Source organism: Podarcis bocagei (assembly GCF_964188305.1).
Source record: "Podarcis bocagei genome assembly, chromosome: 4".
Lineage (NCBI taxonomy): Eukaryota > Metazoa > Chordata > Lepidosauria > Squamata > Lacertidae > Podarcis > Podarcis bocagei.
Genome location: NC_138128.1, coordinates 11,383,915 through 11,528,093, shown reverse-complemented (window position 1 = coordinate 11,528,093; position 144,179 = coordinate 11,383,915). Strand labels below are relative to the sequence as shown.

The following is a 144,179-nucleotide window of genomic DNA, read 5'->3' as shown; positions in this document are numbered from 1 at the left end:
AACTGCTGAAAAAAGACTTTAGAGATGAGCAAGAGAAAGTGGGGTTCATCATGTCCCATTTGCATGGGGAAGCTAAAGCATGGCTGCGCAATTTGTGGAGGGATAAGGATCCGGCGCTCCAAAATGCGGATGGCTTTATTAAAGCGATGGATGGGTGTTTCTTATCAAGCATTGACGTGGATCTTGCTCGGCAGCAGATACATGGACTGAAACAAGGGAGGGCCAGCATAAGGCAGTATCATGCCCGCTTTTTCGCTTTGGTCAGTGCTCTGGAATGGGACAGGGATTCGGCTCCTGTAAGAGACCTGTTTTGGGAGGGATTGCACGGCTCTGTTAAAGATGAAATTGCGAGAGGGGAGAGACCCCGGACCACGCAGGAGATCGTTCAGAGGGCGCTAGCCGTGGGGGTGCGGCTGGAAGAACGTCCGTGGAGCAGGGACGAGGGGCGTGGAGGGCGCGAACCAGCCAGGGGCTCCTCCTTCCTTCCCAGAGAAGCAGCGCGTGCGCAATCCACGCCTCCGCCAGGAGGAGGAGTGGAACCTATGGAGGTTGGAAGTGCAAGGGCTCAATCAGCAGCCAGAGCCCTAGCACCGACAACAGTGAAAGCGAAGCCTCCTAGAGGGAACAGGAAGTGTTACATCTGCGAGGATCCAGGGCATATGGCGAAAGAGTGTCCCCGGAGGCTCCACAAGCACACTGCAGCCTCAGCAATGGTAACTGCAGCAACGCAACAAGGAGGACCACAGCAGGGAAACGACGATGTCTGGCTGGAGGAAGAGGCAATGGGGCCCAGCCAGACGTGTCAGTTAAGAAGTCCCCGGAGATTTCACAGCCCATGGACCCCCTCCCGCCCAAACCAGTAGTGAGGCTCACCGCATCGCTCCAGCTGCCCAATGGAATCACCATGGACGTGCCGCTCACCATTGACTCGGGAAGCAATGCGGACTTTATAGGGCAAGACTTTGTAGACCGGCACGCTATACAGTTGCTGCCGGCCACGCTGCCCCTGCAGGTGGTCACGGTGGATGGCAGGGAGCTGCTAGGGGGGCAAGTGGTGAAGCAGACGCCACCAATGGTGATGCGCCTTGGGAATCACAAGGAAATCATCAGCTTCAACGTCACTCAACTATCGGACACGCCCATTGTATTGGGCATGAGTTGGCTGGACAAGCACAGCCCAACGCTGGCTTGGTACCAGAGGCAGCTGACCTTTGGCTCTTCCTTTTGTGCTGAACACTGCATCGTCCCCCGGCAGGAAGAAGAGGAAGAGGAGACACAGCTGCTGCTAGGCACGCTGCAAGCGATTCCCCACAAGTACGCAGAATTTTTGGAGGTTTTCTGCGAGAAGGAGGCAGACAGGCTACCCCCCCACAGACCATATGACTGCAAAATTGACCTGCTGCCGGGGGCGGCGCTGCCTAAAGGGAAGCTGTATTCCATGTCTGAGGACGAACTGCAGGAACTCAAAGAGTTCATAGATCATAATTTGGAGCGCGGTTTCATCCGGGAGTCCAAGGCAGCGGGGGGCAGTCCTGTATTCTTTGTTAAGAAGCGGGACACGCCCCAAAAAAGACTTGTGGTGGACTATCGCATCTTAAACAGTGTGACCAAGCCATCGGACTTCCCCATGCCCCGAATCGATGACCTCCTCGCAAAGGTACGGAAGGGCAGCGTGTTCACCAAGTTAGACCTGCGAGGGGCGTACAACCTCATTCGCATGCGGGAAGGGGATGAGTGGAAGACAGCCATGTTCACGCCGCTGGGCACCTACGAATATAGAGTTATGCCTTTTGGATTGCAAAATGGCTCCCACGTTTTTCAAGCGTTCATGCATCACGTGTTGGCGGGGCTCCTCTACAAGACGTGCGTCTGTTTCTTAGATGACATCCTGATCTTTTCGGAATCGCAGCAGGAGCATGACAGACACGTCAAAGAAGTGCTAAGCAGGCTACAGCAGCATAGGCTCTACGCCAAGCTGGAGAAGTGCCAATTCGACGTGACGGAGGTGGATTTTCTGGGCTACAAGTTGTCTGACAAGGGGCTCGCCATGGACAGCGCCAAGGTTCGAGCGGTGTTGGACTGGAAGAGCCCACGCAACCGGAAGGAGGTCCAACGGTTTGTCGGCTTCGCGAACTTCTATTGCAAGTTTATCAAAGGCTTCGCTATGCAGACAGCGGCCATCACGGACACGCTTAGCTCCAAAAAAAAGAAGTTCATCTGGACAGAGCAGGCGGAGCAGTCCTTTCAGGCACTCAAGCGTCTCTTCGCGTCGGAAGAGCAGCTGCTGCATGTCGACCCCAGCAGGCCGATGAGGGTGGAGACAGACGCCTCGGACAGAGCCGTGGGAGCAGTCCTGCTGCAGAAAGACCCGCAGGGGGTTTGGCGGCCGGGAGCGTTTTACTCCAGGAAGCTCAGCAAGTCCGAACAGAATTACACCATCTGGGACAGGGAGTTGCTGGCCATTCATGCAGCATTCAAAGCATGGAGGCACTTCCTGATCGGCGCCAAGCACACGGTGCAGGTCTGCACGGACCACAAGAATCTGGAGCACTGGCGCACGGCACAGTTCCTGAACCAAAGGCAGATACGTTGGGCTGAGTTCTTTGCGAACTTTAACTTCCGAATAGAGTATGTCCCGGGGGACACCAACATCATGGCGGACGCTCTCTCTCGTAAGCCACAATATCTGGAGGACGCCAAGCCAGCGGCCGCCATGCACATCTTCGCACCAACAGTGTGGGCGTGCGCTGCGGCAACAGTGGACCTGGAGGCGGTGCGGCGAGCGTTGCAGGATGACTCCTTCGCGCAAGCGAAGATGGCAGAGGTGCACAGGGGCACGGCAGCGACCGACGAGTTCCAGCTGCGAGATGGATTGCTCATCCGTAAAGGAGCCATCTACGTGCCGGGAGACGAACTTCGCGCCAAGGTACTGCAGCAGCTGCACGACGCGCCCACTGCCGGGCACTTTGGCAAGGAGAAGACGGTGGAATTAGTCGCCAGGGACTTCTGGTGGCCCGGAATGAGAGGGGAGGTCGCGGACTACGTGGCGAGGTGTGACACCTGCCAGAGGGCCAAGCCGGTGCACAAACCGCCGGCCGGACTGTTGGAACCGCTGCAAACTCCGGTCGAACCATGGGAGAGGGTGGCCCTGGACTTTGTCATGGATCTGCCCAGCTCGAGGGGCAAGACGGCCGTGCTGGTGGTGGTGGACTTGTTCTCCAAGATGGCACATTTCATTCCGTGTGCCAAGGTGGCCACGGCGGAGCAAACCGCCAAACTGTTCATAGACCACGTGTTCAAGGTTCACGGTCTGCCACGGTCTATTCTGTCCGACCGGGGGCGACAGTTCATCTCGAATTTCTGGCAGAAGCTGATGGGCTTCCTGAACGTCAAGATCAACCTGGCATCGGCGAGACACCCGCAGACCAACGGGCAGGCGGAGCGGGTCAATGCCATCATGCAGCAGTACCTGAGATGTTATGCGAATCAACAGCCTGCGACGTGGGTGGATTACCTGCCGCTCGCCGAGTTTGCCTACAACAACACGAAGCACGTGTCCACGGGGGTCACGCCGTTCTTCGCTAACAACGGGAGGCACCCCAGAACTTTCCCGGGACTGGAAAGGATGGGGGAGGGGGAGCCGCAGACAGCAGATGCGTTCGCGTCGGAGTTGCAGGAGGTCCACGATCAGCTGCGGCGACACCTGGAGCTGGCCAAACATGCATACAAGGTGCAAGCGGACAAACACAGAAGGGTTGGCGAAGAGATCCATGTGGGAGACTGGGTCTGGTTAGCAGCCCACGCAGTGCCGGCCAGGTCGTTGGCCAAGAAGAAGCTGGGGCATAAGCAACTGGGGCCCTACCAAGTCGAAGAGCAGGTCAACCCGGTGGCTTTCAGGCTGGCGCTTCCGGAGGGTTCCAGAATGCATCCGGTGTTCCACAGATCGGTGCTCACCCCCTACAAGGCACCGCACAGGTTTCAGGAACCCGGAACGGCACCGAGTCCGCTCAGAGAAGGAACCGGGCACGCGGGAGTGGCACAGAAGGAACGCATCAACGAAGTCACGGAGATTTTGGACTCCAGATGGGGGGAAGAAGGGGTAGAATACCTTCTCGCCAAGGAGGGCACCCCGGCCAGTGCGAACAGCTGGGTGCCGGGCTACGCCTTGGACGAACCTCTGCTCAAAGACGAGTTTCATGCCCTCTTCCCACATAGACCAATGCCAGCAGAATTTTTCGACGACTGGCTTTTCACGCCAACGCTTTCTGCCAGCACGTTCCGGGGGTTCGACTCGGACGAGGACCCGATACGAGACGCCCGTTCCCCGGAGGGGTCACCCTCGGGATCTGCCTCGGAACCCTCATATTGGTGGGATGATAGACCAGAGGAGCAGTGGCGCAGGAAGTGGCAGGAAGGTCCAGGACGAGCAACACCGCCAGGAGGAAGTGAGGGAGAGACGGACATGGACGTTTTCGGGGACGACCCTGGTTTTGAGCACGGCGGCACAGAGATGGAAGCGGAGGTGACCGTCGTCGACGAGAGCAGGGAGGCAGAACCGGGAGACTTCGAATGGAGGCCCGCCACGGGAAGCGAACTGTATCCGACGTTCGTCCCTCTGACACAGCAGCACCCAGTTCCCGCACCGGAAGGAGGGGAGGGGGGAACGGGGGGCTTCGAGGGGGGATGGATGTCAGGGGTTCAGGAGCAGAGGCAAGGGCAAGGGAGGAAACAGAGAGCGAGGGGGAGGAGGCAGAAGAAAAGATGAGTGATGACGACGACCCGAGATCTCCGAGTCTTTCCAGTGAATCAGAAGATTCACAGAAAGGAGCACCAGTGGTCAGGGCAAGGGGGGAGCCTAGGGGGACACCCCAGGAAGATAGAGCCAGAGGGGACTCAGAGGAGAGCAGTTGGAAATCGGGACCAGCGTCACAGCCAGAGAGCAGGGAAGAGGAGGAGCGCCAGAGATCAAGCGCTGGCAGCTCGCAACAGGGGGGAGGGCACGAGTCAGGAGTGGCCACACCTCCATCGGGGAGCGAAGAAACGGTCAGACGGAAAGTGGAAGGTTGGGCGCGTGCGCCAAGTTCAAATGCACAGGAAAGTGACGCAGTAGGCAGCCAGGAAAGGGAGCCAGGTCCTAAAGCCCGGCGCAAGGAGACAGGGAGTTCCGGGGGGTCGGCGTCAGAAGAATCCCGGAAGGAAGAGACCCCGGGGGGCAGAGGGACCCAGAGGAGAGCAGTCAGGCGGAAAAGGTGGAGCAGGGCTAGGATATTAAGTTGGTGCACAAGGGGCGGAGACTCAGACGGAGCTTCGCCGATCTAGCCATTAGACGTAGAGTTGCACGCAGCAGCTTGGGAATGGAAACTGTAACTCAATAAAGACTTTTACTTAATGACCGCTGGCTAGCGTGATCCTCTGTGAGCTAGGATCTTGAAGCAGCTCTGACAGTTGGTTTAAAAGTTCATTTCAGTCTTACACTACATCCACTCTGTGCATGTAGGTCCAATTTGTGAAATAATTCCCTCTCCAAAAAGATATCAAATTATTTGGTATCAAATATCACTTTCCAGCATTTGTTACCTGATTCCTTGGCAGCGCTATTACTTGCTGAAAGCCCAACCAAACCCTCAATGCGCTTTAAGGATTCAGCTTCCCTGCTCTTGGCTACAGCATGCCTGGAGATTGCTCAAAGCTGGAAAATCCCAGAAGGTCAAATGCAAATTATCCTCCCCCAGCAACACATGCCTTCCAATGGAGTGGCAATGTCTGCCAGAAAAGACAACAGTGACTTTGAAAAAGAATGGGAATCATTTATATTATACTTGCAGAAACAAAGAAAGTCTATAGACTTAATGGCAGGACTTAAATAAACATTCACATCATTAGCATTAGAAAATGTGTGGAAGAAGGTTTGATGTTGTTGTATAAATATGTTATTAGTATTATTTTCTTTCAGGAAGCAGCAAAGTGGGTGAAAGGAAAAACAAACCAGAAACGGAAGTTGAGGGAAGCCCAGAGGGGGAGGGAGGAAGGAATGTATAGTAAATGTTATGGATATGATATGTATGTAATAAAGGAAACAGGGAAATGAATAAAAATTTCAAAAAAAAGGAATCTCTGCCTGAAAAGTCCACTTTTTACTGTATTACTGTTTCTCTTTACATTCATTGAGAGCCAGTGTGGTGTAGTGGTTAAGAGCGGTAGTCACGTAATCTGGGGAACCGGGTTCGCGTCTCCGCTCCTCCACATGCAGCTGCTGGGTGACCTTGGGCTAGTCACACTTCTTTGAAGTCTCTCAGCCCCACTCACCTCACAGAGTGTTTGTTGTGGGGGAGGAAGGGAAAGGAGAATGTTAGCCGCTTTGAGACTCCTTAAAGGGAGTGAAAGGCGGGATATCAAATCCAAACTCCTCCTCCTCCTCCTCCTCCTCCTCCTCCTCCTCCTTCTTCTTCTTCTTCTTCTTCTTCTTCTTCTTCTTCTTCTTCTTCATTGCTTTACTTTCAATCATGGATCCTGTGTTGCCTGTTACATGACATATTGCTTTTGTTAAGGGGGAGGCGATAGGGGACAAAATGTACCTACATCATGTACATCAGGCTGGTGCCTTCCAGCCCCAGATGTCTTGGACTGGGGCTAATGGGAGTCCAAAACATCTAGAGCGTAAAGAAATCACAACACCATTTCTGCAGCCCAATTTACGTTCTGCTGCCGCTGAAAAGAGATGGGTCTTTGAGGCCTATTTTAAAATATCAAGGGATAGAGCTACACATAGGAGGAGCTTTTCATGGCGTATTCCTCACGACTCACACCTGCCCTAGGGTCTGAAGTGGTACAGCCTAGAATTCTATAAACTCATTCTGCACAATGTATAGAACAGCTCCAATCTCTCCAACACACACTCCCATCCCAATAAGCTTGTTTTGATTTTTACTTTGCAAATGAGATGCACTATAAAATTACTTACCAGCAGTTATGTTGAAAGGCGTCGTGCATATGCAGCAAACAATCTGAGGAAGGGAACCGAATTAAAATACACAGGGTTTTCAGAAGATATGAAAATAGGAAGCTTCTTCCATCTCCATCTTCTGGTGAAATGGAGTCAAGTGTGGAAGAGAGCAATTGGGGGGGAAATACATATTGAACAGATATATTATGTGTGCTTTGCAGACTCATCAGCAAGCTGTAAGATTCTGTTCTGCTCTGTATTTATCTAATGCAGACTTTTACAACCTCCTGACCTCCAGAGGTCTTGAACTGCATGTCACATTATGTGGGTAATTGTGGTGTTTCATAATTTAATCAGGTATGGTTGCTGCTGTTGCTGCTGCTGCTGCTGCTGCTGCTGCTGCTGCTGCTGTTTTGTAGCTCTTAGAGCCCCAGAACAGACATAAGTTTACTTTCTCTTCACTCCTGTCTTCCACTGCCTCCCACAGTTTGGTCAAACTCATGCTGGTAGCTTCGAGAACACTGTCCAACCATCTCGTCCTCTGTCGTCCCCTTCTCCTTGTGCCCTCAATCTTTCCCAACATCAGGGTCTTTTCCAGGGAGTCTTCTCTTCTCATGAGGTGGCCAAAGTATTGGAGCCTCAGCTTCAGGATCTGTCCTTCCAGTGAGCACTCAGGACCGATTTCCTTCAGAATGGAGAGGTTTGATCTTCTTGCAGTCCATGGGACTCTCAAGAGTCTCCTCCAGCACCAGAATTCAAAAGCACCAATTCTTTGGCGATCAGCCTTCCTTATGGTCCAGCTCTCACTTCCATACATCACTACTGGGAAAACCATAGCTTTAACTATATGGACCTTTGTTGGCAAGGTGATGTCCCTGCTTTTTACCTCTATTCACAAAACAAATCTTCCTGTGACAAGACGGAAAGCATGCATTCTTCAGAGGTGCCTATCTCTTCTTAAATGTCATGATTTAGGGAAGGGTTGTAGCTCAGTGGTAGATGACATGTATTGTGTGCAGAAGACCCCAGGTTTGATCCCTGGCATCTCCAAGCAGGGCTGGGGAAGACCACTTCCTGAAATCCTGGACCAATAGCCTGACTCAATAAAATGCACCACCTTATGCCCCTATTTAGGATGATATTCCCTGACAGTGCAAGGCAACTTCCTTTCTTCCTCTTTAGAACCCTCTTCTCCTTTCATTGCACAATCATACCTCTGGATGGATAGTACTTAAAATCTTGTTTGCATCTTATACTGAAGATTGGAGAATTCCACACCCTCCCCACCCGAGAAAGGTTGGTTGAATAATCATCCCCATCTGCTGGCAGCTGTACTATGTGTCCAGATTATCTGTTATGAAACTGCTGACCAGGAAAGTCCTCTGTGCCCCTCCAGCACCTATGTCTGACTTTTACCAGCTGGCTTGCAACCTTGAACCAAGGGCACCCCCAGTTTCCATTGCCCTGGGATAAAGGCAATGACTGAGTCATCATTTTGAAGTCTCTTCTTCCATTTTGCTTCAGTGGAGTTGGAAGGGAGCTCAACTAGCCCTGTGAAGAGAATCGTTAGACAGCTTAAAATGAATATATTGTGAAATAAACATAGGAACACAGGAAACTGCCATGTATTAGAGCAGACCATTGTTCGATCTAGTTCAGTATTGTCTAAATCAATCTGGTGCCCTGCAGATGTCTTGGACTACAAGTCCCATCAGCTCCAGCCAGCAGCATAATGATCAAGGATGATGGAAGCTGTAGTCCAAAACCTCTGGAGGAAACCCAGGTGGGAAGGCTCGTCTACACCAAGGTGGGGAACCTGTGTCCCTGCAGATGTTGCTGGACTACCATTCCTATCATATCTGCAATTAGCCATTTTGGCTGGGGCTAATGGGAGCTGGATTTCAGCAGCATCAGTTCCTTGTTAAGCACCATGTACAGTGGTGCCCCGCAAGACGAATGCCTCACAAGACGGAAAACTCGCTAGACGAAAGAGTTTTCCGTTTTGGAGGTGCTTCGCAAAAGGAATTTCCTATGGGCTTGCTTTGCAAGACGACAATGTCTTGCGAGTTCCTGCTGGTTTTTTCCCCTCCCCCCCTTTTTCTAAGCCGCTAAGCTGCTTATCAGCTGATCCGATCAGCAGATAAGCCGCTAAAAGCCGCTAAAAGCCGCTAAAAGCCGCTAATAGCGCTAATAGCGCTAATCCGCTAATCCGTCAATGGGCTTGCTTCGCAAGACGAAAAAACCGCTAGACGAAGAGAATCACAGAACAGATTCTTTTCGTCTTGTGAGGCGCCACTGTACGTAGATGATGCTATGTAAATAATAATGGGTGATTTCAGATCCTAATATGGCTCTGCTTCTGAGATTTGAGGAAAGGAGGATGGGATTGCACAAAGGCTTACTGGCTTTTCTATTAGCAGCTGCTAGACCTACTTTATCTAAAAACTGGAAAATGTGGCTTGAGGAACAGCATTATCAGACATGGACAATGACTCTCATGGAAAAGCTTACTCAAAAAGTGAGGGCAATGAGAAATCGGACACTAGAAAACAAATTTTATGATACATGGCATTTATTTATTGCCTATGCACCTCAAGGAGAGCATGGCTGCCACTCACCCATGGCCAGTTATGGAAAGAAACTATTGGATGGGAAAATGGGGTCATCAACAAGGAAAGAAAGGTTTCAGTAATGTATCGTGATTTATTCACAGGGAATCAGCTTGTTATGATTGTTTTTAGAAAAAGAAATATAAATATAACATTCATTTTGAAGAAAATCAGTGTTGGAAAACTGTATGATCAAAGAAAAACATAGAAGAGTTTCAAAGGGATAAATCCAGTCCCAGGCCATACAACAAACTGTGCAAACCATTCTTTAGGTAGCATAATGACTGGCACACGTCTGACAGCAGCAGTGCTACTACTGATAAGAGAAATAATTGTCTAATTGTGTGTGTATAGAGAGTTCCATCTCAATCAGAGATGTAAGTGGCTCTGAAAGCACAATTTAGAAATCCTTTGAAGTAGTTGCCGATGTCAAAGCAGATGTAATTTGATTCACCTTTAATTGACAATTGTTTAATGGAGGAGTAGAAATAAATGAGAAGTCCCTGCTTTATTTGCCGAAACATTTTATCACCCTAATCCTCAGGCAATAGACACATCAGGGTCAAATAGGATGTAATATGGAAGTTCTGTGTTATTTTTGTTTTTTTTTCCAAATAGAAGTGGGTGGAAGAGGGGAAGCGGAGTCTGAATATAGCTATAGCATCTGGGGGGTGGTGATAGTTAATGTTTTGTAAGCCACTCATCCCCCAACTTGAATCTGCTCAAGGTTCCTCTTAGGCAAGGAGCAATAAACAAATTTTCTGCCTCTTCCTCATTCCATTAAAATACTTATGACTGAGGGGGACATGGTACCCCTTCAGGCAGTTTAGTATGGGGCAGGTCAGTACAGCCTAACAATTGCCTTATATGCTATTCCAAATACACAAGGCGATTTGAGTGAAGACTTGTTCACATGTAAGAGTAGCAAAATTGCAGCTAAGAAGCTCAAATCATATTATGACTGACACCCTTCTTCTGGAAATTAAAAAAAAGTCCAAACTTTAACATTCAAAAACTTTACTTGTAAAACCTTATAATTATAGATGAATTAAAACATAATATTTACAGTCACATCCTTCTCCAGGCATGGGCATACAGTCTCTTCTTCCAACTTCCTTTAAAAAAAAATGCATTATATTAAATTTTATTGTTAAAATAATTCAGCATTAATACACACATACAGTGGTGCCCCGCAAGACGAATGCCTCGCAAGACGGAAAACTCGCTAGACGAAAGAGTTTTCCGTTTTGGAGGTGCTTCGCAAAACAAATCTCCTATGGGCTTGCTTCGCAAGATGAAAATGTCTTGCGAGTTCCTGCGGGGGTTTTTTCCTTTCCCCCCTTTTTCTAAGCCGCTAAGCCGCTTATCAGCTGATCCGATAAGCCGATAAGCCGCTAAAAGCCGCTAATAGCGCTAATCCGCTAATCCACTAATCCGTCAATGGGCTTGCTTCGCAAGACAAAAAAACCGCTAGACGAAGAGAATCACAGAATGGATTCTTTTCATCTTGCGAGGCACCACTGTATTGTGAATATACAAGCATACAAACATGCATTTCATACAATCCTTAAAAGTTTTCAAACATACCTACACTCAGTCCCACAGATAATTCCTTTTCCCATCACCATCCACCCCCCTCACCCCACCTTTGTGTTAGACTTCCAATCTACTCAATTGCAATTTCTTTCCATTTCTATTACTTTCTTTCACACACCTTTAACCTAATTTCATGCTTCTTTTTCTATTGCACATTTTTATCCATCTTATTTAGTATTTCAGTATTTAAAACTGAACTTGTTTATTCTAATAGGAGTTCTGATTTTTCAATATGGTTTTGCAAGTATCCTTTAAACACCTTCCAGTCTTCTTCCAACTTCCAAGCAACTGTATTTTCCTCTCTTTCCAAAGCTCAGCACTCAGTCTTCTGTATCTTAGTTAGGCCATGCCTTGCAGCTCCTATGAGAGATTTCCAATTCTACCTTCTCCTGAAGCTTTGCTCTCTTTTCTTCCAAGCAGAGAATAGGCACTCCAACACTCTATTCAACTTAGCAGTGTTCACAGTGGGTTCTAAAACACAGTCACCTTGCTTCACATAAAAATATGTCTCTCCTTCACCAGATACCTCCCATGTGACCAACATTAGCCAATCACATGAGAACTACTGGAGAACTCTCTAGAATTCAGTTACCAACCAATCAAATTTAAACACATAGTAATGCATGGGACGTGGGTGGCGCTTCGAGTTAAACCACAGAGCCTAGAACTTGCCAATCAGAAGGTCGGCTGTTCGAATCCCTGCGACGGGGTGAGCTCCCGTTGCTTGGTCCTTGCTCCTGCCAACCTAACAGTTCGAAAGCACGTCAAAGTACAAGTAGATAAATAGGTACCACTCCGGCGGAAAGGTAAACGGCGTTTCTGAGCGCTGCTCTGGTTCACCAGAAGCGGCTTAGTCATGCTGGCCACATGACCTGGAAGCTGTACGCCGACTCCCTCGGCCAATAAAGCGAGATGAGCGCCACAACCCCAGAGTCGGCCACGACTGGACCTAATGGTCAGGGGTCCCTTTACCTTTACCTTTAATGCATACGAGCATTTACAATATTCGTGAATTAAATTGCTATACTTAACAAACTCCCCTAATCTCAAATAACAGAAACAACATTCGAAGGAGAAATGCGTGGAGGACAAGGTTATCAGAGGCTACTAGGCATGATGGCTTTGTTCTACATCCGCAGTCAAGAGGCATTCTGCCTCTGAATACCAACTGCTAGGAATCACAGGGGGGCAGAGTGCTGTTCATCATCATCATCATCATCATTTTTAATTTGTATACCGTCTTTCTCTCTTACAATACTTAAGGCAGTTTACAAGCTGAAGAAACAAAAAATGTACCATCTTATAAGAACCTAATGCAATACAAAAATGGGATAATAAGGCATAACTTTAAAATAGGCTACCTACATCAAAAGGTAACATTTAATAAACCTTAGAATAGTATTAAAAAATAATAACATATAAAAGTTAAACAGAAATCCACTCAACAGTTACAATAAATAATTTCTAAACTATAATCAATAAAACAACAGCAAGCCACAGTACATAAAATAATACAATACAAATTGAGAAGCAGAGACTAGAGGGTGGGGCAAGGCTGGTGGAAAGAGGCCTTGCCTGATGGAGTCTCTTCCCTCACAGTTCTTCCTCCAGAAACAGCTCCCTTATGAGGACTCCTAGGGTCAGAGGGTGGGGCAAGGCTGGTGGAAGGAGGCCTTGTCTGATGGAGTCTCTTCCCTCACAGTTCTTCCTCCAGAAACAGCTCCCTTATGAGGACTCCTAGGGTCAGAGCGTGGGGCAAGGCTGGTGGAAGGAGGCCTTGCCTGATGGAGTCTCTCCCCTCACAGTTCTTCCTCCAGAAACAGCTCCCTTATGAGGACTCCTAGGGTCAGAGGGTGGGGCAAGGCTGGTGGAAGGAGGCCTTGCCTGATGGAGTCTCTCCCCTCACAGTTCTTCCTCCAGAAACAGCTCCCTTATGAGGACTCCTAGGGTCAGAGGGTGGGGCAAGGCTGGTGGAAGGAGGCCTTGTCTGATGGAGTCTCTCCCCTCACAGTTCTTCCTCCAGAAACAGCTCCCTTATGAGGACTCCTAGGGTCAGAGCGTGGGGCAAGGCTGGTGGAAGGAGGCCTTGCCTGATGGTGTCTCTTCCCTCGCAGTTCTTCCTCCAGAAACAGCTCCCTTATGAGGACTCCTAGGGTCAGAGGGTGGGGCAAGGCTGGTGGAAGGAGGCCTTGCCTGATGGAGTCTCTTCCCTCACAGTTCTTCCTCCAGAAACAGCTCCCCTTATGAGGACTCCTAGGGTCAGAGGGTGGGGCAAGGCCGGTGGAAGGAGGCCTTGCCTGATGGAGTCTCTTCCCTCACAGTTCTTCCTCCAGAAACAGCTCCCTTATGAGGACTCCTAGGGTCAGAGGGTGGGGCAAGGCCGGTGGAAGGAGGCCTTGCCTGATGGAGTCTCTTCCCTCACAGTTCTTCCTCCAGAAACAGCTCCCTTATGAGGACTCCTAGGGTCAGAGCGTGGGGCAAGGCTGGTGGAAGGAGGCCTTGCCTGATGGAGTCTCTTCCCTCACAGTTCTTCCTCCAGAAACAGCTCCCTTATGAGGACTCCTAGGGTCAGAGCGTGGGGCAAGGCTGGTGGAAGGAGGCCTTGCCTGATGGAGTCTCTTCCCTCACAGTTCTTCCTCCAGAAACAGCTCCCTTATGAGGACTCCTAGGGTCAGAGCGTGGGGCAAGGCTGGTGGAAGGAGGCCTTGCCTGATGGAGTCTCTTCCCTCACAGTTCTTCCTCCAGAAACAGTTCCCTTATGAGGACTCCTAGGGTCAGAGGATGGGGCAAGGCCGGTGGAAGGAGGCCTTGCCTGATGGAGTCTCTCCCCTCACAGTTCTTCCTCCAGAAACAGCTCCCTTATGAGGACTCCTAGGGTCAGAGGATGGGGCAAGGCAGGTGGAAGGAGGCCTTGCCTGATGGAGTCTCTCCCCTCACCTGTTGTGCTGAGGTTCAGCTTCCAGGCTTCCCACAGACACTTCGTTGGTCACTGGGTGTAGTGATTGGGAGTTACTCGTGCGTAATCCTGCTCCGTTTGAGCATTAGATTGCCTGGTTAAACCCTCCGGACTGCACAGCCCATCTCAGCGTGGCTGCCCTTAGTCACTCGTAGAATCTGTCTGTGGGCGTTTCTTAAAGCGCTGCCAACATAAGAGCTGTTTGACGCCCAATCGTCTCCGCCTCTCACTGCGCGGGAGTCTCCTGCGCAGGGTGGGCGTGGGCAGAGGGGTGCTTGGGCTCTCCTCACTAACTTCCAACGAAGAGTCCGGGAGCCCCTGCACCTCCCTGTCCCGTTGTTCTCCTGGATCCCTGGTGTTACACTCATTCTCTTCCCCTTCTTCCCAGCTGAGTCTCCCTCTAGCGCTGGGACCTTCTCCTGCAGAATCAGAGACCCTCTCCTTCTCCCGTGCCTCTGATGGCAGTTCCCTGACACTGGGAGAGCAGGATGTTGGATTAGAAGGGTCATTGGCTTCCTTTTGTACTTACGTTCTTAAGGCATTAATGAGGGATCAAATATATCCAGCTTCTACCCTTCCACCCGCATTAAAACATGGTCCTTGTAGCATTACTTTATGCATACTTTGGCAGTACTTGCAATGTCTGTAAAGTCTTTGTGTACTGAAAATCTAATCGAAAATCCATAAAGCAAACTTCCTTGTCTCCCACAACTCACAGCGCAGAGAGCTGACCATGTGCAACTTAGCAAGAAGTCGGTAATTATGTCTCGTCAGCCACAGACAATCGGCTAATGCCTTAAAGCGGGGTGCTTGATTACTCTTAACTGGATTAGCTGGGAAGTTGGCTGTAGCACAATGAACCTTGCCAGAATCGGCTAACCCTGAAGTTACCATCATCGGAAGACAATGGCTTTCACCTTCGATTAACAGAAGCTGACGTGAATCCAGGATGTTGCTACTTAGTGTTAGCTGGGATTGTATGAAAGGACCAGGTTAAGAACAGGGCTTGTTTGTTTTTAAATGCCCACTAAATTAAACCACTGGGTGAAATATCTAGAAAGTGGAAGGTCTAGTTAAAGGAACAGTATGTGTGTGAGAAAGAGTGAGAAACTATGGGGAACCTGCTGTAATAGAAACAGAGTGTTAGGTTATATAATTGAGCTCATTGTTCTTCTTAGCAAGGACTTTGTGTTCCTCAGAAATTCTGTTTTAGAAGATAAACTTTTAAAAGCCTGTGGATTTTTGACAAATGGGATGGGGGGAAAGCTAGGTATAGAATAAGACTTAAGTGCCACACCACTGAAGTGAGTGGAGAAAGCTCCTGAGTTGACACAGATAAGTGTCAGGTATGTATGCAAAACATGATCCATAAGTCAAAGAAAGGATAATTAGTAGTGAAATGAGAAATACATTTAAACATTTATTGGGGACACAAGTCCTCATTTTTGGCAATGTGTACTTCTACAATGTCTTCTACATTGCCACAGTGATCCATGCGACGGTCACCTCCAGGCTTGACTACTGTAATTCGCTCTACGCGGGGCTGCCCTTGAAGCTGTCCCAGAAACTCTAGCGGGTGCAGAATGCAGCAGTGAGGCTCCTCACGGGATCTCTGCCATGGAAACATATTCACCCAGTGCTTTTCCAGCTGTGCTGGCTCCCGGTGGAGTACAGGGTCAGATTTAAGGTGCTGGTTTTGACCTTTAAAGCCCTTCACGGCCTAGGACCCTCGTACCTACAGGACCGCCTCTCCCGGTATGCCCCACGGAGAGCCCCAAGGTCCATAAATAGCAACACCCTAGTGGTCCCGGGCCCTAAGGAAGTTAGATTAGCCTCAACCAGAGCCAGGGCCTTTTCAACACTGGCTCCGCCTGGTGGAACGCTCTGCCTCATGAGACCAGGGCCCTGCAGGATCTGATTTCTTTCCGCAGGGCCTGTAAGACAGAGTTGTTCCGCCTGGCCTTTGGCTTGGAGCCAGTTTGATTCCCTCCCCCTCTTTCTTCTTTCTTTTTCCTTTCTCCTCCTGTGATGAGGCTGCATTTTGATATTTTAATGTTTCAATATTTTAATTGTTGTATTTTAATCTTGTTTTTAAGTTGTATTCATTCAGCTTGTTTTTATTATTGCTTGTTAGCAGCCCTGAGCCCGGCCTTGGCTGGGGAGGGCGGGATATAAATAAAAATTATTATTATTAATATTATTATTTTTATTATTATTATTCTACCTATAATGAATCCTTCTCCAACCCTCTGTCAGATTGAACAAAATGTTGGAAAGAAGCCAGAGCAGACGTCACAACTGTGCAGGCCCAATGCAGAACACAAGCAACAGCACAGCGTTTTCTCATCAGTAGGTGTGACTGGGCCAAGCTTATGACAAGCCTGAGCCTGATAAAATGTGAATGAGCATCTGAAACTTTTTTATTCACACCAAAGGCAGAGCAGGCAGATGATTAGAACTTTCTGGCCATGAATAATAATGAGCTTCACCGAGCAAAGGCTGAAAGAAGAGATTGATAAGATGCAGTGACTAGTGGCCATTTCTTCAATGTGTGAAAATTGAAGTTACCTCTTAGCCCATCTAGTCCAGCATCCAGTTCTCACAGTGTCCAACCTGATGCCTGTGAGAAACCCTTAGGCAGGACCTGAGTGTTAGGATTTTTATCTATCCGAGCTGCTCCAGCGAGTGGTACTATGATTTGTATACATCATGTGAGTGTCTGAGTGAGCGTGAGAAAGGAAATCTGTGTTATCTCTTCCTTCTGAGCACTATTTGAAGTTGTTTTCACTTCTGTGTGTGTCGCAGTTCTGTACTGGTGTTCAGAGAGCACATATGTACAGATGGAGTCTCTGTATAGAAGAAGAGGAGGAGGAGGAGGAGTTTGGATTTAATATCCTGCTTTATCACTACCTGAAGGAGTCTCAAAGCGGCTCACAATCTCCTTTCCCTTCCTCCCCTGCAACAAACACTCTGTGAGGTGAGTGGGGCTGCGAGACTTCAGAGAAGTATGACTGGCCCAAGGTCACCCAGCAGCTGCATGTGGAGGAGCAGAGACGCGAACCCGGTTCACCAGATTACGAGTCTTAACCACTACACTACACTGGCTCAAGACTCAAGACTGTAAATAAAGTAGTTTTAGAACTACAATTGAGTCTTTCTTCTGCTATGATATGCCAGAAGACTGGCGTGCTCTTTTCAGGAGAGAAGAGTCGCTTATTACCGGCCACTCTGGACTGAAGAAGATTTACAACCAGAGAGAGAGCCACCAAGGAACGTTCCGGAGACTTGGGGAAGTTTGAAGTCTTCCCAGGGCGTTTTTCCAACACTGAGCACAAAAACCCTTTCCCCTCTTGTTGAATGCCCCACAACTGGTATACAGAAGCATCACTGCCTCTGAACATGGATGCAGAGCACAACCATCATGGCTAACTGCCGCTGAAAGCCTCATCTCCCATCACTTCCTCCTGTGGGAGCCAGTTCCCTAGTTTATGCATGGTGTGAAGAAATATTTTCTTTTATCTGTCCTGGGTCTTTGTTATTACACAACAATGCATCAGAACTCTGCATAGCTAAGCTCCTGAAAAGCGACTCTTTAATTTTGTAGGCGGCACAATTATTTAATGTTTCAATATCGCTGCACCACATGACGCAACTCTGGAGCTCCAGCACATTTTTCAAACAAAAGACAACAGAGTCTTAAGAGGCCGAAGGAAAATAGTTGTATTGTCAAAGCTGATTAGTGTGGGAAACTCTTGCCTAGCAGAGTGGGACCTGCCCAACGATGGCCTACTCCAGCACATTGGCGCCAACCAGTTCTGCTGTTCCCGCTCAGAATAAACATGGAGGAAGCTGGCAGAAAAGGGACAGCCCTCTAAGAATGTTCTGTGCTGATGTGGGAGCTGAGAAGGACCGGACCCAACCGTGGCACCCCACAAAAGGGTGGCTCTCAGGGTCATTTGCATGGTGCACCATTGCAATAGAGCTTCCACTTTGCAAAGCTATCTTTAAAAACATACACAGCATTTAATTTTGCAATATTATTTACACCACGTGCTTGCCAAAATGGCTTCTAAACAGTTTGATGGCCTTTAAGAAGCCATAAAGTTAAAAATAAACAAAAGAAAATGTAGGCATCCGTCTGTCTTGGAAGATGGTGGAAGACTGACTTCCGGGGTGGCGCCACCGGCAATGGCGGACTCCCTCTGAACTGGAGGGACTAGCTCTGCGGGAAACGGGTCTTCTCCGCTACGGCGAAGCGGGGACCCTTTTAAAAATCACAGGCGGATGAAGCCTGTGACCATGGGACTTGGCGGGCACCTTTAGCGCCCCCCACCCACTAAGGAACCCACTAACGGGCTCCGAAGTGAAGAGGGGGAAGTGGCGCGGTGCTGTGAGTCAACTGCTATTTCCGTGGAGCAAAGCCGCATAGCCGTTGCCGGAGAGCGCTGCCTTTTTCCTGGGACAATTTGGACTTTAAAATAAGCACCTGTGAGTACTTAGATTTTGAACAATTGGACAACAAATAAGGACTAGCGAGCAGGAAAGAATTGGATTTTAAAAACCTACTCTAATTTGGTACGGAACGGGAAGGTCTAAACAGGAAGTCGGCCTTCCGTTATTTTGTAAACAGAATAAAGCATAGACAATTTAAACTAGAGCTCAGAAAATCGTTTTTAAAAGATTGGATTTCACCATTTAAAATTGTGGAACCCCCCTTCGACAGCAGGAGAAAGGGGGGGATCTTTTTGGACTGTTTAAAGTGACTTTAAAGTAAAGTAACTTTCCTCCGTCCTGATCCTGGAGCGGGGTGTCAGGACTGACGTTTGAAGTTCATTGACCAAAGACAAGTGTTTTTGACAGATAGCTAAAAGAAGAGAAACATAGGGATTCCACTGTTCCCTTTCGCATTTTAAAGGAATATATATGGACAAAGTATCTTAAAAAGGGAAACTTTGTTGCAAGAACAAATAGAAGTTTTCCCCCTAGAGGGAGTCTGCGAAACTGTAACTAACTCCAGGGAGCCGGCAGCTGTTACAGATTACAACCGTGGGAACAGGCATCTGACCTTGCAGGACAATGTATTCAGAAGCTTTGTTGTGTGCTCTCTATAAAACAAATGCCCTACTGGAACAAATACATGAGAAGGTGAATTGGATGGCAACTTCGACTAGAAATTTTGAACAGGCAGTGGGAAATTTTGAACAGACAGTGGGAAAATATGTGGAGCCCACTCAGGAATTAAATCAGGAGTGTGTCTTGACAGAACAGGCCCAACAGGAATATGATTTTTCGGATTTGACAAATGAACTTGGAAAAAGCCAGATTTGGAAAGGAAAAGTTTGGCTCGGCTTGGAAATGGGGGGCTGGATTGACCCCCCTATGCTGGGATGTTTGGACTTTTCAAATATGGCAATGGGCCGTGAGATGTTTGGGACTGTGGGGGCTCTTAATCTTGGAGGGTCTTTGAAACACGCTTTTAAATACTACATGGAATTCAGTGTTGAACATGGAAAAGGGGCTGATCTGTCAAGAAGGGTTAAAAACATTGTCAAGCTGGAGTTACCACGAGCAGGAGATAAGGGAAAATACAGTTACAAATATGAAGAAGAGCCACGGAAGGGACATGGAAGAGACTTGAGGGCCTCGGATATAAGGTTGCCAGGTTAATGGGCTAGATCGACGGGATAATAAGGACTGACAAAACCCGGAACCAGGAGGAAGGGATGTTGGATGAAGATTGGATCTATTTGTATCTCTTTTCTCTACCATTAGAACTGCTTTATAAAATTGATGAAGGTTAGAAAAATGTTGGAATGAAATTACTTGGCTTTAGCAAAGATGTTTAAAGAATTATGAAAGAATATTATGGTTAAGAGAAGTTGGTAAGGATAAGATTTAAGTTTTAAGTTTTAAGGTTTATTTTATTATAGAAAGATAAGATTAAAACAGTTTAGGGTAATGCAATGACAGAATATTATGAAACATGGAAAGGATTTGCTGGGATAATTAATAACTAGGATACAAAGAAAGGGAGGAGGAGGAGGTCTAAGAAAGAAGGCAATGACAGTTAAGGATCTGAAAATAATGAATTTGTTTTTAAATGTTTTTAACGGTTTGTTATGTATTTTTGTATTTTTCTTTTTTTGTCATTTTTTATATTTTGAATCTTTACTCATATGGTGAGAAGGGGTTTGCTTTTTGCTTTTTCTACTTTGTCAACTATTTTTATTTTGTACCTTCTTCTGTTTCTATTTTATTTTTTATTTTTTGTAACATTTTGAAAATTTCAATAAATATCTTTTTTTTAAAAAAAATGGAAGATGGTGGAAGACTGCGCCTTCAGGGGCAAAGTCAAACCGCTGGAGAGTTATAGCGCCTGCTGTGGCTGTAGAGATCAATATAGGAGAGACATGTTTTGTTGTAGGTGGGGCAGAAGAAGGGACATGGTTGTTGTTAAGTTGTGAGTGAAGATATCAGACAACACAGCAATTCTTCAGACAGCTCTTGTTTTTCACAGCCCAGAAGGGTTCAGCCAACCTGCTTATATAGAGGCTCAACTACAAAGCAACAGTAACAACTTTCTGTAACTATCCAATCACTGAACGTCACTTTCAATTCCTTATTTGCATATGTGGACCTGAGTGAAAACTATCTACAATATCCCCCTGCTGGCCTAGAGTGAGAACTTCAGTACGTAACAGTTGTGCTGCTGCAGATGCACCATGACATTTCTTCTCTCTGCACTCCTCCCAGCGGTCATTCCTCTTCCAGTCACTGCTGTAGATACACAATCTGACTGTCTCTAGGTGCTGCGGTCGTCTGCAGGAAGAACATCACATTACAATTGGTCACCGATGTTTGGACTCCTGAAACTGCTGTGGGCATCACCATCTCAGGCTGCTGCTTCTTCGCCCTCCTGGAACCTCTTCCTCCCCTCAACAGATGTAAAAAGGGAAAGTTTGTGTGCATGTGTACACATAGTCTTTACTTTTCTATAGGGCCTTGGTAAAATCTGGAGGCACAGAATTAAAACGGATGCCCACAAATCTGCACGATTTCTCACAAAGGGTCCTCCACAAAGCCCTCTCAGATTCAAGCTTATGTTAGTAGACTGCGCAAGGGAGGAAATTGCAGGTTCGGTTTTGTGCCAACAGCATAAAAACATCAACCCAAGATGTGCATGTTCATGCTTTTACACAAAATGACAATGGGAGGGTGTTTCAAAGGCTTTGCAGACAGCAGAGCTGTCTTCAAGAGCACCAAAAACAAGTTCATTATTTAAGAGGAAAAGGGAGGAAAGAAATTTAGGAGAGTCTGGATCTATCAGCTACGTAGCTGAGTCACATTCAGAAATAGATCTATATCTGGAGTGTGATCAAAAGCTTGGAGAGCTTCCACATATGAGATAAACAAAAAGTGCTGGCACAATGAAGTATTTTTTAAATTTGGAATTCCTTGCTGCTGCACTTGCTGAGTAAGTTTGTACATAATCGTAGGCTCCCATTTTTTGTTCTCAGTCCACTGCTGCTCAGAAAGTTGCTTGAGAAGCTTGAAATTATTATTCTTTATATTTTTTACCTCCCCTTCACCACAGGCTCCCAGCGTGGGTTACAACAATCTAAAAACACAATATTAAAAACACTGTTTAAAACAAATAATGTCAAATGACAGGGTAAAGAGGTACGTCTTTAGCATATAATGAAAACCACATTATACCATGTGCTATATCTAACCACTGCTGCACACAGTTGCTTAAGAAGATCTTTATGCAACCGCTGAAAGAAGAATGGCAGACGAAATTAAAGGACTACGCAGAAGTGGACAAAATGACAGGAAGGATTCGAAACCTGCGGGACCAGAGATTTACAGAAGATTGGAAGAAATATACGAACTATTTGAAGAGCAACTGTAATCAACAAATTACGCTAGTAGGACTACAAGAAGTTTTGTAAGGCGGAATATATGAAATATTGCAAAGAAGAGAAAGAAGAGAGATATTAGTTATGATATTTAAATGTAATAGTAAAAGTAAGAAATGTAAATTAAGTGAAAAAGACTGGAAAATTTTCAGATGTGATTGATGGAAGTCAAAAAATTGTATAAGATATAAAGGTATGTTTAATAATTGTTATGCTTATATATATATGTGTGTATATATATATATATATATATATATATATATATATATATATTTGTTTTCGTAGATTTTCACGGGTACAGGAATGCAGGTTTTGGTGTCTTCGGGTGTCTTCCCGTGTAAGAGTTGGGGTGTCTAGGCGACGTTTCGACGAGGTCTCACTCATCATCTTCAGGCTGGTGCTTTCGGCTTCTTGTTACTGGAACAGAGCAGGATCTCAGTGTTTGAGTTCCTATAAATACTGTTGAGGGGGTGTGGTGTATAGCCTGCCCAGAACGTTGGAGGCTATACACCACACCCCCTCAACAGTATTTATAGGAACTCAAACACTGAGATCCTGCTCTGTTCCAGTAACAAGAAGCCGAAAGCACCAGCCTGAAGATGACGAGTGAGACCTCGTCGAAACGTCGCCTAGACACCCCAACTCTTACACGGGAAGACACCCGAAGACACCAAAATATATATATATATATATATATATATATATATTTGCTTTCGTAGATTTTCACGGGTACAGGAATGCAGGTTTTGGTGTCTTCGGGTATCTTCTCTTACACGGGAAGATACCCGAAGACACCAAAACCTGCATATATATATATATATATATATATATATGAATGATCTTTATGTAGGAATCCAGGGTTATTAGATTAAACCAAGCTGCTTGAAACTCTTGACTTATCCAACTTTTACGTTTCACCCATTTGAGTGAACAGAATAATGAATTAACATAAGAGGAAAAATGACCATTGCACATAACTGATCTAAGCACAACCACAAGGGTTTCTGACTTGGCGTTTATGGAAAGTTATCTGTGAATTCTGTTCTATCCTGTCCCATCCCACCCCCTTTTTTTTCTTTTCTTTGCTTTTGTATAAAGTATAAACCAACTCACGAACCAAGAACCTTTACATTGACCTCTAATAATGCTGTAGATATTAAAAGGTAAAGGTAAAGGGACCCCCGACCATTAGGTCCAGTCGTGGCCGACTCTGGGGTTGCGGCACTCATATTGCTTTATTGGCCAAGGGAGCCGGCGTACAGTTTCTGGGTCAAGTGGCCAGCATGACTAAGCCACTTCTGGCAAACCAGAGCAGCACACGGAAACACCATTTACCTTCCCGCTGGAGTGGTACCTATTTATCTACTTGCACTTTGACATGCTTTCGAACTGCTAGGTTGACAGGAACAGGGACTGAGCAACGGGAGCTCACCCCGTCGCGGGGATTCGAACCGCCGATTCGAACTGATCGGAAAGTCCTAGGCTCTGTGGTTTAACCCACAGCGCCACCCGCGTCCCTGTTGTAGATATTAGTACAAATTTATTGTGCAATTTTTGTGATAAACAAATGACATGAGAAGACTTGGTCTACTTATTTGTATCATTTATTATTCCTATGATCTATGCTTATAAAACCCAGTAAAAAGCTATTCTAAAAACCAGAATAACAAATTATGCTTAAAGTGAAATCCTGAGTAATTTCATTACTTTATCAATTTCTGTGCATGCTTTGCCTTAAAGGTAAAAAAGGTAAAGGGACCCCTGACCATTAGGTCCAGTCGTGACCGACTCTGGGGTCGTGGCACTCATCTCACTTTATTGGCCAAGGGATCCGGCGTACAGCTTCTGGGTCATGTGGCCAGCATGACTAAGCTGCTTCTGGCGAACCAGAGCAATGCACGGAAACGCTATTTACCTTCCCGCCGGAGCGGTACCTATTTATCTACTTGCACTTTGATGTGCTTTCGAACTGCTAGGTTGGCAGGAGCAGGGACCGAGCAACGGGAGCTCACCCCGTCACAGGGATTCGAACCGCCAACCTTCTGATCAGCAAGTCCTAGGCTCTGTGGTTTAACCCACAGCTCCACCTGCATCCCATGCTTTAGCCTTAGTGTGTGCATTTTTGGTTTCGTGGCAGGAAAACTGTATTGCAAAATTCATCTCTTTGCCACCCCCAACTTGCAAATAAACCCAGACCACACCAAAGGCAGAGAGCAAGTCCGCTGAGCAAAGCAGACATATGGGAGAGCAATCTCGATTTATGACAATGAATGAAAATCAGCCATTCTTTTCAAAATGTACACACCTTGGGGATGTTCAAAGTCTTGCCCTCCTCACCCTCTTTGACCCAGAGAGTGCAGCAGCCGTAACAGCAGCAACAACTGAGACCGACCTCTCGTTCTATGTATGTCATTCATTCGAAATCCATTCATGAGCTCGTATTCCAAAGTTCCACGTTTTCTTGAGCCTGGATGCCGGTGCCTAAGAGGGTGAAAGATGCAAGACGAATGGCCTGATTTGTGTGGTTTTCTTTGCTGCTCTGCAGAAGGGATGCTGGAGGTGAAGCTATAAGCACCCTGTGTCTCATTGTTTGTGAAATAAATGGCTCTCTCTGGCAAGCAGCATTGCTGGAGCGTTCCAGGCCATTAATTCTATGTTCAACGAGGTTCCTTTGCTTGTCTCTTTCCACTAACAGGCCAATTCCTACCTCTTTGCACCCGCTTTTCCCTTCGCAGAATTGTTATGGCGAAACGTTGCTCCACAGGCGTGGCGTTTGCCCTTCTAGGTGTGTGACATCATACTGGGTGTGACATCATACTGGGTTCATAAGGAAAGAGGTAACTACCGTATTTTTCGCCCCATAAGACGCACCGGCCCATAAGACGCACCTAGATTTTAGGGGGGGAAATAAAGGGGAAAAATTTATTTCCCCCCCAGGTGCGCTGCGCTAATCCAGAAGCTTGGGGCAAGCTGAGGTCAGCGTGCCCCAAGCTTCTGCGTGCCGGCAAGCAGTCCGCTGCCGCCCCAAGCCTCCCGCACCCGGCAGGAGGTCCCGCTGGGTGCGCAAGGCTTGGGGCGGCAGCGGACTGCTTGCGCGCACCTAGAAGCTTGGGGCGTGCTGAGCTCAGCACGCCCCAAGCTTCTGCATGCAGGCAAGCAGTCCGCTGCCGCCCCAAGCCTCCCGCACCCGGCAGGAGGTCCCGCCGGGTGCGCGAGGCTTGGGGCGGCAGCGGACTGCTTGCGCGCACCTAGAAGCTTGGGGCCAGCTGAGCTCAGCCCGCCCCAAGCTTCTAGGTGCGCGCAAGCAGTCCGCTGCCGCCCCAAGCCTCGCGCACCCGGTGGGACCTCCTGCCGGGTGCGCGAGGCTTGCAGACACTCGCCCGAAGCAGGGGGAGCCCTCCAGAGGGCTCCCCGTGCTTCGGGCGACAGGCTGCCGCCCCAAGCCTCGCGCACCCGGTCGGACCTCCTGCCGGGCGCGCGAGGCTTGCAGGCATTCGCCCCATAAGATGCACCCCGATTTCCCCTTCATTTTTGGAGGGGGAAAAGTGCGTCTTATGGGGCGAAAAATACGGTAATTGTAAAAGGATTAACCAATGGGAACCCAGGGGGCAGAGTTAACTGTGTATAAGGTTTAAGCACAGAGGGGCTTTTGGAAGAGTTAGAGTTAGGGTGGTTGAGAAGACAGTCTAGAGTTAGAAGAGACGGATAGATAAGTCTGTGGGTTGGGCTAGTCTGGGGTGAGAGAGTGAAAGAATTTGATAAGAGGAGTCAGTCAAACAGTTGAGATAATCAGTCAGAAGGTATTAGGAAGGTAAAGGTAAAGGTAAAAGGACCCCTGACCATTAGGTCCAGTCGTGGCTGACTCTGGGGTTGTGGCACTCATCTCGCTTTATTGGCCAAGGGAGCCGGCGTACAGCTTCCGGGTCATGTGGCCAGCATGACTAAGCCACTTCTGGTAAACCAGAGCAGCGCACGGAAACGCTGTTTACCTTCCCACCAGAGCGGTACCTATTTATCTACTTGCACTTTGAAGTGCTGTCGAACTGCTAGGTTGACAGGAGCAGGGACCGAGCAACGGGAGCTCACCCAGTCGCGGGGATTCGAACCGCCAACCTTCTGATCGGCAAGTCCTAGGCTCTGTGGTTTAACCCACAGCACCACCCGCGCCCTATTAGGAAGGTATAGGCCGGTAAAGAAACTAAAGATAAGATACTGACAGGAATATTATCTGAGAAACCATAAACTTGTTAATGTTTGTAAAATAAACTTGGGGTTTTTTTGTTCACTTTTAACAACTGTCTGGACTCAGTGTTTACCAGAGAGTAACTGGTTGGTGGCACCAGGGAAGCGAGCACAGTGGTGGCACAGGGATCAATAGACCGTTAAACGTCTGGGGACCCTGTGTGATCGCCACAAAAGGTCTCTCAGAGGCTAACCTGCAGAGGAAAAGCTGGTGAGAGGATGCAGAAAGACACGTCACAAACACCCCTTTGAAAACGGATGCCTATGTTCAGAGCATATTGAAGCACTGCAGGGATGTGGACCAGAATCCAAATGTGAGCCCAAACATCCGATCTCCTGAGTTAAGATCTTCCAAACTAAGGGAGAAATCCTAAGTATAGGAAGCCAGTGTAAATTACGATGGCTTAAATTAACCTGACATAAAGTATGCCAGATCCAAACTGTGGGAATGTTCAGGGAGGCTAAAAGAAGCCACTCCAACGATGGAGGAAGTCAAAGAGAGAGAGGGTGCTGCGTACAGGTAAGGTCACGCCCACCTCTAGTCACATGCAAAGGAAGCATGTCCCAACCAGGAGGAAACAGGAAGTTTTCAACTGGCTGGACCAAACATTCCCCTGCATGTCCACTCTAGGAAAACAAGGAATGTTGTACTTGACTGCTACTTATTTATCACATCCCACACAAACTCCATTCAGAAGAAGGGCTACAGCAGTCTGAGCCTGCTTAAACCTGCCAGAGAGAAGACATTTTTTAAAAAGAGTGTTTGAGTTCAACGGCCCCTTTTTTTAGCTTAGGTTGTTCATGTGTGTTATGTACTGAGCTGAATAAGATCCAAAATGCAGCAGTCTGATTGGTCCTAGAACAATAGGATCCAGAATGCAGCAGTCTGATTGGTCCTAGAACAATAGGATCCAGAATGCAGCAGTCTGATTAGTCCACAGGAGCCACCCAATCCAGGTGGAAGTGAATCCACAACCTGATTGGCCTACAGGATAATCCCGGAATTAGCCAATCACGTGGGGCCCATTGTGTAAATAATGTATATAAAGCAGACATTCTGGGGGAACTTCCATTCCTCCTCACCACTATGAGCTGAATAAAGAGCATGAAATCCACTCTCAACTCCGAGTATATTTCAGTGTGAAAGAGCTTAACGGGCTTCGGGTCTAGCCTAAGTGCTCTGCTCCTGCCCCCTCCCCTCCCCCAGAATGCCCCTTTTTCAGAGCTTACAACCAGCTCAGATGAGGATTTCGGCTGGCATATATCTCTGGCTGAGCCTGGGTTGGAGACCAGTGTCTTCATTGTCAGTGGTACCTTGGGTTACAGACACTTCAGGTTACAGATGCTACAGGTTACAGACGCTTCTGGTTACAGACTCCACTAACCCAGAAATAGTACCTTGGGTTAAGAACTTTGCTTCAGGATGAGAACAGAAATCACGCAGCGGCAGCGGGAGGCCCCATTAGCTAAATTGGTACCTCAGGTTAAGAACAGTTTCAGGTTAAGAACGGACCTCCGGAACGAATTAAGTTATTAACCCGAGGTACCAATATATAGTGTTTGTGGCATTTTTACTCTGCCCCAGTGGCGTAGCGTGGGGGGTGCAGGGGGGGCCAGCTGCACCGGGCGCAACATCTGGGGGGGCGCTCGCACTCGCAGCTCTCTGCCCCTACCTGGCTCACTCACTCTCTCTCACTGCAGTGCTGGCTGTGCGAATCCGATCCGAGCCGCTGGGTCGCCGCCCACTGTGGAGGGGGGGTGCCAGGCGTGCGGTGCAGAGAGAGAGCGAGGGACTATCTGGGGGAGGGACAGTGCAGCGGCCGCCCAGCGCAGCGCTGAGCGCAGGAGAGAACCACACCAGACCAGACCAGGCAGCAGCAAGAAGAAGCTGGCAGCGGCGGCAGGTTAGGGGTTAGGGGGCGCAAATTACTTGCCTTGCCCCGGGTTGGGGGCACAAATTACTTGCCTTGCCCCGGGTTAGGGGGCGCAAATTACTTGCCTTGCCCCGGGTGCTGACAACCCACACTATGCCGCTGCTCTGCCCGGTCTGGTTTCAACTTGATTGCATTCATTTTATCCCTTGCCTAAATGATACCTCACCACCCCCATTGATTGCCATAAGGATGATGCACCTGCCAGCTGTTTCCCATTTTATTTATAGCCCTTGTTTGTATCCCTGCATTGCTTGTTTTACATGCCTGTCTCTCCACCGTCTCCCTTAAAGTCTCAGGGCAAAACTAGATGCTACAAAAGGAATAGATGGAGCCATTGTGCCAATCTTGCCTTCTTGGTGGTCTAAACTACTGAGCCTCTTGGACTTCCTGATCAGAAGGTCAGTGGTTCGAATCCCCACAATGGAGTGAGCTCTCGTTGTTCTGCCCCAGCTTCTGCCAATCTAGCAGTTCGAAAGCATGCCAGTGCAAGTAGATAAATAGGTACCACTGCGGCAGGAAAGTAAACAGTGTTTCTGTGCACTCTGGTTTCTGTCACGGTGTTCCATTGCACCAGAAGCGGTTTAGTCATGCTGGCCACATGACCCAGAAAGCTGTCTGTGGACAAATGTCGGCTCCCTTGGCCTGAAAGCAAGATGAGCGCCGCAACCCCATAGTCGCCTTTGACTGGACTTGCCTTTACCTTTTAATTTTTCTCTTCCTCGTAATATCTTTCAACCTGGAATAGGACACCAGAATTCTGCACATGGTCTCCACACACTGCCTCACAGCATTGGCTGTTGGCAGTGGGAGGGGAGCTATATCCCTGGCACAGGTGTTTAAAAAACAAAAACAAAACAAAACCATGTATTTATTTATACAAAATTGTAAACCACCCTATACCAGTTGAATGGGGATTGCTTTACATATACAGTGGTACCTCAGGTTACATACACTTCAGGTTACAGACTCCGCTAACCCAGAAACAGTGCTTCAGGTTAATAATTTTGTTTCAGGATGAGAACAGAAATTGGGCTCCAGCGGCGCGGCGGCAGCAGGAGGCCCCATTAGCTAAAGTGGTGCTTCAGGTTAAGAACAGTTTCAGGTTAAGTATGGACCTCCAGAACGAATTAAGTATTTAACCTGAGGTACCACTGTACCAATGAAATAGCTACTGGCAGTGGAATTATCAGGTGGGGTGGCAGCTCTCTTCTGACTTCTGGCGAGTGCCAATCCACCAGCCCCACATTTATAAAATGAAATATTTATAAAGGTCCTACCCGTTTTTTTTATTTTTGCTTATGAGGCTTGCGGATCACACGGGGGGGAAAATGTCTTGCGATGCCCTTGGGATTGTTCAACCTTGCTGTATAGGAGCATATTAAGAAAAAGAAGGGCATTTTAACATAAGTGATCAGAAGTAACCTTGGTAACAGATGGAATAAATCTCTTCTGTTGCCTACATTAACAGAAAAGGAAAGAAAATCTAGGGAATAAAGAAAACCCAAACAAAAGATGCATGTGCACATAGAAATGCACTTACTCACATAAAGGCAGTCAGGCAGTTGTACTTACAGGATTGCTATATTCAAGGCTGAGCCAAAACTGGCCTTCCGTTTTAAGTCAGTATATTGGGGGGGGGGGGCTGGGGGTTTTGGCACTTGGGAGGGGCAGGCAACAGGCCACTGCCAAATGACAGTGGGACTCCTTTTTTTTTAAGGTGGTAGCGAAAATGTTGCCCAAAGCAGTCACCATTTTCTTTTTCCAAGATCATCCCAGAGCATTCTGGGCAAAAAATGGCAGTTGCAACAAGAGGGGGGGGGGGAATGGTCACCATTGTTCCTGCTCCGAAATGCCCTGGAAAGATGAAACATCTAGGCCACTTTGGCTGTCATCAGCAAATAATGGATTACCGTATTTTTCCGTGTATAAGACACCCCCATGTATAAGAGGCCCCCTATTTTGGGGGACTCCGAATTAAGAAAACACCCCCTCAGCACTACCCGTGTATAAGATGAGCCCCAATTTTAAACCTAATTTTTTGGTTAAAAAACACACCTAGTCTTATAAACAGAAAAATACAGTAATTCTTTGTCTGTCTCTGACCCAATTCTTTCTTTAAAAAAAATCCTAATATTTGGATTTTTTTCACACTTTTGCTGTTGGAGATTTGCACTGCAAAATTCAAAGAAATGAAAATTTTGGAGGACAGCTGATCTTTGGTTGTAACCGAGAAGTATGAATTAGTTAGATCAATTTTTGATCCCTTACTAAGGATGTTGACCCATTAAAAGCACACAAAGAGGGTTTGTGGGGATAGCTAATACAGATAGCTAATACACTCCTGCCTCTTCTCAGATCTCATTTTGCATCAGTATTTAAAAACAAAATGAAACATAAGATTTTTAGTGGGCAGCCTACACAATAAGAAAAAAAAATAAGTAAGCAAGCTGTCTTAGAGAGACAGAGAGACTATCCAATCTTTTCTCATGGTGGTTTTTAAGGGACTTTCCTCCCTGTGTTTTCGTGAATTTGTGGAGGTTTGGTGCTCCTGAAAGCAGCAGGATTGACAGCCTAAAGGCCTGAGGTCTGGTTTCATTGCTGGGAAAAGGGAAGAGAAAACACAAGTTACAGCTGTGGAAGAAGCATCACTACTCACTGTTCCATTCTGGCTTCAAGTGTGACCCAGAGGAACTAGCCTCAAGAAATGACAGGACACAACTCCATTCCTGAGCCTTTTTTGGTGAAGGCTGTCAGCAAGAATGTCCTTTATGACTTGGGCACTTGCCTGCCAGGCTTGGGACTTCGTTCTCCAAGTCAATTTGGCAGCAGCCATCGAAGTGTCAGCCGTCCTAGAGAAGAAGAACTTAATTTTATTGTGTCATGTAGATGAACACCAGAGCTTGACTTCCTCTTCTGGGGAGTCCAGCAAAAGAAGAAGAAGAAGAAGAAGAAGAAGAAGAAGAAGAAGAAGAAGAAGAAGAAAAAGAAGAAGAAGAAGAAGAAATTTTAATTTATATCCTGCCCTCCCCAGCCAAAGCTGGGCTCAGAGCGGCTAACAACAGTAAAAATAGCACAATTTGCATAAATTCACAGTCAATTAATTAAAATACATTCTAAAATCAGTTCAGAATCAAATTAATGGCAACCATTGGGCTAGAGTTCTATGAAGATTACTGAAGGAGAGAGGGGGTCAGACTGTGCCTTGGCCGAAGGCCTGGCGGAACAGCTCTGTCTTGCAGGCCCTGCGGAAAGATGTCAAGTCCCACAGGGCCCTAGTCTCTTGTGACAGAGTGTTCTACCAGATCAGGGCAACAGCCGAAAAAGCCCTGGCTCTGGTTGAGGCCAGCCTAACCTCCCTGTGGCCCAGGATCTCCAAGGTGTTTCTGTTTGAAGACTGTAAGGTCCTCCATGGGACGTACCAGGAGAGGCGGTCCCATAGGTACGAGGGTCCTAGGCCATATAGGGCTTTAAAGGTTAAAACCAGCACCTTAAACCTGATCCTGTACTCCACAAGATCTTGTGCAAGGAAGACAATCACATCACTTGCATTAGCTATAAGCATAGGCACAAACTTTTAGGGTCTTAGGTACCTTCACCCTGTCCCCCCCATAAAAAGTTTGGGGGGCTGGGCCCCCCAAAGTTGATGGGCACAAGTTGATGGGCACTGTCATTCAAATGGGGTGTGATATTGAGTATGTGGGGCGGGGCTTACCTGGGCCCCCACAAGTTGACACTCCAGCTATAAGTGACCTGCCACAGATTCTCACGCATTGCTGGAGGGAGAAACCTCATTTGCAACTGTGCATTTAATGGCACAATGGATTACTGTGTCTGACTGCTAAGCAGAAGGTTGGTGGTTCAAGCCCAGCCAGGGATGGCTGTGGGCAGGGTTCCTGCGTTACAGAGGGTTGGACTAGATAACCCTTGGGGGGATTTCCAACTCTACAGTTCTATGATTCTATGATTCTATAGCCCATGTGGAAATTGGTGGTGATGTAGAAATTATCTATTTGGTTATTTCTGTCGGATTCTCTAGCCACAGTCAGAGGTCACTGGCCTTTGCTCCAGGCATTCGGCTTGAGATCCTGTTGACCTCCCCGTCTGCGTCTCCCGGCAGGATACAGGCAAGGTCTCAATCGGCGATCCCACTCAACGTGAGAGGGACACACCCCTCCTCCCTCCTCCCTGGTTCCCTCAGGGAGGGGAAAGAGTCAGACAGAAATCTATTTACATCGCTTTATTTCTGTCATTCCAGCAGTACAGAGAAACGTGTCTGCACTCTTCAGACTCCAACAGTAGAGTAAGAAACTCCACCCCTGTACTTCCGGTACAGGTCAGATGACACTCTGAGCTAACATCCGGTGCTCAGTACAATGAATAGACTGCCCCTTTTTTCCACTAGTACAGTCCCACACATCAACATCCTGTTTTGCATTCCAGACACCTGCAGCTGGCTTTCGCATTGCTGCTTTTTCCTGACAATTTCAGCATGCTCAAACTGAGCCAAGTTTAAAGCCAAGTTCTAGTGTAGTTGCTGCCAGATCAACTTCAGGTCCGCTGTCCTCCAGAGTTTGGATATAGTAGGTGCAGCTGTAGATAATATAAAGGTAAAGGTAAAGGTAAAGGACCCCTGACAGTTAAGTCCAGTTGCGACTTAATATGTGTGATATTTTCGTGTATTTTTGGTTTCTATGGAAGCCGCCCAGAGTGGCTGGGGAGGCCCAGCCAGATGGGTGGGGTATAAATAAATTATTATTATTATTATTATTATTATTATTATTATTATTATTATTAATATACCCATTAATATAAGTACAATTAAATTCGCAGTGCTACACAAAAAGTTGCACAGTTTGATCTAGAGACTAACAAATGTTTAAACTGCTAACTACATAGCTATTTATTTCTTTAAGGGGATGTGGAAGAGGGACTAATCTACACTGGTGAGTTAAAACGTTAAAAATGTGTTATAAAAATGTGACACCAGAGGGCGCTGTACAGCAGCGATCTGTCTTGCATTGGGAGCTTTTTTTTAATAGCGTATTTTTTTAACTAGTGTTTTCCAGATCAGTCTAGATCCAGTGGAGGACTTTGAATCCCATTGTGTTCAGTTTACAGATAGTTTACAGGTCTGGACCTGGGAGCCATTTTCAAAAGGTAGGAGTAACTGACAAAAGTGTTCTCCCGTCAGGACTGCCTGCTTTCTCTCTCTCAAAAATGCATTAAGTGTACACCATAATACGTACAAGGAATCTGCAAAATGCTTGACTTAACATTCCTTCTTTGGAGCTTCGTGTCAGGCGTTTGTTACATCTCCCCTTCTTTTCCTTTTTTTTATAAAATTTTTTATTGGTTTTACAGCATTTTTTAAACAATACAAACAAATAAAAAGACAAACAAACATGTATAATTTCATAACCTTTTTTTCATAACCCTTGTTTCTCGGACTCCCCCATACCTCCCCTTTCTGCATCCCAATTTCCAAAGTTATTTCAGCAGCTTCTAAATAGTTTTATCAAATATGTGTCCTTATAATTTTTTCTTCAACTTAATCTTATGTCACTGTAATCTTTTCCTTTCTCAACACCTCGACATTTTAGCATTCATCAATTTTGTAATAGTTCTTAAGATAAATTTTAAACTTCTTCCAATCTTCTTCCGCCGTCTCTTTCCTCTGATCACGGATTCCTCCCTTCTTTTCCTGGTTCCAGCCGCATGGCCTTAAAGTGGCCTATTGCACCTCTTTTTTAAATATAAAAATAGATAGTGCATTCCTCTAACAGGAACTGGTGATGCTGAAAGCTTAATGGACCCTACACTACATTCATTGATCTCTTTTTCTTTTAAGCCAAAGATTAAGGTTAACGTTATATGGAGAAACTTATTACGAACCGTCTCTGTGAAAAGACAAGCTGGCACAGGATAAATAGCTGACCCACCACCCATTTTTATATCTGACTAAGACAAATATGACCTCTTCAGTTTCATGGTTCATTGACAATTCTTGCAGCTCCTGGTATTGAGGGCCTGGCAGCATAAAAGAGCTTCAAGCTCTGGCTATGAGTAAGGAAAAATAATAAATCATCTTAGGCTTCTAAAAGTGGGGATTCAGTAGCTCTTTGAATGCTGCTGAAGAGCTTGGGAGACAGTCCACTCCAATATTGCCTATAGGGTTTTAAGAATGACTTCACTTTTCAGCAAAAGGGAAGAGGCTGCAAGAGGCCGTCTTGATGCGGAAAGTAGTGGAAAGAGTTAAACAGGTCACCTCAATGGAGATGATGTCATTGGACAAGACCTTGGGAAATGCTGTCCAGTCAACCATCAGTACAATAGGGTGCCCTTTTAGGTCCATCATCCAAGTTTTACATTTAATCATGCTAGCCAAGGAGTCTCTATGCCAAGGCTGACTACAAATGATGTTTCCCTGACCCAATCAATTTTGGAATTTATCTTGAAGCTTTTGTCCAGAAAGGTTTTTTAAACGACGAGTTTCTGGGCTCACTAGTGATTCTATTTGCTCAACAGCATTCCTGTGTGCTCTGGCACTCATCACAAAGCCCCGTTGCGCCAGAAGCGGTTTAGTCATGCTCACCACATGACCCAGAAAAGCTGTCTGTGGACAAACGCTGGCTCCCTCGGCCTGAAGCGAGATAAGCGCCGCAACCCCATAGTCAAGTTGAACTGGACCTAACCGTCCAGGGGTCCTTTACCTTTTTACCTCTAAATGATCAGCACCACTCTATATGAAATTACTTGCTGAATCAGAACCCAGGCTGGTTCTGGAACCATTATCCTCCCCTGGCTTTTCCTTCCTTTCCTCTGGGTCCTGCAATGGTATCAGCAATTTTATTTTCAATTCTTCTCCTAATGTTTCCTATCAATTTATGCTCCAACTTTTTCCCCAGACAGGAATCAAGGTGGCTTACAGATAAAAATATGAACCACGGAAAACACAGAAATAATTAAACAACAATTAAACATTGGTGTGTGTGTTTGTATATGTGTGTGGGTGTTCTATTAAAACCATACAAATACAGTGGTGCCCCGCAAGACAAATGCCTCGCAAGACGGAAAACTCGCTAGACGAAAGAGTTTTCCGTTTTGGAGGTGCTTCGCAAAACGAATCTCCTATGGGCTTGCTTCGCAAGACGACAATGTCTTGCGAGTTCCTGCTGGTTTTTTTCCCCTTTCCCCCCTTTTTCTAAGCCGCTAAGCCGCTCATCAGCTGATCCGATCAGCAGATAAGCCGCTAAAAGCCGCTAATAGCGCTAATCCGTCAATGGGCTTGCTTCGCAAGACGAAAAAACCGCTAGACGAAGAGAATCACAGAACGGATTCTTTTCGTCTTGCAAGGCACCACTGTAATTGCAATAAAAGCAGCATGGCTCCAGCCCTTTCAATGAATGCAGTCAAGTCCCTGTAGGAACAAGAAAGTCTTCACCTGTTGCTGGAAGGACAACAATGAGGGTTCCAGTCTAACTTCTCTAGGGAGGGAGTTCCAAAGTCTGGGAGCAGCCACCAGATGCATTTAATTTGGCATGTTGGACGCGGGTGGTGCTGTGTGTTAAACCACAGAGCCTAGGACTTGCCGATCAGAAGGTTGGCGGTTCGAATCCCCGTGACGGGGTGAGCTCCCGTTGCTGGGTCCCTGCTCCTGCCAACCTAGCAGTTCGAAAGCACGTCAAAGTGCAAGCAGATAAATAGGTACCTCTCAGGCGGGAAGGTAAATAGCGTTTCCGTGCGCTGCTCTGGTCCGCCAGAAGCAGCTTAGTCATGCTGGCCACATGACCCGGAAGCTGTACGCCGGCTCCCTCGGCCAGTAAAGCGAGATGAGCGCCGCAACCCCAGAGTCAGCCATGACTGGACCTAATGATCAGGGGTCCCTTTACCTTTACCTAATGTGCCTTAGCTCCCTGGCATTTGAGCATCAGGTGGTACTCAGGCTAGCTATCCTTCCTGCACTCTCCCTCACATTTTCCTGTGGAAAGCTGTAATTAAAAATCCCCAAATCTGGCATTTTCTCTTTTCTCCCCTGACCCTCTGCTCATTTTTCTGCTTGCGAAAAGGCTTCGGAACGTCCTGGCCCACATTCCCCGCACCCCCTTTGCAGCACAATGGAGTGCTAATGGAACATTATAATATTATTCTGATATGCTTGCTAGATCACTCACATCGCAGACAAAGCTGTTCTCAAAAGTAATTATAATGACCGTGCAGCCAACGCTTTTCTGGATTAAATAGCACGGCTTTTTAAAAAAATTGAAAGTATTGTGCTGTGGAAAATGAAAAGGCATCTGCCTGCACTGAGAGTCTAGGCAGTGCGCACACTGCAAATTTCAGGAACTGATGAGGTTTTGCACCCTTTACTTAGGAAAGTTACGGGATGCGTAATAGCTGTCGAGATATATATCCTGCCTCCTTCATTTAACAGCTAATGGTATTTATCTGTTATGATGCCATTATCATGACTTGCAAGCAAATTACACTAAAACAGCAGCTTGCATTAATAGCTATATTGTTTTCTATTTCTGTACACCACTTGGGTGTTTTCTGAATGCATAACAGTTTGAAATTCCCAAAACAAATACTAGATAAAAAGTAGATGGTTCCCTTATTATTCCATCTTCAGCTCCAAAACAGTCACAGGAGTCCAATCCAGATGGGGACCGTAAAGGAGGGAGACTGTTTTCCTGGCAACACCCCCACTTCTCCTCCTCCACCACCACCCACAGCTGAGAGTGAAAAATCAGAGGTGTACTGGAATTCTGAGTGACTTCTGTGTAGAAGGCAGGTCTGTCAACTAGAAGTTCATATGGGAAATTACCATATTTTTCACTCCATAAGACATACCTGACCATAAGACGCACCTAGTTTTTAAAGGGGGAATGCAAGAAAAAAAATATTCTTCAAAGGGAGCGCTGAGCAGAGCCTGCATGCATCCCATAATAACTGGGGATCACTGACGGGCTGCCCTTCTCCCTCCTCGGGGAAAAGCCCCCAAGACCGCTCTTTAAAGGGAGGCTCTTTAAAGGGAACGCGGCTCTTGGGGGCTTTTGCCCCCAAGACTAAATGACTAAACTGTTAATTTAATGAAACCCTGATCAATTCCAACTTGCTTGCTATCTTGTTCTTCTTCCAAAATTTATTGCAGAGGATTCTTGCCAATGTGAGGATGCATAATATCTGCACTTTGAATTGTCTGCATATCATATTACTGTCAGCATAATTCAGAAGACACAGTAAAGAATCAACAACTATATCTACTGGAAAGATTTCATCAACCATAGTGATAATAGTCAACCAATATTTATTTGGCTTCCAGCACTTCCATAATGTGAGCAGCACAGATGTTGTAAAGGTGTTCCAATCTGTCATGGAACAACCCCACTGAAGAAGATAACAGCTCAAGTTTCAAGGCTCCCCAAATGTAGATCCACCACTGCTCTCAACCATGACAATCAATAGTAAAATACAGAAAATGAACATTTCAGGTAACATAAGAAGAGATGTATGACAGGTACTGCACATTTAATTTTTGAAAATGTTGGTTTGATATAAATGCATCAAGTTATCTTCCTGTGAAGCAATTGCAGAAATAACTTTTGTACCTGTTAAATAAAGCTTACTTGTGCTGTCGGAGCACTTACATACTCATGAGAAGCAGTACAGTAAATCCTTTTCCAGAAATGCTTACAACCGTAGGTTCCAAACAGGGATGTCAGACAATTCTGATGAAAATGGAAAAGGAGGCAGAAAGTGCTGCAGTCTGCATGTTTGTCTGTGGGCAAGAACAGAAATCAGTTGAGCAAATACCGCCAGAATTGATTCTCATTGTTTGTAAGTCTGCAAAACTTTATTTATTCAGGTTTTTTTACATTGTTTTGATTTTTCCTAATTGCAAAATGACAAAGCGGACAAAAGAGTGATTAATCAACCTCCCTGATATCTCCATTACACTCTAAAGCAGTGTTTCCCAACCGGTGTTCCACGGCACACTAGTGTGCCGTGAGACATCGGCTGGTGTGCCGTGGGAGGGAGGCGGGCGAGTCGGGCGGTGAGAGGCGGCGGCGGCGAGGATCCGCGTCGAGCCGGGGGCGGCTCCGCGGTGGTGGTGCCGAGCGGCGGGGCAGCACGTGCAAATGGAGGAGCGCGAGACAGCGGAGGAGGAGGAGGCCGGCATGTCCGGGCAGCAGCAGCAACAACAGCAGCAGCAACTCCCGCCGCCGCCCCCTCCTCCGCCCGCTATCGCCGCCACCACCACAACAGCCGCCGCCGCCTCAGCTGCCCTCGCTCTGCTGCCTCCTCCCACCCCCAAAGCTTGGAGGTTCCCCGGCAAGGGGGAGGGGAAAAACTTTCACTTTTGTGCGTCCCTCCCGGCGTGACGCTGCGCGCTGACGTCACGGGGCGGGGCTTTAATGGTGGTGTGCCGCGAGATTTTTTTTCAGTAAACAGGTGTGCCGTTGCCCAAAAAAGTTTGGGAAACACTGCTCTAAAGGACCAAAGCTATGCACACTCACGTGGGATAAAGCCCCACTGAAAACAATGGGACTGTTTGTTTGTTTGTTTGTTTGTTTGTTTGTTTGTTTGTTTTCTATGCCACCTTTCATTTGAATATTATAGGGCGATTTACAATATTCAAGCACAAAAATACATACCATAATAACAAACAAAAACAACTCCCCAACATAATCACCATTTTAAAGATCATTTAATTAGCCAAATGCCTGGGAGAAGAGGGATGTTTTCGCTTGGCACCTAAAGATCTGTAACGAAGGCACCAGGCAAGCCTTCCTGGGGAGTACCTCCAGTGCCGCCACACCTGCAGATATAAAGGAGTGTCATCAGCATATCGCTAATGATGTCCTCGAAAACTCTGAATGACCCCACTCAGCTGTTTCATGTAGATGTTAAACAGTGTGGGAGATAAAATTGAACCCTTACGAACCCCAAGCATCAACCTCTGGAAACGACCTTTCAAGTAGGACTGGAACCACCGCAAAGTGGTGCCACCCACCTCCTTAACTTGGATAGCCACTCCAGAGGGATACCATGGTTGGTGATGCTGAAAGCCGCTGAGAGGTCAAGGACAATTAACAAGGACACATTCCCTCCGTCTCTCTCCTGACAGAGGTCATCACATAGGGCAGCCAAAGCAGTTTCTGTGCCAAAACCAGACCTAGACCCCGATTGAAATGGATCTAGAACATCAGAGTGCCTGGATCTATAGAAGTAAACATGCACAGGGTCTGTCTGCATGGGTGCAATTTAGAAAGTGAGTTCTGTTGAGATCACCAAGAAGTATGATTTCCCAAGTGCATATGTTACAGTCTACCTAACCTGTAGAAAGCTTACGATGACTCCATAACCCTTCATTCAGCCATTAATGTTTTATCACTGGGCTTTTGTCAGTACACCCATTCTCCAGGCTGTGTTGTACATTTTCCCACTTTGATCCTGGTGTTCCTTTGCTCTTGATCATGCTCTTCGACTTGCTTGCCTCTTTAATCCAACGACAGAAGGACAACGTGCATGGAAAAGGATAGAGAAGGCCTCTCTGTGCCCATGGAAACGGTCAAATTCAGGCTGTGCTAGAAATAATGGGATAAAATAATCACCATCCCCCCCCCATGTGATAGAGAAGATGTTGCCAATGCTAAAAACTCAGAAGGGAGCCTCATCTTCCTCTTTGATGGAACATTATGATTAGTTGAAAAGTGGTGGCACTCCACAGGGGTTGCCATTCAGTGCTCACCAATACAGTTATGGCATTCTTATTTTCCTCTGGGGAGTTCAATATATTTATAGGCATGTAGTCAGAAAGCAGTTGTAGAAATTATCTCTGAAAAATAAGCCCTTCTGCTTTCTTTTTTAACCTGTCCCCTTGCTAAGGAATAATAGGTTCCATGTACTAATATTTTCCTCCTAATTCCAACACAGCAGAGAAGACTGTTCAGATAATACATTTCAATAGCCATCCTTCGCTTTCTGCTCTCCGAGCAGCAGGAAGTTCATGTGAACAAACCACTGAAATAAAGATTTGAGCCATAAATGTATAAATGGAACATCTTATTTTAAAATTCTGCTTAGCACAAATCACAGCAAGAAAGGAGATTCTGGTGTTCAGTGTATCTCAGCAATTAGGAGGAATTAGGAGGAAAATACTAGTACATGGAACCTATTATTCCTTAGCAAGGGGGGGGGAAGGTTAAAAAAGAAAGCAGAAGGGCTTATTTTTTAGAGATAGGTAATTACCATCTCCTACTGAATACACAAATCCATTCAGGTGTCAACCTGTATTTCTTGCAAATACAGGCATTGGTCCATACTTTTCATGTGTCAGAAGAAGAAACTGGAATCATCCAGTTCCTGTTTTAAACTGACCACAACCCCCTGTGATTTCCATACCCGAGGGATTGTGGTTTGTTTAAACCATTGTTTCAGTACAACCCAGAATCAGAAATCACAGCTTGATTCAGGCTTGTTCTCATTAACGCACCATTCACAGAACTCCAGTGTCACAGGGAACTGTGGTTTGTTTAAAACTGGAAGCAAACATATCCAATCTTCCCTTCATGGCCATGAAATAAGTGGATAGTGTTAATTCAAGGATTGCTGTGGCTTTTTCAGCAAGATGTCATTATTTTCCACTGCATTTAAAGTGGGAACCATCAGTTCATATTCAAGGGAATTAAAACAACAACTCAACAACTTTGAGTCATTATAATAAGAGCTAATACATTATATTCAGAGACACAAAAGCAGGAATTGCTTCCAGTTGGCAGCCTGCTGTTAGACACAGAATGCTGAATTAGATGAGCCTTTGGTTTGATCAACCAGGACTCTTATGTGCAAGGAAATTCATGCTCAATTTACTTTAGCTCATCATCAACATTAAAATCCAGTAACTGTGATCTTCCTTTTAAACTTTTTTGATTTAATGTTATGAGCAATGCAATGAGGCTTCTCATCTGAAAACCAACATTTTAAATTATACTTGGATTAAATTTATTCAAATGCAAATTTAATAAACAATTAAAAATAATAGAAATAATAATAATAGAAATAAGTAAAAAGTGATAGGTAACCTTCTGAATTTTCAAGCAGGCTCAACGAGGCAGGAGAGGGCACTCAGGAGAGATCATGTCAATAACAAACAACATCTAGAGGGCCACAGGTCATCCATCCTAGTTAAAATGATCTCAGGTACCACAGCTGGGTGGTTCTTGTTAGGATTCTTTTCCCGTGTTGCAGTCATGGGATTGTTTTTATCACATGACGATGTATGTTTTCATTCCTCAATGTGGGAAGTGACGGAGACAGGATGTTTTTATTACTGTGTTTCCATGATGGAGGATTTTTGTCCTTTGTTCTTTCTCTTTGCTGTCTGATGCTGAAGAGGAAGGAGCTGAGTTACGATGCTCCGAGTGTATATATGTAAATAAACGTAGTTTAGCCAAATTTGCTGCGCTACTGAGTCTGAACGCTGACTGCCTATACTCTGCTGATCCTGAAGTGTGTTGATGCCTCTTGGTATCAGTCGCTGTGATGTTCGGGCAGAAGAAAGCTTTTAAATCTCCTGAACAAACGACCAGGAGGGAGAGAACATGCCAGTCGGGCATGTGTCTCTGCCGGACTCCTACTCATGTCTAGGACCCCCTGGCAGTTATGCCCGAAATACTGTTTTTTAAAAATTATTATTATTATTATTATTATTATTATTATTATTATTATTATTATTATTATTATTATTATTATTTTGTTGTTGTTGTTGTTGTTGTTGTTTTAAAGATTGTACACATGCCCTCCACAATGCAGCTATGTCTATATATACATATATGCCAACACCCTGAATTTAGAAGTGTTGCAGTTCCACCCATGATATTCAGCAAAACACAAAATATTCTGCATTAATATTTGAAAGCCATAAGATCAAGCCTCCAAATTCAGCATGAGCAAGTATCTTGCCTTCAAATATAGCTGCACTAAAAATTTAATTCATGTTTTAGCTGGATCACCTCATCTTTAGCACTAAGAGGTCTTTTGCTACAAGTTCTAAAATAAAAGCTCATCTTGAGAGGATAAAGGTCAGGCAATTATTTTTATGATGGGCTGCCCATTGAATTTATGTTGCTGCACTAGGATTACATGGAGTTCTCGGCCAAATATATGATTTGATGTACTATCATAATTCTGCAATGCACAATAAATAGGACAATGATCCTTTTAATGAACAACAACTTACTTAATCCCTTAACAGATTTTTCAACAGGACTGCCGTGAATCTGGAAAAGATGGAGGTTTTAAGACATGTTGCACTAAAAGAAAAGTTTGCTGAGTGATTAATAATAATTGTTCAGTATTTGGTGCCCAGAATGCTAAATTTCCACTTGCATCTGTTAATGTCAGAGAAACAATAGATAAATATTTCAGAGGAATCTGTAGATACCTTGCTTGAAATGAACATTTTAAACTATCAGTTGTTGCTTCCAAGACTCATGAAAGAGGGAAGCAATCAAAATCTCTGAAAATGAATGATTTAAGGGATGAGTATTTGACCCACTGCAATTAATTATTTGGAAAACACATGTTATTTGGTTTTAAGCATGATCCATGGGAATATTTCATACTGTTATAAATCTGGGGGGAGGGAAGCCCCCCTAAACCAAATAAATCAATGCATGTCAGTATATAGCTAATATCTGGGATATTGAAGTGGAAAGTACAGAGTGCAGCAGTTCTCCTGGGTGTAGCCTATGCAAAGTAGCCTGGCTGGAATAGTTGGATGTAAATCATCATGAAACAATAGACAATCCATATCATCTCAAGGGGAATCCCCCCAGGTCTGTGCAAAACAGAGGTTGCCAAGGTGACAGGAAGGGGTATGAGGTGGCAGGAAGGAGGCTTGGGTTTTTGGCAAAGGATTTTCTGGGAAGAAGTAGGGAAGTAGGCAGAACTCCTTGCAGGCGACTGAAGGGCAGAAGCACCTTGGGAGGCTGCGAGAGAGACAAAGGAATGGTGTGCAGGATACCTTGGACTGTAATATCGCACTGCTTTGGGGAACAAGGTCTGCTGGAGATGTAAGACTGTGAACTCCCTCCCTCTCCATGGAAGATTCTAGGTCTCTACAGGTGCAAAATAAACCATCTGTCTTAAAATGCTACAGCCTCTGCCGTGTCTGGACTCTCAAAGGAAACACAACCCCCTGTGAGTGCCTGGAACCACTGGAATCCTGCTACCGCTCAGCAGGGATTGAGTTGTTATGTAACAACACAAAAGTAGGTCCCTCAGTTCCTTCTCTGTGTTTCCCACCTCTCTGGAGCAAGATTCAAATGGCCTTTCAGCATGCAAAGTTATATGGAAAGCAGAGAGGTGTGACCATACTGGAACATGTCTTAAAACACAGTATGTATTTTGATGAACCATCAGAGCGGCAGCCTTTAGGACTTCATGACTTACAATTTGTCAAAAACCTTGGATGACAGCAGCTGAGTTGCACAGCGCAGCAACGAAGCCAGTTTGTGTCCTGTTATAATGGAAAAGGTTCCTTTTCTGTTCAGAAGAACCCCAGGGGAAGGCGCCATTTTGTGGTTCGCCTCAGGTGCCAAAGTGTCTTGCGCTGGCCCTGACCTGGAGACTGAATGTTCATTTGAAATGCATGCTTCCTACTCACAATGACAGCACCCTCTGTCAATGTATTTCCCCCCTTTTCAGTTGGGATATCCCATTTGTCAATGCTGGTGTGTACGATCTCACCCCAAGGCAATTGTCCCCATTGCCTTCCTCTGTTAAAATGGACCTGGTGGGCTTTAAACTGCTGTGCCTGCAGGCAGGGCCTGTGATATTTTGAATTTTTGTAGAACTCTTTGTAATTTTAGGTGCTTAATAATGCAGCTGTTCATAGGTGACACAAAATATGCAGGGAAATGAAAATGAATGAATGTATGAATGGGTTAAAGGATATTATCACGTGCACACATCCCCAGTGAACATGTGAGAATCAGAGCTGAGTCATCAGCAGCTGTTAAGAAAGGAAACCAGGAGTTGTTCCCTGGGAATCAGGGCTGAAGAACATGCAAGAACGCATCAGAGACAGGAAGGCCATTGTTGCTCTGGCAATGTCTTGGCTGAGACAAGAAGTCTTTTATAGTCCTTCCTGTCTAATGGTGAACCTGGATGGGCAAGTTCCAATCCAGGGACAGAGAATACTTCACTGCCTTGGGAGATGCCCAAAACTATAGTTCTGTGACTTACCACAAATGGCATCAGAGAATTTCATGTTCTACTCTTGACAATGGGTGAAAGAACTGGATTGTGCCCTGTGGTCACACCCATGGCAGTTAATGTTAGTGTGAAAGAAGTCCCATGCATATCCTCATAGTCATAGCAAAATGCTAAGTGTTTGCATAACAACAACACAGCCTAAATGTCTAGTGTTGGCTGGTCAATGGATCACTCAAAATCCTGTCCACATTTTATTTCATCATATCTGGCTGTTTAGAGCAAACACTCCTACATAATTCTAGACAAGCTCAACATAAAGTGTGCAATTTACTGCTGATTCATCAGCAGAATGTTAGAAGCAATTCAGGAATCAGTGCACGGAGCAAGAAATCCATTAATGAGAGAGCCTATGAGCAATAATGGTTATTCTTGTTGCTTCGTCTTGCTGCCCCAATTAGCAAGTGCTTCATTTTACAAATTTCTATTTCACTTAATTAAACCCGTTCTTGGACCCAAATCTTGCTGACATACCCTTCCATTCCTAAAAATAACCACCAAGCCATCTTCTGTGCAGTTTCACCACTTTGGCCAGAATTTGAGGTCTGTGATTTATTTCATGTTTTTGAAACAGGCCCTAAGATATATGTATTGGTTTTCCCCCAACAGGCTACTTAAATGTGTTAAGCATATAGCTAATACAGAATAAGGGCAACAAAGGAAGTGAACCTAAGGAAACAAAAACAGTCATAGAAACCCTGAAATTTTTTGAATGGAGAGTTTAAAAATGAAGTGGGAGAACTAAGACCTGATTTGTTGTCCTGTTGTCTCTCTATGTCCAGGATTCTTTGCCTAAGCACGGATCTAGCTTGGCCCAGGCCCATAGTTATGAGGGTTTGGGGAGCAAGGCCCAGTTTCTGAAGAGTGTTTAAGACTGCTCTCTGGTCGCTCAGAATCAATGGGGCTATTCCTTAGGGAGGCAGTTTCAGAGTTAGCCACTTATATATTGATGTTAGGCTAATATGAGCTTCGACTTTCATCATGCCTGTTTCTAGTCTGACCTATGCATTTGAAACGCATCTGGGAACTTGTAGAAGGGTTCTGAGGAGTTTGGGTTGCACTCTTTCAAGGGGAGTGAAGGAAGAGGGTAGCGGGCCCAAGAAGGATCCATAAAGGAGCTGTGCCAACGTTTTGGCTTAATATAATTTTAGTGCCACGGGGACATAAAAACCCCCTTGAGTTCTAAAAAATTTAAGGATAGCATTTGCAGATCTTGCTCCAGTACTCCCATTTGAATTAGTGTGAATTTTGTTGGATCCTGATGCCTGGACCGCCATTCCTAAATATTTATAGTTCGAGACTTGTTCTAAATTTTGGCCTTGAAGTTTCCAGTTTCTGAGCTTTGGTTCCTTTGATGCTGCATATTGTTGCTGAACTACCATTCCTGTTACTCCCAGCAAGCATGAACAATGACCCCTGATGATGGGATCTGTAGTTCAGCAACATCTGAAGGGCCAAAGGTTTCTTGCCTGCAGGGCAGGGCCGGCCCAAGACATTCTGGCACCTGACGCAGTCCACAAAATGGCCTCATGGAAGAAGGGGTGAGGAAGATCTACATCAGGAACAAAGATCGGGAGCTGCAGCCCCTGTAGATCCTGTCACCCGAGGCAGTTGCCTCACTTTTCTTCATGCTACAGGACATAAATACAGACGTCTCCCAATTTACGTTCCTTCAACTTGTGCGACCACGTATGCGTACAGCAACGGAAAATAATTTTAAAAATTGATTGGAGCTGGGGGGAAAGCATGAAAAGGTAAAAACAGCCTGAAAAGAGCAGCAAAATTTCAAGAATGGCATGGCCTATCTTGAATCACAACCAAGGTACTGGTGTAGCCCCACTGTCATAGTTTCCACATCGTCTTCCAGTGATGAGGAAGACCGAGAGCCACCATTGCCACCATTCCAGCCAGTCTGGTAAGTGCTGCTGGTTTTTTAAAAGGGTTTCCAGAGGGTGTTTACAGGATTTTTAGATGGTATTCCCCGCTGTACATGTATACACACGGTACCCAGGAACGTAACCCCCATGTAAGAGGGGAGACGCCTGTATACCAAATAAACAAGTCTTTTCGTGATGGGGTTGCATCCAAGCCATAACTCATTGTGTGTTCAGACCCAGAAACCTTCCCCCTAAATAAATTCACACATGACTCAAATTTTTGGTTTGGGTTTTTGGCTGAATTTAGGCCACAACTTTACTGATTACAGAAAGTGACTGGTTGCATAGGCTCTGGTTTGACTAGCTCCCTGCCAAGCAGGTAGCGCTGACCCAGGGTTCCAGCATAGGCCAGCCAAGGGTAAATAAGTGGAAGGCCGGGAACGGGCTAACTCCACCACCCAAATGTCCCCCTGGACTCCGGCACGGGCACAACCCCCTCTCAGGGGTTACCCAACCCATGGAGTCCCTGGATTCTTTTAATGGAATACCCTTCACATAGGGATGGCGAGAGTGTTCTCCCATCCCTATCACCTGAACCAGAGCCTATCTGCAACCTTACAAGTTGTGATGATTTGCTACGCTGCAGGCGAAACCCAAATGGCAACAGCCAATCGGCCAAGTGGGGGAAATTCCTGCCATGCCCCTGTCCCAACGACAGACACACGACAGCATAGCAAGGTCAAGCGCAAAGCCCTAAAAGTAGGGAGAGGTGGGCAGGTGTTCCGAATGCACGCGCTGAAAGAGGAAGCTCTGGGTCATGTGCATGGGCATAAATAGATCCCATTGGCCAGATTGCACTCAGCTTAGAGGGACCTACCAATTGGGTGTTGTGGCTGTGCAGACATACCCACCCACAACACAGGCTGTCGGTTGTCCAGGTCTCACCGCAATACATGCCCTCTTTAAGGGAGGACGTGACGTAGTAGAGCAAAATGCTTTGCAATGCAGAAGATGCCTAGTTTAATTCCTGGCATTCTCAGGTGAAACAAGGAGAAAGGTCTCTCTCTGCCCAAGATCCTGGTGAGTTCTTGTGAGTAAGAGCAGCTGAGCAGTCAGTAAGAATGTTGGGTTAGATGGAGCAACAAACTCTGCCCTGCTTTAAGGTGGCTTTCTGCGTTCTAGCCTAGCATTGGGGTGAAAGCAAGTAGGTGCAACATTTGTCTGCAAGTGAAAGAAGAGGAACTTGCAATACAGTATACAGATTTCATCCCCATTATAAAGTTGGGCACATTACTAATAAAAACTTCTTTTTTTTAGCCTTGGCAAAAGCAAAATGAAAACAGACTAACTAAAGAAAATAAGATTTTAGTGGCAACCTTTGTTTTATGCTGAGACCTTTGCTATGGATAAATAATAAATCATACAAAGCAAGAGTGCATCTCTGGAGGGCTGATCCACATAATATATTGATTCACACAATCCTTAATATACAGGAATATATATATATATGCATGAACCGAGTCCAGGGCTTTTTCTTCCACTAAAGTTCCACTACCACTCATTCAGCATTAATTTCTTTTCCTTGGCTTGGGTTCCAAGGATTCCGGTGAGACATTCTGTTGAACAGCACTTCAATTAAATATTCCTTTGCATGGATGTTTACTGTAAAAGATTTGTAAGAGAAATCATCTCCTCAACCTGTGAGCTCATCCCATTTAACATTTCATTTTGACTAGTTATTATTCTTATATCTCATCCCTTTTCCAAGCAGGGTGACTTAAGACAATTCTGCAAAATTGTAGCTAGTTTCAGGGCAGCAACACACACATTTATAAGCATCATCATTGGCAGGAAGAAATCCTAGGTTTGGAGGCGGCAGGATATGCTTTTGTATAAAATCCATTCTAGGCTTCTTTGTTGCTTCTTTATAGGAATACTAGAGTGAATCCAAAGTCATTTTTTGGTACTGTATTGTTGATCATAGGATGTGTTAAGTTGTGGGTGAACATATCAGACGACACAGCGATTCTTCAAACAGCTCTTGTTTATTCACAGGCCAGGACAGAACTGAACTGAAAGGTTCGGTCAGCCTGCTTATATAGAGCTCCAGTACAATGTAACTGTAACAATTTTCTAAAACTATCCAATCACTGAACGTCACTTTCGATCCCTTATTTGCATAACTATCTACAGTATCCCCCTGCTGGCCCAGGGTGAGAACTTCAGTACATAACAGTATGTAACGGATGTGTTGAGAATATGGGCTCATTTGATCTACTAATGCCATTGTTACATGGCACCCCAATTACTGAGTGGTGAGAGATTATTGCTTTACTGGTTTTATGTTGGGTTTTTTTATTATACTGTTTATTGTTTTTAAGTTTTTCACCACTTAGAGGTTTTTAAATATGAAGCCTTTTATAACTGATTTTCAACAAAATAAGTAATATCATATGAAGCAGGGTCTCTGGTGGGAATTGTGGTGAGCAGACTGTCTCGGGCAGGATACTGCTTAAAGCTTTATGTGTAATAACCAGCATTTCAAATTGTGCCCCAAAATGAACTGGTAAGCAATGTGGGCCGAACAATATCACAGTTATATGCTGCTGACATTTTCTGACACTTCATTATCGCAGAAGCATAAGGGATGGGAATGGAACCTGTAATTGAAGAAAAGAATCAGCGATGTGTGTAATTTCTACATTTCTCTTCCATACATTTTCAATTGCGCAAAGCTTTCAGATGAATACACAGTCGAGTAATAGAACCCCAACATTTTTCATCCATATTTTGTGCCAGCCTTTTTTGTTATAGTTGCTTTGCATAATGTTGAATATCAGATGTGTTGCTGTAGATAACTTCAGACAACCAGGGCACAATCTGTTTCCAAGCAGGCTTAGGCAGCCCAAAGCAAAGGGTTGCATCCAACTAAGTTATACTCCAAGCGGACCCACTAAAATTACTGGACCTAAGTTAGAAAACAATCCTATGCACAAGAACGTTGTGTAAAGTTACACCAGATCCAAACTCTGTTCATCTGCCTAAGCCTGGCAGAGGGAAAACAAGGATTTAAAATAGTGTTCTGTGTGAAGTTGCCAGCTCACGTAACCAAGTCCAATGGGTTTAGGATCCAGTCCCTGCTCTGGTTTTGCCCCTGCCACACCCCTGGAGCGCTCTTTTTTAGGATTTACACTGGCCTCCTCAGGTGAGACAACATGTTTAGATGTGCCAAAGTTAAGGACTGAGACAAGATGGGGATCAGCCAGCTGAGCCAAAGATCTACTGCATCTTAAGCTGTTCATTCCAGTAGATCTTGCCATAGGATTGCCCATTTAGTTCTTTCCATTATTTTCAATGAGTCTACTCTGAGTAAGATTAACATTGGATATAGCCCAAAGGGGGGTGTGAGTATAAAATTCTTCATTACAAAAGTAATTATCATGCATACAAGCACTCCAATAATAAAACCTTGGTAAGTCAAATTGTATATAGTGCATTTCAGCGTAAGCCATTTGAAATAATTTGTTGTTGTACAATATGGCCATCAATAAAAATGTTTCCAGGACAATTAATAAAACTTCCTCCATACACAGTTATTCATTTTCCTCCTCCAGCTTCAAAGCCTCTGGTGCATAGATATTTATGTTTTTGTGTGTGAAAAAGGGCTGTTTACAGTGGAGATTTGAAAAAGGATTGTTTTTCCTTTATAAAGTTTATATGCAAGAGTCAAATCCGATTGATTTTCGTGTTTGGCTTGTCTGATGTTTTATTAGCCCACTGATGTAACTAAAGACATTTGGCTTACTTTCAAATGCTTTGAATAAGGCCCACAAATTGGATTTTATTGGATTTTTGTATATATGGTAACTATAATTTTCTCCTTCCACCTGACATTTCTTCTTACGGTTACAGCCACCTACTTGATGAAGCCCTTTCTGCTCACTTTGGAAAAGTTTATGGGGAGATTATTTATTAAATGGCAGCTGTATTTTGGCCCTGGTGTGATTTTGCTGTGTATCTGTAAACTCTGAGTTTTCGAGTTCATCACCACAAGACTCGTAGGCTTGCCATATTTTGGAGAGCAAAAAGAGGACTCATTTGATGACTTCTACTTTTAACTATGGATCGCTGTGATGACTCTCCTTTTACATGCCCATGAAGAAGAGGACATGCCCTGGAAAAAGAAGACAAATGGCAACTCTATAAAGAGGTCAGAGTTCGGTAACGGTCTTAACATATGTGTCCAACAAAGGGCACCCAAACAGAAGTTGCTTTCATGTTGAAGATTACCAATCTACTTAAGTACAATGAGTGTGCAAATCACTTGGGGAATCTTCCATCCCAGCCCAAAATTATCCTGCAAAGATGGTCTATATCTCTATCTTTGCACGTGCATCTCATTCAGATTTTGTTGTTGTTTAGTCGTTTAGTCGTGTCCGACTCTTCGTGACCCCATGGACCAGAGCACGCCAGGCACTTCTGTCTTCCACTGCCTCCCGCAGTTTGGTCAAACTCATGCTGGTAGCTTCGAGAACACTGTCCAACCACCTCGTCCTCTGTTGTCCCCTTCTCCTTGTGCCCTCCATCTTTCCCAACATCAGGGTCTTTTCCAGGGAGTCTTCTCTTCTCATGAGGTGGCCAAAGTATTGGAGCCTCAGCTTCAGGACCCGTCCTTCCAGTGAGAACTCAGGGCTGATTTCCTTAAGAATGGATAGGTTTGATCTTCTTGCAGTCCATGGGACTCTCAAGAGTCTCCTCCAGCACCATAATTCAAAAGCATCAATTATTCGGCGATCAGCCTTCTTGATGGTCCAGCTCTCACTTCCATACATCACTACTGGGAAAACCATAGCTTTTACTATACGGACCTTTGTTGGCAAGGTGATGTCTCTGCTTTTTAAGATGCTGTCTAGGTTTGTCATTGCTTTTCTCCCAAGAAGCAGGCGTCTTTTAATTTCGTGTCACCATCTGCAGTGTTCATGGAGCCCAAGAAAGTAAAATCTCTTACTGCCTCCATTTCTTCCCCTTCTATTTGCCAGGAGATGATAAGATAACCATTCATCCAGATAAGCGAGCTTAATGTGTGGCAACCACTGGCATTCTTGTAACCTGCATCTCATTCCTCTTCAAAGCTACCCTGTGAGGTACATGCATGTTGCACTAAGAAGCAATTCCTACCCTCAGGAGTTTATTTTGTAAGATCACAGGGAATTGCTGCTGGGAAACAAGACCTGCATATCACTTGATCCACCAGCTCTTCCCGGCGCGGAGTTGAATTTTAATTAGTTGGAATACCACACAGAGTGCTGGGCCTTGAGCTCCTGCATATAAATGTTATTTATTTTTTAAAAACTTGATTTTTCTTGAATGCAGATTGTAGCCGAATAGCTGCACATATAAAATTTGAATATAGATCTGTCACTGGCAGAGTCATGTTCTGTCTTGTATCACCATCTAGTCACACAGCACCTAGTTTTTACAAAGCAAGGATGCTGGCTCTGCCCTAAGGCTAACACTCAGAAGCAGGCTATACCAGTGGTTCTCAAACTTTTTTTTATCTGGGCCACACTTTCAGAATATAAATTTGCTTGTGCTACGCTGAATTTTTCACTGATAAGAAATACATTGGAAAACACAACTAGGGTGGTCCTCAGGATTGTCCCTGATGCTCTCATTTCGAAAAGGTATCTATCCATGCTCTGCAAATAAAAAAATGGTATATACTATACCATACAGCACTGAAATGTTTTAATGTTTCTTTGTCCTTAAATCTTTCCGCCACACTTGCCATCCTCTCTTGCCACAGTAGTGTGCTGTGTTGCACCCTTGGAGAACCACTGAGCTATATCATTTCCTGCTGTACAGTTGTTGTAAGTCGAACGGAATCCGTTCCGGAAGTCCATTTGGCTTCCAAAACGTTCTGAAACCAAGGCGCAGCTTCCGAATGGCTGCAGGAACTTCCTGCAGCCAATCGGAAGCCTCAGAAGCCACGTTGGACGCCCGGGTTCCACAGAACATTCACAAACCATAATATTCACTTCTGGGTTTGCGGCATTCGGGAGCCAAAGCGTTCAAGTCGCAAGGCGTTCATCAACCAAGGTACGACTTTACTGGAATCAGTTACAGAGGCGATCGTGAACTTGTTGCCTTTGGATGTGGCCATTCATCATTCTGTGTTGCCTGGGGCTGATGGGAATTGGAGTCGAAGAACATCTGGAAGGCTGCCACAGGTTCCTCTTCTCTGAGTTACAGTTATCCATGACTCCACCTGCCCAATTTTAAAGCTTTGTTGGTTTTAATATTTTCCTTTCATAAATTACCGTTTTCTTACAAAAATGACACCTCTTCATACAAAACAGAAAATGTCACACAATAAGCACTGTCAAGTTATCACGCAAGGAATCTTGGGAGTATCTTTGAAGCATTTAGAGAGTTTCTCGTACATATTCTGCCTCATTTTCCCAGCTTCCTGATCTCTTGTATTTTCTCTTAATGGTCTCCTATAAATACAAATTATCTGATATAAGGCCTTGAGATTGCATCAGATCGCATTGTGCTTGTTCTGACAGCTTGCAATAAATGAAAGATATATTTTTTTAATGACTTTCTTCAGAGCGAGAACATGTGTTTTTTCCAGAAAAGGACCCAAGGTCAATGTGCTAGTAAAATACAGGACAGCCCCTTGTCTAACATCCGCCATTCATTTAAACCACATTTATCCATTTATAGTGCCTGAGACCCTGAAGAACCACTGCCAGCCAGAGTAGACAATGCTGGCTGGCTGGGCAATCACTTGGCCTGATACAAGGCAGTTTCCTCTAACACAGGGGGAAAGAACCACATGGAGTCAGAGGAGATGGAGTCCCCATTCAACACTAACTCCATTGCCACCTTTTGAGCCACTTAGAATTAATGTGCAAGTTCATCCAACTTAAATACTAAAGAGCAGATGAGTTAGCAGAGAATATTTCAGCCGGTGTCAGTCGGAACCTTAAGAGCAGTGAAGGGCTCAGCTACAGGGCTGTATCAATTTAATTACCATTCATCTAAGGCTTTTATCACCCCATGCTTTTCAGACTAATTTTCATTCACATCGGCAACCAAGCCGAGAGGAAGAACAATTGAAAACCCAAGCTGAACATTCACATCTCGTCGTATCTTTGTTGAATGTGTGCTTCTTCTTTTCTTTGTTTAAGATACCCAGTGACGGAATAGTTGTGATCTTTGTGGCACCAAAGCTTAAAAATAGGTTTAGGATGTATAAAGCATTCATGGAAGGGATGTAAATTAGAGGATTTATCCCTGCAATATAACTACTTGTATATTGTAGGGAAGGCGCTTTGGAGGAATATAATGGGCTGTGGCGCCATCAACAAAATTCCGTGATCGATTTGGGCCTGGCATACACAACAGACTTCTACCTCTGCTATCTCTGTAGCACAGCTGGGCAACCTCTGGCCTGGAGGCTGTGACCTCACTTTTTAGCAGCCCCTGCCGATGCCTTCTGAAGCTGCCCCATTGTTCCACACTATCACGATTCTTTCCTTCCTGATCGCTTCCTTTTTCTTTCCCCCTAGAGCTAAAAAGTGTTTTCTCCCCTCCTTTCCTTCCAAGCAGTATCAGAATAATTGGAAGAGATTTTGTGTGTGTGAACCACCAGCCAGGGATGAAGCTGAGGCTCCAATACTTTGGCCACCTCATGAGAAGAGAAGACTCCCTGGAAAAGACCCTGATGTTGGGAAAGATTGAGGGCACAAGGAGAAGGGGACAACAGAGGACGAGGTGGTTGGACAGTGTTCTCGAAGCTACCAGCATGAGTTTGACCAAACTGCGGGAGGCAGTGGAAGACAGAAGTGCCTGGCATGCTCTGGTCCATTGGGTCTCGAAGAGTCGGACACGACTAAACGACTAAACAACAACAAAATCTGAATGAGATGCACGTGCAAAGATAGAGACACTGAATGAGATGCACGTGCAAAGATAGTCGGACACGACTAAACGACTAAACAACAACAACCACCAGCCAGAAGCAGATCTCTGGGTGGGGGCTAGGCTAGCCTCCCAAGGTCTTCTTTATATTGGTGACGTGTATTCCACCACTCAAGACAGCATATCCAGATGATTAAATCATATTCAATGCAGATCCAACACACATGGCCTCCCATAAAGAATCCTGGGAAATGAAGTTTGTTAAAGGTGCTGGAATTATAGCTCTATGCTACAGTTTCTGGGGTTATTTGAGGGAAGCAATGTGCTTTAAAGGACATGGGTGGCACTGTGGGTTAAACCACAGAGCCTAGGACTTGCCGATCAGAAGGTCGGCAGTTTGAATCCCCGCAACGGGGTGAGCTCCCGTTGCTCAGTCCCTGCTCCTGCCAACCTAGCAGTTTGAAAGCACATCAAAGTGCAAGTAGATAAATAGGTACCACTCCAGCGGGAAGGTAAATGGCATTTCCATGCACTGCTCTGGTTCGCCAGAAGCGGCTTAGTCATGCTGGCCACATGACCCGGAAGCTGTATGCTGGCTCCCTCGGCCAATAAAGCGAGATGAGCGCCGCAACCCCAGAGTCGGTCACGACTGGACCTAATGGTCAGGGGTCCCTTTACCTTTACCTTTTAATGTGCTTTAAATGTGAATTCAGTGTGCTTTAAATGTACGTTGGGTGTGGATATTGTCTGAAGGAACAGTTGATTGCTGCTTCATGTATGGCAGAGAGAAGGGCATTCTATAGTACAGGGGCCACAGAAAAAATTGCTCGTTTTGGGAGTCACCGCCCAATGATAATCTGCAGGGCATGAGGCATGTCAACATTCTGCAGATATTCTAAATGATTTTATAGGTCTGTGCAGGAGTAGACAGTCTTTCAGGTTACTATGTCCTAATCTCCTTTTGCCATTAGAGATCCCTAATGGTGTCTCCATCCCCATCTTTCAGCTCCAAGGGCCTTCTAGTGGCTCCCTCCCTGTGAGGAGTGAGGTTACAGGGAACCAGGCAGAGGGCCTTCTCAGTAGTGGCACCCGCCCTGTGGATGTCAGATGTCAAGGAAGCAAACAACTATCTGACTTTTAGAAGGCATCTGAAGGCAGCCCTGTTTAGGGAAGTTTTTAAGGTTTGTTGTTTTGTTGTGAGCTGCCCAGAGTGGCTGGGGAGGCCCGGCCAGATGGGAAGGGTATAAGTAATTTATTATTATTATTATTATTATTATTATTATTATTATTATTATTATTATTATTATTATTATTATTGTGGTGGTGGCCCAAAGGGCCACAATAAATGTGCTAATGTGAACCCCTACAAATCCTTGAGTGTACTTCTAATAGAGAAGTTAGGGTAACCTGTTGCTTTATGAAACTGATGGTTTTGCAACTTGCCGCCCCCCCCCCCCCAATTGGGGCAGAAGTACAGCTAATATATGAATCACAAAGCTACAGCCCATAAGCTAGAACATAAGTTGATACATGGTCAAATGGCTACACGTAACACAGGTTCCCAACATGCACACTAACACAATGTAACAGAAATTAGTATTTTAACAGAGCGGTGGGAATCACAGCTGAATCAGCAGAAATTGCTAACATTTATTGTGCATGTGTTATGGTGAAAATTGAGGTAATGCATGAGGTAATGATGTACATGGTTGGTGAAAATTGAAATCCTTGGTTTGAAATGTTATAAATGCCACCGCCCGGACCCTTGGGAGGGGTTGCAGTTTTGCGAAGCAATTCAACTGTAAACTATTGCCTTGCAATAAACAACAATGGACTCCTAACTCCTCTTGTCTCTGAGTTTCATTGGCGTAAACTCAGAAGATAAGCCATTTTGGGCTTACAACATTATTATTGGCTGGGCCTTTTCACTTGCGACACCCAGGTGGTGGAAGTCCCTCCTTTGGGACATTTGACTGGCACCCTCTTGACAGGCAGTTGAGCATGCTGCCAGAATACAGTGGTGCCTCGCAAGACGAAAAGAATCCGTTCTGTGATTCTCTTCGTCTAGCAGTTTTTTCGTCTTGCGAAGCAAGCCCATTGACGGATTAGCGGATTAGCGCTATTAGCGTCTTTTAGCGGCTTATCTGCTGATCGGATCAGCTGATAAGCGGCTTAGCGGCTTAGAAAAAGGGGGGAGGGGGAAAACCAGCAGGAACTCGCAAGACATTGTCGTCTTGCGAAGCAAGCCCATAGGAAATTTGTTTTGCGAAGCACCTCCAAAACGGAAAACCCTTTCGTCTAGCGGGTTTTCCGTTTTGCGAGGCATTCGTCTTGCGGGGCACCACTGTATTTTTAAAATGCTGCAAAGATAATAATAATAATTTATTATTTCATCAGCTATAAACACGCTTTTATACAGGAAGCCACACCACATCCCCATCCTTCCTCTTAGCTTTCTTTCTGGCGGATGATGCTGCCCTGTGTTTCTTTCCCATGAAAAGGCTACCTGGCAGCTCGGAACTCTGCGATCTTTCCGGAGCAAGGTGTGTGTGCTGCTCCCAAGCCAAGACCCAAGGCAAGGGTGGCTAGTGGTTAGTGGTGGGTTGCAGTGGCCCTGCTCCCAGGCTCACAATCTAAACAAGACACAAGAGGAGGAGAGCATGGCCACTCTAGCTCACCATTGCAGAAAAATATATGGAAATGCTTTGGACACCCTCAAAGACAAACCTGCAAATGTACCATCTGTTCTATTTAAAGACTCGGGGGCTGGGGAGGGGCACAAACTGAAAAGGTAAGTTTGGTCACCCGTTCTGCATTACTAAAATAATTGCTTGAACTTCCAACATAAGGTGACTAAAACGAGGACAAAAATTGACTTAGATGAAGCAGCGCTATTCCGGTTTGGTGGAACGAATCTGGAACACCTCTAATTGCTATAAATAGCCTATATGTCTGACGCATTTCAACATTTTATGGCCAAAGGATCACCACAGCATTAGGCAAAAAAATCCCTGTTGCTGGAAATTGCAAATAATTAAGCTTATTTTTCCTAGAAACCACTAGCAGGATAGGAGATTTGTGAGCCACACTAGCAGATCTTGCTTTGGCACTTCCTATTGGCTAGATCTGCAGAGACCAAAAGGAAGTATAGGAGCCTTTTTGCTGCCACCTGCTGGAAGGAATATATAGTATTTGCTACTTTCACCTGTTGGCTGAAATGTTTGCAATGCACCCAATTTGGTGCCGCCGCCTACTGGAACAGTCTGTGTTGCAATACTCTCAAATTTTGCCTCTTTGTGGAAAATGCAAGCAATCCCACCTCACTGGCTTGCATCCTTGAATTAAAGGTAAAGGTAAAGGGATCCCTGACCATTAGGTCCAGTCGTGACCGACTCTGGGGTTGCGGCGCTCATCTCGCTTTATTGGCCGAGGGAGCCGGCATACAGCTTCCGGGTCATGTGGCCAGCATGACTAAGCCGCTTCTGGCGAACCAGAGCAGCGCACGGAAACACCGTTTACCTTCCTGCCGGAGCGGTACCTATTTATCTACTTGCACTTTGACGTGCTTTTGAACTGCTAGGTGGGCAGGAGCAGGGACCAAGCAATTGTGGGGATTTGAACCGCCGACCTTCTGATCGGCTAGTCCTAGGCTCTGTGGTTTAACCCACGGCGCCACCCGCGTCCTTGAATTAGCTGTGAGTAATTCACAGCTGTGAGTAAGGCAAAAGAACATAGACTTCCACAAGCACATCTAGACCTAGGGAGGAGGCAGGTAGCTTTGAACTAGGGGGTTAGTTTGTGGCTTTGTCTATGATGCTAGTCTCTTGGTGATGTTGCTATCATTTGATAAATAGTATTTATCGTATTTTGGGAAGGGAAGGGAGAAGACTGGAATCCCAGCTTTTCCAGGGTGGGGACTTGATCCAGTACTGAATATAAAAAAAGGTAAAGGACCCCTGACAGTTAAGTCCAGTTGCAGACGACTCTAGGGTTGCAGCGCTCATTTCACTTTACAGGCCGAGGGAGCTGGCATTTGTCCGCAGAATTTTTCCAGGTGATGTGGCCAGCATGACTAAGCCGCTTCTGGTGCAACGGAACACCGAAACTAGAGCAGTGCACGGAAACGCCGTTTACCTTCCCGCGGGAGTGGTACCTATTCATCGACTTGCACTTTTTTTGGCGTGCTTTTGAACTGCTAGGTTGGCAGCAGCTGGGACCGAGCAACGGGAACTCACACCATCGCGGGGATTCGAACCGCTAACCTTCTGATCGGCAAGCACAAGAGGCTCCGTGATTTAGACCACAGCACCACCCGCATCCCTAGAACTGAATAGAAATGTTGCTTAATTAAATAAAAAAGGAAAGGCCAGAGGAGCTTACAATCTAAACTTCAACATGAGGAAGACCTTCCTTGGGTTGTATTCAACATCAGTGCTACAATTTCTGCTTGCCCAATGGTGTGATCTCTTCTCTCCTTCCCCCATGCTCTGTTCTGAGACTTCCCCAACCCTCCAAAGGAGATGAGAGGTATGGGGCGGGAGGAGAGGAAGGAAAGGCCCATTGCACTAGTGCAGGCTTCCTCAAACTCGGCCCTTCAGATGTTTTTGGCCTACAACTCCCATGATCCCTAGCTAGCAGGACCAATGATCAGGGATGATGGGAACTGTAGTCTTTTCTCCTACCCCATGGGGCAACGTAGCATTGAATCGTGAAAATGGCTCAGAATGAAGACCAGCACTGAAAAACCCAACCCTAATCCTCCCTTGAGTGTTGTATTCTACAGAATTGCACACAAATTTATTTATTTATATTTTTTATTTTTAAAGAACTTGCCATTTGCTTTTCTGATGTTTAAGGAGAACATTTCTTTTCTCCCAGGGCTTGGCATGAAGTAATTAAGAAATAATGATCATACTGTGAAAAGTCTATCTACACATACAAAAATTGATTGCTGGGGTGGGGGGTTACCCTCTAATGTCAACAAGAAACTGGGTTAAAAACAGAAACAGGCAGCAGTATAAACGTATGGGCAAAGGGTAACCCAGATACAGTAGATCCACATGTGTGCTTAAAAAAGAAAGAAAGCAGTAGCTGCTACTGATATAGTTTTTGTTTTTAAAAAAATCCCTTTAACTTTCCCTGATTCATCCAAACACAGTGAAATGGGGCTTAAACAGTTGCGTAAGTAAAACCCCAACTACATGCTTCTTCACTTTTATCCTGCATGTTTTAGTGAAATTTCCTTTCCCTTTCTTTACTGCAAAAAAGTATGATTTGTTTTGGAAGCGGATTAGTTGCCCAGAAGCGCCAAATCGGCTCCAATTGAACCACCTGAATTGGGGGTCATCTGTTTGAATCCCTCCCACAAAACAGCAACAGTTCGCACACCAGAGATGAGGCACCTGCAGGCCTCCAGGTGTTGGGCTCCAATTCCCATCACCTCCATCCAGCATGACCAGCGGCTGTTCATGATGGGATTTGTAGTCTAGCAACATCTGCTGCTCCACAGATTCCCTATCTCTGCTGTGCACGAGCCATACAAGTTAAGAATGAATTTTGTGGAGTCCATGCCGTTGCCAACTTGCATGTTGAGGACTGCACTTTTTCCCTGAATGGGCACTATACCCATGTGTGGAGAAATGCCCATACAATATGACAGAGCTCTGTTATTTCCTCTGCACACACATGTACATGAAGGAGAATAGGAAGTCTGTGGATATGTATAATACCCTTCACAATTTCTCCCTCCCTTCAGTCAGAGCTAAGAGCCTATGCATGCTGCAGGGTGCGGCAGGATGGGGACAGGAAAAATTGTCCCAATGTGCCCCATTGGGGTTATTCTTATGGGGTCCTACCCTGCATGGCTGCTGTTACGGTTTCCCGAGAAAACACTATTTTGAGGTGCACATGAGTCTCCCTACATATTTCACTTTTTATTCAAATTTTATTCTGGGCTGCATCAATAGGAGTATAGCATCTAGATCAAGGGAAGTAATAGTGCCACTGTATTCTGCTCTGGTCAGACCTCACCTGGAGTACTGTGTCCAGTTCTGGGCACCACAGTTCAAGAAGGACACTGACAAACTGGAACGTGTCCAGAGGAGGGCAACCAAAATGGTCAAAGGCCTGGAAACGATGCCTTATGAGGAACGGCTAAAGGAGCTGGGCCTGGAGAAGAGGAGGTTAAGGGGTGATATGATAGCCATGTTCAAATATATAAAAGGATGTCACATAGAGGAGGGAGAAAGGTTGTTTTCTGCTGCTCCAGAGAAGCGGACACGGAGCAATGGATTCAAACTACAAGAAAGAAGATTCCACCTAAACATTAGGAAGAACTTCCTGACAGTAAGAGCTGTTCGACAGTGGAATTTGCTGCCAAGGAGTGTGGTGGAGTCTCCTACTTTGGAGGTCTTTAAGCAGAGGCTTGACAACCATATGTCAGGAGTGCTCTGATGGTGTTTCCTGCTTGGCAGGGGGTTGGACTCGATGGCCCTTGTGGTCTCTTCCAACTCTATGATTCTATGATTCTATGAAATTGATTCCAACAATCCTAAAAACAAAATTTACACATTCAACATCCTGCCCCCAATAATAAATTTTAAAAAATTAAATTTAAAAATTAAATTTAAAAGAAACACCCTAAACTGCAAAAGCAAGAAAAGAAGTGAAAGAGAAGCTAAAGAGTTTATCTTTAAAAGCTTCCTCCATCTGCCCAGTCAACCATCAGCCTCCTCGGTTCCTTTTTTGGCACACAAGCCGAGAGGCCTGGTGGGCAGAAGAGCTGCAGGGATTAATTAGCTGGTGTTTTCATTAATAATTAGTTCAAAAGTACACTGCAAAGGAGTGTAATTATTCCTTAGTGGATAGAGGGGTTTTTTAAAGGTAATGTTAAGAAAAATCAGGAGGGGAAACGTTCAGATGCTGTTGAGTTTCTTCTTCCCTCGCTCCCTTTTCTTCTTAGGAACATAAAAAGCTGTGCTATACCACTGGACTATCTAGCACACTGTTGTCTACTCCTGTGGTGCCCTTCAGAGGTCGTCGTACAACAACCTCCATCAGCTTCTAGGTAGCATAGCCAATCGTCAGGGATAAGAGGAGCAACATCTGGTGAGGGGACCATGTTGGCGTCTTCTTCTTCTTCTCTCGCGATCACTCGTAGCCAAGTAAGATTGTCTTCCATAAACACAGTTTTAACAATGAGTCCGTAAGTGACTGTGGAGGCCAATTCTGGACCCACGCATCCTTCCACAGTGGGGACATTGGTTCCCCGGCGGGAGTTAATCATGGTGTGGATTTGCCAAGAGTGCCTTCCTCTTAGCACGTTTCTCCCTTGCGTCCTGAGTTCGAGTGTCTTCAAAGCCCATGACGCCTTTGGTAAAGGCTGTTCTCCAACTGGAGCGCTCGAAGGCCAGTGTTTCCCAGTTGTCGGTGTTTATACTACATTTTTTTAGCTTTGCCTTGAGAAAGTCTTTAAAGCTCTTTTGTTGACCACCAGCATTACATTTTCCATTTTTAAGTTCGGAATAGAGTAGTTGCTTTGGAAGACAATCATCAGGCATCCACACAACATGACCAGTCCAATGAAGTTGATGTTGAAGAGTCATTGAATCAGTGGGGAAACTCCCCACTGGGGTAGAAATCATATATCAAACAGATGGAAAGCTCTTCAATCTGAGCAGGCTGAAAGCAAAGAGTAAGGTTACCGTAACTTCCGTCATAGAGCTTCAGTATGCTGATGACAACGTAGTAAGAGGATGACCTCCAAACCATCCTAAATATCTTCGCAGAAGCTTATGAAAAGCTTGGCTTGTCGCTCGCTCAACATCCAAAAAACCAAAGTGCTGCACCAACAAGTACAAAATAACCCCTCTGCAACACCACAAATCCAACTCAGTGGTGTAACGTTGGAAAATGTCAATCACTTCTCCTACCTAGGCAGTTATCTTTACCACATTGGCTACCCTGGGACTGACTGACAGCTGCTCTGAAATCACAGGTGGGGAGTATGCTGTTGCAATCTGGAGCTACTTGCAGGCTTCCCATAGGCATCTTGTTGGCCACTGTGAGAACAGAATGCCGCACTAGATGGGATGCTGGCTTAATCCAGCAGGTTCTTCTTCCATTCTTAGCTCCTGAAGTATGAAGAAGCCATACATTATGAGCGACTGACAACCCTACAGTGCTAAAGCAGCAGCGAGAGGAGCAAAGAAGATGTTGTAACACAAAACAATTCCAGCTGCTGGAGACTGATTCCTACAAATCCCAGAGGATGTGATTGTTGTCAATTTCTCTGTTGAAAATGTGCAATTTGTGTTTATCCTGGAGGTTTGCCATGCAGTTGGCATTAATCACTATGATGTGTCGTGTGGATAAACTGTGCGACAGCACAGTGCACCGAGGGGGAAATTTTTGAACTGCTTATGCTGTATATTTTCCTCATCATAGAAAGCCACATTTGATTCCATAATGGTTTCCCTTTCTCCCGCTGAAACTGCCTGCAGAATTAAGTGGCTGCAAACTCATGTCTCAAGGAAATACGGATCAAGGATTCTAGGAAAGAAGGTATGTTTCTCAGCCCAATGGATTGTCCTTTCCTTGCCTCCACTGTGCATTCTTTAGGAGTTAACTGTGTTGAGGGGAGGATGCAATCATATTTAGCTTTTCAAAGAATAAGATTGCTGTGTCATTCTGTTGATGCCTCTATTTTCCCTTGCTCTAAGTAGCAGCATGTGTTCTGGAGCAGCTGCTAAACAGGAAACATGACAGTCAAGCCTAGCAGCTGTACTCTCTCCCCCACGACTTCTGGAATAGGAGAGTTATAGCAGACGTCAGGCCACAACAGGAAATCAACTGATGCCAGGGAAGTGTGCTTGCAACAAAGTTTCCCTTGCTTCGTTAAAATTGCCCCTGCTTAAAGGTTTTGAAGAAAAGCAATGACAAACCTAGACAGCATCTTAAAAAGTAGAGACATCACCTTGCCAACAAAGGTCCGTATAGTAAAAGCTATGGTTTTCCCAGTAGTGATGTATGGAAGTGAGAGCTGGACCATCAAGAAGGCTGATCGCCGAAGAACTGATGCTTTTGAATTATGGTGCTGGAGGAGACTCTTGAGAGTCCCATGGACAGAAAGAAGATCGAACCTATCCATTCTTAAGGAAATCAGCCCTGAGTGCTCACTGGAAGGACAGATCCTGAAGCTGAGGCTCCAATACTTTGGCCACCTCATGAGAAGAGAAGACTCCCTGGAAAAGACCCTGGTGTTGGGAAAGATGGAGGGCACAAGGAGAAGGGGACGACAGAGGACGAGATGGTTGGATAGTGTTCTCGAAGCTACCAGCATGAGTTTGACTAAACTGCGGGAGGCAGTGGAAGACAGAAGTGCCTGGCGTGCTCTGGTCCATGGGGTCACAAAGAGTCAGACACGACTAAATGACTAAACAACAACAAAAGGTTTTGATGGTTTTTGTAATGGATTTAGGGGTTGCTCGTGCGTAAGTTGCCGCCACTGCTGGCGAGGTTACCTGGTTAAACACTTTCTGACTGAACAGCCTCCAGCATCGTGACTGTCTCAGTCGGAGACAGAATCCGTCAGTGGGCGTTTCTTGAACCTTTTCCAGCATAAAAGTTGTTTGACACCATGTCTCCTCCTACTCTCCCTGCGCAGAAGTCTTCTGCGCAGGGAGGGTGTGGGCAGCGGAGTACCCGTACTATCTCCGCTGGTCTCAGGCGAGGAGTCTTGGAGTCTCCTCTCCGATTCCCGCATCTGCCCCCCCTTCTCCACTGGTGTTATGCTAATTTCCTTCCCCAGCAGATGGGCTGCCTCTCTCCCTACTGGGACCCTCTCCTCCATCCCTCTGGAGCCTTCCCTCCGCCTCAAGCTCCGATGGCAGTTCCCTGACAGTTTTGTTTTGTGTTTGTTTTTTGCTTTATCTAAAACACCTTTTCTTTCTGCTTGCATTGCAGATCTCTCTGAAACCTTAGCTTTGATATGTGTCTTTTCCTTTTTTTAAAAAAAATATTTTTATTGAATTTCCAGATACAACTTTAGAAACATACATTAAAGAAGGAAATAGAAGAACAAGAAAGAAAAAGAAAAGAAAAAAAAGAAAAAACCAACCTTTCATAACATTCTTTATATAACTAACCGGACTTCCTCACATCTCCCTTACCCTGCATTCTTTATAATAAAGATATCAGCAAATTATTACCTTGTTTCATATCTTATTTTGTACTTTTCAAATACTATACCTCTAAATTTAAGATACTTTTCATCAGTTACTTATATCTTGAATTAAACATAGTATTACCTTAGATTTTAATCTTTTCTTTCCTAAAACATAATTTCCTATTACCCGAATCTGATTGCTGAAGCTATAATTTCCGAATTGTGTAACATTTTAACATTCATACAACTTATATTGTTTTTGTAAATAGTCCTTAAATTTTTTCCAGTCCTCTTCCATTGTTTCTTCTCCCAAATCTCGGATTCTGCCAGTCATTTCAGCCAGTTCCCTGTAGTCCATCAATTGCGTCTGCCACTCTTCCAGTGTGGGTAAATCTTGTGTCTTCCAATATTTTGCAATCAGTATTCTTGCTGCTGTAGTTGCATACATAAAGAAAGTTCTATCCTTCTTTAACACTTTCTGGCCAACAATGCCCAAGAGGAAGGCCTCTGGTTTCTTGGGAAAGGTATACTTAAATACCTTTTTTAACTCATTGTAGATCATTTCCCAGAAGGCCTTCACTTTTGGACAGGTCCACCAGAGGTGAAAGAATGTCCCTTCAGCCTCCTTACATTTCCAACATTTATTATCAGACAGGTGTCTTTTCCAAGCAGTGCCCCAGCTTCCATGGCCAATGGTTAGGGATGGCGGAAGTTGTAGTCTAGCAAAACCTGGCAGACCACAGGTTCCCCATTCCTGGTGTAGGCAACAATGAACGACGTGGACCATCTCACTCAGTATAAAGCAGGTTCCTATACTAATGCAATAAAACTGCAATAAAACTCAGTTCCGGCACCTCTCAGGTGGGCATCATTGCCATTATAAGAGAACAAGGTGGCGTTCATGGTGAGTTCTGGCACCTCTTTTTCTAGAAAAATAGCACTGGGTACAACCACATTTGGAATACTGACTGCAGTTCTGGTCACCTAACCACAAAAGGGATATAGTAGAGTTGGAAAAAGGTTCAGAAAAGGGCAACCAAAATGAAACCATTTGAAGAAAGGTTGCAGCATGTGGGATTTTTTAGTTTAGAGAAAAGTTAAGAGGCAACATCATTAGGGTTGCCATATTTCAAAAAGTTGAAACAAGGAGCTTGCTTTTTTTAAAAAAAAGACCTCAACAAACACCAAAAGGTTTCCCGCAGGCCTGATCCAGCAGGTAATTTTGGTTTACAAAGTTTTTAAACATCCATTATTGATTGCAGCACTAATAGAGAACCGTCCAGTGCCATGTGGACGCAACTTGAACCATTGAATTTAATTAGAACTGAACCCATTCATGACAAGATGATGATTAGAATGGTATCAATAATATAATATCTAATAAAAGCAATGTTCAATTATTTTACATACATTTGAACTTTAGTATCACAGTCCGTAATTTTGGCAGTTCATTTCTCTCCTACCTCATCGCTTACTTTTTTATATACTACACACTTGTGTTTATGTTTCTGGCATCCTAGCATAGCACTTTGTGCATGTTATGCTATAAAATTGTTACCTTTTAAGCACTGGTGGAGGAAGAGGCGTGCGGGGGAGCACACCGCCCCTGGCAGCGCAATCCCGGCGGGGTGCCATCGCGGTTGCCCCCCTGCCCGCGCTGGGCGCCATGCCCCCAAGACGTGCACCACGTCCCTATGGGCGGCACACCACACCCCCAGGACGCACGCCAGCCCCTTCCCTGCCTGCTCTCCGCCCCCCGGTGCCGGACCATGAAGCTCCGCCACTGCTTTTAAGGCTGTTTTTGCAGCAACATGAATTATTACCAGTCTGGAATTTGAAATATCAGTTAAATTGTGCCTCCTTCATTTCCTCCACAACTTAAATACTGCCTCTTGTTGATAGTTATTCAGACTAATCGTGTTCTCTAGATTTTTGATTTATTTTTTTTTGCTTTTGGATAATTTAAACCGCAATACCATTTAAAGCAAACAAGAATGGGGGCTGCTAATGACTTTGGGGCAAGATAGGAGCTTCTGCTTCATTAAATGTTCAATGGGCACTTGGATTTAATTGCTCTTTAGAGGCTACTGGTTATGCATGCTGTGAAAGTGGGGGTGTGAGTTAAACCAACACAGAGGCAGGGAGAAAAAAATGCTAATTGCTCAAGGGTGAATGAACCCAAAAGCTACTTGGGGCTCTGAAATACTTAAAAACCTCTGCAGAAGGTTGCAGAGGCATCCTCAAGTGAATTAAGACCAAGACGGGCAAGGCATACTCAAAGGAGCCAGTCCCACTGTGTTCAATGGAGCTCACGTTCAGAAAAAGAGCCCTGCTAGATCAGAGCAATGGTTCATTAATCCAGCATCCTATTTCCCACAATGGCCAACCAGATGTCTCTGAAAGTTCATGAGCAGGACACAAGGGCAATAGCCCTTTACTGAGAACTTGAGTGATGCAGTGATTAAATGTTGAATCAGGGCTGGGGAGACCCAGGTTCCAACCCTGCTCAACCAGGAAGCATACCAAGTGACCTTGACCCCAATCACTATCTCTCACTATCTCTACATTAGAGTTATGAGGATAATAGGAGGGTGGGGTGATGGAGGGAACCATGCATGCTACATTGTGCTCCTTGGAGGAATGGCAGGATATAAAAATTATTATTGACTGTGTATAGGGTCTAAGGATCTCCAGAAGGCTAGGAAGATCAGTTTCCGATGGCAATCTTTTTCAACTGGAATGTTTTGTTTTGAACTATTGATGTTATAGCAATCACTGTTTTCATTGATAAATGGAACAGCATTAACTATGGGTGGATTGTAGTACAGTGGTGCCTCGCAAGACGAAAAGAATCTGTTCTGTGATTCTCTTCGTCTAGCGGTTTTTTCGTCTTGCGAAGCAAGCCCATTGACGGATTAGCGGATTAGTGCTATTAGCGGCTTTTAGCGGCTTATCTGCTGATCGAATCAGCTGATAAGCGGCTTAGCGGCTTAGAAAAAGAGGGGGGAAAGGAAAAAAAACCAGCAGGAACTCGCAAGACATTGTCATCTTGCGAAGAAATCCCATAGGAAATTCGTTTTGCGAAGCACCTCCAAAACGGAAAACTCTTTCGTCTAGCGAGTTTTCCGTCTTGCGAGGCATTCGTCTTGCGGGGCACCACTGTAGTTTTATCTTTAACTTTGTATTGTTGGTATCCTTATACTATTATGTAAACCGTCTTGGAAGAGTTGCACTCAGAAAGGTGTCCTGTCAATATTTTTATTGATATTTAAGTCTGAGTCAGCCGTGTGAAAACATGACTAGAGAAGCAGGATTGCAACAATAACATACAGATTTGGAATCCATATTACAAACATTTGGTAGAAATCTATCTATTCAGTAGACAGAAACATATATGTACTGTATCTATCTGCACATACGAAGATACCGAACATACTTACAGACTATACATAGGTGCACACAAAAATAAGGGTATTTTTTTAATTAAAAAAAATTAAGTCAGTTGGTTAGACTCACATGATCTTGTTTCACCCTCTAGTGGAATATCTGCACATTGCAGATTTTTCAAGGACCCTGAATGTCATTGTGTTTTAGGCTTCAATCCTATTCTGAAACCAAACCTCGCAGGAAGATAAAAGTTTCCATTCTGGTTGTAAAGTTTGATAAAAATCCATTTAAGATCAAGCTTTATAAAATCTGGAGGCCATGTTTGCCTTTCAGAATTAGCAAGTTGGGATGTCAGATGTTGGCATTTGTTGTTTAGTCGTGTCCGACTCTCCGTGACCCCATGGACCAGAGTACGCCAGGCACTCCTGTCTTCCACTGCCTCCCAGTTTGGTCAAACTCATGCTGGTAGCTTCGAGAACACTGTCCAACCATCTCGTCCTCTGTCGTCCCCTTCTCCTTGTGCCCTCCATTTTTCCCAACATCAGGGTCTTTTCCAGGGAGTCTTCTGTTCTCATGAGGTGGCCAAAGTCTTGGAGCTTCAGCTTCAGGATCTGTCCTTCCAGTGAGCACTCAGGGCTGATTTCCTTCAGAATGGATAGGTTTGATCTTCTTGCAGTCCACAGGACTCTCAAGAGTCTCCTCCAGCACTATAATTCAAAAGCATCAATTCTTTGGCGATCAGCCTTCTTTATGATCCAGCTCTCACTTCCATATTGCCTGGTAATTTAGTAAATGTATGAAGTTTTGTAGCTTATCTGAAATCCAGTTATACCATTGTATATTTCTCATCATCTCTAGAACAGCAAAGTATTAATGTGATAGCTGGTTCGTGTGTGTGTGTGTATACTGTATATATTCCTAATATTTACACATCTTTAGGGCAGAGTGATTTACAAATTCATCAAACAAAATAACAATCAGGAACAGCATTCTTTAACTTCCTTATTGATGTTGAACATTTTATCGTACTCTTCACAGGAAAACAAAGAGGCGAACAACAAATGCAAATGACATTTTTCTTAAATAAAAATGCACTTTCTTAAATAAAAATGCCCTGCCAGTTATCAATGCGTTTCTTTTTTCAGTGGCTTGACTGCAAACTAAATTCAGTACTTTTTGAGATTCTTTCCAAAGCCTCCTCCAGGCAGAATAAACACAGAGCCCTGGGTGACCGGGATAGCAGGCAGCATCAGCAACAGTTGGACAGCGCCAGGCTAAATCTTCCATTTTCCTTGACATCCTGCCTCACTAGCTGAGATGGAAGTTCTGTGGGCTGGCTGAGATAGCTGGCAGGTGTGGGTGCTCTTGCAGGAGACAAGCCGATCTGTTCTAATGCTTCCATGGCTGTGGATACAAGACAGTGGGTAGAATTCAAATAGGTTATTTGTGCTTACAAAAGGGGCTTTTGATCCTACAGATGCATCTACTATTGGGAGAAGCGTGGAAGTGTTTTTTCCTGGACCGTCGTCCTGCTTCTCAAAAATCGTTATGATATCTATCAGGTCGCATCCGACCCTGCCGTTCCACTTGCACGACAGGCTCCCTACTAGTGCAAGGCAACGTCCCCAACCTCTCTCCTTTGGCCCACACCAGCAGGGACCCTCTGGGGCAGATTCAAAGAAGATGAAGTCCCCTTGTGCAAATAGGATGCTGCTCACAGAGCTTTGGATGAAACCCATTATCTCATTATCAGCTCTCTGATTATTATTTTTTTGCCTACATTATGCATTTATTTATTTATTTAGTAAATTTACAAACCATTTGCTTGAAAAAAAATTATTTAGGTGGTGCTGAAGTCTAATTATACATGTCCTGGCATCCACCAGTCTCAGGAGGCCGTGGAAGAATTTGCGTTTTGGGGATGAGATCAAACTGTTGGTACAGCACACAAACCATTATTATAATAATTTATATACCGCCCTATACCCGGATGTCTCAGAGCAGTTCACAGAATAAAATCAAAATATAAAACCACAAAATACATAATCAAAATAAAAACAACCCAGTAAATCCCCACCCCCAAAAAATACATTTTAAAAGGACATAGGATCCTCAAATCATTTAAAGTAAGACAATTAACAAACCTGGACAAGAGCCACTGGTTGGAAAAAAACCATGATCTCAGAAATGTTTGCAGCAATATTTAAATGTCATCAGCAATATATACAAAAAACCTACTTAAAAAAACAAACAGATAAAATGTATTATTATTATTATTATTCGTCTATATGTGAACATCTCAAGGTGATGTACAATAAAAAATAGCAAAAAAAAGAGAGAAATAAACATTGAAAGCAAAACTACCAGTAATATCATCCAAAATAGACACTCATGGCAAAGACCCATTTAGGACACAACCTTAAGGCTAGAATAGATCCACCAGGATGAGCAGTTGGGATCCAGCAGATCTCCAGCTGAGCTTGGAGATTTCTAATATAGCATCTGCCCTGCCAAATCTTAAACTGTCTTAAGTCCTGGAAAGGAGGGCATCCCCAAATTTGTGGCTAGATAGGAAGGGGCTTTAGGCTGAAATCACCCTGAACCAATTCAGCATGGTCTGACCTGTCTCAACTGAAGCCACCAAAAAGGATGTTATGAAACGAAACTCTATTTTAAAGTAAAAAAAAAAAAATTCCTTCCAGTAGCACCTTAAAGACCAACTAAGTTAGTTCTTGGTATGAGCTTTCGTGTGCATGCACACTTCTTCAGATACACTTTCGTGTGCATGCACACGAAAGCTTATACCAAGAACTAACTTAGTTGGTCTTTAAGGTGCTACTGGAAGGAATTTTTTTTATTTTGACTATGGCAGACCAACACGGCTACCTATCTACTACTCTATTTTAAAGGCTCGTTTTCATGCTCCCGTTTAGGCCCCCTCAGCCACTCAAAGGAGTTTAGATCGGGAATTTCCACCTACCCCACCCCCCAGATAAATATTATTCTATACTGGTTTCTCATCTTTAGGATTGCTCTCATCTTTAGGATTTCTTTAGGATTTTCTCATCTTTAGGATTTCTTTAGGATTTTCTCATCTTTAGGATTTCTCATCTTTAGGATTGCTCCCATGCCCAGCTGGGAAAGCCTATGGGGACCAAAAATGTCTTCGATTGCTTCTGGAAAGTGCAGAGTGCGCGCGCCTGTCGTATTTCATGAGTCTCTGAATGACATTAGGCTACTGCACTAAAGAAAGAAAGAAAGAAACTTCACAAGGGCAAGAAAAATTCATTTTATTATATTTAAGGCCAACTCCGTTCTCCCCTCGCGAAGCTACAGAGAAACGCATTTCGCCTTTTACTGAGGCGCGATCACTTCGTGAGGTAAACAGAACAAAGCAACGGCCTTTCCCGCCCTTTCCTCGCTAAGCTCCGCCTCCCCGCCCCTTCCTCGCGACTGGAGTTTAATGCTGACGAGCGGGGTTCCCCTCTGCGCCTGCGCCGAATTCGCCGCTTCAGCGCGGGGAGAAGGGCGTGAGGGAAAGTCTACGGAAAGGTTTCCCTTCCGGGTCGCGTAGATCGTTCTGCGTGAGGGGGAGGAGCAGGCGGGCCGACTGCGCGGGGGATGGAGCGGGACCTGCTCCGCCAGGCGCTCGGCTTTCACGGGCCGGCGCTGCTCCCCTTGCTCCGCACAGAGCAGCACGACAACCCCGACTTCCGAGGCCTCCTGCCGCCTGGCGGGCCTGGCCTGGAGGCGCTGCCGCCAGTCAGGTGAGCGGGCCCTGCCTTGGCGGGGGGGGGGGAGGGGAAAGGGAAAGGGGCGGGGCTCCTCGTGGAGGGGCGGGGCCTCTGGGTGGGCGCGTGTTGCGTCATCTAGTCCAACCCCCTTTCAGTGCAGGAATCCTTTTTGCCCGGCGTGGGATTCGAACCCGCGACCCTGAGAGAAAGAGTCTGGCCGCCTGAGCTCTCCCAGGGTTTGTTTTTATTTTGCAGCCCGCCCCTGAGGCTCTGTATTATCCCATGAAAGAGCGCCTCTGAATATGTGTAGGTGCTTTTATAATTATTATTATTATTTATTATTATTTATACCCCGCCCACCTGGCTGGGTTTCCCCAGCCACTCTGGGCGGCTTCCAACAAAACACTAAAATACAATAACCTATTAAACATTAAACATATACCATATACATATATATATATATATATATATGCACACACACACACACACACACACACACACACACACACCTTAAATATATCCTAGCAGGTTTTGCTTGATAAGGTTTGAAAGCAGGCTGTAGCTGTAGGAAGTTGCCCTATTCTCTGTCAAGCTTGTTGGTGCATCTAGTTCAAAATGGGTGGCTCTCGACTGGCAGCGACCGAAGGGTTTCAGACAAGATTCTTCTCCAGCCCTACCTGGGGATTTGAACACGGGGCCTTCTTTGATCAACGCACCTGCTCCATTGCTCAGCGTCTTTCTAGAAATTTGCCACTGGAGCACCCTCCCTCTTTCCACAACATAAACATGTCCGTCCCCCCCCCCCAATGTGGCATTCTGTGTTGTATGATGTAAAGCCCCAGTCCTCCTCCAGCACAGCAGTTAGATGTTAGTACTTCTGTGCCATCCAGCTGTGCCCTCATATCCCAGCTTGATCACTTAAGATCATTGCAGGAATGACGCTGGTTTTATTCTGAGTTGGTGACAGTCATTTGACATTAACATGAAACAAAGCCTCTGGTGTCATTGGCCCAGTCCTGTGGAATATTGGTGTCAATAGATTCAGCCGCCTTGAGCATGGTTTTAACTATGGAAAGGTGGCATACAAGTAAAATGGTGGTGGTGGTAATGATGAGAACTTGAGCAGGGACATCTATTTAAACTTTTAAATGTCTGCTGAAAAACTTCTATTCTGCCAAGCTTATGCAGGCAATTAAGAACACATCTTTCCATAACAGTTAACTGATGGTCTCTGGTTTTAATTTTTATGTGCTTTTATTATATACAGATACTACTGTAAGCTGCTTTGATATTCTTATGATAAAGTGGCATAGGAATATTTTTATAAACAAATAACACACACGAGCATATATATACGGGTGTGTGTGTACATATATAGCATTGGCAGTCACCAACCAGCTATGTCAGACTCCAGAACGTACTAGGGAAGCAGCGTCTTTAAATTTGATAGGAATTCTGAATAAACATACTGAGGACTGTACAGATATCAGTTTAATGGCATAAAGAAAGAAACATATGTTTAATGATATGCTAAAGACTGAAAGGGTAGCTGACTAAGAGCTAATGTGTTTGGAATGCAAAAGTGGCTCAAGGCAGAATTACACAATCATGTTCCTAAACATATAATTACAAAGCATCAGCTGGAAGAGCAAAGTTGTGCACTTTACAGCAGACTTACTAGAATGAGATAGTGTGTTTTCTATCTACAATGCTGTTATAGTAATCAAGTTGCCAAGTTCTCATTTGGAACAGTGTTCCTTTAGGGCAGGGGTAGGGAACCTTTAGAAATTTTGAGGAAATGCAAGCCTGCTACATCTGAAAGAGCAGGAAAAATATGTTGTTGTTGTTTAGTCGTTGTCGTGTCCGACTCTTCGTGACCCCATGGACCAGAGCACGCCAGACACTCCTGTCTTCCACTGCCTCCCGCAGTTTGGTCAGACTCATGTTGGTAGCTTCAAGAACAGTGTCCAACCATCTCATCCTCTGCCATCCCCTTCTTGTGCCCTCCATCTTTCCCAACATCAGGGTCTTTTGCAGGGAATCTTCTCTTCTCATGAGGTGGCCAAAGTATTGGAGTCTCAGCTTCAGGATCTGTCCTTCCAGTGAGCACTCAGGGCTGATTTCCTTCAGAATGGAGAGGTTTGATCTTCTTGCAGTCCATGGGACTCTCAAGAGTCTCCTCCAGCACCATAATTCAAAAGCATCAATTCTTCGGCGATCAGCCTTCTTTATGGTCCAGCTCTCACTTCCATACATCACTACTAGGAAAACCATGGCTTTAACTATACAGATCTTTGTTGGCAAGGTGATGTCTCTGCTTTTTAAGATGCTGTCTAGGTTTACCATCGCCTTTCTCCCAAGGAGCAGGCGTCTTTTAATTTCGTGACTGCTGTCACCATCTGCAGTGATCATGGAGCCCAAGAAAGTAAAATCTCTCACTGCCTCCATTTCCTCCCCTTCTATTTGCCAGGAGGTGATGGGACCAGTGGCTATGATCTTCGTTTTTTTGATGTTGAGCTTCAGACCATATTTTGCGCTCTCCTCTTTCACCCTCATTGAAGGAAAAATATATAGGACCACAAAAGAGTGTGGATATGCCCCTCTCTGACTTTCGAAACCTGCACGTTTTGAAGGGTGCATGCTGCATGTAGGAAAGGCTGAGTCAGTGCAGACAGGAATTGAGCAGTAAAAGCAGAGAGTTTGATTTGGTTTATTACATTTCTATGCGGCTTTTCATCCAAATGAATCCCAAAGCAGCTTATAAGCAGTAAATAATAACAACATGATAGAACATAACAAATATAGTAAGTGACCGATTTGCGTAGGGGTTGCATGCCTTGGCACTGCACGCTTACGTGAAATCGTGTATAATCAGAACACCCATTGCAAAAGCCTACAAACACGCCATTCCTTCCCCACCCCCTTTTGTGACCTTTTTGGGTCACTTCTGGGTTCAGCGTGATGTGCTTTGCGTTTGCACCCATATCAGACGCACCTCAAAGTCACTGCCTGTATAGCATAAATCATACAGAACAATTAACAAATCTTCAGTGAAACAATTACAATCTATAAAACACTGTTACCAAAACAGCAACTAAAAAATAAGTTAAACATCACAGTTAAAGCAAAAGTCACATTGTATGCTTAACAAATCAATACAGCATTTATAATCTGTAAAACAATATTGACAACATTAACAAAATAGCAGCCATAAAATAAACTAAGCACTGTTGTTCATACACACTCCCTCCACACACCCACGACTCATAATCTTTTACTCTATTCAGCTCATTAAAATACACATAATGCCTGTGGCAGCAACTCCCTTCTGAAGGTTCCTTGGCCTGGAGGTGGGGCAGCACAAGTGAAACCCACCACCCCCTCTGTCCAAAACAGGGTCTCTCTCCCCTCAGTTCTTTCTCTGCAAATGGCTTCCTTATGAAGACTCCTTGGGCTGGAGAGTGGCTTTTTGAGGGAACATTTACTCAGGTCTTTGTAAAGAAGGGACGCGGGTGGCACTGTGGTCTAAACCACAGAGCCTAGGGCTTGCCGATTGGAAGGTCAGCGGTTTGAATCCCCGCAACGGAGTGAGCTCCCATTGTACGGTCCCAGCTCCTGCCCACCTAGCAGTTCAAAAGCATGTCAAAGTACAGGTAGATAAATACCGTATTTTTCACTCTATAGGACGCACTTTTCCCCCTTCAAAAATGAAGGGGAAATGTGTGTGCGTCCTATGGAGCGAAGAAGCCATAGCCGCGCGGCCCTCTCCCAGCTGGAGAGGTGACGCGCGGCTATGGCAGGAACCTCTACAGCCCCGCGTCACCTCTGCAGCCGGGAGAGCGCGCGTGGGGCCAAAGAAGCCATAGCCCCGCGACCCTCTCCCGGCTGGAGAGGTGACGCGCGGCTATGGCAGGAGCCTCTCCGCTGCGCCTTTCCGCTGCTCCCTGACCTGCTCTTTGGGGCTGGTGGTGGGCTTCCCCCCGCCAGCCCCAAAGAGCAGGTCGAAAGGAACCTGGAGCCTAGAGAGCGAGAGGGGTCAGTGCACACCAACCCCTCTCGCTCTCCAGGCTTCCAAGGTAGCCGCCTGAACGCACCTTAAATGGCACCTTGTTTTAGAGCGGGAAAACAAGAGGGGGAAAGTTCTCCTCCTCTCTGTGCAGCGCCTCCTGCCGCTTCATTGAAGGGGCGCTGGGCAGAGAGGGGGAGAATTTTTTTTTCTTGTTCTCCCCCCTCTAAAACAAAGTGCGTCCTATTGTCCGGTGCGTCCTATGGTACGAAAAATACGGTAGGTACTGCTCCAGTGGGAAGGTAAATGGTGTTTCCGTGCGCTGCTCTGGTTCGCCAGAAGCGGCTTAGTCATGCTGGCCACATGACCCGGAAGCTGTCTGCGGACAAACACCGGCTCCCTCGGCCTGTAGAGCGAGATGAGCGCCGCAACCCCAGAGTCATCCGCAACTGGACCTAACGGTCAGAGGTACCTTTATCGATGTAAAGATACCTTTCTGTGGTTAGCATGGGAGGTGTCACCCCAGGTTGGTGGGCCCTGATTTAGGAGGTGCTAATCTCTTTTCTTTGCTGTTTCAGGAAAGAGAGAGGACTTGAAAATATTGAGATACAGCATTTCATTGCAAAAAAAGCTGATCTCCTTTTTTCTCATGCTTGGAAAACAAATGTGCCAACAGCAACAGAAGCAAACGAAGAGAATGAAGGTAAGATTTCTACTAAGACAAGGCAAAAGTTGTAAGTCATATTGTGATTAGTGGTACGTGCTGAAAAGTGCATCTCCTTAATGTTTTTATCTTTCTTCTCTCACCCCATGGTCTACAAAAATTGAGGAACAGATAGGTAGCCGTGTTGGTCTGCCATAGTCAAAATAAAAATAAAAAAATAAAAATAAAAAATGAGGAAAACCTTTATATAAAATATTTTGCTCTTTTAAGTATTAGAAGTGAAATATTTATTAAAGCAGTTTTTGAAAACAGTACTGTTATAATCCGTTCACATTACTTATTGATTTTGAGTTCAAGCATTGTTAGTATTCCAGTCAACAGTAATATGCTAAGCAACATTTTTCAGATGTAGTTGGAATAGTATTTGCAAATGTGGTAGAGTACAGAGTAGCTTCATAGTGCCAAAGCCTTTGCACAACACATCATTTGATGTCTGTTGCTTCTCACTTGCCTAGGATTCTTATATCAAGTAAAACAAATCAATAAATGTTTAAATATATGCATATATCATCAAGAAACATAGTAACAGGTGGACTTGGTTTTCAGTGTGTGTAGATCTTCAATTTTCTGAAGTTTGTGAAGCTTGAAAGTGGATGTTTTGAATTAAAAACTACAGATCCTTTTCAGACACCAATTTTCATTGGGGAAATAGTTGTATTAGTATTTTCTCTGTTATTCTGTGCTCTGTCCCACTATATAATAAATGTGATTTTAATATATGCACCAGAGCTGGGATCTCTTCTCTTTGGGGTCAAGTCCCAGCTCTGGTGCAAGTAGACAAGTTCTTTAAATACTAATTTGGGCCAGGGGAGGAGTGTGCTAAGTGGCTTGTGTGTCAAAATTGTGAATAGCTGTAAGAAACTATGGCTACAATCCTAACCCCAATTGTGAGCCCCTATGAATTCACTAGAACTTCCTTCTAAGTAGGCATTTTTAGGATAGTTCTGTAAGAGTGAAATCTTAAACCCACTTATCTGTGAGTTTTAGTCCCGCTGAAGTAGGCATGTGAAAGGTTATACTGTAAGGTAGCAGTTTTTGATTTAAAATGTTTTTATGTGATACAGTGGGTAATATATTTTTAAAAACTGTTTATATAATATTTTATTTCAACATGACTCTTTTTATCCCAATTGAAGATTATTATGCTACTATGCCACCTTTGGAGCAGTTCATGGATGTTCCCAGTGCAGAGAGGAGAGAGCTGTTTTTCCGTGATATTGAGCGTGGGGACATAGTGATTGGAAGGATTAGTTCCATTCGTGAATTTGGTTTTTTCATGGTGCTGTTCTGCCTTCGAAGTGGCGTCACTCGAGAGATAGCAGATCTAGAGATCACTGTAAGTCTGATGATAGCTATTCACATGTAAATTCTTGCGCTGAAGACACCTTCTGATGGATCATTTTGTTTTGTGTTAGCTTTTTGTACAACAAATTGGGAGCTGCTTGCTCAGGAAAAGTAAATGTGTGCTGTGGGACAGTCAGTAGTTTAAAGCTTTTACTGTAGTGTGGCCTTGAAAAGTGGTGAGCTAGAAGATGTTTCGCTACCTCAGCAAAACATTTCTCATTCTTTTTCTGTTTAAAGGTTATTTTGAGGACATAAAAGCCTTCAAGTGTACTCTGTTGCAGTTTTGATAGCATTTGTGCGGCTCTTTAAAAAGGGAGACATCTCAAAAAGACATTTTTGCAAGCATTTATGCATTTTGCTTTGCAATAGCTGAGTAGAATTTGTTTTCAAATGAATTCTGCTTCCTTTTTCTGTGCTCAAGGGTGTTATGCAAAAGTGAAAGTTGTATGTATCTTACTGGAAAATGTGCAAGAAGCATTTATTCTTGGAGAAGCGCCTCTTCGTCTGGAGGAGAGGCCAAAGATTTTCATGAGGCCCTGTAAACATAAAAAGAAGGATCTGCAGGTGGCTTCATGTTCACTGCCTTACCATAAGGCTCTCTGTCAGATCACATTCTCATTTTACTGGGAGCTTCTCAGCTTTACAGCAATTCCTAACCTACGTGGGACACTGGAAGAATTACGGGGCTGGACCAGCAACAGCCGCACTGGTGAACACTGCAAAAATAGGAAGAAAACACAAATCCACCTCTCTTACCATGTTTTCCCTTGTGCATATTGTTCCCTCCCCTTGTGATTTGGAGCTAAAATGTCAGCAGGACTGAATCTTCAGTGTTGCCGTTACAGCAAGTTCAGACCAACATGGTTTCTCCTAAGTGAACCCCTCCCTGCAAGGAATATAGCTGGCCTGAGAATTCATTTATACAAGTTATATGTGTTCCCCTTGCCCCAGCAAGAACATTTACTGGTCTGGTAAAGGATGCTAAAGTTTTTGGTCATTTGGTTTCTATTTCAGGCTCTTTGTCCATTGAGGGATGTGCCTTCCCAGAGCAGCCATGGTGACCCGTTATCATACTATCAAACAGGCGACCTTATCCAAGGCAAGTTAATTTGACTTAGCCTCACAACTAGGTTCCCCCTTCATATTTATTTTCAGGATATGTTGACAGGATATTCTGCTGCTTAAATCAAACCTTTTTGTGTTTTAATAGCTGCAATCAAGGATATTGATCGCTACCATGAAAAGCTCACAGTATCACTGCACAGCTCTGCTCTATCACCCAGTCTAGCAAGTACCAAATTAGGAGTAATCAGCTCAGAAGATCTGCCTTTGCACTACAGGTATGAAACAGTAATATGCTGCATCTTCTTTCTTTAGTGGCTCAATAAACTCTTTGGCACATACTGGGCTTTCCTGAATAGAATAAAATATTTGGCCACATTTGAACATAATGCTCAACCATAGTTTCACGCTACATAAGTCATCCTAGTCTTCTGGGCTTGCACACTTTGTCCCTTTCCCTCTGCTCTTCCTGTGAGTCTAGAGGGAGGATTTCTGAAGCTTTCATTTCCTTTTAGTTAATGACACTTTGCCCTTTTGTCTAAACTAGGAACTATAGCCGTCACTATCATTAATTTAAACAAGCCAACTTCGTAACCAGTGGCTTGAAGCTGGCCTGTGTAACTGACCATTATTACCAGTCAGACAACAGGAACCCATGCTTATCTAAAAGCAAAAGTTTCTAAGGTTTTCCTTGAACTTGCAATAGGAGTTGGGGATGGGGTACACACAAGTTCAGAAGCAGCTGGCGAAATATTTAATGTGGCACATTCCAAGTCTCATGCTTCATGCAGTGACCTCTTAGATACGTGCAGTGTGTTTCTAGCCCATTAATGAGTTTTACATTCACTTCATTGTGAAGAGGAGAAACATTTTGCATTCAGTCTCTAAATGCTAGATTGAGGCAGGCTGCCCTATCCAGTCAGTGGAGACAGAGAAGTTGTGTTTGTTCCTCTCAGAAAACAAATGGAGGCACAGAGCGAGAATTGCTACGAACATTTTATGACTAGCAACTCCTCACAAAGTAACTATTTTGTGGTTGTGCCAGTAGCCCTTGAGGAGGTGGGTGAGTTGGGCATCTTTCCATGTATCTTTAGGCTTGTCCCTCATCAGTTCTGTGTTAGAAATAGAATGGGAAAGATGTCCCTGTCAAGGTGGAATCAAAGACAGAATTCTCATAATTGCTACCTTTCTTTTTCTTTCCCCAGGAAAAGTGTTGAAATAGCCAGCAGTTTGGAAACATATGATAAAGTTTTACATCATTCCTTGGGCTTTGCCAATCCAGCTGTAGTTGAGTTTCTGGTAGGAAAACTAGGATTGAATGAATCCAGCCCACCATCCTTAATGAGAGGACTACAAAGGTATATAAGGCACCTCTTCACAGAAAGTGTTGCAGTTCTTTTAAACCTTGGGCAGCTTCCAGGTTTACTTTATTTTGAGATTGCTCACTAAAGTGAAACTTCCATTACTTTTTTAAAAAACAAAAAAAGAGTGCAGGAAAAGCTCTTTTTCCATTTGCAACTAAATTATTATTAAACTTTCTCAACAAACAAAGCAAATAGTTTATATTGGGCAACAGGTTAACGTTCTGATCCACAACCAGATTTAAACTAATTCAGCCACCTAGTGTGGGTTAGTGACTAAAGGACTTGGGAGACCAGGGTTTAAATTCCCCCTCAGCCATAAAGCCTAACCTACCTCACAGGGTTATTGTGGGAATTAAATGAAGAGGTGGAAAACCATGTACATCACCTCCGTCCACCACACAACATCATCATCATCATTATACCGTGCCCATCTGGCTAGTTTTCTCAGCCACTCTAGGCAGCTTACAGCATAAAATTAAAATAAAAATTTTATTTTCCAAAATAACAAAACTAATAAGAATTGGGTACACGTCTAGTTATGTAATACTATATCCACTTAAAATTACGTTAATTGTGTAGTATCATCTCAAACATATTCTTAATACATTAATGGTTAATATAGCCTCTCCATGGACAAATCTGGGTAGTCGGTGGGATGCCCTTACATACAAAAAGAAAGGAGACAAAAGTTTCAATAAAGTTTTCTCTTGGCAGTACCTTTTGTTACCTTTCTGTGCCTGAGTAGTTGCTCTGAGAAAGCCATCTCCCATATGTTTCTGAACCTTAGATTTCCAAAAGCATGCTATCAGCAAGTGTGCGGCTGTCAATAAAAAGAACCCTAAATCTTTGTATCAGATAGTGAGGTCAGAATCCATTTTAGTGAAAGCCGAGCTAAAACCATATTTGGAAATAATCTTAGAAATAATATCAGAAACTGTGGTCCAGAATATGTGAGCAATTTGGCATTCCCATAAAAAAAAAGAAAACAGGATCCAAAATTACCACAGCCCCTCCAGCAGAGAGAGGATAAGGATTTATTGATTTTTGATAACTGAATCAAAGTCAAATGCCACCTGAGGACGACCTTCAGAGAAACTTATTGAAGGCAAGATAAAGATGTTTTTAGGGGCAAGGTCCTCCTTTGCCTATTTTGGCCTCACATACTAAACGTTAACATTTTTGCATTTCCCATATAATATTCCACAAGCATACACTAAATCAATGAAGCAGTGAGACTTGGTACACATCAATTAAAATACCATCAGTCCTTTTGCTTTTCATTCTAAATGTTTTGCGGACAAACAAGACTGCAGCAGCTGGAGCCAGTTAGGGTACAGGTTTTTTAGATTTTCCTTTAGCCCTCCTTTAGTGATCAGTTTACTTTTGAGCAGTAGGTCCCATATCCTGTATAGACCTCTGTTTTACCTACTACACTTTATATTTCTGATACTTACCTTTCTGCCTAAAGGCAGGGTGAAATAAAGGAGGAATTAATGGGGACATCTCAGGGGCCAAAACTTAGCTTTGAGTCGTCTATGTAAAGATTACTGATTTTAAGAAGGGTGTTGTTGATTCAGGTTGCAAGAAAGGAAGAACTTTCTGACAGTCAGAGCTGTTTGACAGTGGGACAGATTCCCACAAGAGGTGGTGGACTCTCCTTCCTTGAAGGTTTTGTAGCAAAAGTTGGATGGCCCCTGTCATATATGATCTAGTTGAGATTCCTGCATTGCAGGGGGTTGGACTAGATGACCCTGGGAGGTACCTTCCAGCTCTTATGCATCTGTGATTTAAATGTTCCTTGATTTATTTTTCTCCCCTAGTAAAAATTTCAACGAAGAAGATTTTGCCATTGCTTTGAGGAAAAAACAATCAGCCTCCTGGGCCTTAAAATGGTATGCACTTCTTCATATTGATAGGCAAATGTTTTATGTAAGATTGGAAAGAACTATCATTTTCCTCCCAGGATCGTGATATTTGCTTGAAATGGACATTAGCTATTTGTCAAGTTCCTCTGGTTGATGATTGGGAACCATGCTGAGATGCTTGTAAAGTGAGAACGTAGATATTTAAGGAGGCACTTAAAAAAATTTTAAGTGTGATGATACTTAACTAGTTTTCCCATTTAGCCATATTTCTGGATCCTGTACTTCTGGCTCACAAGACTGGAGTGAGCTTTCCTATCATTGCATTTCCTGTTTGTCTACATGTGGATAAAAGTGCTAAATGTTACTTTGTTCCCCATGGAGGATCGATGGGAGATAAGGTTAGTCCCCAAAGAATTCTGTCCTTATCTTCATGTAACTTGAGGAAACTCCACTGCATTTTAAAACTGATTTTTAAGGAATTTGGAGAAAATCTGCAATGATAATGAGAAAAAGTGCATTAGGCAGATTTAGGAGCTAAAGAAAATTAGGAATGTCACTAGCCTTCACAGCTTATCAAGTTTGAACTACTGCAGCAAATTACCCAATTATTGATTTGCATATAGAAACCATAATATTCATAATGCCTTTTTTTTTAGTGTCAAGATTGGTGTGGATTATTTCAAAGAAGGACGCCATGTGGATGCTATGAATGAATACAACAAGGCGCTGGAAATAGATGTGCAAAATGTTGAAGCCTTAGTAGCTCGTGGAGCTCTGTAAGTGTCTGTTTGATTTGTAGCTGGAATGCAGAATTTTAAATAATTTTATGAGCAAATTTAAAATATTTGTACTTAACAAGGTATTTCCCCCCCTTCTAGGTATGCAACAAAAGGAAGCTTAAATAAAGCAATTGATGATTTTCAGGTTGCTCTAGAAAACTGTCCAACACACAGAAATGCCAGGAAATACCTTTGCCAAACGCTTGTTGAACGGGGAGGACAGTAAGTGTTGCCTTGTGACTGGGCCAAATATATAAGCGTCTTTCATTTCCCCCGCAGTACTGTACTTAAAAAATCCTTAGCCAAAGCTGTTGTGCTCAGGGAAGTCAGTGTTTTTTCCACCTCACACACACATTCATTACTATCTCAAAGACAAAGGAGAGGTGGGAAAAATTATCTGTGTCAACAAAACTTGCTGTTTTAGAGGGCTGGGATTGAGGCACAGGCTCCTTTTGCTAATGTCACTACAGTGGTGCCTCGCAAGACGAAATTAATCCGTTCCGCGTCTTGCGAAGCACGGCTATTAGCGGCTTAGCAGCTTTAAGAAAAAGGAAACAAACTCGCAAGACGTTTCGTCTTGCGAAGCAAGCCCATAGGGAAATTCGTCTTGCGGAACGACTCAAAAAACGGAAAACTCTTTCGTCTTGCGCGTTTTTCGTCTTGCGAGGCATTCATCTTGCGAGGTACCACTGTATGTGGTTTGCCAGGAAAACCCAGCTCGAATCATACCCATCCCACCATACCTTGGCATCTACTTTTTTCGTTGCTGTCCTTCCTACTATATGGTTGTGGACATCTGCTGCATCTTGCATCCTAACCTTTGTTTTAAATGTAACTTCTTTTTATCATGCAAAATGCTGGATTCAATTAGCAGAACTGTCATTTTACTGCCATCTCTTCCTAAGGATTTCTGAAGTAAACCATACCTAGGAGACGCTTGATTATTTAGTGCCATAACATGTCACACAATCACCTCTGCTATGAAATCTGTTATGCCTCGCTGTTCTCAGGTTCAGCCCAATGGCATTTGCATGGCGGGAGGTACATGGGAACATGTTCCCACATTGTTATAATGCTGATGGATTGATCGCAAAGGATGTCAGCGTTTCTTAAGCATAAAGTGATCTCACTCTAAAAATGTAGCTGTGGTAGTTAGAATACTTTACATGTCGTATAAAATCATCTGCCAGGTTAGAAGAGGAAGATAAGCTGTTGAATGCTGAGAGTTACTACAAGAAGGCTTTAAACATAGATGAGACCTTTCAAGAAGCCGAGGATGCCTTGTTGAAACTTCGTAAGCAGATGCAGGTGATTCTTTACTTTCTCTTAGTTGACTGAGGTAAATGCATCAAGAGGCATGCATTACTTTTTGTCCTTGCAAGCTTCCATGGGTCATTTACTGGGAGCATGGTTGCAGCTATCAAACTGGATGTGTGTGGAGTTTCTGAACTGCTGCTAAGTCAGGGATGGGGGATGATTTGAGTGAAGAGGTAAAATATGGCACTGAAGCTAGATTCAAGATGCCTGAATCAGATTAGTTCCGCCAACAGGACCTACCCGTATTGAGTAGTTAAGTGAACTTTCAGAGCAGTTATTCGGAAATAAGTGTTGTTGGAATTAAGCTTGTTTCTGAAGCACGTGTATGCTTGGGATCAGATTACAAGGTTGGCACAGGGAGGCTTACAAGAACTTGATTCCAGCAGAACCAAAATAAATCCTGCAAAAGAAAAGGTTGCCTTTTCTTTTGGCACTGGTGCCAGTAACTTGGGATATTGATCCAGCAACTAGATTCAGCTTTCCTGCTCTGCCATGAGCTTGCTGATTACCTACAACTGAATATAATTTTCAGAGATCCTTAACCTACAGGGTTAGTTAGCATGCCCTCAAAGTTTGGTAATAAAAGTTTTCCAGATGAGATTTATTTATAGCGTGCATGTTTGAAACACATTGAGGGTCACTTTGTACGTGCCAGTATTGGGCTTTTCCCCGCTACATGCTGCCTCTCCTCCGTCATGCAGAGAAGAATACATGCAAAGCGGGATGCCATGTCTATTTTTACCGAGACATTTCCACATAACATGCCAGCAAAAAAGCAGCCTGTAAATGGAAGCTTGGTAAAAATAGACTCTGTGTCCCCCTTCGTATATGCACCTCTCTCCCCTTGGTGGGGAGCATCAGACAGTGAGGGGGGGAATCTAAACAAGCACATGCAAAGTTGACTTGAGTTACTGCTGAGACTTAACAGTTGCCCTCCTGTAATACTGATGATATGTTTTTCTTCAATGCATTTTCCTCTGAACTGGAACTGTTGCTGCTGTGTCTGACCTCTGGTGCTGCTCATCAACAACCCATTGGAATATGATTACGCGTGTAAACCATGCATCAAACTGGGCTGTGATACGGTTGCCATATGGTTTGTATTCATACATGGCCTCTTCCAATTATGTTTTAATTTGGATCACGTTTTACGCAAAAATCCTTGATGCCTCTGTATTTGGTAAATTCTGTATGGCCGACCACTTTGCTATTTTTTCCATTTATGCCTTCTGAATTACTAATGTCATTGTATTGGGCAATGGATGCTAATTCCCATCTTGGTCCTTTTACTATTATTCTCTTTTAATGTATGGGTTTTAAACTGCAAATATGGTCCTTAATGCCATACTTGTTCATCTCAATGCTTAACATCCCATTTGAACACAATTATTTTGCCTTGAATACCTTTCTTTTTGGATCTGATACCTTGGGGTTGGTGTAAACTGTGTGAATATTGGGTGGAATTGGGGGGGGGAACCTTGGGTTAACACTGGCTTGTTAATGGAATATTTTCAATGTTGGGATTCAAAAAAGAAATCTCTGGAAATGAGAGAGAAACAAGCTGCGAAAGAAGAGAGACAAAAAGAGAAGAAAATAGAAACAAGTGCAGAAAAACTGCGTAAGCTCTTAAAAGAAGAAAAAAGGTAACCTCCATTATATTCAACCTTCTATAGAGCCTTGTTGGTACTGTAAGTATAGTAAGGCATTCGTGGTTATTGGTGAGCTGATTTTGTGGCGTGTGTGTCTCCCTACTAGTGAAAAAGGCTAATGAGAACCTTCACAAGAGTTATTTCTTTTTTTAAAGTCTCGGGGAATAAATGAGGAAGATTAAAGCATGAAGTTCCTTTGTAATGACAGCTGAACTCTGAGGCATGGTTTTGAATGCCCTAAGCATTATTTAATTCACATTTCATAAGAGAACAGAATGGGTTGCTCTTAACCAGGTATTTAGCCATCTAGTCAGACTGCATTGTAGGGTTACAGCAATCAGTACACTATGAACAAGCCTGGACTTACAGTGGCTTGTATGGAATGAAACTAACCATGAAATCTGGGGTCATTTGTTTCCTTCTAGTGGTATTGGGGAGCAGCGAAGTGAGTGCAGGTCATTCATGCATGGTAACCCATTATGGCTCACTGTGACATGAACATGGAGATTAAGGAATCTTAACCACAGAGGGTGGGGAAAATGTGACCTCTTGTTATATACAAAATATCTGGTTATAAGCAAGTCTTGTACTCTTTTGCATTGATGATACAGGATAATATATATAAGACAATGGAAAGAAAATTCCTTTGGCCCTACTCCTCTTTTTGTACCATTCACCATATGCAACCTTTTGTTTCTTGGAGCATACAATCCTTGGGAACCTGACAGAAATTAAACAGAAGCAACCTGTGCAGTCATTACACTCATGTGAAGAAGCAAAACATACCTTTCCCAATTTCAAATCTTTAGGCACCAGTATTGAATCACTCGATTTAGTCTTTCATAGGTAAAGCTGAATAACTGCCAAAATTGTTTATACAGTACCATAACTGTATATAGTACTTTAGAATAAACATAGGTCAATACTCTTGTAAGGTTACAGTCTATATTGTGACCCAGGTGAAGAAACCAGAAAAGAGAAGGGGAAGAGACAAAAATAGTATGAGATGAATGTGAGGAAATAGAGTTTCACATATCAGAGCTTAAAGATTAAGGGGTTGAGGCAAAACTTATTGGAAAAATATTAGTTTTGAGGAAGGGGGAACATAAGGTAAGGCAAGAAAGGAAGTGTATATGGCATTTCAGTTAGGAATCTAATGAGTGTTGGTAAGCAAAATGAGACACTATCTACTGAACTTAATCCACTGTTTATTATTTTTTTAAGGGGAGGGTAAAGCAATTCCTACAGCAGCTGCATGGTCTTCAAATACTGTTTTACATTTTAGTGCAGGCATCCCCAACCTTCAGCCCTCCAGATGTTTTGGACTACAGTTCCCATCATCCCTGACCACTGGTCCTGTTAGCTAGGGATCATGAGAGTTGTAGGCCAAAACATCTGGAGGGCCGCAGGTTGGTGATGCCTGTTTTAGTGTTGCTACTTGGTGGGTAATTTTGGTCATCTTGATGAGATGAGTAATAGTCAAGCTTCTGAACCTGACTACCAGGAAATTTTTAAACCATAAAATGTATATAGTTCAACAGCTAAGTAGGAAATATTTGCCAAAAAATACTGCATTTTTAATGCTAACAGCATTACCTCATGCTTAATTAAAACTTTTAGGTTGAAGAAGAAAAAGAAAAGGTCAACTTCCTCTTCCTCCTGCAGTTCTTCATCAGATGAATCTGCCTCCTCCTCTTCCTCTTCCGATAACAAAAAGCGTAAGAAAAGGAGTCGGAACAGGTCCGAGTCCTCACGCAGCTCTAAAAAGCACACGTCTAGGAGTTTCTTACATCAGAGTAGGAAAGATGACTGCTACTCTCCTCCAGCCAATACCTCTGCTTCCTTCCTTAATCAAAAGCATGAAATGGAGAAACTGCTGGAGAGACAGGACAGGTTAATCTATCAAAAGACTGAGGTAAGAGAGAGAGAGCACTCTCTATCAAGGACTTCTGCCGCTGAAGATATTTATGGAGGTAGGTCTGAAGATTCTAGAGAGTCCTACAGCAGTTCCAAGACTCAGGCAAATAGTAACACAACTGAAAAACAGGGTAAGTTAGATAGAGTTTCTTCTGATAGGAGGGATAGTACAGGTTCGTATCGTAGAAAGTCTGATGACAGGAACAAGATGAGATATTCAGGAAAATTAGAAAAAGAATCAAAGAAGGATCATTATCAGAAGCACAGCCCAGGCCAAACAAAGTACTCCACATCTCCAACAGGGTCCGATTACTCAACAAAATCAGTTGAACACTACAACCGATATACTAGCCAATGGATAAATGAGCCTAGCAGGTACAGTGCTGACAACAGACCTGAATTGGCGTGGATTAAAGGTGAGAGAGAACCCAAGAGCAGGGAAAGGGAAACCACAAAAGCCAAGGAGCAAGATGAAGAAGCAACACTCAATGGTAAAGGACAGTCTGGAACTGGTGCTAAGAAACAACTGCCTCAGAATTTGGTCAACATATTTAATCAGATTGCTGAATTTGAGCGAGAAAAGGGAAGTAAACAGAAAAACCAGTGATTTTTTTTTTTTAAAGATGCAAGTATAGTTCAGCTTCTAATCACTTGATGAGTCTGTACTCTTAATGGGAAAAAATAGGGGGGGGTATTTCTGTTCCCTCTACTTGATATTGATTTAGGGAATGGCGAATATGCAAGAGTTACATCATATCTTTTTTATAAAAAAAAATCTTTTGCTGTTTTGGATATTCATATGTGATAGCGTGATTGGCTGAGAAACTTTACTACTATTAAGACTGCCACCTGTGCTTAATTGGCATCTAAATTGCACTTTACAGAAGGAATATTTCCAAGGCATCAATGACTGTTAACTTTGTATTGTTAATAAAAACAAAAATGTGCCATTAGTGTGTAAATAGCCTGTCTTGCCATTAAATTTTTTATAAAACTTCCTTGGTTTTCTTTAATGTCTGTGGATCATCCAGTGGCTTTTTCACTTGAATCATTTTTGGGGGTGGGCCAAGAAGTCTTAGGAAAACTTCCCCAACGCTCTCAGAATCTTTAAGTAAAAGATGCTACTTAAGCCGAGTCATGAATAGAGGAAGTTTATTGAGACGGGTAGGGCAGGGGAGCACAGTTTGATATTGTTTTCTAAAGATTACCATTAGTTAAAGCTACAGAATCTTTAAAAAACCTGAAGAAATGTGAAACATTAAAGCCAGTCTTCTCAGGCTACTGAAATTATTAAATAACTTCATGTTCATTGAGGGTTTTTTAAAAAAACAACTTTTATTCTATTTTCCAGTAACTCAGCTTGTTTGCTATAACCCAAAGTAAACAATGTTTAAATTACTTCTCCACAAAGGAACTTGCAGTTTAGCAAATTAGTATTTCTAAATAGTAGGTAAACATTAAATCATTTATGTCTTTAAAAGCTCTGAGACATTCCCTGCAGTATAACAGTGAAAGCTAATTGGGGCTTTTGCTACGAGAGGTTCCAGAAAAGCTGCTTTGGCTAGAAGGACGTGAAAGAGTTTCTGCATTGGGACTCAAAGTCAGAGATACAACTTTAAGTTGAGCACCAGATGAAGCTGAACTCTTGGGGGACCTAGAAGACAAAAGGAAAGATGTCACACTATAAATATATCTTGAATATTGCAGAAAACAATACGATGTTGTAACATCCATATTAGCAGTGAAAAAAATCCTGTCCATTTTTTAAAAAAAAAAATGTAAAGAGAAGTCCCTGCCTTGGTCCCTCCACTGAATCTTACATGATTATCTTAAGCAGTACAGGAAGATATTAATGAGCCTCCCTGAGCACTTGTCCCAGCAGCAGGGGAAGAAGACAGGGTCTTCTCGGTGGTAAACTTGGCATGGCCTCACCCATAAAGTACTCTTGGTGCTGTTCCCTATCTTTGCTACGCTTCTTGGCATGTGAGGTTCTTGCCTTTGCTACTGTCTGATTCCAGTTGCGGCCAGTGAGGCAGTGCTGCTCACTTTGCTTCCTAATCCTCTGCACTGCTACTTACTACCAAGAGGGAAGGGCAGTGGCGTAGCGTGGGGGGTGCAGGGGGGGGGCTGGCAGCACCGGGTGCAACATCGGGGGGGGGCGCTCTCACTCTCGCAGCTCTCTGCCCTACCTGGCTCACTCTCTCTCTCTCACTGCAGTGCTGGCTGTGCGAATCCGATCCGAGCAGCCGTGTCGCCGCCCACTGTGGAGGGAGGGGGTACCAGGCGTGCGGTGCGGGGGCGCAAATTACTTGCCTTGCCCCGGGTGCTGACAACCCACGCTACGCCACTGGGGAAGGGCATGGCACTAGGGAGTGAACAGCGGCAGGGCCAATCTGACACGCCTGCCACTACACCCACACCAAGCCCCCTGCTACCTTTCTACCTTTTCTCTTGGTAGCCAAGAACCACACATGGCAGGTAATCAATGCTGCTCTACCGGCCTGTACTACCTGATTCCATAGTGTCTTCGGTGGATCCCTTCTCAGTACAGTGGTACCTCGGGTTAAGTACTGAATTCATTCCGGAGGTCCGTTCGTAACCTGAAACTGTTCTTAACCTGAAGCACCACTTTAGCTAATAGGGCCTCCTGCTGCTGCTGGGCCGCCAGAGCACGATTTCTGTTCTCATCCTGAAGCAAAGTTCTTAACCTGAAGCGTATGTAACTCGAGGTACCACTGTACTTGCTGTGACTGTTGTGAGACCTTGCTCCAATCAGTCAAGATCCCCACCACCACCAAAAGGCGATGACCTCAGTACATGCTAAGAAACAGCTTATTGAAATGAGCTCAGTATGTTTAAATGCATGAAGCAACACTCCGAAAGCATTAGGCCAAGAATGGCCCCTTAAAGTCCATTTTACACCGCATTCAAAAGGATCGTTGAAATAAGCTTATTTTTACTGCTATCAATTGCTTGTCACACATGGACCACCGCTTCCCATATGAACTGACCCAGACCCTGCAATCATAATCAAGGTCCTTCCTTCTTCATGTGCCCCCTCCATGAGAGGTCTGGAGAGTGGAAACATAAGAGCAGGCCTTTTCTGCAGTGGCTCCCTGTTTGTGGCATGCTCTCCCCTCTTGTGGCGTCATCATTATATATATTTAGGTGCCAGGTAAAAACTTTATAACCAGGGCTTTGGCCTTTATCTGTGGCCTTCTAGAAGTGGGTGGGATGTTTTTAATGTCCGCTCCCTGCCCCTTGGTTTTAATGCATTTGGGGGTGGTTGGTTTGGTTTTAAGTCGCTTTGGGTTGCCTTGGGAAAAATTAAGTGACTAACAAATTTCAATAATAATAGGTCTTCTCTAGCACTGAATACTGCCCTGTTTTCCTTTGCTGCTGCCTTTGAAGTCCATCCACAGGGGAAAGTGTGCCAGATATTAGATGCTGTTGAAGGCCTAATTCAGGCACAGGCAAACTCAGCCCTTCAGATGTTTTGGGACTACAATTTCCTGACCACTGGTCCTGTTAGCTAGGGAACATGGGAGTTGTAGTCCCAAAACATCTGGAGGGCCAAGTTTGCCTATGCCTGGCCTAATTATTTAATTAAATTTGTATATCGCCCTTCATCCAAAGATCTCGGGGGTTCACAGAATAATTTAAAGCTCCTTTCCTTAGTACTCCATGAGGGTGATTTAAGTGCCATACTAGTGTGAATATGGTTGTATTTTGCCCTAGCTGAAAAAGTAAGCTCCATAAACACTGAACGACTGTTCTTTGGTCAAAAGTCAGGACCAAAATTAAGTGGGGCTCCTTTTCCAGTAGATCATCAAGTTCTACTTGCTGTATTTAGTGACAGTTTGTGTGCAGAGTACCAGTAACAAATCAACTCTCCCCTTTATTCCCCACTGAAATGGTGAGTCACTGGTGTGTTCTCTTCCTAGCTCCTGCCAAGTGGTCAGTCAGGAAAGATTAGTTACCTTACATACAGACCATTTCCCCCATCCTCTTTGGATAAATGTTGTGGTCACTATACAGTAACAAAGATTAAAACATTTTTATAATAGCACTTACACATTTGAAGAGGATGAGCTGTGAGGAGATGACCGAAAGCTAAGCCGAGAAGAAATCTGAAGCTGGAGAGAAGCCTAAAAAAAAAGTATTGTGGTATTAACCATTACTGGATATAAACAACCATACCGAGTTCATATTAGGCTATTACTTTGATATTGCCGTATTTTGTGGTGTGGGTTTAAGGTCTGCAAGTCTTTGAAAGTTTTTGGTGGTGTTTTTTGGAAGCAGATTTATCAACACGAGAGAGTACCTGTTCGAAGTATCTCTGAAGTATTGTGTTCAAATCTGGATTTGATTCTGCAACTTCGTGCAGCATTATATCAATTGATCTGCTGAACTCTTTCAATGAACGAAGTTCAATATCTTGTTCTTCTTGTGTTTCTGATTGAGTCCTCTTTAATGCTCGGATCTCTCTAGTTACTCGGGCCACCTTTTTAAACAGAAAAGTATTACAAGTATTGTTTAATCTATGCTGCTATGGTAACAATTAGATTTCATGTTAACAGATGTTATATAGTAAATATTTTAGCAGTAACGGACAATGTTTATCTTTTTTAATTGAAATTGAAACAATTCATTTAATAATGATAGTGCTATCTTCATTTAAACTAACCTGTTTTGTGGCTCTTTCTAGTTTTGGCTTCTGGTCATCTATGTCTTTACTTAACTGCAAAGCTTGTGCTTCTTTCTCTTGTATTTTTTCTCTGCAGAGAGCCTCCTCTTTCAAAAGAGTATCAAGATTACCCTGCATGGTCTGGAGAAATACAAGTTTGTACATAAACCTGTTTTGAAGCCATTTTAAAAATCCATAACAATAAATAAATGCTACACAATATAATAAAATACACATTGGCACATTCTCTCTTTCTTGAGTTGTAACTCAGATCTGTAAAATGAGAACAGTATGATATCAGAGTTAGAAGAAAGCTCAAGGAACTAGTGATTTACTTGTTACTTCCTTTATATTCCACCCTTGCAAATTTCTGGGTCATATACCAGGTAAGACATACTCCATAATAAAAAAGTACAAAAAATGTACAAAGGGTAACACAATTAGTAGGGGCTGTGTAGTTTGGAACAATATGCCTTCTTCCGACTTCTCTTAAATGGCATTGCTACTTCTCATGTTTTTAGAGGAGCCTCTATCTGTGTAATCAAATGCATAGGTGCAGTTTTATCACCAATAGCATCACCAGCACTGACTTCTAGAGGGCCTGGTCCCTATGTTTTGTGACACCCAACGCGTGGACTGGAGGAAGTGGGTACCGTCCTGATTTTCTCCTGCCATAATATATGTTGTTGTTGTTTAGTCGTTTAGTCGTGTCCGACTCTTCGTGACCCCATGGACCAGAGCACGCCTGGCCCTCCTGTCTTCCACTGCCTCCCGCAGTTTGGTCAGACTCATGTTTGTAGCTTCGAGAACACTGTCCAACCATCTCGTCCTCTGCCGTTCCCTTCTCCTTGTGCCCTCCATCTTTCCCAACATAATACATAAAGCATATATATATATATATATATATATATATATATATATATATATATATATATGCTTTCGTAGATTTTCACGGGTACAGGAATGTAGGTTTTGGTGTCTTCGGGTGTCTTCCCGTGTAAGAGTTGGGGTGTCTAGGCGACGTTTCGACGAGGTCTCACTCGTCATCTTCAGGCTGGTGCTTTCGGCTTCTTGTTACTAGAACAGAGCAGGATCTCAGTGTTTGAGTTCCTATAAATACTGTTGAGGGGGTGTGGTGTATAGCCTCCAACGTTCTGGGCAGAGAGGAAGTTCCTAGGTTAATGTGCCTTTTCTTCTTTTGTTCATTAATTACTTGAGGGATATCTTGAGTGATTACTTGAGTGATATTCTGAGTACCACTTAGGAGGGTCATTAGGTGTGGATTAGTTGCTAAAGCTTTCGTGTCTTGACCTCTTGACCTTGTAAAGAGTTTTTCTGAGAAGATGGCTGTACTGCACTTAGTTGTGCTCTGGCTTGGCTTCGTGTATAGGGGCGAGCTGTGGTTTTGTGCCCTGTGCCAGCTAGATCTGTGTAGGGATTGCAGGGGGGTGCAGCATCCGGAGGTGCCACTATGGTTTGGCTACTGGATGGTGTCTGTAATTTATCTGTGGAGAGGGTCTGGGTTTGGGTCTGGTGTGGTTGATTGGAGATGGCGTTCTGTGTGCCTCTGGTTCTGGTGTCGGTTTTTGTGGGGAGGGCTAATTTCCAGATGTCTGGCAGGCGGGACGTGTCGTCACGCTTGTTCATGTTGTGAGGGTGTTTCTCTATCTCGATGGCTTCCATGATTATTCTCTTGTGGTGATGTTCCATGTTAAAGAGCAATTTGGAATCTGCAAAATTAATTTCGTGTCCTGTTTCTTTCATGTGTTGGTAAAGAGAGGAAATACAATCCCCCCGAATACATCCTGGACCTGACCAACCACTGCCTAACCAACACGTACTTCATCCACAATGGACAAAGATACAAACAGATAGAAGGAGCACCTATGGGATCACCCCTCTCACCGGTCATCGCAAATCTGTACATGGAACACTTTGAAACCAATGCTTTAGACAAGTCAGAACACAAACCCAAACTTTGGCTCAGATATGTTGACGACACCTTTGTAATTTGGCCACACGGGAAGGAAAAACTAGATAGCTTCCTCACACATCTCAACAGCCTACACCCCAAAATACAATTCACTATGGAAATAGAAGCCAACAACCAACTTCCCTTCCTTGACGTCCTAATCTACAAAAAACCTGATGGCTCCCTAGGACACACTATCTACCGGAAAAAAACACACACCAACCGCTACTTACATGCACAATCACACCACCACCCTGCACAAATAAACTCCGTAGCCAAGACTCTCATCTCCAGAACCAAACGCCTGGCTGACAAAGACCACTTGACAACTGAGTTACAAAATCTCTCAAATGTGTTAATCGCCAACGGATACCAGCAAAACAGGGTTACGAAGCTAATCCAAAAAGAAACACCCCCCAAAAACCAAGACACAGAAGAAAACAATGGCATGGCCCTCCTTCCTTATATCAAGGGCACTACAGATAAAATTAGCAAAATCCTCCATAAACACAATATCAAAACAGCCTTTTGCACCAACCAAAAAATAGCCAATATCCTCAGAAACCCAAAAGATAAAATCCAGTTAGAAAACCAAGGGGTCTATAAAATACCCTGCAAAGTCTGCCCAGCCACGTACATTGGACAAACAAACAGACGAATAAATGCACGTATCGCAGAACACAAGAATGCCGTCAAAAAAGAAGAAAAAACTTCCTCTCTTTACCAACACATGAAAGAAACAGGACACGAAATTAATTTTGCAGATTCCAAATTGCTCTTTAACATGGAACATCACCACAAGAGAATAATCATGGAAGCCATCGAGATAGAGAAACACCCTCACAACATGAACAAGCGTGACGACACGTCCCGCCTGCCAGACATCTGGAAATTAGCCCTCCCCACAAAAACCGACACCAGAACCAGAGGCACACAGAACGCCATCTCCAATCAACCACACCAGACCCAAACCCAGACCCTCTCCACAGATAAATTACAGACACCATCCAGTAGCCAAACCATAGTGGCACCTCCGGATGCTGCACCCCCCTGCAATCCCTACACAGATCTAGCTGGCACAGGGCACAAAACCACAGCTCGCCCCTATACACGAAGCCAAGCCAGAGCACAACTAAGTGCAGTACAGCCATCTTCTCAGAAAAACTCTTTACAAGGTCAAGAGGTCAAGACACGAAAGCTTTAGCAACTAATCCACACCTAATGACCCTCCTAAGTGGTACTCAGAATATCACTCAAGTAATCACTCAAGATATCCCTCAAGTAATTAATGAACAAAAGAAGAAAAGGCACATTAACCTAGGAACTTCCTCTCTGCCCAGAACGTTGGAGGCTATACACCACACCCCCTCAACAGTATTTATAGGAACTCAAACACTGAGATCCTGCTCTGTTCTAGTAACAAGAAGCCGAAAGCACCAGCCTGAAGATGACGAGTGAGACCTCGTCGAAACGTCGCCTAGACACCCCAACTCTTACACGGGAAGACACCCGAAGACACCAAAACCTACATTCCTGTACCCGTGAAAATCTACGAAAGCAAATATCTCACCTCTACGGGGAGGAAACCTTCCAGCTGACAAGAACCTACGAGAAACTAGAAATCCGAAGAGCCACCATCTTATGTGATCTCTTGTTCCTACGCAACTGCCGAGACAACAACTTAATTCCCACATGCTTCCAACTTAAATTCCACTCTAAAACCCCAGCTACCGAAAGGATCCTGAAACGAACTGAACTATCCCTAATCAGAAACGAACTACATAAGAAAAGATACCTACTAAACCAAACCAACAAAGATCTGCTCACTCTTCACCTCAAACTCTGTAACAAAATCCACCCTGCACTCTGGGACAAATGCAAACAACTAGCCGTTTGGAGAGCTGAAACAGAGTCCTCACATAAGACAGACATACACACCAACAAACTCCACAAACTAGAGAAACGCCAGAAGCCCAGCCACCCTCCACAACAACCCATGAAACAAACAGTACATAACATATCAGACAGGATCCTCACCTCAACTGAAACCAAAGTACTCTCCAAAGGTTTCAACTTTGCAGTCGCCCCGAGACGCATCCCCACGGAAAACATCATATGCGGAGTCGAAGCTAGCCTAACCAAAATCAACCCAGATGAAGCCAATAAAATCAGACTTGAAGTCACCAACATCCTCTGCTCCAGCAAACCACCCAGAAGCAATTTACACAAAGAAGAACAGAAAGCACTCACCAACCTGAGGAAAGACAACAACATAATCATTCTCCCAGCAGACAAAGGTAATGCCACTGTTGTGATGAACACATCGGACTACCAAGCAAAACTATCAAATCTACTCCAAGACCCTACCTACCAACCTATAAAAACAGATCCCACCACCTATCTGGAAAAAACCACCAAATCCAAAATAAAAGCCTCTCCTATCAGTGAAGAAATCCAGCTAAGAATCATCCCCAGAGAAAAATCATCCAGATGCCCCAAACTCTACGGTCTCCCCAAGATACACAAAGAAGGAACACCACTCAGACCAATAGTCAGCTCCATAGGCTCACCTCTACAAAATCTCGCTAAATTTCTCGCTAAGCAACTTCAGCCCTATGCAGAATCTATCGCTTCACACGTTACAAACTCCTTCCAGTTCATAGAAACAATAAAGAAGCAAAACCTACATCCCGATGACCTACTTGTGAGCTTCGATGTTGTATCTCTCTTCACACAAGTGCCCATTAATGAAGCCTTGACAGCCATTCAAAACAAATACAATCCCCCCGAATACATCCTGGACCTGACCAACCACTGCCTAACCAACACGTACTTCATCCACAATGGACAAAGATACAAACAGATAGAAGGAGCACCTATGGGATCACCCCTCTCACCGGTCATCGCAAATCTGTACATGGAACACTTTGAAACCAATGCTTTAGACAAGTCAGAACACAAACCCAAACTTTGGCTCAGATATGTTGACGACACCTTTGTAATTTGGCCACACGGGAAGGAAAAACTAGATAGCTTCCTCACACATCTCAACAGCCTACACCCCAAAATACAATTCACTATGGAAATAGAAGCCAACAACCAACTTCCCTTCCTTGACGTCCTAATCTACAAAAAACCTGATGGCTCCCTAGGACACACTATCTACCGGAAAAAAACACACACCAACCGCTACTTACATGCACAATCACACCACCACCCTGCACAAATAAACTCCGTAGCCAAGACTCTCATCTCCAGAACCAAACGCCTGGCTGACAAAGACCACTTGACAACTGAGTTACAAAATCTCTCAAATGTGTTAATCGCCAACGGATACCAGCAAAACAGGGTTACGAAGCTAATCCAAAAAGAAACACCCCCCAAAAACCAAGACACAGAAGAAAACAATGGCATGGCCCTCCTTCCTTATATCAAGGGCACTACAGATAAAATTAGCAAAATCCTCCATAAACACAATATCAAAACAGCCTTTTGCACCAACCAAAAAATAGCCAATATCCTCAGAAACCCAAAAGATAAAATCCAGTTAGAAAACCAAGGGGTCTATGAAATACCCTGCAAAGTCTGCCCAGCCACGTACATTGGACAAACAAACAGACGAATAAATGCACGTATCGCAGAACACAAGAATGCCGTCAAAAAAGAAGAAAAAACTTCCTCTCTTTACCAACACATGAAAGAAACAGGACACGAAATTAATTTTGCAGATTCCAAATTGCTCTTTAACATGGAACATCACCACAAGAGAATAATCATGGAAGCCATCGAGATAGAGAAACACCCTCACAACATGAACAAGCGTGACGACACGTCCCGCCTGCCAGACATCTGGAAATTAGCCCTCCCCACAAAAACCGACACCAGAACCAGAGGCACACAGAACGCCATCTCCAATCAACCACACCAGACCCAAACCCAGACCCTCTCCACAGATAAATTACAGACACCATCCAGTAGCCAAACCATAGTGGCACCTCCGGATGCTGCACCCCCCTGCAATCCCTACACAGATCTAGCTGGCACAGGGCACAAAACCACAGCTCGCCCCTATACACGAAGCCAAGCCAGAGCACAACTAAGTGCAGTACAGCCATCTTCTCAGAAAAACTCTTTACAAGGTCAAGAGGTCAAGACACGAAAGCTTTAGCAACTAATCCACACCTAATGACCCTCCTAAGTGGTACTCAGAATATCACTCAAGTAATCACTCAAGATATCCCTCAAGTAATTAATGAACAAAAGAAGAAAAGGCACACTAACCTGGGAACTTCCTCTCTGCCCAGAACGTTGGAGGCTATACACCACACCCCCTCAACAGTATTTATAGGAACTCAAACACTGAGATCCTGCTCTGTTCCAGTAACAAGAAGCCGAAAGCACCAGCCTGAAGATGACGAGTGAGACCTCGTCGAAACGTCGCCTAGACACCCCAACTCTTACACGGGAAGACACCCGAAGACACCAAAACCTGCATATATATATATATATATATATATATAGTGTCACGGGAAATGGGGTTGCTTGTGTGTAAACCTCTAGCTGTTCCAAACTGCTTAGGGGCGGTTGTGTCTTTCCCTGACTGAGCAGCCTGGGTGCTGCTGCTGCTCAGTCGCTCGACGAATCCGTGAGTGGGCGTCTCCTAAATTTCCTCCAGCATAAGAGCTCCTTGACGGACAATCTTCGCCTCGCCTCTCTGCGCGTAACCCTTCTGCGCAGAGTGGGCGTGCCTAGTGGTGCCCCTCCACCCTCCTCACTTCCTTCACTGCCAGAGTCTCAGAGCCTTTCCTCCGAGATGCTTTCTCCCTCTCCCTTCTTCCTGGTGTCACCTGGACATTCTTCCCCAGATGACGTTCTCTCTCTCTACCCTTACTCGTTCCCTCTTCTGCAGAGTCTGGAAGCACCGCTTTCCCCCTCTGCTACGATGTCAGTTCCCTGACATATATGATATAAAGCAATAATATATAAAGCAATTTAAAATCTACACGACTTCAAAAGAACTGGTAGGAAAGACAGTGACAGTTGCAAAATATGGAATGAATAAATACTCTTCATAGGATATTTGCACAGAATTTGCTTCATTCTATTCCTCCCTTTACACCTCTTCCTGTCCAATTGCAAAGCAAAGGTGGCACCTCACAGTGTGAGGAAGTGGATAGATATAAGAACAAAGTTGCTAGAAAAGTTTAAATTTGGATAAGGATTATAGAGTGGCTTAAACCTTAGCTTAAGACAGAAGTTTCTTTACCTGTACATCTTCCTGGATTTCCTTGATCTGTCTTCTCTTGTATCTGTATTTCTCATCCGCAGCTCTTTTCTCGTTTTCCAATTTCAGCTTCTCTTGGTGCTCCTCACCTATTAAAAATACAATTATTTATTGAATTTATTGGTTGCCTTACCTCTAGGCAACATACAGGAAAAATTACTTTAAAAACACCCAGTCTAGTCCAATACAGCTATTAAATAAATACAGGGAACCAACCACAGTAAACTAAGCAAGGGTTTTTAAAAGTGGCGAAAGTCCACACCGCTACAGGCACAATCAACCATAAACATGATCAGAAACAGAAGCAGATGTTAAAGTCATGCACTAATTTAAAAATGTTTAAATCATTAAAAGGTCTAGGACACTCATTTAATGATGGACTGTGGAAAGGATATGCGTTCCAGCAAAGGAGACTGCATGAATCGCTTCCAGCATAACAAAACTGATGCATTTCAAAACATTTAGTCTGCAATGAGACGTCAAAAGTGATCAGATCTACACAAATTCGCTTTTACAGTACCTTATACTAATCTGAATGACAATATTATGCAGTGTGCTTGACTGAAAAGTTTATGGGCTAATGCAGACCTAATGTGAGACATTGCTTAACCCTGGTTCAGTGTTGATTGTAGTCATAAGTTGGTTCGCACAACATAGTAAGTGAAACTGACTTAGGGAGACTATGCCTCTGTGTGAATATGCAGGTTCCCCAATAGGTGCTTGTTCTTGCTTTGCTCCCCTCTGGCCCTTTCTAGGTTTGTTCTTGGTTGCAGCTTGTAATTAGTTAAGGGAGACCCTAACTGCAAATCAAAATTCAGATGACACATCACGTCTAAGGGTGGTAAAAGGGATTGGTGCAGAACAAAGTATCTGTGAACTCCTGGGTCCCTGGGAGTCTGCATGTTCAGTCTTGCTAAATCATAGCATAGCTTACTGTGTTGTGTGAACCAGCTCTATGGTCAACTCAAATACCATTTTAAGGCCTTATCTAATAAATGCTAAAGAAGTTCCTCTCTTAAAACTGCCTAACATGGCAGTTTTTCAAAAATCCTCACAACTTATTAATGAAGATGGCATAATAATAAAGTAATAGAGCCAGCAGAGGGAGCAAAAGTTAACTGCAAATGCTTTCTCTGTCATCAAAACACTATTTTAATATTCAGGTACAAATAAAAGGGGGAGATTTTAAAGTTCCAATTTAGTTTGTTTTCCAAACTAGTTTGTACTGTGATATTATAGTCTGCTACACTTTCAGTGTAAGTAGCATAGCCTACTTCTGTTGTAATTAAATCTGCCTTTTATACTTAGGAAACTATTGCTTCTGAGAAAAAGGTACATCTGAAATCACTGGAAGGAACTGTGTTGCTTAATGCAACCTGCATTTCAAGTCCCAATGATCCAACATCTTTTTAGGTGGCTCAAGCATTTCCAGCCCCAGGTGATGCAGTGAGGCTCATGGTTGTGCAAAGATTTTAACTCTGATCATCTTCATCCATAACTTCACTGCATCACATGGAAAAGATTGCATGTTCTGAGCCTAGAAGAACTAAAAAAGTAAATTACATTGCAGTGTTTGTGGCAGAGCAGTTAGTAAGCAGAGTCCTTTCCTGATCTCCATTTGCTCTTGGACTTTAGCCTTTTACCCTACTTACTTACTTTTCTCTGTGACTGCCTTGAATGTGTCTCGATAGTTGCTGTTGCAGTTATGAAGCACATGCATAGTATTCTCAAGGGCAATACATTCTTTCTCAGCTAGCTGGATCTTTGCATCCAAATCGTCTCCTTCACGCTGAAGATCTTCCTTTTCCTGGGCAGCCTTGAAAGAAGAAAAATCACTATTGACAGATTTCAGAATCTCAAGATTAATACCCAGTCCCCATCTGCCTTACACTGCAGTATTACACTTGGGTATTTATTAAAGAATCCATACCCTCCATCATTTTCCAATGAAAAGAGGGACGTCCTATTCAACAACAACAATTTTATTATTTATACCCCACCCATCTGACTGGATTGCCCCAGCCACTCTGCGTGACTTCCAACATATATAAAAACATAATAAAACATTAAACATTTTTTTTAAAAAAAACTATACAGGGCTGCCTTCAGATGTCTTCTTAAGGTTGTATAGTTACTTATCTCCTTGGCTCGGGGGGTCACATAACTCCATACCCTCCAACATTTCTCTGATGAAAATAGGGACGTCGTAAGAAAAATTGGTACATTCTGGGATCAAATCAGAAACTGGGACAGCTTCTGTAAATCCAGGACAGTCCCTGGAAAATAGGGAGACTTGGAGGGTTTGTGAATCCTCTATCAGAAAGGGGTAAGTAGTTAAGCACAAGTGCATATTGTCTAATAACACCTCATAACACTGCTTGTTTTCAATCCTGGGTGAAAATCTGGACATATGCAAAGATTTCTAGGCTTGCATGAATCAACATCAAATGTGCTGCATATTTGATACATGGCAATTCAACAGCAGGTAGGTTCTGTGAATCACCTGTGAAAATGTTCAACAGGGCCACCCAGCAACCCTGAGGTTTTCCATTAAAACTACAGTCATACATCAGGTTAAAGTCGCTTCAGGTTGAGTGTTTTCAGGTTGCGCTCCGCGGCGAGCCAGAAGTAACGGAACACGTTACTTCCAGGTTTTGCCACTCGCGCATGCGCAGACGCTCAAAATGACGTCATGAGCAGAAGCGGCAAATCGCGACACGCACAGACGCGGGTTGCATTCTGCTCTGGATGTGAACGGGGCTCTGGAATGGATCCCGTTCGCATCCATAGGTACCACTGTACTGCCTGTCCCCCCAAAAGACTCATGAAATGGTAGGGTGGGCGTAGGTCACAGAACCTAAGGAGTGGGATAGGCTGCAGTTACTCAACCTTTAATAGATACTTTTATTTTTCAAACCTATTCCAAGCCTAAATAATAAGAGCAGCAGCAGGGGAACAAAGTGCAGCATACTTTCTTAAAAACAACTTTGCAGAAGGGCAGGCAAAAGTGGAGCTAAAACCCTATGAATAGTACCCAGCATGTTTTGAATGAGGTATGTAGGGAAAGTGTGTGAGGAAGCTATGAAAAAGCAGGGGGAGAGAATGTGCAACCTATTCAGTTCAAAAGAATGCCTAAAACAGTTGGATAAATCAGAGTTCAGTTAAATGGGGAGGGGGCTGCTAACAAGCCCTAAGTGTAGGTGAGAGCCAGTGTGGTGTAGTGGTTAAGAGCGGTAGACTCGTAATCTGGTGAACCGGGTTCGCGTCTCCGCTCCTCCACATGCAGCTGCTGGGTGACCTTAGGCTAGTCACACTTCTTTGAAGTCTCTCAGCCCCACTCACCTCACAGAGTGTTTGTTGTGGGGGAAGAAGGGAAAGGAGAATGTTAGCCCCTTTGAGACTCCTTCGGGTAGTGATAAAGCGGGATATCAACTCCAAACTCTTCTAGGTATATGGTCAGAAGTGGCCAATGAAGAAATTTTATCTGACCCCAGTCTACCAACTTTGGATCAGGACCCAATGAAAAGGTTGATCCAAGGGGAGGGGCGGAGTGATGGAGATTTTGTTATGGTTCATAACTTTTGAAAATGAATAAACACATTTAGTCCCCCCCCCCACAAGCCTTTTCTGAGACACCACGCACATGGTAACATAAAACCTCTCTCAAGGTTTTGACCACAGACTCCTCTTATAAAGCAACACCTTTACTGTTCAATGGCACTGAAATTGTAACGTGCCCTGCCCACCAGTGGAAAGATTAGACTGAATGGCAACACACACTTCTGCTTCCTAGGCCAATGTCAAAAGTGCCACATTTTCCTTCTTCAATAACAAGTGTAGTCAGAAATACTACAAAAAGTTGTTTGGCCCACCCCCCTGTCTATTCCTTCTGATTTTGAAGATGGTTGTGGATATTTTCTCTCATTTACCCTTGGGATGATTGCACAATCCCTCGAATTCATGAGATTACTTCAGTGATCTCTATGTTGAAGTAGCAGATCAGGAAGTTATGAACCAACCCATAGTCCAATCCTACACTGGATAGACGCAGGATACCCAGTAATGAAAACAGCAGAAATTGGAGATGAAGTATGGATAATTCAACAAGTTCATGGGCAGCATCCGAGCTGGAAGGTTACCTTGATGACGTAATAAGTGTGAGTTTTCTCCTCTTCTCCTTCTGGGGGCATCATGACAACGGTAATGATTTCATATCTGCTCTTCAATTTCTCAATTTTACCCAGTCGCTCATGAAACTCAGAACTGATTTGAGAAGAATAGGAGAAAATGACTAACAGGTTTGAAAGAAAATCATTTAACTCTTGGTCATAAATAAGTGAGACGACGTTTCCTAAGAAATCAGGTACACCTGTTGGGGGTACTGGGGGTACTGGGGCTTGACTTGAAAGTAATTATTATTTTATTATGTTTCACTTTTATTACTTGCTTTATACAAAAGAAAACTCAAAGCAACTTTACAGCAAAATAAAATACAAGCAAGTAAAAGCAATTAAAAGTAATTTTAAAAAAAAACATGCAATACAAATCTAAATTGTTCAACCAACAGTAAGAAAAACAAGTCCCACTATAACCCATTGAAAGCAGCACAGTAGAGGCTAACTTAAGCACCTAAAGCCTAGGTAAATAAAAAAAAAATTAGCCTGACTATGATGGTGCCAGGTGCATTTCCCTGAGGAGAGCATTCCACAAAGATCCTCCTTTCCAATCAGCAGAGGAAAAAGGCTATTAAACCTACAGGCCCATCCATGTCCATAGAACCTATGGACAGTGCTGAAGGTTAGAGGGGAAAGCCTTTGTGCACCACTGAGATTGGGTTTCCCGACAGTCCCTCCTACCCAGACTATGAAGCTTCCACGGACATATGTGATCCTTTCTTTGAAATGTCTTTTTGATTTTCCTGTGACTGCCAAGTAAGAGCAGGGCTACAAACTACATACAAATGTATGCACAAAATCCTGGCCGTCAGCTCATCTAGTGAGGAGAAGCCGCTTTGAGAGGAGATGGTTTGGGGCAGAGAACTGTCCTATTTCATAGTGTTGCAGAAACAACCCCCCCCCCCAATCATTCAGTTTGTACAAACTTCACACACACTCACACTCACACACTACATACGCTATGCTTCTGTTATAAATTCATAGAAAAGCAACCATACATCGGATTTGCACTGTTCCACTTTTACTTTACTCCATGAAGGAAGGACTACAAAATGGGGAAGGTTTGATACAGGCCACCATAATCCCTTGAGCATACCAGCACATCCACAGGAGCCCTGCCCAGTTGCTATGCCAACCCTGATGGTCCTAGACAGAAGACAATCAAGATCACAAAGAACTTGCATATGGGAGTGGATTCAGCATGGACGGGAACAAAATACAATGATCAGATCTTCCCTCTGGGGGCAGGAAACTGGAAACTCCCCTTTGTCACCTGGAAAGTACTCATGGGGAGGGGGAAAGGGGGAACCAGCCAGGTGACAGGACACTCAGGTTACCACCACAACTCCTCCCTCAACCCCTCCTTTCTGTGATGTATGCATGATGTTTCTGGGGGTGGTCTTAATCTACAGGGTGGGAATTTCAAAAGTTTTTATAAGGCCTTGCACACCATTTTTCTGTCTCTTTCCTCTCTCCTGCAAGTGAGGGGAGCACCCTGTTGCAACAGTTCAATAAAGGCCAAGCCTACAGGCTGCTGTTTTGCTCCAAGTTATCCTGGTTGGTGTCTTTGTTTTTTGTCCAAGGGAGCCCTCGGATTTTTCCGTTAACAAAAGCTACTTTTCTTTTGTTAAATTTAACAATTGTAGATTGAGATGAAGTCTGTGCTGCCTTGGTAAAAGACTTTCCAAATGCTACCCATCTAGATGCATCCTTGGGGGACCTCTTCCCTTTAGTGAGACTGTGTGTGAACCCTATAGCAGAGTGGATGATGTCGCTATTAAAAACAGACAGCACAGTACTGAGGCTAGTGGTATACCCATCTATTGTAGTTGCTGTTGGTACCCAGTCCTCCCGACTCACAGTTGGCTCAAATCCCCCCACACAGAAGGAGACAAATTCAACATTACATTGCAAATTCCTGCGTCGTGGGGAGCTGCCATCCAAGGAACCTTACCCAAATATTTAAAGGTTTGGCATTTCAGTCTTACAGCTGCAGAAGCTGCCCCCTGCTGATTGTATCTTAATATTGCCACTGCTCAGAGAGAATAAGCAACAGCAGGAAGCAACCCCAAATCAAATTATATGCAAGTGCCAATTAGTCATGTAATTATCACAGGAAAAACACACAGAGCCTGCCTGCTTGGCGAGGGGTTAAGCTCCAGTCACACTAAATCACTCTAATTTCCTATTGCGTGGGCTGTGGATGGAAGGAGGAGAATGGAAAAAAGGGCTGCCAAATCAGCTGGTTGAGTGTTCATTTCCCACTTGGCTTTAACCACCCGCTGCACAAAGATTCTTACTTCCCGATTTCTTAAAGCTGTAGAAAACCAGGTCCTTGAAGCTCGTATCTTGGTTTCTGTAACTGACTGTAGCTAGCCTTTATTGGGCCCTTTGCTCATTTACATTTTTATAGAAAGGTAGGGTGCAAATGCGATAAGCAAGCAAGCAGGCAGGCATAAAAGCAGGCTCCTAGTAACAGAACCCTGCCTGAGAATAAGTATTGAGTGTGTTTGCTTCTGTCTAGAGTTCTTGTACAAGGAAATTTAGAAGCAGCAAAGTAATAGCAATTCCTGACAACCAATCACACAGGTACATCAGTAATTAGCTAACTACCAAGGCTGAGAAAGGCAGCAAGTATAAAGTTGGTCTTCCAAAGTGATTCCTTCAATATCATATGTTTCCTTGAAAAGAGAAATCCATTCCCACCTCCACGCAGCACATAGGGCAAATACCTCAAAGTCTGACGCTCCTGCTCTATTATCCTTATCTGTGTCTCAATCATTGCCTTATGAACTTTGATATCTGCAGTTCTTTCTTCCATTGCCGTTTGAAGTTGCTGCTTCCGTTTTTCAAGGGAAAGAACTTGCTCCGCCTTGTTGTACAGGGTATCTCTTACACGTTTCAGCTCCAGTTTCAGGAGGTTATCTTCAATCAACATATCCTTCAGTTGGCAAAAGAAAAAGAATATTCGGCACTAAATCCAAAGCCTCCTGAGATGTAACTTTTTTTTTAATAGTTTAGTTTCCAAACTTGTGACACGTCAATTTAGGTATGCCCAAGGGCCATGGACAGTCTGTCAGTGCAAAGAACCCAAGAATCTGTGCGGGTCAGCATTATAATAATTATTTTTATTTATACCTGCTTATCTGCTCTGGCTTTTTTTAGTAGCTTCTCTGATTTTTCAGTGAAAAGATTTAGCTCATCTACTCTGGTTGTCAAGCCAGCCATTTCTTCTCCAGTCTTAGTCATAGCCAACTTGATAAAATGGATGTCATTCTGAAAGAAAGAAAAAAAGAGTTGCTTTTAGTTTGGTCATAAATACTGTTTTGTTATCAGTATACCCTTGCCACATCCCAGATCCTTACCTGAGCAAAATGTATTTAGGTCTCAGGCATCTGAGGTTACATTTAAACCCCTTCCTTCTTCCAAGAAGCCCAGAAACATGGGTGACATCTACTGATGTCCATCTGCTTGCATAACAGAAACCTACTACCACAAGATGTCTAGTTTCTCTTTTCCCCACTCCAGCATTCCCCAAGCACCCCCAAAATATGCTTCAAATGGTCCCTGATCCTCTAGAGAAGAGGAAAGAGAAGTGTGCAAGGATGCCTGCTCATACTATATTAGATCTCCCCCTATAGAACTGGCATTCCCAACCACACCTCTGTCCTGATATTGGATGACGACAAATGTGCTGAGTTCCAAACAATGAGTTACATTAGACCATTATGTGGGCTATAAATTAATCATTGCTGTAGGTGCAATCCCATGAGATGAAAAGCCATACTACCTGGAGTTTCTTCTGCTGTGCTTGTAGAGTATTGTATGCTTGTTTCTTTTCTTCTGCTATCTTCGAAAGTTCAGCAACTTTTGCTTCTAAAACTTGCTTCTCATCTGTGTTAAGCTCCCCATGCAAGCGTGACAGCCTTCTCTCAACTTGCTGTATGTAAAAATCCTGTTAAAAATATTTTAGGCAAGAAATAAAATGAACAGAGAGGCTGAAAAGCAAACAATTAGAGTCATTTCTATACATGCTAAAACATTAACACAAAAAAATTAGCTGTAGGACAGGCACCTAATTAAGTAATTGTTCCTGTACAATTGTTTCAGGCCTATAGGCCTTCTCATTTGTAGACTGTCTTAAAATGGATGGTGTGCAATGTTGGCTCCCAAGTAATCTTCTAAAAATATAACAAAGAGTCCCCAACCCAGAGAGAGTCTGCTTTAGGGAGGCTTACAGCTGAGTAGCAATCTTACCACTACCAGTAGATGCTGATAAAAAGGGGTAAATTTTCAAAGTGGTGCATAGGAGTTATGCATACAAATCCCATTAACAAATAACAGGATTTGGGCATGTTCATCTCTTGTATCGCTTCAAAAATTTACCCTGAAGCAGCCATGGTTCAGAGGAGCCATAGCAAAAAGCTGATTTGGAAATCATACAATCCCATTCCAAACATATTTACTTGGAGGTAAATGGAATTAGTCTCCAAGTAAATGGATTTTTTTTTTCTTTTTAGAAATAGCTTCCTCTAATATCAATGACACTTACTATCAGATAAATATATTTTATAACTGAAGGACAAAACAATAACTTTATTAACTGAACTCAAATAAATATTCTCTTACTTAATACTGTATTTTGCAAACACTTCTGATTTAGATTTTGTCAGAACTACACAATGAAAATATACACGCAATTATATGTATGTCAATGAAAGGCTTAAAATGATTTCTTGACCATTTTTGGCTTCTGCCATCATCAACAGCACAGCTGGATTTCAAATCACAAAGTCTAGGAGACTGTGCTAAGAAAGTAGAAATTTATCAGGAAGGGGACACCTGTCAAAAGTGAATGTTTAAGAATTAGGAGTGCTCAGCCCGTGGTGTTCTCCCAGTTCTTAAATGTCTACCTCTGCTTTCCCGTTCTTTTTAAAAACCCTCTCTTGCAGCAGATGTCCCTTTGCTGACACACACACACACACACACAACTTGTTATCCCTTACCTGCTTATACATGAGTTCTTGTTGTTTGAGTGTCTCAGCATCCACCCGGCATAAGCGGCTGTGTAGGTTTTTCAGCTGTCCTTTGCGTCCATCTATTTCAGCTGAGCGACACTTCTCCTTGTCTTTAAGTTTCTGCAGCTCCTTAATTCTTTTGAACTGTTTGTCTCGCAGATGTTGTTCCAGTGCCTCTCTCTCCTAATGGTGTTAAAAACGTTCAAAATGTGAATGCTGTGCTATCTGTTGCTTTATCAATCTTTCCTATTCCAAGGTTGCTTCCAGGTGACCAATTTGTTTGTAAAATGTTTGCATGGAGGTTATATGACACTCGCTATTTATTAAGCATTCATTCTGAATCCTACCAGCGAAACAGTGATAACCAGAAAGCACCCTAAGAATGTAAATGACTACACAAGGATGCACTTTTAAGTTTAACCAGAGTTAAGATTAGTTACCTTGGATGGGTCCGTCCCTCTTTGGGATATGCACCCATTCTGCTCTGGCACCCAGGCCACCCCTTATCTGACACCTCCATCATGCCTCTCCCTCTTCTTTCTAGAGATAGGCTATTCCCACTCTCACTCCCACTATAACTTGTTGCAAAGTGTCACCTGAAAGACAACCACTCAGCCAATTCTATCTCTCTCATCTCTCTCATCTACCTAAAGGGCAGACCACTATGTCCGTAAGAATTATTCATCCACTAATCTACAAAACACTGTTAGCAATTACCATAACTGAACACAACAATATAATTCACTTTGACTGAAATGAGATCTCATTCTTTCTAAATGATTAAGACCTTAATTCAGATATTTTAATAACACATAGAGATCCTAAAACATACAGTGAGTTAAATAAGATTCAGTCCCAGCAACACTGCTTTCCTACAAGGGAGACTGGGGGCAGCCACTGAGGAACAGGAGCTCAAATGGAAAGAAAGCAATTCTGAGTGCATTATTTCCTGCCCATATCTTTTCGCCATGAATTAATAGATGTGGCAAATAGACATGCATGGCTAATTTTGATGGAAAGCGTACTTATGACTAACACATTACAGACATTGTTCATCCTAGTTAAACTATCACCCCTCAGCTGTGGAACTGCTATGCTTTCGGGTTATCCACTTCCTGTGTAAGGAAAGAAGCACTGCACATGGTTTAGCTGCCCTCGTAAGAATATTACGGATAATCTCTTGCAGTCTGCAGTCAGGTTGTTTCATTTCAGTGCTTTCAGGTTCTCTGCCTTATTGTTATTTTAATTCAACTACTATTAATCCACATTTAGAAAATTCTATACTTAAGTTCAAAGAAGAATTTAAAGTGCTTCTTGTTGAATTATGAAGTCACTTGAGGTCTAGTGTTATAGTATCATATGCCAAAAAATTAGCATTTAGAATAGAGCACAGTCCAGTGTCACAAACCGGTCCATGTTTTCTCACCAATACTACAAGATCAGTACCATTATGCAAAAATAGCCATTTTGGAAGACTGGCTGCTAAGCTTAAGGAGTGGAGACAACTGAGCTGTGTTCCCATCTTAAGTAATTTCAATAAAATATTTTGTCAGTGCTAGCAAGGGCACTAATCTACCTCTTGTGTCTATACAGATTGTTGATACTCAAGTTCCTTATGAAGATTCTGGGACAGCTCAGTCTGTAGCACGAGACTCTTAATCTCAGGGTCGTTGAGTTTGAGCCCCACATTGGACTAAAGATTCCTGCATTGCAGGGGATTGGATTGGATGACCCTTGTGGTCCCTTCCAACTATAATTGTATGATTTTATAACAGGCATTGATTGTGAGCCTCTTAGACCAGAAATAATGTCATCCAGAATGTTAAAGCTTTGCACAACTGAATAGTAATTAAAATACTGTTCATTTTTACCTTTCATGCTTCGTATGAACAGTTCCTGTAAGGATCATTATTATAGGTTTTCCTTAAATTACTTATAAAAAAAAATCCCATGTGGAAATAATGCCCAGACTTTTCTTACATCCTCTGTGATTCATTGGGTGATTCAAGGATTTTTGCTTTTGTGGTGCTTGTTATAACATTTGAGTTCCTTCACCTTAGAACTGTTGATTCTCTTTCCTCTGTGAATCTCATTCCCAATTCAGTCAAAACACATTTGTCTGGCATACACCTGATCTTACAGGTTTTCATCTCAAAATTTCTTATACGTTTATCTCGGTTCTTAATGGAAGTTCAAAGTATTGCGGAAATGATTAATCAGATAGAGCTCACATGGACAACAAATATTTCTGTAAAGTAACATATAAAAACTGAAACCAAATTGTCAAAGGTATCCATGTCCAATGGCACTTTGACAAACCGCTGGTAACAGTGAAAGAAAGCATGCTTTTTATATATATTTGCTTTTACCTTGACACTTTTCTCTTTCTCTTTCAGGAGCTCTTCCATTCTGGCTGCTTTTTCTTCTAAAGTCAGTGCTTGGTTTGTCACATATTTCAGTTTACTCGCAAGACTGTCATTCTGGTCCTTTATCACGTTTAGTCTGAGCACAGATTTATGGGGTGAGAAGGAAAGTTACATATAATTTTCAAAAGAGAAAACTGGAGCTAATATCCCTAACCCTCAAATTAATATAAACTACATGTAACTCTAAGAAATGTAATTTGCTATTTAGGACCTCTAACAACTTACTTAGTAAGGAGCCCAAATTTCAGCCATTGTTTTGATATAGTTTAAAGACAAAATAAATCAGACCGTTTTATTACACTTAATAGCTTATCACATATTAAGATATGAATCAGGAAACACCTTTAAAGCTTTATCAAAAATGGAATTGGGAATTTCCTGGTCAACTCTCATACTTTTCCAGAATGTAGAAGAGAATGGATGGAATACTGTACCATTCAGAGAGAATCTACAGATTGGTATGGAAAAGAGAAGACAAGAGAATAAATTCTAGCTGGGGAGGTAGGGGAGACAATGTTTAGCATCCAGGTAATACGGCACCTTGTCCTAAACTATGCTCCAAGTCCTGAAGTTTCCCTAAGTCTTTTAAAAAAAACACCTAGCTAACAAAAAATGGTTCAGTAAATGTTAAATAGTCATATTTGTGACTCTGCCCATGCCATTGCTTTTCATCATTGTCTAAAGTATCTATTCTTCTAGTAATTGTTACATTAGTATTTTTTAAATAACTATAGCAGTCATCTCACCATTTATAATGCCTACCTTAAAGTTTTCTCTTGGATTTCCTTTTTAAGGTTAGCTACATTCATCCTCATCGCTTCTAACTCAGAAGCAGTTCCATCCACAGTAGCTTTCAAGGTATCCAGCTAATGGTTAGGTTTCATGAATATTGAAAACATAAGTGTTTACTCAGAGTACTGTGGTCATTTTGAAATCATAGCTGTCAGGCAGCCCACCAACTTCCCACATTTGTATTGTAACACAGATTTTGCATTTGTAACACAGACTCTATTTTTTATTACTAACAGCTAGCTATTATCAATATTACTTTGATACAGAAAACCTGCATTTCTGTCATGCAAACATTCCCAATTTTAGGTGCGCACCCCTTGTTTTCATACCTTTTTACTTTAAATTTTATGTATATTTCTCTGTGAACTTCCCATCAAAAACCTTATTGAAATGAAAGCGTGTATAGTATTGGCTTTTTCTCAGTTTATGCTACTTGATTGTGAAGTGCAGGAATAAACTACAAAGTCCACTCCAGTGGACTGAGTCCACAGATTTCACTTCACTAGGCCACAAATGTTGATCTTAGGATCTGGGTGACTCAAGTTCAAATAGGTGCTGAGCCACAAACTCACATGGTTGCCAAGCCACAGTTTCCCATATTGAAAATAGAAAATATTGATGACGTTCAGCACAAGACTGAAGTACTGGCGGGAAAGATAAACCTTTTACAGAATTGGGACTTCTAGAAGTTAATAACAGTCATAGTAAAAATGATTAATTCTAAAATTTGGGGCTAGATTTTATAGCCGTGTGGGATTTTAGTTATGTGCATAAAATTAAATTGAAAGGTGAAACGAGAGAATAAACCTACTACTTCATTTGACAAAAGATGTAAATTTGACAAAGCATCACGGGCATTTTTACGGCTTTCCCAATTCAAATGCCAGTGCCCAAAGTCTGAACCCCTGGACAAATGCCACATATGTATAAATATCCCTTACATGCACTGACCATAACAAGTTTTGATTATAACTTCTTCTGATGAATCTGTTAGTAAACATCAGACATAATGGGACTATCAGTTCTAGAAAGGTGTCTTCATTTTGCTGCGTTTTAACTTTCTCAAGTTTACAGCATATTTCTGCTATGACAGCATGGGCAGACATTTTGTTCCAAAGTGACATTCCAAACTAAAAAAGATTAAAGTCTCCAGACTATATATGATGTTAAAATTACCTCATCCTGGAACTGATTTCGATTGGCCTCCTCTTTTTGGTAATCTAGCCTCAGTTTGGTAGCCAGCCGATCAGCCACGGCGATTCTCTTCTCGTACTCCATGTTATTACCGCTCTCATTTGCCAAAAACTGAACCTTGTCTTTAAGCAAACTTTCCTTTGCACGGATTGCCCGCCTTGCCTGTGCTAAAAGCTAGGCACAGAAAAATATACAAATAGTTGTAACCATGCTACTGGATCAATAAACCAAGAATTGCAAAAAAAAGTTAGTTAAATTTGTTCTTCAGGGGACTGTTTGTTTTGTTTTCTTGCTTTAACAGTTAATGATGGGAAAACCCAATTATATACTGTATTGGTATGAATATAGTCCACATTTCCCCCCAAATCTGGCTTGTATAAAACCTGAGTACAGTCTTTAGTTGTGCACTTATAGGTAGAGAAGGTGTGATTTAAGATGAGGCCTCAGGAACCACAGAGAGCTTTAGTAATTTTAGTAAAAAGATCAACCGACCGTCTCAATAGGTGGCATTGGTTGCCCAGTATTATTCTGTGTGAGACGAGTCTAGAGGTTGCATGTGTTTTTAAAATTGTGCCAGAGATTTATGACATTTTTTTTCTTCCAAAGAGAACTCATTTTACGAGTGCGGTTTATATTTTGGGGTGGCTTATATTCAGACCAATATGATAAAACCCATATGACATTCAGCTCTTTAGGAAATGGAAGCCCAGATGAAATTACGTATCTTAAGAGGTCAAAAAGCCAGAAAATAGTTTACCAAGGCACACTTATCTATTTCTTGATCTCTTTTCTGCATTTGTTCTATGGTGCTCTCCCACTGCCTGATAAGTTCTTGTCTTTCATGATGAACCCTGCGGAAATCTTCAGCTGTTTTATCCAGCTCTATCTGTAAAGAGAAGTGGAAACTAATAACAATGTATACCAGGTATAAGAAGCATTTGAAGTATTACTGCAAAACCCATTCTCCAGTGGACAAACCTGAGCAGCCAAGGTTTCCGTAAGCTCATTGTCAAGAATTCTGCGTCTGTTATTACATTGTACAGTCAGCATTTCGATCTGTAGAGTTAACATCTGAAAAGATAATGAAACATACTTTTAAAAATACTGAACTCTAATTATAAAATAGTTAGAAGTTAATAAAGCATTACCACTGCCATGTTTTCAGAAAACCTCGGGTCATAAAATCCTAAGGCTAGGAAGGGCTCAAAGATTATCTGGACCATCTACTTATAACTCCATTGGAAGTATCCAATGTGGCTGTTTTGCTCATGCAACAGAATACCACTTTGCACAACCAAACCTCTTCTCCTCCATTCTGCACCCATCCCTCATAATCCACTCCAGATTTTCACATTAGATATTGTCTTATTTTGTTGTAAAATGCCGTTAATAAAGAAATAATAGTTGCAAACATCCATGTTTCGCATCTCATGTCTTAGTACGGCACTACACCTCTTTCCCATCCAACCAGATGCTGCAAGTAATATGGACTTGCGGGGATGGGGGCGTGTTACATGTGAACTTTAAATAAAATATATACATACTTGCAATTTGCCATCATCTTGCTGTGCATACTTCTGGATTGCAACTGCATCATTGTCTTTGCGTGCAGATTCCTCTAACCAAGCCTCCAAAGCTTGTTGGTCCCAGTTCATTTGGCATCTTAAGGCTTCCAGCTTCTGAGTCACTTTGAAAATATTGTTCTAATATAGTAGGAAGGAAAAAGGAGGAAAAAGGAGATGTAATAAAAATAACATACAATATCATATTTTTATTAGCCCAACAAACAACTATGCTCTGGCTACCTTGAGGCTGCTTACCTGTGGAAAATATTGAGTTTAAATACTGTCAGAATCTGTTTTGTGTATCTCTTGGTTCTCTACCTTTCGCCCCTCCAGTAATCTGAAATCCTACTCTGAAGACTAGTCTGAAGACACTGAGTTACAGTAGATGGGAGTGATGGGCCCGAATAAATAAAAACAGGTTGTATTTATAACAGAGGGCCATGACTAACTCATCACATTGAAAGGACTTTAATTCACATGACTGCTTCCAAGAAAGGTAAGGGGACAGACAAGCTGCTTCCAAATCTTTCCTATATATGTGTATTTGTTCCAGACATGACGGGACAGTCACATGTGTTTTAAGTATGTACCTACCCTATTCATATAAAAACCAGAACTGGAAGTGGATCTACTACTTTACAGCAAAAGAGGTGAGTGGAGAAGGGGACAAAAAGCAATCCCCTTTTCCAACCTTACTTCTACATTGCTTTAAACATTTTTTCTCTCTACCCAACTAGTTTCCGGCACTGGAGCTGGCTAGGGGAACTTGCATAAAAGCAGAGACACACCTAGCACAGCTGACATGTCACTCTAGTTTGACCCTTTTGGAGGAGATAAAAATGATCATTATCATTGCTGGGATCCAAAGACTTCTTTTGACACTTCTTACTTCTTCTGCAAGTTCAGTGGAATTGTACACAGTGGATTCTCATGCCATATGAGAAAACATCAGTACAGCATACCAATAATAGGCATAAAACCATCTGTTACTATAAATCCATGCCAAACACCAACTATTATTGAGGGAGCAATCCTATGCACAAGAAACTCACATAAAGCAAGCCTGGGAAAATAATGCAGCATAAACACCAGATCTATAGCTCATCTGGCAGCAGGGCTGTTGCTGCTTTGCAGAGGGAAAACAAGCCTTTAAAATAGTGTTCTGTGCTGGGTTGCCAAGGCACGTGACCAAGATGAATGGGTTTAGGATGCAGATGAAGTCCTCCCTCTCTGGTCCCACTTCTGCCATGCCTCTAAACTGCCCCTTCTGAGGAATTTACACTGGCCTCCGGTTACCCAGCTTTGGCTCAGTTCGGATGAACAAGTTATGTAGCTTAGCCTCTGAATTCATTGCTTGTGCTGCTGGGAAGGACAAGCCCCTCTTGGAATGTTAATACTGTGAACTCCCCCTCCATTGAAGGCTTCAGGTGTGAATATGTGTGAATAAACCATATTTCTAAGACGCACAAACTCTGCTGTGCCTCATTTTTCCAAGGAATCAAAAACCCTGGTTAAGTGCAAAGAACCCAGAATCTCTTGCTACCACTCGGCAAAGATTAGGGTGGCCTGTAATAACAATATTTACTTACTTCATTTATGAGTTACACCTCATAAAACATCCCAAGGCAATTCAACAATAGCCCAATATGAGTGCCTCAATAAGAGACTGCTTCTTATTAAGTACAGTTTTGTCCCAAGTAAACAGTTCCTGGAAAATCGAGTGATAAGCAGGGACAGGCTGTAGATAAGCAATAGAGAACATGTTTTGCATGCCCAAGGTCCCAGATTCAATCCCAAACATTTCCTGCCAGTCACTGTAAACAGAACAGAGCTAGATGAACTAAATGTCTAACAGCTTTTTAAGTTTCTAATCAACCATGTTAAAGTGACCAAGTAAAGTAAACCAAGACAGTAGTTCAGATAACCATTTCCACACTGTACCCTAATCTTGCATTAAAAACCTTAAATACTTGGATCATTAAAATACTTTAGGAGGGAATGCTGCAATAAAACAGTATGGATATCAAAACTGTTGCTGTGTGAAGTCCTTTGTTTGATGCAGCTGAGAAGCTCAGTGCAAGAATAGCAGCAGAGAAAGCTTCCAACTTTAGGAATATATTTTTCAGATATGTGATGAAATACTTGAAACATACTTCTTGACTATTTTTCTTCTCTCGTAATGAAACCATTTCATTCTCCAGTCTTTGAATCTCGCTTTTCAGTCGCCCCACTTCTCTCTCTGCGAGGGATTTAAAATGCTGCTCAGTTTCAATTTCATTCTGCCTGGCTCTGAAAAGAGACTAAAGAGAAAGGCAATTAATTATTTTTCAGGGTTAACAAGCAGTGATGATTTAAAGGCACCTTTTGTGTTTGTTTCCTTTTTAGAAGAAATTGAAGTTAAAAATGGATGGAAATTTATAAAACATACAACTAAGGAGTTCCACTTAAGTAAATATCCAAGAACCTTTCTGACAGGTATTGAGACTTAGAAAGGTATGAGTTTTGTATAACAAAAGATCCAGCATTTTCTCTTGAAGCAGTTTCCTACGGTTAGCTATCCAAGTGATGCAAACATTTCAAATGAGATTTTGAATCCATTATTTTATTTTTCTGTAGTCCAGAGCAGAACAAATGTAGTGTTAATTATATTCATGTGGGTTTCTCTACAAATTTGGAGTCTATTTCATTCAAAAAAAGTAACTGCAGCAAACATCTTAATATCAAGAGCTGCTATATGAATTAACTGACAGAAATTATTAATTGTCATGATTAATAATCATTTATTTTTCCAGATAAAATGTTCTATCTCTTACAAAGAAGTTCCGTAATCTTATCTAGAACCAGCATATTAAATATAACCAGTTATAAGATCTCTCATTTTTGCTAGAATCCCTTTGACTTATAAAAATCCATTAAATCTTTAAGTGCCCACACTATCAATGATATCATTTTACTTATAACATTTCTTTTGTAAATATTATGAACCCGCCATGCATTGCCTACTGACAAAAGAGGAATGCAACTCATTTAAAAATTATGTTTGGAAATAATCGATGCAAAACACAAGCAACAATGATAAACAATGAACATAAGTAACAATGATCAACACCCCTTTTCTGTTTCATGTACCCTGATCTTATGCATGTTTAGGCAGAAGTGAACCCTACAGAGTTAAATGTGTCTTATTTGCAAATAATTGCACACAGGATTACAGCTCTGCATAACAATCCTAAGCATATTTCCTTAGAAGTAAATTCCATTAAGTTTATTTATGCTTAATAAGTGTGCATAGGATGGCAGACCAGAAAGGCTGTAATACAGCAACATTTCTGGTTAGTGTCTGGATGAGAGATCACATGGAATCTTATGTTTACTACCTTGAAGGGAAGAAAGATGGGTATATTTAGATAAAATTGAAATCCAGTGCCAATTTAGTTGGGAGTATGCCTCACTGAACACAGTGGGATTTACTTCAAAATAAACATGAACAGGACTACATTACACATGTATTTCACCAAAGAAGTGCTCTTAAGCATCTACCTGTGTCAAATTAAACTCCTGCCTGACGTTCTTCAAATGTGATGTCATTGCAGCAATACGGTCTTCAAAGTCAGTCAACTGATTTTGTAAGTTTGCCTTTTCTTTTTGCAATTTTTGCAGCTGTAAACAAAATTCAATATATTTTAGTGTTACAAAATATTAGAAGTATTAGAAGATCAAAAGATGGCCAGGTTTTTTAGATACTATTGCATTTAGAGGTGGGGAAGAAAAACCACAAAGTCTTCATACATGAACATATTTGGTGATTTGTTCAGAAATAAAGTGGTGCATTCACATTTCACCACTAGCAGCCCAGCATGTTTCACAGTACTCCCCTTACCAGCTGTTTATATCACAACATCTTCAATTCATCAGATATGTTTGTTTGTGTACACACCAGGGTATGTTGACAGGGTGGAGATGCCTTTACCCCATGCAAAGGTGTTTACACTTTGGTTAGAAACGAATTAGCAATTAAGAAAGGCTTAAGGATCCAATCAGTGTGAAGCTGTTTTAAGAAACAATACATCAAACAGTAGCATTTTGCACCAAATTTCAGGATACATATGCATTAAACGCCCAGCACTGGAAACACACAGTAAATGGGAATGTCAGCACAGCCATCCATAAAATATATTCACTTTTAAAGGCAAGTTAACCCTACTTCCTTCCCTGTTTGCCAAACTTTGCCACAGTTTAACCAATACACGCAGCCTAACCCTGTGTAAAAATAGATTTAGGCTGGGTTGGATATAAAATTTGTTCGTGCAGAAGACTGGACAAACTCCAACCATAATGCATATATAATAAAATTTACTGCCACATGGCGTTTAGCCTAAATGGCCTTTTAAAATGATTACATAAATGCACGGAAAATTACTCTCTTAACACCTATTAGCTATTATAGCTAACTTGGAACCTTCATGTCCAAAGTCAATTCATCTCTGAATACCATATGCTGGGCACAAACAATAAAGGCCGCCTTTACACCCAGCTCATGTTCCTACCTCATCTGGTTAGCCAGTGTAAGGAAACAGAACGCTGAACTAAAATAAGCAGACGGACCTTTACTCTGATCCAGCAGTGCTCTCCTAAGCCAACTTTTCTGACCAATTACGGACTGCTCCGGAAATATAAAGAGCAGAACACAGCCCTACAAGGCACCATACTGCATCAGCACAATGTTTCCCAAACCCCAGGTGGTTGAGGCATGCTTTATTTTCTCCTCTGAATTCAAGGAACTCTTCGCTCTTGCCCTTGAAGAAAATTCCTACTTTGAACCGCCTCTGCTCTGCACTAGTCACTCTGCATTGGAAGGCAGCAAGCCCAAAGTAGATGTACTCATGCAGAGATGGAGCAGCAGCCTCACGGGTCTATTAACAGCTCTTAGCCATGACAACTAAATGCGCTGAGGCAGTATATGCCTCTGAAAACCAGTTGCTGCTTGGAACCCAGTTTTAGATGGACCCCTAAGTGTGACTGAAGGCCTAGAAGCAAGGCTCTTCTTTAAATTCGCTTCCAGTGCCATGTTGCTGCATCTCTGTACCGGGGAAAGACTGAAATGTCCCCATCACACCCTATGCAAAGATGAGACACACATATTTCACACACACAGAGCATCCTTGGAAGTAGCGTTTGACTGGAAGAATTTTTGCACCAGAGCATAATGCAATGAGAAAACAGGTGGACACTTTTGTGGGGGGGGGGTTGGGGGGGATTCTTCGGTTTCAATTCTTCTATCAGCAATGGTTGTGGCACACTAAGCACATAGTTGAGGAAATTCCTGCACTTGAGGGGGCTGGTCGGCCAAAATCACCCAACCCACAATTCACTTTCCAGGAGATCCCACTCCTCCCCGCTCCAATAACATTTGGAGTGGGGAGCCTTTACAGCCCCACTCATTTTTAATCGGCATCATAGACATGTAGACTTGGAAGGGACCCCGAGGGTCATCTAGTTCAACCCCCCACAACGCAGGAATCTCAACCGAAGCACCCAGGGGACAGATGGCCATCTAACCTCTGCTTAAAAACCTCCAAGGAAGGGGAGTCTGCAGACTCCCGAGGGAGGCCGTTCAACCCTCGAGCAGCTCTCACTGCCGGGAAGTCCTTCCTGCCATTTAGTTGGCACCTCCTTCCTCCTGGTAACTTGAATCCACTGGTTCGAGTCCTACCCTCCAGAGCAGGAGAAAACAAGCTGGCTCCCTCTTCCATGGGACAGCTCTGAAGATATGTGAAAGGTGGATATGAGGTAACTCAGGTTAAGTACTTAATTCGTTCCGGAGGTCCGTTCTTAACCTGAAACTGTTCTTAACCTGAAGCACCACTTTAGCTAATGGGTCCTCCCGTTGCTGCTGCGCCACCACTGTGCAATTTCTGTTCTCATCCTGAAGCAAAGTTCTTAACCCAAGGTAATATTTCTGGGTTAGCGGAGTCTGTAACCTGAAGCGTATGTAACCTAAAGCGTATGTAACCCAAGGTACCACTGTACTTCCTCTTCCCCAGGTTAAACATATGCCAATCCTTCAACCGTTCCTCATCAGGCTAGGCTTCCAGACCCTTCATCCTCTTGGTCTCTTGCCTGTGTTCCAGCTTGCCCATGTCCTTATTCAGTGATGGCGCCCCAAAACGGGACAAAGCGCTCCAGGTGCGGCCTGACCAAGGCACTCAGAGATGGAGCCAAGGGGGCTTGGAAGTGGAGGACCCACCTCACCTGCCCTTGCCTCTCAAAAAAAAATTATTGGTTTTCACAACATTATAAACAAACAAACACATAAGACAAACAAACACAAATCATAGCCTTATTAAAAATTACACTTATTAACATTGTTAAGTGACTTCCTCGCTTCCCCTTCGTTGAATTTCATTGCATGTCCTTTTAACGGTTTTCCAAATCACAGTTCTTATAAAATTTAACTTAAACATTAACATCCTTAGATCTTCACATTATGAAATTAAACATATTAACGCCCTGGCCTCTCTTACCCCACCCCACCCAGTCCCGCCAACTCGCCTCGTCCTCCAGAGCCTTGTTTTCCGCGTTGGCCACGGGGATGGCGAAGCCGTCGTCCCAGTCGAGCTCGGCCAGTATCGAAGCGGTGGAGTCGGCTCCGCCATGGCCGCGGTCGCCCAAGGCGTTCATGGCGCCCCTTCCTCAGCTCGGGGCTCCCGCCGCCGCCGCCGCCGATGCCGGCCCTGAGCAAAGCCAGACGCGCGCCGTTGGTTGCCTTGGCAACGGCCGGCGCGAGGCCTTGGCAACCGCCGCGCAGGCAGGCAGGCCTCATCCTGGGCCCGCCGGGTTTATAAAGCCAAGAGCGGTGCTGTGGGGGCGGGATTCTCCCTACGCCCCCTCACTCGGGGTCCGGCGGGTGGGGGTGGCGGCGGCGACTCGGCAACACGAGGCGCCTTCAGACCCGTGTTTATAGTGCTCCTCGTGAGCACGAACATTTCGCAGCTTGCACGCCACGTCGGAGGCGTCAGAATAGACTGATATCCCAGCCACATTGAATCTGGGTTTAATTCCCACATATATAGATGAGATTCCCATATATATGAGAATATATAATTTTATATATATATTATACACATTATATTTATATATTATATTTTAATATATTTAAAAAAATATTAAGTCCTATATTAAAATAAGAGCTAAGAGCGTTTCCAGGCTGTCGCAAATTGAGGTGGCGCCATTGGGAGGTCTTCAGATTTCTTGTGGAACGGATGCGCTGAAAGGTTCATTGACTTTTGTCTGACCTCCCTGCAAACGAATTGGGATGAATGCTCCATAGGCAGGTTTTTTGGAAGTGCCCATTATTATATGGAATACTTCGCTATAAGTTCCTCGTTTATAACATGAGCCAGCGGTATGTGTTGTTGGAGAGCACAGTTTTAAAATGGGGGGGGGGGGTCTACATTATGTTTGGAAGGTTTTTATGCCTTTTTAAAAAAAACCCAGGTGCACGTATGCACAGACAGTAGGCATCTCACTCCCATTTACTCATGCCCACCGCATCTCAAAAACCGATTCAGTTTTTTTAAAAAGCTATGCCTTTTCTGCTGTTTGAGAGGCAGACATTCACAAACTATGCAGAATTTCTCTGTCTGTTAATTCATTTCTTAGATGCACAAGAGATACTGGGGGACGGCGGGGGCAAGGGACCTAGCAATCCTTTTCTCGGCCCATACATGTGCAATTGAAGAGATTTCCTCCGCAAAAGAAAATGCCGGAAAAGGCTACGCTGAGCATTACACTGTATGTGAAATTATACACAAACACACACACAATGTATTTGTTTCATGACTCCCTCCCACCTTGTCATGTGAACCAATATTTATGACAATGTTCCCTTACTTAAAATGTCATTATTCCAGTAGATGGTGCTGCGTGTCTGTATATTTCAAGGGAATATTTTTTAAAAAAATAAATAAATATGTATACCTCCTGAAGAGTCCCTTCGCATTCAAAAGGGGGAAAAAATATCTAGTGGCTTAAACCCATGTTACGAAAACAAAACAAAAAATAATCCTTGGTCATCAAATGACAGTGAGCTGCAGACCTAACCACCTCGACTCAGAAAATAAGTACCATTGAATTTAGCTGGGCTTACTCCAAGGCAGTTGGGGTTAGGCGTATAGGTTTTGCCTCTATCCACAATGAACATGGGAAACAGAAAGGCAGGTGCCTTTGGCCAGTCACCACCTAACCTACCTCACAGGGTTGTTGTAAGGATGAAATGGAGAGGAGGAGAACGATGTACACCCCTTTGAGATCCTTGGAAGATAAAGGTGGTATATCAGTGTAATATATAAATGATAAACAGCTTAGTGATGAGGAAATTTATCACGTGCTTCTCCTATGCACTGATAAGGAAATTTGTCTTCCTTTGCATTCCTCGTGACATAGAGTAAGGGCTTAGCAGTAGAGCATCTGTTTTGCCTGCAGGAGGTTCCAGGTTCAATCCTAATAATAATAATAATAATAATAATAATAATAATATAATTTATTATTTATGCCCCACCTATCTGGCTGGGTTTCCCCAGCTACTCTGGGCGGCTTCCAACAAAATATTAAAACACAATAGTCTATTAAACATTAAAAGCTTCCCTAAAGCTTCCCTAAACAGGGCTGCCTTCAGATGTCTCCTGGTATTGCTGGTATTGCTGGAAGAGAATATTGTCTGAAATCCTGGAAACCCAGCGCCAATCGGTGAAGGCAGTTCTGAGCTAGATGGACCAATGGTTTGGCACAATAAGAGGCAGCTTCCTCTGTTCCTATGCAGCGAAATGAAGGGACAGGAAGTCCGGGAGCAAGGAAGGACGTAGCAGAGAAGTCAACAGACTAGGAAAGGTGAGGCTGAAGGAAGGCATAGGGTTCATCCACACTTCTGCTTGTCTCATGCCTAAAAAGTATGGGTCCAAGAGATTTTCCGTTTGTCCCACCGCTTTTCCAGGTAAGCACACTGTTTACCTCTGAATCGGACCATCAAGCTGCAAAGAAACTGATTGGTGTTTATTCCAATTCAGCGGTAAATACTGGGTTTCCCTGCGGGAAAACGACAGGGCAAGTGGCCGTGTGGACGAGCCCTCAGTGGACTTTGAAGAAACATTGTCAAACTTAAAATGGAGTGATCCTCCCTTTTATTTATTTTATTTTAATATTTATAAACTACCTGCTAATCAGAAATATGGTGGGGCCCAATAAAACAAAACAAATATTTTAAAATATAAAATATAGAGATACATTCTTTCCAGCGTGTGTAAGGAGGATGCACTGTTCGCCTGTGATTCTTTTTTCCCTTGATGCGATTTTTGGAATGTTTTGTTCTAATGTTTTGTTCTTTATGCGCCCCCTTGCCCAGATTATCCGGAGCTTTGGGCTGGGCTGCCACCAATATGCTGATGACACTCTGCTCTATCTGCTGATGGATGGCCACACCGACTCGGCCCCGAACACACTGACCAGATGCTTGGAAGCTGTAGCTGGATGGTTTCGTGGGAGCCGATTGAAACTAAATCCTTCAAAGACAGAGGTCCTATGGCTAGGTCAGGATGGCATGGGGATGAGGGACCAACTCCCTCCTCTTGCGGGGGCCCAATTAGTGCCATTGCCTTCCGTTAAGAGTTTGGGTGTAATCCTTGACGCCTCCCTTTCCATGGAGGCGCAAGTTACAGCAACAGCCAAGGCGACATTTTTCCACCTTCGCCGCATCAAGCAGTTGGTCCCTTACCTTTCCCGCCCTGACCTGGCCACAGTGATCCATTGGACGGTCATCTCCAGGCTTGACTACTGTAATTTGCTCTACGCAGGGCTGCCCTTGAAGCTGTCCCAGAAACTCCAGCGGGTACAGAATGCTGCAGCGACGCTCCTCACGGGGTCTCTGCCATGGGAACATATTCACCCAGTGCTTTTCAAGCTACACTGGCCTTTTCAACTCTGGCTCCGGCCTGGTGGAACGCTCTGCCTCATGAGACCAGGGCCCTACAGGATCTGATTTCTTTCCGCAGGGCCTGTAAGACAGAGTTGTTCCGCCTGGCCTTTGGCTTGGAGCCAGTTTGATTCCCTCCCCCTCTTTTTTCTTTTCCTTTCTCCTCCTGCGATGAGGCTACATTTTAATATTTTAATGTTCCATTATTTTAATGTTGTATTTATTTTTGTTTTCAAGTTGTAATCATTCATCTTGTTTTTATTATTGCTTGTAAGCCGCTCTGAGCCCGGCCTTGGCTGGGGATGACGGGGTATAAATAAAAAATTATTATTATTATTATTATTATTATTATTATTATTGTTATTGTTATTGTTTTGTTTTACATGCTTTTTCAATAACAACAACAACAACAACAATCATAATATGCATAGTAAATGTCCAAACCTGTATCAAATGAATTTTCTAAAAGCACTTGATGAAACCAAAAAAGGTTCAGTATGTGGTTCCCAAAATGAGCAGGAGCCCACCCTGGGGGTCTGTGGAATTATCTAGGTGGTAGCAAGGAAACGCTGGTAACAATGACTATCAGACATTGAAAAGCTGGTATCACTGGATCAAGTTAATAACTTTGATTAAATTAATTAAGTTAATGGCATTGAATTTTTTATAAATGTACAACTAATTTTTACTGTTTTGAATTTTCTTGTGTCATTATCTTCCTTAGTGGGTTGTGGAAACTGCTATTCTGAATAATGTTCTTTATACGTAGGGTAGGGTAGTGGACACTGGAGATGGGTTTATGGAGCCAAGGGGACAACCACCCAAAAAGTTTGGAACCACTGTGTTACGGAATCAAATCTAGAATTTAACTAAGGCATCTGCTGCAGGGAGGGGGACACCTGAATGTCTCCAAACACATATCTAATATGTGCTCAATCTTTGCCCGTCATTCAACATCCAGTGAGAGACAAAGGAATTGTTCTTCAAGGTCTGGTTTACTTCTTTATTCTCCTTCAAGGAGAACTTCAGTTCCCAGAAAAGGGAGGGAAGTGTCCACTTGACAGAGTGCTAGGAGGATCTCACCTGAGGACTCTGCTCTGGAAGCCACAGTTCAAGATGGAAGTTAAGTTGGAAAGGCTTCAGAAGAAAGCTATAAGAACAATAAAGAGTTTTTAAGAAAATAGCAACGTGAGGGAAAGGGTGAAGGAGCATGGCGGAAAGATTAAGTGGAAATGCGTTGACTTTTCAGATATTCAGTGGAATGTGGGAAGAAGAGGGAAACAATTAGCTAAGGAGAAGACAAGGAGCAGTGGGGTTCTACAAGAAAGCAACAAAGACCACCACAGCTAAAAAAATAAATAAATGAAAAAGATTATAAGATGATGAAGCATCTGCTAGTGTAGCTCAGCCTTTGCCAGCCTGCCTCCTTCCAGATGTTTTGGACTACAACTCCCATCAGCTGCAGCCTAAGTATTCTCAGCCCCTTCTATTTGGCTCTTGGGATTTCCCCCAGGCCACACTCTCTCTCCCTCAAAGGTTCTGCTCTTCACCCTCCTTGTTTTTGCCTGGCTGGGATGCATCCTTGAACACTGATAATGCCTCTTGTTTGCCCGGATAGAAGACAGAGGGGGAGTGTGTAGTGTGTAGAAACCACTCTACTATAATACAGAACTCACATTCATTGTTCCGCACACTTTTGCCTTTGGCCCCACCCACCGCTGAGATGTGGCCCCCAGAAGGTTGCCCAGGAGATAATGTGGCCCTTGGGTTGAAAAGGTTTCCTCATTCCTGCTTTAAGCCAGTCACTGGCTGGCTGCTTCAGTCTGGATCAACCTCAAGAGAAGACCCAGGTTTCTAATCTATACTAAGTTTAGCACATTCTGTTAATAGCAGGAGATTAGTTCATTATTATTGCAAGACACTGGTTATACATGCAGATGTATCCCATGATAGCAAGGGCACTGCAGCCTTTAGATGACATTTAAGGTGCATGTCAAAAGTCCCAGCAGTAATTTCTTGTTTAGGAAATGGCTCCCATCTCATAAAAACACATTTTGATTTTTATTAATAACCTCCTAACAGCCACAATCTGTCTTCATCCTCCTCCCACTCTTGCATTCTTATAATGCCTTTTTCAGTTCTCATAGCACACAGCATGAAGCCTTGGCGCTGCATTCATCAGTGACTCACACCCTTGCTTAGGGTCGAGTTTTCATGGTAGTTATATGGGGGAAAGCTTGAAAAGTTCCTCTCCCATGCAGTGCGCAAGACAAAAATCCGTATTCATTACTACTCCAAAAGACTTGATGCCCTTTGGAGATGTTAAGCCATTAGGAGTGTGCGTGTGTGGAGAACTTAGTCACCTTTCTGTTCTTAAAAAAATAAAATAAAATAGCAAAAGGAATCATTATTATAGATACTGGTCAGCTGAAAGATGACTGAAGATCTGGTTCAGTACACAACGGACAGTAGCCATACAGAGAAGCAAGGGTTTGATCTGGTTCAGATTAGAAATACATGTGCTGAACTCACAAGCAAACACCTTGTTAAAACTCTTCCTTTCATTCGGGTTGGAATCAGAGTCTTCTCAAAAGTTTTAGAACAGGAAGAAAACTTTGGCTTGTAGGCAACTGAATTCTTAATAGTCATTGCTGAGGCATCATGGGGGAACTTGCTACTTTTGCTAAAAACAAAAAAAGATAATAATAATAATAATAATAATTTTTTATTTATACCCCGCCCTCCCCAGCCAAGGCCGGGCTCAGAGCGGCTTACAAGCAATAATAAAAACAAGATGAGTGATTACAACTTAAAAACAAAAATAAAATACAACATTAAAATAATGGAACATTAAAATATTAAAATGGAGCCTCATTGCAGGAGAAGGAAAAGAAAAAAGAAAAAGGGGGCGGAGGGAATCAAATTGGCTCCAATCCAAAGGCCAGGCGGAACAACTCTGTCTTACAGGCCCTGCGGAAAGAGATCAGATCCTGCAGGGCCCTGGTCTCATGAGACAGAGCGTTCCACCAAGTTGGGGCCAGTGCTGAAAAGGCCCTGGCTCTGGTTGAAGCCAATCTAACTTCCTTAGGGCCTGGGACCACTAGGGTGTTGTTATTTATGGACCTTGAGGCTCTCCGTGGGGCATACCAGGCGAGGCGGTCCCGTAGGTACGAGGGTCCTAGGCCGTGAAGGGCTTTAAAGGTCAAAAGCAGCACCTTAAATCTGACCCTGTACTCCACCGGGAGCCAGTGCAGCTTGAAAAGCACTGGATGAATATGTTCCCATGGCAGAGACGCTGTGAGGAGCCTCGCTGCAGCATTCTGTACCCGCTGGAGTTTCTGGGACAGCTTCAAGGGCAGCCCCGCGTAGAGCGAGTTACAGTAGTCAAGCCTGGAGATGACTGTCGCATGGATCACTGTGGCCAGGTCGGGGCGGGAAAGGTAAGGGACCAACTGCTTGATGCGGCGAAGGTGGAAAAATGTCGCCTTGGCTGTTGCTGTGACTTGCGCCTCCATGGAAAGGGAGGCGTCAAGGATTACACCCAAACTCTTAACGGAAGGCAATGGCACTAATTGGGCCCCCGCAAGAGAAGGGAGTTGGTCCCTCATCCCCATGCTATCCCGACCTAGCCATAGGACCTCTGTCTTCGAAGGATTTAGTTTCAATCGGCTCCCACGAAACCATCCAGCCACAGCTTCCAAGCATCTGGTCAGTGTGTAAGGGGCCGAGTTGGTGTGGCCATCCATCAGTAGATAGAGCTGAGTGTCATCAGCATATTGATGACAGCCCAGCCCAAAGCTCCGGATAATCTGGGCAAGGGGGCGCATAAAGATGTTAAAAAGCATTGGGGAGAGAATTGCGCCCTGCGGCACTCCACACACCAAGGAGTGGCGTGACGACATTTCCCTCCCTAGTGCCACCCTCTGTCCCCGACCAGAGATAAAAGAGCACAACCAGTTACGGGCTATGCCCTGTATCCCCACGTCTGCAAGGCGATGGTCCAGAAGATCATGATCGACCATGTCAAAGGCTGCTGACAAATCTAAAAGGATCAGCAGTCCTGACCCGCCTCGATCCAGTTGTCTACGGATATCATCTGTTAGGGCAACCAGAGCCGTCTCCGTCCCAAAACCAGGACGGAAACCGGACTGAAATGGATCTAATGCCGATGTTTCCTCCAGAAACCTACCAATGCATTACAGCCAGCAGCAAAACGGAGCTCATCACAGAAACGAGAAAGAAGTGACAGGCTTGCAAATACTTTTGACTGAACAAGGAAGGAAAAGGGTCAATATCTTGTTTTATTTCAAGCCTCTGAAACTTACACTGCATTCAAATGAATGAGCACAAGCAGCCTTCCTGAAGGGGTTGTTCAGGATCGCATAACTCACTATTGTACAGTTCACCAGGAGAATCATGTTGGGTGAAGTCATATGAAACTGTCGTATACTTCTGCTTTGCAGATGGGACTAATTAGTCCCTACACAGTAGAAAGAGGAATTGTAGGAAGAGGGTCTTGTAACATTCAACATGAACCCAGAAAAATGAAATGTCTCCTGCAAGGTCTGCTGCCCTCCTGATGTCTCTGTGCAGCCCTCTCTCTGGCTCTAAGACCCATCATGAAAAGGAACATGGAGTGACCTAAACCAATGTTTCCCAAACTTGGGTCTTCAGCTGCCTTTGGACCACAACTCCCATCATCCCTGGTCCTGGGAGCTAGGAATGGTGGGAGTTATAGTCCAAAAACAGCTGGAGACCCAAGTTTGGGAAATGCTGGTCTAAACATTCTAGCATTCAAATAAACAGATATGTGAGGTGTACACACTTCCCCTTCCCCTAACATGGTATCCCTTATGTTTATGTATGCATTCACAGAGCACCTGACAAGAGCAGGAATGAGAGCAGGACAGGCCTCTCTAAAGGTAAAGGTACCCCTGGCCGTTAAGTTCAGTTGCGGATGACTCTGGGGTTGCGCGCTCATCTCACTCTATAGGCCGAGGGAGCCTTCGTTTGTCTGCAGACAGCTTCCAGGTCATGTGGCCAGCATGACTTAGCTGCTTCTGGCGAACCAGAGCAGCACACAGAAATGCCGTTTATCTTCCTGCCAGAGTGGTACCTATTTATCTACTTGCACTTTGACACGCTTTCGAACTGCTAGGTGGGCAGGAGTTGGGACCGAGCAACAGGGGCTCACCCCGCCGCGGGGATTCGAACCGCTGACCTTCTGATCAGCAAATCCTAGGCTCAGAGGTTTAGACCACAGTGCCACCCGCGTATGCATTCACTGAGCACCTGACAAGAGCAGGAATGAGAGCAGGACAGGCCTCTCTACAGGTGCATAAATCCATGCTCTGTATGTGCAATGAGGACTTTGTATCATGCAGGGTTACTGATTATGCAAAAGGCCCTATGCCAGGGGTGGGGAACCTGTGGTTGTCCAGTTATTGCCGGACAACAATCTCCAGTCATCCCTGACCGTTGCCCATGCTAGCTGGGGGCTAATGGGAGCTCAACAACATCTGAAGGTTCACCTGTTCCCTGTCTCTGCAGCTATAAAGTGTGTTTTGTTTTTAGAGACTATCTATAGCTCAGTGCTCACAGTCAAAAGCAGAACCTTATTTTGAGTGTCACTTGTTAGAAAGAAAGGCATTTTGATGATAATGCAGCCCTGTGCAAATGCACTGTGCACATTTTGGTATCTAGCAAGTGAACAGATTTATAAAGAGAAAAGCTAATGGACGTACAAGGAGGAATATACATGAAGGTTAAGAACTTTGCCTCGAACAAAGACATTCCTCCTCCGTACACTAGGTGCACTCTAGACAAGCTGGCTTGCTTTATCTCATAATAAAACAGCATATATATTTCTTGCAATGCATTATTTGCACAGATGCAAATAATATTCCATCCGCTGTTTTCTCCTCTCCCCTCCCCTCTGCCTTCTCACTCGCTTTTGTTCCTCTGCAGTAAAATCATATTTCTCTGTACTGAAGTGCTCTTGTTGATGAGGAGTGAAGGGCAGGACAATAGGCATGAATCCATTATCAAACAAATACAGTAGAGCGAGTTTTCTATGTAAAAAAAAAAAAAGTCATCACAAGGGAACGCTGTTTTTTCCTCTGCCCTTAAGCCAGCTAATTTGCATGCTTACGCAAACAAGACTTGGATGTTGTTTTCAGTATACTATGCTCAAAATGATGCTTTGTCAAATGCCTGCTTATTCCCAGTTTTGTTTGACAATGGCTTTGCGGCTAAAGAGGCAGTGAGCCAATTACTGGAGAATGTTAATTCTGCCAGAAGTGGAACCTTCCAAGTCACCTGCCATAGTCTTGCTTCCCATCATCCTAGGGGGTTGGAGGAGATTGCTACCATGCCTGTTGAGAGGCATATATTGTCTTGTTCTTGTAGCTTAGTGAAATGTTTTGGTAAAGGTACTTGCCCAGTTCTGTGTAGGATGTTATTGTGCATGGGAAATTTCCTTGGTTCTCAGCATCTTTGGACATTGAGGGGTGAACTAGTTTGGGGGGGGGGTCGTGTGTCCTTATTTAATTAATTATTTTGTGTGCTCATCACCTAATACCAGTCACTCTCTTGGAGACCTACAACAAATAATGAACATAATTTAAAGCGCACACACACACACACACAAACATAGAAAGAGAGAGAGAGAGCGCAATAGTACAACAGTGGTGGATTTTATTCTGCTTCAGTTTGTTACATGATGCTTCCTGAATGTTACCACATTTTTGCTGTTTGGAGAGGCTATAGCACAACAAAAGAAGGACAAAACCAGAACCAAAACAGTTGCAGTATAAAAAGTTGTGGTATTTCAGCAGGAAGTTATGGGATATGTAACTGGTTGGAAATGAAGCAGTGTGAGAACTCCAAACATTTTGCAGGCACAACCAGTATGGAAAGCAAAATCGTGTATGACCTACCCAATAGTATCGTGAGTACCAATCATCAAGAATGCGCAGTTTATAAAAGGTCATAAATAGTAACACACAACAAAAACCAACACAATGCAATCTGTAAACAGGAATATGTTATTATTGATAGTCTTGTTAATTGTAAAATTAAACAATATTAATATAAACAGCAACTTAAAAAAAACCACCAACCCAAGATATAAGCCATAGTAGCTAGCTTATCGTATTCCATCAGATGTCAGGCCTTAGGGAATTAAGTTGCTCCAGTGGCAATGCTCTTCTTAGTTGGGGTGGGGTAAGACTTGTCCTTATTAATATGTTATTGAGTAAGCATTTTATGTATTTTGTATAGTTCACTTTTAAATAAAAATCTGGTTTTAAATTGCTTTAATTTATTGTTGTTGTTTTTTTGCTAATAAACTATATGTTCTTGTTGTTTAGTCATTTAGTCGTGTCCGACTCTCCGTGACCCCATGGACCAGAGCATGCTAGGCACTTCTGTCTTCCACTGCCTCCTGCAGTTTGGTCAGACTCGTGTTTGTAGCTTCGAGAACACCGTCCAACCATCTCGTCCTCTGTCGTCCCCTTCTCCTTGTGCCCTCCATCTTTCCCAACATCAGGGTCTTCTCCAGGGAGTCTTCTCTTCTCAAGAGGTGGCCAAAGTATTGGAGTCTCAGCTTCAGGATCTGTCCTTCCAATGAGCACTCAGGGCTGATTTCCTTAAGAATGGATAGGTTTGATCTTCTTGCAGTCCATGGGACTCTCAAGAGTCTCCTCCAACACCATAATTCAAAAGCATCAATTCTTCGTCGATCAGCCTTCTTTATGGTCCAGCTCTCACTTCCCTACATCACTACTGGGAAAACCATGGCTTTAACTATACGGACCTTTGTTGGCAAGGTGATGTCTCTGCTTTTTAAGATACTGTCTAGGTTTGCCATCACCTTTCTTCCAAGGAGCAGGCTTCTCCTAAATTCGTGACTGCTGTCACCATCTGCAGTGAAGCAACTAACCAATGAATAATAATAATAATAAATCAAACTGAAAGTTATTTTAATCCCAACCATTGGACAACTCAGAGAGCATACACAATACTAAAGAAAGATAAGCAACAGAAGGACCCAATGGAAGTTGGAGAGCAGCTGGTTCCTAATGAGGGGGTTATTTAACTATTACTTATTAATTACTACAGTTCATTAACTGGAAGGCTATGCCTTTTGTCTTTTGCTTTGCCTTTTTGTTTAAGTTTTAACATGGGCGGATTCTAGTTGATAACTTTGCTTGTGTTCCCCTGCATGTTAAATGCCTGTTACTTGCAAATTTATTTCTAAATATTTAGAAACTTGAAGTTATTGATGTGTCGTTGTACTCATGATTAAACCGCTGTATCTTTGAAGAGTTTGTAAGAAGACTGAAAATATGAGGGGTGGGAGAGGGAATCCTAGCTTCTTCCTTCCCAAAGTGTCAGGAGGACCCATGTATTATCTAGGGTTGCCATATTTCAAAAAGTAAAAACAAGGACACCCCAAAAGCTGTTGAGCTTTCCTTTACGAAAGCACAAAAAGGGCGATTTTTTGATTGACTTGCCTAAGATCCAGGACAAAGTGCTGCCTTTTGGAAATTCCCCCCGTACATCAATTCCACCTTTGAAATCCCGGTAATGTCTAGGAAAATCTGGATGTATGGCAGCCCTAAATTTCCCATGTGCTATCTGAAACCCAAGGGGCGCATTCGTCGGCAGATGCAACCTACCCCACTAAAGCTTATTCTGTGAACCAGTCTTGCCCATGTAAGCATAACAATCACTTAAATTTGAGCCTTGTGATATTAAAACTTGGTATTCAGAGGAGTGTTCACATAAAGCAGGCTTCCTCAACCTCGGCCCTCCAGATGATCATCCCTGACCACCGGTCCTGCTAAGGATCATGGGAGTTGTAGGCCAAAAACATCTGGAGGGCCGAGGTTGAGGACGCCTGACATAAAGCAACCATTAGGTGTTCATAAGGGAAAAAATGGCTTAAATTCCAGCTCTTCCTATATGTAGGACCAGCCCTGCCATTAGACAAAGTGAGGCAGCCACCTCAGGTGGCATGGCAGGTGCTAAGTGCTTTGGGGAGTGGTGGTGAAGCGCTGGGGGACAGCTCCGTATTTGAAGGTGCCCTCTATGCTGCCTTGACCAAGTCTGGTTTAAAGATAAAGAACTCTAAGAAAGAAGTGTTGCCCAGCACTGCCATCACTGTAGCATAACAGCAGGGGCAGGGATGAGGTGGCACCAAGGTCAGCGGGGTGCAAACATGGCAGCAAGCATACTGGATTGGCACTGGCAATGTGGTTGCGGCATGCCAACCTTGCTGCTGCCTCACCCTTTGCTTTCCTGGTGTACCACAGCCATGGCAGTGATGGGAGGACAGTTGTTGTTGTTGTTGTTTAGTCATTTAGTCGTGTCCGACTCTTTGTGACCCCATGGACCAGAGCACGCCAGGCACTCCTGTCTTCCACTGCCTCCCGCAGCTTGGTCAAACTCATGTTGGTAGCTTTGAGAACACTGTCCAACCATCTCGTCCTCTGTCGTCCCCTTCTCCTTGTGTCCTCCATCTTTCCCAACATCAGGGTCTTTTCCAGGGAGTCTTCTTTTCTCATGAGGTGGCCAAAGTATTGGAGTCTCAGCTTCGGGATCTGTCCTTCCAGTGAGCACTCAGGGCTGATTTCCTTAAGAATGGATAGGTTTGATCTTCTTGCAGTCCATTGGACTCTCAAGAGTCTCCTCCAGCACCATAATTCACAAGCATCAACTCTTTGGCCATCACCCTTCTTTATGGTCCAGCTCTCACTTCCATACATCACTACTGGGAAAACCATAGCTTGAACTATACGGGCCTTTGCTGGCAAGGTGATGTCTCTGCTTTTTAAGATGCTGTCTAGGTTTGTCATTGCTTTTCTCCCAAGAAGCAGGCGTCTTTTAATTTTGTGACTGCTGTCACCATCTGAAGTGAGGGAGGTCAGCAATTATTTCTAAATTTGCATCAATGCACACAAATTAGCTTTTGCAGAACCATGACCCCTTTTGTCTTATTTTTGGGCAAGGTGTAAGTGGTCACCTTTTCTGTTGCCATTGCTTCGTACTTCAAGAAAATGTGGTGTTTCTGCACAGAATCAACAAGGGCTCCATGGACACAGGTCAAAGAGGGAGAAAATGAAAATGAGTAACATTGCAGTTTGCAATTATCCTGCCCACCGAATGGACATATATCAAGTACCTGAAACCCTTGAATGCAAGTGGTGGGTTTTTGGGGGGGCAATGAATAACACTCTTCCTCTGGCCCAATTATGGGGTGGTTGTGAGTCTAATCCCTGAGTCGCTCTTTCTCACCAGGCCCCCTGCTACTACAGTCCAGTCACGAGAACAGAATCAGCCCCTGCCCTTTCTTCTCATCAGATCCCTGAGTGAAACCACAAGGGGTTGTATTCAGTGCAGAATAGACTATTTAAATTAATGGACCTAAGTCAATCATGCCCAATATTTTCAATGAGTCTACTCTGAGTAAGACCAGTGCCAGATTTACGTATAAGCTAAACAAGCTATAGCTTAAGGCCCCACTCTCTTGGGGCCCCCCAAAAAAATTATGAGTCCTTGTAAATAGTGTTTCTAAAGGAACATTGCCAAGTGCCAATGTGTTTGCATTTTTAAGTTCGTTATGAATAAAAAAATCATTTTAAGTTAAAGCTTAGTACTTATTTCACTATTAATATTCTTCCTCTCTATTGTACTTCACTATTATTATTATACTTCTTCTTAATTGCATTTCAGTTCAACAATTACTTTGATAAAATGCATATTTTGTTATGTGATAATGGATTTAGATACCTGTTAGGTCCATAAATTACCATATAGCATATATTCAACACAAAAAACAGTGACAATTTGCTGTTGACAAAGAACAGCTGGACATATAAAGGGTCACATTACCTTCAGTAGCTTAGGGCCTCATCAAACCTAAATCCAGCTCTGAGTAATACTAATGTTGGCTACAACCCAATGTTTGTGACTATTAGATTATCAGCTTCCGCTGTACAAAGGCTAAATCTACAGTGCAAACGTATGGTCTACTAATGGATTGTAATGGATTATTGAATATTTATTTATTTTATTTATTGAATTTATATACCGCCCTATACCTGGAGGTCTCAGGGTGGTTCACAGAACAAATATTGCTTTATTTGATATAAGTTGCTTTATTTGATATAAGTTGTTTACTTTAAAGTTATTGTGACTTTTTATATTGGATCAGATTGTTACTATTAATGTTTGATGTTTTATTATTATTTTTGTGTGTGTTGGAAGCTGCCCAGAGTGGCTGGGGCAGCCCAGCCAGATGGGTGGGGTATGAATAAAATTATTATTATTATTATTATTATTATTATTATTATTATTATTATTATTCAGAAGTAAGCCCCACTAAGTCCAATGGGACTTACTCCTAGGTAAATGGATAGAGGACTGCAGCTTCAATTTATTTAATTTTCTTTACCCTTTATTATTATGTATCTCCTAGAATACTTGGAAATTCTCTATATGTGTGTGCATATGTATGTGTGTTTGTACGCGTTTGAAATGTGTTTGTGTGTGAAAAGATACTATAAAATGAAATAATGCTGCAAGCAGCATTAAAAAGAGTGCAATTTGAGACGCTAATGGGATTGCCACTGTTGCTCAAACCCATCACACGAAAGTTTTATCCTAAAAAGAGCAAAATAATATCATTAACAGAAATTAAAGTTAAAGTCACCGTGAACTATGGACTTGAAAGACCTGCGAGGAAACGAAAGCCCATTGTCTGTTTGTAAAGCCAAGGGGTCATATAGTCGCAGACCGGCCCAAAGCTGTACCAATTGCTTGAAATGTACAGTGCTTCAAAATCCAATTAACTGTTTCAAGGAGAAAGTCCTCATTTTTCTCTTTCATCAGGAAGGGAAATTTGCAATCATATATTCCAATGAAAGTTAAGTTGTTTTTGATCTGATAATTGTCAGATGCATTTATCTTAATTTGTAAGGTTTCTCGTGCTAAAGCTCCAAACTGGGGAGATATAACAGAAGTGCCAGGAAATGAAGTACAAAAAAAATATATGGCTGGAATTCAAATTAACCAATAAATATATTTTAATATATATCAGCAGGACTCTAGAGGATTCCATTAATGTTGAAAAATAGAAAGGATTTAGGTTAATTTGGTAAGAAGGCAGGTCAGAACGTTTACAACAGTGGCAGAGAATTGTATAGAGATGCAAAAATTTTCAAGAGAGGAGAGGTTTTTTTTTTTCAAAAACGCTGACTCTAGCTGTCACAGTCCTGCCTTGGTTAAATCCAGTAGAGAGATATGCCGACTTTCTAATTTGCTTTCCCTCTATTTTAATAATAGCTGTGCATAAGTAATTTATGAAAGGCCAACCAGGCAGTGGGCAACAGAAAATTAAACTCATTTTATCGGAAAGCAGGTGGATTTCTATATATCATTAGCATGCATTGAATTCTCACAATGTTATTCCTCACACTGATGGAATGTAACCAAATAATATATGAGTTTTTTGCTTATGCACAAGTGAAATTTTTAGATAAAAGTGTCGGCCCCCATGGCAATTTTCTGCAGAACGAAAACTAATTCTGCGAAGCTTCTTATTACTGGGAAGACTCATTTAGCTTGCATTAGAGACTGACATAAGTGACTTTCGGATTTTGCTAACAGATTAGATGAGATGGGAGCCACAAACTGTAATGTCATTAGAGGATGTCGCAGCAGCCGGAGAAGAGTTTTGTGACACTTAAGGAGACAGTCCCGAGTAAATTGTTTTCCATTTCCGACACGCTTTGGATTATTCTTTTTCGCCCTGATGAAAAAATGATTAAAAAAACCCAAAACAACCCTCCCTATCTTCTGCCCTTCTCTCCCCTGTCCTTTCAACTCATGTAGAAACTTGCGCGCAACGTAAGCCTTTAAGGTAGTCTTTATTCTGCTTCTGATCTTCAGGTTGTGTCGATCGTTATGTAGCCAAAATGGCATTACCCAGACACAGAAGGGAGTATCAGCAGACTTGCTGCTAAAACCGAGGTTTGCAGAAGCACAGAACAACAACAACATGCAACCCTTCACAACACCCCAAAACAGTCCAGTAAGTATTGGACTTTTCAGTTGGCACAGAAGGCTGTGTGCGCAACGTAAATTTAAAGCACACATACACACCACCACCAAGAAACCTGGGAACCCTAGTTGGTTAAGGGTTCTGGTAATTATAGTTCTGGGAGGGGGTAAACTGCAGTTCCCCAGGAGTCGTGTGTGCGCGCGCATGCGTATGTTAAATGTATGGTGTGCATGCAGACACACCACTGGAGGTGGAAATGAAAAATAGGAGGGTATATGGAATCCTGTACAGCCAGACTCCACAACGCAACTTTTTGTTGCAGCCACACACCTCCCCACATTTTGCCTTATTCCAAATCCTGTTATCTGGGCCTTGTTTCACCTGGACAGATTAACAATGTGCATTAAGAAAACATAGCACTGACTGTATTACTTCTGCAAACAGAAAGGGCCATTCTGTTTTGGAGCATGTGGCAGAAAACCAAGATGGTGTCCTCATAAGCCAAAAATATAATAATAAAGTAAGCAAATGCCCATTTGCTGCCCTCTAGTGGTACCCTGAGGGACGTGGGTGGCGCTGTGGGTTAAACCACAGAGCCTAGGACTTGCCGATTGGAAGGTCGGCGGTTCGAATCCCCGCGATGAGGAGAGCTCCCGTTGCTCTGTCCCTGCTCCTGCTAACCTAGCAGTTCAAAAGCACGTCAAAGTGCAAGTAGATAAATAGATACCACTCCGGCGGGAAGGTAAATGGCGTATCCGTGTGCTGCTCTTGTTTGGCAGAAGCAGCTTAGTCATGCTGGCCACATGACCCGGAAGCTGTACGCCGGCTCCCTCGGCCAATAAAGCAAGATGAGCGCCGCAACTCCAGAGTCGGCCATGACTGGACCTAATGGTCAGGGGTCCCTTTACCTTTACCTTTACTTTTAGTGGTACCCTGATATCTCCCTGCTCCTCTACCTAGTGGTAGAGCCAGCCCTGCTCCTCTACCTAGTGGTAGAGCCAGCCTTGATAACAATGCTTTCAGCAACCTGTTATCATTATTTAGTTAGCTTCTATATATCAGGTAGAAGCAGAAAAATATTGGCATAATGTCTGTGTTTCCAACTTTTCTAAAGGAAGACATGTTAAATAAATGGTATTGGGGGTGGAGAGAAGGGGGTGATATCTGTGGTTACTTCCTCCCCAACTGTAGCCCCATAGCTTCCGTCTCCTGTTACATCGTATTTAACAAAAATTGATACATGTCACACTGCATTTATCCCTGAAGGAAGTACATGTAGAGTGAAAGAACATGATAGCGCTCATTTTTCTAATGAATAGTTCAGAGCAGTCAAAGGAATTTATTAGAATGCAAGCTTGCCTCCAGCATCTTTTCCTCTCCCCCCCCACCCCACCCTAGGAAAATAGTTACGGTATGTATCTAGGACAGTGTTTCCCAACCGGTGTTCCGCGGCACACTACTGTGCCGTGAGACATCGGCTGGTGTGCCGTGGGAGGGAGGCGGGCGAGTCGGGCGGCGAGAGGCGGCGGCGGCGAGGATCCGCGTCGAGCCGGGGGCGGCTCCGCGGTGGTGGTGCCGAGCGGCGGGGCAGCGCGCGCAAAAGGGAGGAGCGCGAGACAGCGGAGGAGGAGGAGGCCGGCATGTCCGGGCAGCAGCAGCAACAGCAGCAGCAGCAACTCCCGGCGACGGCTCCTCAAGCCCCGCCGCCGCCCCCTCCTCCGCCCGCTATCGCCGCCACCACCACAACAGCCACAGCCGCCTCAGCTGCCGCCGTCCCTCAGTCCCTCGCTCTGCTGCCTCCTCCTACCCCGGCAAGGGGGAGGGAAAAAACTTTCACTTTTGTGCGTCCCTCCCGGCGTGACGCTGCGCGCTGACGTCACGGGGCGGGGCTTTAATGGTGGTGTGCCGCGAGATTTTTTTCCGGTAAACAGGTGTGCCGTTGCCCAAAAACGTTTGGGAAACACTGATCTAGGATGCATCTGTCCTGAGCACCTCCTGCCATGGTCACAACCTGAGCCTCAAAGACCACACAGTCAACCTGGCTGGCTTTTCATCTTTAACACCCTCAATGTCTCTGGGACCAAATAACGGAAAGGACTGCCTGTTCCCATATGTATTTGCTCCCTCTCTGAGATGACCTTTTGTTCATGCCCTGCTGCAGCTGGTGGTAACATTAGGCTTGTGGTTTTCCCCCACCTTTCAGTGGTTGTTGTTGTTGTTGTTGTTGTTGTTTAGTCGTGTCCGACTCTTCATGACCCCATGGACTCAAGCATGCCAGGCACTCCTGTCTTCCAGTGCCTCCCGCAGTTTGGTCAAACTCATGCTGGTAGCTTCGAGAACACCGTCCAACCATCTCATCCTCTATCGTCCCCTTCTCCTTGTGCCCTCCATCTTTCGCAACATCAGGGTCTTTTCCAGAGAGTCTTCTCTTCTCATGAGGTGGCCAAAGTATTGGAGCTTCAGCTTCACAATCTGTCCTTCCAGTGAGCACTCAGGGCTGATTTCCTTAAGAATGGAGAGGTTTGATCTTCTTGCAGTCCATGGGACTCTCAAGAGTCTCCTCCAGCACCATAATTCAAAAGCATCAATTCTTCAGCGATCAGCCTTCTTTATGGTCCAGCTCTCACTTCCATACATCACTACTGGGAAAACCATAGCTTTAACTATACAAACCTTTGTTGGCAAGGTGATGTCTCTGCTTTTTAAGATGCTGTCTATCCCTCTTCTTTGCTGATGTTCATTTGAATTTTGTTTTTGTTCTTGTTTTCTTTTTGCCCCAGAAGCTTTTCTATCCCTTGGGGGCTGGAGCTGGAATAGCAAAGAGGACGAAGAAAGCCCACACCTTCTGCCCTGACCAGTAGAAGCTGGTAGGGCTTGGGGTGAGGGGGTACAGCCAGGGGTGTCTTACCCATAGAGGCTAGTGGCGTGGGGCGCCAGGGCGCCAAGTTCTGAAGGGCGCCAGGGAAGAGGCGGAGGCTGGACGCGGCACCTCCTGGCAACAGCTCTCCGCCCTTGCCCGCCTCCGCCATGCTGCCGTGGCACAAAGCGGCCACCGTGGCACAAAGCGGAGGCGCTGCGTCCAGCCTCTGCCTCTTCCCCTCCAGAGGAGCCGCCCTCCAGCTGCTGCCCGCCTCCTCCAACCCCACTGGTAGCACCGTCCTCCCTAAAAAACTCTGGGAAATGGGGGGGGGGAGTGCCGGAGGGAGCTTTGCACCACAGTGCTGGATATGCTTAAGATGGCCCTGGGTACAGCCACCAGATTGCCCCTCTCCAACCTCTTGTTAGATTTGCTCTGCCCTTCTACATGTACCTGCTATGCATGGGTGTATACATGCACACGCAAACCAGATCCAGGTCTCCTGGAGGAAACTGGTTTTCTAGATCCATTTCAATTGGCGCCTTCACTAGGCACCAGGCGATAACATTTCCCCATAACTAGGCCTTTGGCTGACTAACAACAACTGAGTTTATCTCGGTGCTGATTTCATATGCTCCAAGTGTTCCGATTTTCCAGGGACATTCCCAGAATTACAAAAGCCATCCCAGCGTCTGATTTGATCTTGGAAAGTCCCTATTCCTCCTCCCACCCACTGCCAAACTTGGGGGGGAGGAGGAGGATGCAGTGCTTGTCCTGAGTGATGGTGGTGATGGAAGTGATGGCTGCAAGGGAGCATCCCATGGCCTCTCCCCTCTGTCTGCCTCCTCCTTTGAGCAGCTTGTAGCAGCTGCTGGAGAGGCTGCCACCACGAGGCCTAGCCTTGTGTCATGTACCAGCTCTGAGTTGCAGGCAAAGGGCAAGGCCACCCTGGGTGTGAAGAAAGGGGGAGTGAAGAGGAGGAGGAGGAGAAGGAGTCTTGGGTTTTTGTTGTTGTTTTAAAAAATTACTGTATTTTTTGCTCTATAAGACTCACTTTTTCCCTCCTAAAAAGTAAGGGGAAATGTGTGTGCGTCTTATGGAGCGAATGCAGGCTGCACAGCTATCACAGAAGCCAGAACAGCAAGAGGGATCCCTCTTGCTGTTCTGGCTTCTGGGATTCAGAATATTTTTTTTCTTGTTTTCCTCCTCCAAAAACTAGGTGCATCTTGTGGTCTGGTGCGTCTTAAAGAGCGAAAAATACGGTACTTTGTGCTTCTATGTCTAATCTTGCCCCTTTCTAAAATTTATTTATTGGTGTGCTTTTCTTTTTGTAAATCTACCAAAGGATAAAATAAAATAAAACTGGGATTAAGGTGTTCTTTCCCAGGATGGTGTGTGTGCTGTGTCACATTATTGCAGTGGTGGTGGCTTTCTTCTGCCAGGAAATGCTCTGTGGCAAGGGGGTCCCCCACAAAAATGGGGGGTTAAGGAGGGTCAGTTGCGGGTGGGGTGAGGGGAGTGAGAAATGCCCCCATTTTCATCTGAGGAGTGTTGGAGGGTATGTGATTTGATTCCCATAAAGGTAAAGGTAAAGGTACCCCTGCCCGAACGGGCCAGTCTTGACAGACTCTGGGGTTTGTGCGCCCATCTCACATCTATTGGCCGGGGGCCAGCGCTGTCCGGAGACACTTCCGGGTCACGTGGCCAGCGTGACAAAGCTGCATCTGGCGAGCCAGCGCAGCACACAGAACACCGTTTACCTTCCCGCTGGTAAGCGGTCCCTATTTATCTACTTGCACCCGGGGGTGCTTTCGAACTGCTAGGTTGGCAGGCGCTGGGACCGAGCAGCGGGAGCGCACCCCGCCGCGGGGATTCGAACCGCCGACCTTTCGATCGGCAAGCCCTAGGCGCTGAGGCTTTAGCCCACAGCGCCACCCGCGTCCCTAGCTGATACCAAATTCAGTGTTTGCATTGCAGTCGTGAAATATATGTGCTCCTGTATACACTCTTCATTCTAATAGGTGTTCGTTAGCAGGAACTTAGAGGTAGCTTCTGCCTGTATGTACTTCATGTCTTATTTCTTTGTTTGTTTCCTGCACAGAGCGTCGTTTCTTTTAGTCGCAGATATCCGGAGCACCAACACCAACTGCTAGCAGTGGCGTAGCGTGGGTTGTCAGCACCCGGGGCAAGGCAAGTAATTTGCGCCCCCTAACCCGTGGATTTGCACCCCCTAACCCCCAGATGTTGCGCCCGGTGCGGCCGGCCCCCCCTGCACCCCCCACGCTACGCCACTGACTGCTAGACATTTATTGGCAAGATATATTGCATGCTGTGTGCAGTGTGAAGCCTATATGTGAGAGACTCACATTTGCCTTCCATAGTGGAGCCATTCCTGTCAATGTCTAACGTTTACCAGTATACCATTTTGAAATATTTTATCTCCTTTTCAAAAATCCTGCCCCTCCTGCAAGGACCCAGCTCCTCTTATATTCATAACAAGCCCCTGAATAGAAGGAAAGACCCTGCCATTGCGCCAAATGACCTCTCTGGGACCATGTAGTCTTCAGATAGACTTCACCAGTCTGGTGAAGGGAACTTTCCTTCTTTGCAATGATCCCATTATCAGCCACTTACACTACTTTCCAGAGCAATTAACACCTGAACTGCAGCCTCATTTTCTCCGAGATTAAATGAGAGGATTATCAAGGAAGAGAAGGGGTTTTGCAAACAATTACTGACTCAACAGAAGTGCATGGCATGTAATCAAGTAGCAGCAAGGCAGCAATCCTGCGCACATTTACCTAGAAGCAAGCCAAGTAAAAGTGTATAGGATCGGGCTGCATAGTTTCACAGAGGTTTTTTTTTGAAGCTGCCAACAGGTGGGGCTATTGCTTTGTCTAACTAGACTTTAGAATACTCTGGTTGAAGGAATGTCAAAATCGCCTTCTGCATCCGCTAACCAGACTTCTACAGGTGTGGTTCCTGACTATTGCCTGGATCTGAAGAAGTCGGAGAAGTTCCAAGAAGTCGGAGAGGGTGCTCAGAGGTGATCTTGTCAACAGCCCGAGTCATCAAGATATTCCAAAAGTTAGCAAGGACTTTGACAGGAGTGCCAATTGTATCAGCCAGAAAAATTCCCTAGAGCCATCCAGAAACCCATTGGATTCAACAAGCCTCCGTGGCTGGATCATCCTAATAGGGTGAATCATCTACAGAGTGGTAAAACTGCTGAAAGCCTGGAACAGGAAGCAATCTGACCATGACGAGGGACTGATGTCAACACCACCTTCTTCCTGCCCAGTCGAGAAAAACAAGGTTCAGAGAGATGGCCTGATATATGCACTGGGCCAGTGGCTAGGTTGTCATGGCAGCCATGACAACTGTCAGAGGGTTTCAGTGACCAAGGCGGAAGATAAGGAAGCAGACCTCAGCTGACTTTCTGCACAAAATGTGGTTGGAGGGTCAGAAGCATGGTTTTTTTTTTGGGGGGGGGGGGTTGGCAGTCTTACTTCCCTCTCCATATTGGGTGGGTGGGTGTCTTTTCTGTTAAGCTGAATACCGCAAAGTCCTTCATAACATG

General features: G+C 43.9%; 3 protein-coding genes and 1 long non-coding RNA gene across 4 annotated transcripts; 2 read left to right on the top strand and 2 right to left on the bottom strand.

The window, feature by feature from the left end:
- Positions 1–67,692: 67,692 nt before the first annotated feature.
- LOC308585195 lies at positions 67,693–70,507 on the bottom strand. Its single transcript, XR_014007137.1, has 2 exons — positions 70,254–70,507; positions 67,693–69,239 (listed from the first exon to the last, which is right to left on the bottom strand). It is a non-coding gene; the product is annotated as an uncharacterized lncRNA (long non-coding RNA).
- Positions 70,508–71,412: 905 nt separating this feature from the next.
- On the top strand, positions 71,413–85,192 carry LOC308585148 (tetratricopeptide repeat protein 14-like). Its single transcript, XM_081190742.1, has 10 exons — positions 71,413–71,602; positions 76,154–76,278; positions 77,436–77,635; positions 78,658–78,742; positions 78,854–78,983; positions 79,911–80,063; positions 81,890–81,961; positions 82,591–82,710; positions 82,813–82,935; positions 83,904–85,192. Exons 1-10 carry the CDS (start codon positions 71,457–71,459, stop codon positions 84,049–84,051), a joined length of 1,302 nt encoding a protein of 433 aa, XP_081046868.1. The 5' UTR covers positions 71,413–71,456; the 3' UTR covers positions 84,052–85,192.
- Positions 84,055–88,214, top strand: TTC14 (tetratricopeptide repeat domain 14). Its single transcript, XM_081190597.1, has 3 exons — positions 84,055–85,126; positions 85,564–85,673; positions 87,300–88,214. The coding sequence occupies exons 1-3, from the start codon at positions 85,124–85,126 to the stop codon at positions 88,201–88,203; spliced, it is 1,017 nt and encodes a 338-aa protein (XP_081046723.1). The 5' UTR covers positions 84,055–85,123; the 3' UTR covers positions 88,204–88,214.
- Positions 88,215–88,731: 517 nt separating this feature from the next.
- Positions 88,732–121,459, bottom strand: CCDC39 (coiled-coil domain 39 molecular ruler complex subunit). The gene is made up of 20 exons (XM_081190102.1): positions 121,262–121,459; positions 118,250–118,369; positions 116,863–117,009; positions 114,689–114,847; positions 114,123–114,215; positions 113,902–114,030; positions 113,127–113,318; positions 111,921–112,024; positions 111,102–111,234; positions 108,721–108,915; positions 107,505–107,669; positions 106,853–106,990; positions 106,447–106,655; positions 103,679–103,802; positions 101,196–101,355; positions 99,522–99,628; positions 92,284–92,424; positions 91,921–92,100; positions 91,671–91,744; positions 88,732–89,250 (listed from the first exon to the last, which is right to left on the bottom strand). The coding sequence occupies exons 1-20, from the start codon at positions 121,388–121,390 to the stop codon at positions 89,112–89,114; spliced, it is 2,838 nt and encodes a 945-aa protein (XP_081046228.1). The 5' UTR covers positions 121,391–121,459; the 3' UTR covers positions 88,732–89,111.
- Positions 121,460–144,179: the final 22,720 nt, after the last annotated feature.

Excerpts from the sequence above, each read along its gene's own strand:
- LOC308585148 (XM_081190742.1), top strand. The coding sequence starts at position 71,457 with ATGGAGCGGGACCTGCTCCGCCAGGCGCTCGGCTTTCACGGGCCGGCG. Across the intron at positions 82,711-82,812 it reads TTAGTAGCTCGTGGAGCTCT|GTATGCAACAAAAGGAAGCT; the intron begins GTAAGTGTCTGT and ends CCCCCCTTCTAG. Across the intron at positions 82,936-83,903 it reads CTTGTTGAACGGGGAGGACA|GTTAGAAGAGGAAGATAAGC; the intron begins GTAAGTGTTGCC and ends ATCATCTGCCAG.
- TTC14 (XM_081190597.1), top strand. Across the intron at positions 85,674-87,299 it reads CTCTTAAAAGAAGAAAAAAG|GTTGAAGAAGAAAAAGAAAA; the intron begins GTAACCTCCATT and ends TAAAACTTTTAG.
- CCDC39 (XM_081190102.1), bottom strand. The coding sequence starts at position 121,390 with ATGAACGCCTTGGGCGACCGCGGCCATGGCGGAGCCGACTCCACCGCT. Across the intron at positions 114,216-114,688 it reads AAGATGATGGCAAATTGCAA|ATGTTAACTCTACAGATCGA; the intron begins GTATGTATATAT and ends TTATCTTTTCAG. Across the intron at positions 113,319-113,901 it reads AAATAGATAAGTGTGCCTTG|CTTTTAGCACAGGCAAGGCG; the intron begins GTAAACTATTTT and ends TTCTGTGCCTAG.